The sequence below is a fragment of the Oncorhynchus kisutch genome, linkage group LG22 (genome assembly GCF_002021735.2).
Source record: "Oncorhynchus kisutch isolate 150728-3 linkage group LG22, Okis_V2, whole genome shotgun sequence".
NCBI classification, from domain to species: domain Eukaryota; kingdom Metazoa; phylum Chordata; class Actinopteri; order Salmoniformes; family Salmonidae; genus Oncorhynchus; species Oncorhynchus kisutch.
In genome coordinates this window covers 11111650-11255828 of record NC_034195.2, presented here as the reverse complement: position 1 = coordinate 11255828, position 144179 = coordinate 11111650, and the positions used below count along the sequence as shown (strand labels likewise).

The following is a 144179-nucleotide window of genomic DNA, read 5'->3' as shown; positions in this document are numbered from 1 at the left end:
CAACTTTTCTTCAATTGTCCATTTACTGTCAATGTACTTTCCTTTTTAATTTTTTTAACCTTTTTTGTCTTTTTTTCTCTTCACCATTATAACTTTTGGTGACTCTGACTGGGCCTTAGTTAATGAATAAGCAAAAATAAAACACCTTTTTCTTGGAAAATCGAGTTTGTGTTCATATTTGCTTTATAGCGCAATTGACAATTAAAGGCAATGCTCCCGCGGTCGCAGAGACTGCATTCATGGTAAATGTTGCATATGTCGGCTCAATCGGGAATTCCATTTACATTTTAACGCGGATCTTCCGCAATACTTTAGCAATATGGTTTGAATCCAGCCCTGGGAAAGTATTTAGAGAGTAGGACAGCTATGTCTAGGTCTCCACTTCATCATCAGACAAATGTTCAGTTGAATCCCTGCTGTCTGTCTACCTGGGAGCAACCACCAGCCAAATGGCTTTGCACTCACCAGTTTTGCGTCCCAAATGGCACCCAATGTAGTGCACTACGTTTGACCAGGCCAGTAAGGCTCCGTTTCAATAATAACAACGTTAACTTTTGAGCGTTCATTTCAAACTAAAATCAAAGTCTCAACATTCAACTTTTCTTCAATTGTCCATTTACTGTCAATGTACTTTCCTTTTTAATTTTTTTAACCTTTTTTGTCTTTTTTTCTCTTCACCATTATAACTTTTGGTGACTCTGTAGACCTAGGTATTTTTGTTGGTGTGGTTGGTGGATCACCAGTGTGGTTTGCAGATGACAGACATTACACTAGAACATCAGACTCGCCTTGTGGGTTTCCATTGTGTGGTGTCTGTCCTCAGGAGTAGCTTTGAGGTTTCTCCTGAACTCGCCACGCTCAGTATCCACGATGTATGATCTGGGCTGTTCAGCTTGACCTTTCACTGTTACCGGGGTCATCCAGCCTTTGACTTTATGCACACAGACTCACCCAGCTGTAACAGTGGCAGGGGTCTGGCTCCGTGTCGCCTGTTGTAGTAGGTCTTGTAGGATTATTTTGCCTCAGAGTCTTGCTTGACAACTTTGTTAAAGTCAGGCCACCTAGGTTCTAGGGTCTTTGCTAGGTTTGGTAGCGTTTTCCATAACTGATGCCCCATGAGTAGCTGTGCTGGGCTATGGCCTGTAGCCGCAATCGGTGTCGCTCTGTAGGTAAGAAGAGCGAGAAAGGGATCTTCTTGCTTTAAGATTTTCTTGCTGTCTGGACCGCTCTCTCAGCTTCACCATTAGCTTGTGGGAAGTGAGGGCTGGACGTCACGTGATCGAAGCCATACTCTTCCTTGAAGGACTGGAACTCGGAAGATGTGAACTCCCTTGCGTTATCTGACACCAAGACCTCAGCTATTCCAAAACTCCCAAATCTTCAGCTTCCCGATTACTATTTTGCTTGATGCATCTAGAATGTGTACCACTTCTATGAATCTTGAGTAGTAATCGACAACAACCAGGTCTGTCAACCTCACATAGATCGGCTGCGATGCGTTGCAAAGGTCTGTCTGGCAACTCGGCCATTATCAACGGTTCTTTGCGGTGCGATGGCTTGGTAGTTTGACACTGCTTGCACTGACTCACTTCGTCCTTTATGTCCATGCTGATTCCCGGCCATCACACTGAGAGTCAAGCACGTTCCCTGCACTTTGTGAGGCCCTGGTGACCCTTGTGGATCTTGCTGAGAATCTCGCTTCTCACAACCTTCGGAATCACGATTCTCTCTCGGTAGTCCATCTGATTCACTAAAGTAGGTATTTATTTTATTTTATTTGAGGTATTGTAGGTATTGACTGGCTCGCTAAAGTAGATCTCTTCCTTGCACAATCTGATGACGCTTCTGTGATGAAAAAGGTCTGTGCACGTTCACTGCCGAGACAAAGGCTGCGACTTCTTCCAGTTCTGAGCTCTCTAGGCAAACCGACGGGTCTCTGGAGAGTGTGTCGGCAAAGGAGCAGCATCTTGCCTGGGGTAATGATTGATCTTGCCATCATTATGATAAGAAATTGCTGGTAGCGCAGAGGGACCTCATCCAGGTTTTTGTAGTTAAACAATGGCACCAATGGTTTGTGGTCTGTTAGCAGTTTGAAAGACTCTAGGACCCACAGGTAACGTGAGAACTTCTCACACGCCCAAACTGATGCCAAGCACTCCTTCTCTATCTAGGCATATCTTCTCTCAGTAGGAGAAAGGGTAAGTGAGCAGAAGGCTACCACCAGCATTTTCCCTTCATGCTCTTGTAAAAGTACTCCTCCAATGCCATAACCGCTGGCATCAGTGCTCACGACTGTGGGTCTGGAAACATTGTAGAATGCTAGTATTGGTGCTGACACTAGCATGCCCTTCACTTTTCTGAAGTCCTTGTCTTGGCTTCTCCTCCAGGACCAGACAACGTCTTGCTTTATAAGTCTTTTTTTGAGTGGCCGCAGTTCAGTGGAACCGTTTGCTAAGTATCTGCATAGATAGGGGCGGCAGGTAGGCTAGTGGTTAGAGCATGGGGCCAGTAACTGAACGGTTGCTAGATCGAATCCCCGAGCTGACAAGGTAAAAAAATCGGCCATTCTGCCCATGAACAAGGCAGTTAACCCATTGTTTCTAGGCTGTCATTGTAAATAAGAATTTGTTCTTAACTGACTTGCCTTGTTAGATACAATAGTTAACCATGCCTAGTATCTGTTATGTTCTGTGGTTTTACCAGTTCTTGAATTGCCCTTATTTTCTTTGGGTCATCCTTGCTGATCCAGTGTCCGACGAAAGTGAGCTCACTTTGGTTCAAATGGCATTTCTCCTTATTCAACTTCAGTCCTGAAGCTCTTATCACTCTGAAGGCTTCTGCTAGCCTCTGGTCGTCCTCATCCTTTGAGCGTACATAAACTAAAACGTCACCCATGTAGCATTGCTCTCCGTCCAGGCCACTCAACAGCGCCGTCATCTTCTTTTGGAATATTTTGTGTGTGCTGTTTATTCCAAAGGGAAGTCTGCGAACGGAGTATCTCTTTGAATGGTGTAATTAAGGTTGTTAGCTTCTTGCTAGTTTCATCCAGGGGAATTTGCCAAAACCCACTCGTAGCATCCGGACTGGAGAAAACTGGCACCTGTCAGCTCTGGGATGAAGTCATCCAACGTTGGCAGTACGTAATCCCCACGCACCACGACCTCATTTAGCCGCTGTAGGACCACACAGATGCAGATGTCGTCATTTTCCTTGACAACCGGCACCATCGGAGCACACCATGTGGAGTAGGCCTGGATATTTCCTCTATCACACCAAGCTATTCTATTCTATCCAGCTCCTTTTCAACTTTTGGGAGCAATGGGATGGGTACTCTCCTGGTCACATTGGCACTGTATGGTTCTGCAGTGTTGTTCAGTACCTATAGTCAGTGGCACACATTTCAAGAGGCCCACTGCACCAAACATGCTCTCTCTCACTTCCTCGATTCCCTTGAGCAGGCCCATTGCTATGGCTGTGCGCCGACTCGGGAGATTGTCTCCCATAGCTCTTCTGACCCCGAAGATGTTCAAGTTGAACCTCTTATTCTTCACTATAGTTTTGGTTTTCAACTGGCCTACACACTGTAGTACTCCTCCTGGGTTGCTCAGGGTGACATTTGTTTTGCATAGCTCTGGTTTGTTTTCCAGGCTATTGTAGCTTACTGCTGATATGACAGTAGCGTCCGCCCCTGAATCTATCTGGAAATTAAGCACTTCCTTCAATCTTCAAATGAACTCGCCAAGATTGTGTAGTCTCACTTTCACTCTGGACTGATACAAGAAAAACTGTTTCCAACTCTGTGTCTAGATCTGTTGTCACTTCATGCATCACTTTAGTTTGGCAAGCAGCAGCAAACTGCCCCGTTGTTTTTCATTTCTCACCTTCAGCATTTTTAGCTGGGCAGTATTGCTTCTGACTCTATTGCATCTACTCCATTTTCTTATCATCATTGGCCTGTGCTCTTACTTGAACCCTCTGCCATTGTTCCCGTGAGAAACTCCAGCAATTCCACTTGCTTGTCACATGACTGCTCTGTATTCTGACTCTTAATTAGCTTGTGGTTACGTGCCGTTTGAATTGCTCTGGTCAGTGTGATTTATCTCTCAGTCTTATGACAATCCTGTCACGGATGCATTCTTCCTCAGTTCCCACATAATCACAGTGTTCAGACAGTTCGTAGAGTAAAATAACATAAATGGACTCACCATCTTGTTGGTTTCACCCATGACCGTGTCCTACACATCATCCTCGTCCCGAAATACGAAAGATTTGAAGATATTTTCTGCCTCTTTGCCCATTGGGTATATATCAATGAGCTAAACTGCACGTCACCATCCTCTTGTGTTAGCTTAGTAGCCGTTCGATAACACATGAAATGCTGTTTCCACTCAGGCCATTCACTCGGCTTTTCAAAGGGAAACCCCTCTGACGGTGAGAACGTTGCCATTGTTAACTCTCGTGAGTATTTCTCCCAACCTAATGAAGCTAACTATTCACTTTCTTGTAAATTATTTATCCCGTTTTGACTTCTGACACCATGTTTTTGAAAGCACACGGGAGACAGTCATGTCAGGTTCAAGTTGTTTACTGAACAAAACGTTAGATTGCGTCACATTTCAAGTATCACCCATAGCGGGTTACATCCAATGAATGACATTCATTACAGCCAGTGGGAAACTGAATGGGAAAAATATATATATATTTTTTTATTTTTCATACATATTTTAACAGGCTACATATAGCCTAACATTTGTATTTTATATATATATATATATATATATATATATATATATATATATATATATATATATATATATACTGGTTTATTGTCTCAAAAACATATAAACTGTGCTTCAGAACCAAAAAGTTGACCAATAACCAGTGTTGGCGCAGAAAAGCAGGCATGCATATCCAGATTAGTGACCAGAAAGGACTTAATTTTCTCTGGCTTTGCCTTGACACTAACAAAGTAGGCCTACATTTATAATTTATTATCCATATAAATTACAGTTTTGAAAATGCATGTTTATGGCTGTAGTTACAGGCTACATTTACGCAGCCAATGTGTGCGCAAAAACGCACGTGCAAGGGGGTCGCAAGGTTTGAACAACTGCATTTTGGGGGTCGCAGGTCAAAAGGTTTGACAACCACTGAGCTAGTGAACAGATTGCTGATTTGGATCAGTACAGCGCAAACATCAAGTTGTAGGGTGAGAGGATTTCCATAAATAAATATGCAACTCCAAAAATAGTTTGGTGATCAAGAATATGAATTTCTTTACTTTTGCAAGCTCACCAGCAACTGGGCATCAAGCAGCAATTACTAGCATAGGACTCTACATTGCTTTAAATCGATCATTTATTTATGCATTTGGAATCTGTTGCCCAAATGAATTATTACATAATCAAAATATGTTGTAGACAAAATAATGAAAATGGCTGTCTGCAAGCCTCAATAAATAGAAGATGATTTGTAATTCAACAAATCATTGCTTGTATAGATTTTTACATTACTTGATACTTGACTTGGAAAAAAAGTTTGACCCAACTTGACTTGCTCTTAGAATGCGCGACCTGGACTTAACTCAAGACTTGACCCGTTCTACTTGGGACTCGACTTGAGAATCGGACCTTGTGACTTGCATGTGACTAATAATAACAATAATAATAGTGACTTGATCCCGCCCATTCCCTGTAGTGCACTACTTCTGAGCAGAGCCTTACTGGCCTGGTCAAACGTAGTGCACTACATTGGGTGCCATTTGGGACGCAAAACTGGTGAGTGCAAAGCCATTTGGCTGGTGGTTGCTCCCAGGTAGACAGACAGCAGGGATTCAACTGAACATTTGTCTGATGATGAAGTGGAGACCTAGACATAGCTGTCCTACTCTCTAAATACTTTCCCAGGGCTGGATTCAAACCATATTGCTAAAGTATTGCGGAAGATCCGCGTTAAAATGTAAATGGAATTCCCGATTGAGCCGACATATGCAACATTTACCATGAATGCAGTCTCTGCGACCGCGGGAGCATTGCCTTTAATTGTCAATTGCGCTATAAAGCAAATATGAACACAAACTCGATTTTCCAAGAAAAAGGTGTTTTATTTTTGCTTATTCATTAACTAAGTCATCAGTCATCAGTCATCTCCTTAAACCTCATCAACTCTACAGATTGGTTTGAAGTTCTATGTGCAGGAATCTCCAGTATCTGGGGCTGAGAGATGAGAGGAACATATTCTGAATGGAGACTGAAGCAGCTGCAGCATGCCTTGTCTGGGTATCATAACCACACGTTCACCATGTCAGTCCAGCCAGTCACCCATCCCTCAGGGTCAGGTTCTTGTCTGGGGTCAGGCGAGACGCTGGCATTCCCTAAGGGCTGCACTGTAAACTCACACAGACAAACAAACTAAGTACCCAATGCCTCTGCTCGGGCCAACCGGTTGAGATCGGGTGTAGTATGTGTGTGTATGTGCTCAGACCCCGATTGTTTAATGGATTCAGGGAAGCCTCCCTCCACAAACATTAACAGGGGGACGGACGGGGACTGTCCCCTCTCAGGTTTCTGATTGATTCAGCTGGATGTTTCTGAGGATTATAGGCAGTAGCCAGTCAGGCTAGACAAGGTTCCTGTTACATTAGGCTCAGACAAAGACAGTCACAGGACCCGTGGACACGACTAGAGTGGCTGCGACCCAGATGGCACCCTGTTCCATATATATTGCACTACTTGGTCAAAAAGTAACAGACAATATAGGTAATAGTGTGCAATTTGGGGCACAGAAAATAGTACTACACTACACTGGGGGTATATGTAGGTCTACATGTTTGTCTGTACTGGGGGGGATGTAGAGGCTGGGATTCTCTTTTCAGAGCAAGGGGGGGGGGGGGGGGGGTGAAACGTCATCTAGGGTGTGTCTCAAGGATCATCTGTCAGGCTCAGCCAACACTCAAGTACAGAAACAGTCCCTAAACCAGACTCATCAAATTCAAATACAGTATCTTTTGGCAACCAACCGTAAAGGTGTCAACTCATCCAGATCATACATTATAATCAACATTCGGGAACACTGATTACTCTGCAATAAGGATATCATCGAATGTCCTTACTACACAACCACCTATCACCGGAATGAATTACACTAATGGAGAGAAAGCCTTGCCCTGATCCCAACTGCTCTAGGCACTCCTGACACTTCCATTATCCCTGATTAACTGTATTTCCCTACTTTTCTGAACTGAAATCCCCAACATGTCTTCAGAGGAGCCTTTAGTCAGACCACTCTTTCAGTATCCATCAGCCCTTTGACATGTTAGATTCCCCCCTAAGCTCCTAATTGCTGTTCATTGTTCTGGTAGACTTTGAACTGAATGACACCACTGGCCTGGTGTCTGGGGCCAAGCAGAGAAGACAGAGTACTGAGACTGTGTGGCAGCAGGAGAAAAGCCCCAGTCCCTTTGTCAGGACTTGTCAGGGAAGGCCCTGATCAACCCCCCTAACCTACTCCAACGTCTCTTTGATTCAGCCCTACCCCGACCTCCTCAACCCCCCGACCCAAGACCACCAGGTCTGTTGCACCTCTCTGTCTTTCTGTCTGTCTTCCCGGTCTGTGAAGACATCATCTGTCTTTTCAGTCCAATGCAGCTCTGGTCGCATTTTAGCTCATGACGTATGTCTGTCTGTCAGACCAGCCTGTCTGACGAGGTCTCTGCTCCCTGCAGCACATATGTGTCTATAATCATGGACGTCAGATCACGCGCTACTTTATGACATCGATTAAAGGATCAATGGCCCTGTCTTCACCAGGCCTCCCTGACAGGATGTGACTAATGCGCCATGCAACGCAAAGCCATGGGAAGGCCTGCTTTATAAAGGGACTCAGGGGTACAATAATTGCAAGGCTTGTGCAGACACACACTCACAGACAGACCAGCTCCAGATGAAATGTTTTGGCTGGGCCTCCCTCAACATTGTTTTTGAGACATTTGTTGTTGTCTGTGTGATTGCTCAGTTTGTCCTGCCCATGCTATGAGAGAGTGTGTGTGTCCAAATGTAAAATTTGCTGTAATTTTGAACGGTTCATACAGCACATTATAAGTAGACGTAGAATAAGTGAAATGCGTGTGCTTGGTTGGACCCCCAGACCACTGCTTTCAGTAAACACATATCCCTGAGATAGTATTGCATCTAAGTCGTGGATCAAATACAGTTGAAGTTTACATTCACTTAGGTTGGAGTCATTAAAACTCGTTTTTCAACCACTCCACAAATTTCTTGCTAACAAACTATAGTTTTGGCAAGTCAGTTAGGACATCTACTTTGTGCATGACACAAGTAATTTTTCCAACAATTGTTTACAGACAGATTATTTCAGTTAAAATTCCAGTGTGTCAGAAGTTCACATACACTAAGTAGACTGTGCCTTTAAACAGCTTGGAAAATTCCAGAAAATGATGTCATGGCTTTAGAAGCTTCTGATAGGCTAATTTAGGCTAATTTGGGTCAATTGGGTCAATTGGAGGTGTACCTGTGGATGTATTTCAAGGCCTACCTTCAAACTCAGTGCCTCTTTGCTTGACATCATGGGAAAATCAAAAGAAATCAGCCAAGACCTCAGAAAAATATTGTAGCCCTCCACAAGTCTGGTTCATCCTTGGGAGCAATTTCCAAACACCTGAAGGTACCGCGTCCATCTGTCCATACAATAGTAACCAAGTATAAACACCATGGGACCATGCAGCCATCATACCGCTTGGGAAGGAGACGTGATCTGTCTCCTAGAGATGAACGTACTTTGGTGCAAAAAGTGCAGATCAATCCCAGAACAACAGCAAAGGACCTTGTGAAGATGCTGGAGGAAACAGGTACAAAAGTATCTATATCCACAGTAAAACGAGTCCTATATCGACATAACCTGATCAGCAAGGGAGAAGCCACTGCTCCAAAACAGGCATAAAAAAGCCAGACTACGGTTTGCAACTGCACATGGGGACAAAGATTGTACTTTTTGGAGAAATGTCCTCTGGTCTGATGAAACAAAAATATAACTATTTGGCCATAATAACCATCGTTATGTTTGGAGGAAAAGGGGAAGCTTGCAAGCCGAAGAACACCATCCCAACCGTGAAGCACGGGGAGGGACTGCAGGAGGGACTGGTGCAAGAGGGACTGCAGGAGGGACTGGTGCAAGAGGGACTGGTGCACTTCACAAAATAGATGGCATCATGAGGATCGAAAATTATGTGGATATATTGAAGCAACATCAAGACATCAGTCTTGGTCGCAAATGGGTCTTCCAAATGTACAATGACCTCAAGCATACTTCCAAAGTTGTGGCAAAATGGCTTAAGGACAACAATGTCAAGGTATTGGAGTAGCCATCACAAAGCCCTGACCTCAATCCCATAGAACATTTGTGGGCAGAACTGAAAAAGCGTGTGCGAGCAAAGGAGGCCTACAACCTGACTCAGTTGTGGGCCAAAATTCACCAAACTTATTGTGGGAAGCTTGTGGTAGGCTACCAAAACCGTTTGACCCAAGTTAAACAATTCAAAGGCAATGCTACCAAATGCTAAATGAGTGTATGTACTGTCGTGTCTTTGGCTATGCCGGATTAAGTGATATGACATGCTATTCTATAAAATAATTTATCCGTAATATTAATATTACCTGATTGAGCTGTAAATGTAATTAACTAGAGAGTTGGGGCACCACAAAATAATATGTATAGAGCTGTTATCTTCCGAATAAACTCTTAAAGACCTAGTAATATTTTACATCAATAGCAGTCAATATTAATCGTCATCTTAATTCAGTCTCATCTGAAAGTTGTAAATTCTTGGTTATCTGCACGAACCATGGCTAACAAGTTGAATCAGCAATACAAAATTGGGTTTAATTATTTATTTACTAAATACCTAACTAATCACACAGAATTACACATACACATAATTAAATCATAACTTGATTACAAATTACGTCATAAAGGAAAACGTCCCTAGCGGGCAGAACAGATATGACAGCTTGTTACACAAAAGAAAAGGGGCTGGGTTTGAGTGAAAGAGCGTGAAGACTGAGGAACAAAGGGCGAAGCTGTGCTATCGTAAATACAATATCTTATGCATTCTAAATTACCACCCATTTGGAAAAGGAAAATGCAATAAATATTTACTCTGAGCTGCGCTTCAGTAGGTTGGTGGTAGATGGAAGGCCGTGTTGCGAAACCGAGTCCTTTGTCCTTTGAAGAGTTTTTCTGGTGGTAAATTGGATACGTTGTAGTAACGTCGTTGTGTGATAGATGGGATACTCTGTCTGTTCCTTCCTAACCTGCATTTGCAGCTGCTGTTGCTAACTCAACGGCTAGGAGGTATCACTTCTAAAGTGAATAAGAGTTCCAAGTTCATACCATTCGCAACCAAAGCTCACGCTGATGTTGGCTTCATTCTGTAGTTATTATCTGAACCATTCTGACATCGGACCGTCGTCCTCACATCTTCGGAACAGGAGGTTATATTGTCGTCAAGGCTTTATATAGGAAGGGAGAGGAGGGCGTGATTGAAAAGTTTTATAGCCCATGTCCCTTCACAGGGGCATGCCACTGATTGAGCAGAGCCCTACCTTATGAAAACCCAAATCTCACATTTTAGAAGCTAAAATCACATTTCATCCCATCACGAATAATTTCATATTCAAACATTTAAATTGAACAACAATTCCATGTGAATCCGATAACTCTGATGTGTAGTCTTTCCACTGTAGAGTTTATGTCATCTTATCATTGATGAGAATGTCTCAGATGACAACCGAACTGACATCATATTCATGAAGTACCACCGCACATGTTCAATTGGTCGGATTACCAGAATATAGTTCATTTCCCCCCAAATTCTGATGTTCCCAGAATCTCTATGTTAACCAAGGGGTTTGCAAATGTAACATCAGTAGGGTAGAGAGAGGAAACAGGGGGGAAGAGGTATTTATGACAGTCATAAACTTAACCCCAGGCCAACGTCATGACAGTACACTTCTGACACACTGGGAATGTGATGAAATACATAAATGCTGAAATACATCATTCTCTCTCCTATTATGCTGACATTTCACATTCTTAAAATAAAGTGGTGATCCTAACTGAGGAATTGTTTAAAACTGCGTTTAAATGTATTTGGCTAAGGTGTATGTAAACTTCCGACTTCAGCTGTATCTACTGTGTGATTCTCAGGCCCTGGTCCCTGGTTCATACTGAAGTGACAGCTAACCATTGATCCACTGAATCAATGTTTTTTTAAATTTTTTAAAGAAAGGCAGGATTGAGACCACTGTTGATTTAGAATGTAATTTGAAGATTTGCTTTGGATAAGCCTCTGAGAATTGTAACCCTTTGCAGGTGCTCCTGTTTCATGAAGTCGAATAGGCCCTGATGACCCTATGGGCCCTGGTGACCCTATGGGCCCTGTTGACCCTATGGGCCCTGGTGACCCTATGGGACCTGGTAGACCCTATGGACCCTGGTGAATATATGGACCCTGGTGACCCTATGGGCCCTGGTGACCCTATGGGACCTGGTTGACCCTATGGACCCCGGTGACCCTGTGGGCCCCGGTGACCCTGTGGACCCTGGTGATCCTATGGGTTCTGGTCACCCTATGACCCTATGGACCCTGGTGACCCTATGGGTTCTGGTGACCCTGTGGGCCCTGGTGACCCTGTGGGCCCTGGTGACCCTATGGGCCCTGGTGAATATTTGAACCCTGGTGACCCTATGGGTTCTGGTGACCCTGTGGACCCTGGTGACCCTATGGACCCTGGTGACCCTGTGGGCCCTGGTGACCCTGTGGGCCCTTGTGACCCTGTGGGCCCTGGTGACCCTGTGGACCCTGGTGACCCTGTGGGTTCTGGTGACCCTGTGGGCTCTGGTGACCCTGTGGGCCCTGGTGATCCTATGGGCCCTGGTGACCCCGTGGGCCCTGGTGACCCTATGGACCCTGGTGACCCTGTGGGCCCTTGTGACCCTGTGGGCCCTGGTGACCCTGTGGACCCTGGTGACCCTGTGGGTTCTGGTGACCCTGTGGGCTCTGGTGACCCTGTGGGCCCTGGTGATCCTATGGGCCTTGGTGACCCCGTGGGCCCTGGTGACCCTATGGACCCTGGTGACCCTATGGGTTCTGGTGACCCTGTGGATCATGCACTGTAAAGGGAATAGGGTACCATTTGGGTTGTAGTGTTTTCTCATTATCCAGATGGTTCCCCATTTGTTGATATCTGACTCCCATCCCTGGGTGTTTTATGGAAACTAGTGTGGACCATCACTGTTGCTATTGTTAGGGCTGGTCTAGATGGCTTTGGGGATGGACCCACCCAGTCGGTCGCGTCTCTTCATCACTAATCACAATAGCCAGGATTCTACTTCCACACCCACACTCATCACACACCTAAACTGACACCGGCACCCTGCCTGTCCCTAGGTTCACCCTCACCTTCCTCTCACAACCTAGGTGAGGGGTGTCCCGGCATCACCTGTCCTCCTCTGAGGTGTCAAAGCACAGAGGTGAGCTCCTGACCAAAGAAGGGTGAGCTCCCAATTAGCTAGGGGGCAACCTCTCCCCACCCCTCCCTCTCTCTCTCTCTCTCTCTCTCTCTCCACGGTCTCAGCATACATCTTACACAGGTATCACCACACATGGAGATGAATGAATTCCTTCACTGTCAATGATCCAATAAGTTCAAGGGTGAGCCTCTTTTCAATATGCTGAATTTAGCTCTTTATGCCGACCTCCCACGCTTTGATACCCTTCATTTAGCCTGTCAACGGCGGTGACACGTTCCATTTATCTGCACCGCCGTACACTGTGCAAGGCATTTATTCCAAATCGAGCAAACAAGGCGGTTTGTTGCGTTCATTCAAAACATTTCAGCCCGATAAAGCCTAGACATTCTTCCGCCTACTGAATATTTGGAATCTACGAAATATCTACAAAGCTGGGAACAACAAGTTGGTAGTCATAAGACGGTAGCACAGATCCCTTCCTGTCAGTCAGAGTAAAGTTTTGTTCTTTTATCTCTTGGGCCTCCAAGTGGCAGTCATTTCTGCACCGGAGCGTGTATCAGCTCATAACGGAGTGACAGAATCTCTGCATCTGTCTGTAACTCCATCTCTGACTGACAACAAGGTTGATTACGGACAGTTTGAACACATCCTCCCTATCATGCTGGTGGAATCCTCTCTGGCTCTTCTGCTCTGCTCAGAAACCACAGCATAACCCCCCCCAAGACCCTGGCAAGCCTAATAAACCTCCACTGGTAAACAATTTACTTTCCAGCAGTGATACATTACTTGACCCGTTGTAGCATTCCCATGAGGTTGGGAGAGGTGCCTGGGTATAGGTCAGGTACTACTGTGATGTGTTTAAACAAGCAGCAGAGCTCTGCCTTAGTCATAGGGCGAAGCTCACTAAGGCAGCATTATGATTCAAATTGATCTTATTTTTTTTCTTGAGAATTTTTTTGGATTGCTATGTGCGTTTTTATAAGTTATTATCTGGAAAGCGATTAAAGTAATGCTTTATAGATATCACATTACCGACTGGGCAAAAACTGGTTGAATCAATGTTGTTTCCATGTCATTTCAACCCCCAAAAATCTATGTGACAATGTGATATCAACGTGGAAAACTGATTAGATTTGCAAAAAGTCATCAACGTAAGGGCATTTAGTTTTTTTTTAAACGCAACTTAAAACTAGACGTTGAACTGCCATCTGTGTCCAGTGGGTACCCTCATAAGAAAAAACGATGGAAGGTGAGATCATGAAGTTACTGTGGTACAACCCTGGCCACTTAAAGTAATACTTTATAGATATCACATTACCTTTGGAAAAAAACATTTGGGAAGGTGAGTCTTGATTACTTAACTTTGTGCAAGGTTGTTTGCTTACTTCATAAGATTCCTGTTACGACCCTGGCCACTGGAATTCAATAATTACACACAACCTAAAAACAAAACATACAGTATGTTGCTCTGGACTGGCCTTTCAGTATAAGTCAGCTCTGGAACTCTTGGGAAAAAATACATAAAATGTGGCATAGTTTCCCTAATAAACAACGTGAATACGATTAGGTATCCTATTCAAATGATCACAACCAAACCCTAGACGATGGTGTAGTAGTGCAAGACCACCCACCTCCTCTTGCATCAATGCAGTACATACAGTACGGTACACCTCCAGTGTTTGTGCTTGTCTCTCATTGATTGAGTGAGTGTGCCATCGAGACCAGCACAGCTGGCAGCCAAGGAGGCGGCAACACTAATTGGGAGTGTTAGTCTCTCTCCAGCACAGTAAGTGGGAACCCAAGTGCTTGTTGTTCTTGTGCAGCTTGTTATTCTCCCACAGCCGCTCTACAGTCACACGGGGTGTGGACGGCAACAGCCCAAGATCCGCAGTCTAAACACATGGCTTTTATTCTCCCCTAGCATAAAACTGGTGGCTCTCTCTGGGTCTGCTGCATTGTTTAACCGGATCAGGGCTGCATATTCCACATCGGTGTCACTCAGAATCCTGAGGGAGCCTGTATGTTCTAACACTGAGCTCCAGGGGGGTAGGAGGAGGGAAGAGAGGTTTGCTTTAAGAAAAAATACATCAGTTTGCCCCTTCCTAGCTGGGTTTGCTTTTAATTTTCTTCTTGTAAGCAGGGCCACTAAAAGGAACACAACTATCAGGTTTCCTGTGCTAACTGGTCCAAAGTGGGGTGCGGCAAAAACTGAAAGACTGGCCAACAGCCACCACTAGTCAGTTACCTGCCCCCCCCCCCCCCCCACTCCCCCGATTAGACATTTCACCCCACAACTCTCACTTACCTTACCTGCTGCTCCCCCTATGGACATTCTTTATCCTGCTGCCCCACCAGTACTCCCCCTATGGACATTCTTTATCCTGCTGCCCCACCAGTACTCACCCTATGGACATTCTTTATCCTGCTGCCCCACCAGTACTCCCCCTATGGACATTCTTTATCCTGCTGCCCCACCAGTACTCCCCCTATGGACATTCTTTATCCTGCTGCCCCACCAGTACTCCCCCTATGGACATTCTTTATCCTGCTGCCCCACCAGTACTCCCCCTATGGACATTCTTTATCCTGCTGCCCCACCAGTACTCCCCCATGGACATCCCAGCCCCAACAAACTTTTACTCTGACCCCACCCCAACGACATTCACCACTGTTGCAGTTGTTAATATGAATATAACTTTTTTTAAATTAACATTTGTATTGTTCTTATTTCACTCAATGGTCATGCTGCTGCTCCCCCTATGGTCCTCCCACCCCATCCCCTCAACAGTCTCTACTCTGCCTCCACCACAATGAGTGGAGACACTGCCACAGTTGTTATGTATATAGTGCTATTTCTATTTAATGTATGTTGTTTTTTATTACCATTTGAATTATTTTATTTCACTTAGTCCTGTGTGTTGGAGCTCAAAGCCTAAGATTTTCACTGTACCCTGTAATCACAGTTGCAACCCTATACATGTGACCATTAAACTCTCTGAATCTGAATCTCTGAACACAGGCAGGCATGGTAGAGTGACAGTTGCTGAGAAGTGCCACTCACAGCTATCATGTAACTCTTCCTTCGGCCCATCCTATTGGCTGTGGAGTTCCATAAGAGCTCAGTTGATCAGCATTCTTTCAAGTGTAGTGAAAGAATGCACTGTTTCTATGTGAGCAGGGTGGCCATATTGGATAGGACAACTACTACTACTACTACTACTACTACTACTGTTACTATGCCACTGCTTGTGCTACTTGGCTCTACCACTAAGATAGGCCTCCACTCCTTTTCAAAACTTTAATTTGATTGGGGATTCAGGAAGCGCTGGTTCTCCATTCATATTGCCATTTGGAACGGAACATGATTGCAGGGGAATTACAATCCAACTTTGTTGAACATTCCAAGTCCTCACATGACAGACCAAGGATCAGCTCAAACTTAATTCCAGGTTCACAAGCAAAAGGATATCCAGGTCTTTGAAATGCCTGACGCTTGCATACATTTACAGAAAACAATACAGTTGAACCCAAATACTTTAGCAGTATGAGTAACTAAGGTATTTCATCGGTGGTTTGAACAGGGTGCACGTATCTGAGAGAGGTTCTCAAAGCGCCATGAGGGACATATTACATTCCTTTCATAAACACTGGCAAGATCTTTGATGACCAGCTTCTTACCCTCCTTGATCTTCTGCAGTGTTTGTTTAACTTTATTTCGTTTTTTTCCCTCGATAGGAACCCTGTTTGCAGGGCAGAGGACTGGCCCCGGCCTTGTACAGATGCTTTGAATTTACAGAGCTTTCCCTGCGAGGGAGAGCGGGCTAAACCTGCCTGTATTTTTGTGGGGATTAGTCGTCAGATGGACGCCCTTCGAGGAGGTCCCTGCCTCCCTGTTTTGTGCTGCGGCACTGGGAAAGTGACCTCCATCTGTCTCCTGGTCCTCAGAGATCCCTGCCAACATAGCCCCAGGATGAGACAGAGGCACAATAGAACTAGACTTTACTCAACAATGTAGGCTACTACATTTTCTGATATGGTGAAATTAGTTACCAGAGAGTAAAAAACAGATTCATGTTTTCAATACATTTTATTTTATTAGCGGATTGGATAGTCCTAGCAATATTAAGGAATATATATATATTTTATCTTCAAGACATGTCATCATTAGAAAGATATTTAAAATTCCAAAGGCATGGTGCTTACAGCCATTAGTTAATGCAGCATCTATTCAGATCCACATAAGTACCACTTGATTTTAGACATTTAAATGAAAGGTCTTTCCAGTACAAAATGGCTCTGTGAAGATGTCATACCTGATGATAGGGAGCCATCTACTGGCGAGAGAGAGGATGAAATGCCCCTGAGCAACGACCTGGACAACTCCTTAAACAAAATGGCTCTGTGAAGATGTCATACCTGACGATTGGGAGCCATCTACTGGCGAGAGAGAGGATGAAGTGCCCCTGAGCAACGACCTGGACAGCTTCTGACAACACCTTAAATGAAATGCTACATGCTATCAATAGATTTAAAACTTAATAAAACCCAAATAACCATTTCATTTTCAAATAAGTTTTTCTTTTAGAGTTGTCAGTGTGTGAAAAAAATTATCATTTTGCATACACTCCATCTCGTACAGTATATACCATTAATAATACACATAACGAACATAAAAGGTTCCAATAAAAAGAGACAAATTCATGGGTGCAAACACACAGTACAAACACAAACGATATGTCATCACCTGCTTCCTTTCCTCCTCACAGACACCACAGTACTGCAAACACACAGTACAAACACAAACAATATGTCATCACATGCTTCCTTTCCTCCTCACAGACACCACAGTACTGCAAACACACAGTACAAACACAAACAATATGTCATCACATGCTTCCTTTCCTCCTCACAGACACCACAGCACTGCAAACACAAACAATATGTCATCACCTTCTTCCTTTCCTCCTCACAGACACCACAGTACTGCAAACACACAGTACAAACACAAACAATATGTCATCACCTGCTTCCTTTCCTCCTCACAGACACCACAGTACTGCAAACACACAGTACAAACACAAACAATATGTCATCACCTGCTTCATTTCCTCCTCACAGACACCACAGCACTGCAAACACACAGTACAAACACAAACTATATGTCATCACATGCTTCCTTACCTCCTCACAGACACCACAGCACTGCAAACACACAGTACAAACACAAACAATATGTCATCACCTGCTTCCTTTCCTCCTCACAGACACCACAGTACTGCAAACACACAGTACAAAAACAAACAATATGTCATCACCTGCTTCCTTTCCTCCTCACAGACACCACAGTACTGCAAACACACAGTACAAAAACAAACAATATGTCATCACCTGCTTCCTTTCCTCCTCACAGACACCACAGTACTGCAAACACACAGTACAAAAACAAACAATATGTCATCACCTGCTTCCTTTCCTCCTCACAGACACCACAGTACTGCAAACACACAGTACAAAAACAAACAATATGTCATCACCTGCTTCCTTTCCTCCTCACAGACACCACAGTACTGCAAACACACAGTACAAAAACAAACAATATGTCATCACCTGCTTCCTTTCCTCCTCACAGACACCACAGTACTGCAAACACACAGTACAAACACAAACAATATGTCATCACATGCTTCCTTTCCTCCTCACAGACACCACAGTACTGCAAACACACAGTACAAACACAAACAATATGTCATCACATGCTTCCTTTCCTCCTCACAGACACCACAGCACTGCAAACACAAACAATATGTCATCACCTTCTTCCTTTCCTCCTCACAGACACCACAGTACTGCAAACACACAGTACAAACACAAACAATATGTCATCACCTGCTTCCTTTCCTCCTCACAGACACCACAGTACTGCAAACACACAGTACAAACACAAACAATATGTCATCACCTGCTTCATTTCCTCCTCACAGACACCACAGCACTGCAAACACACAGTACAAACACAAACTATATGTCATCACATGCTTCCTTACCTCCTCACAGACACCACAGCACTGCAAACACACAGTACAAACACAAACAATATGTCATCACCTGCTTCCTTTCCTCCTCACAGACACCACAGTACTGCAAACACACAGTACAAAAACAAACAATATGTCATCACCTGCTTCCTTTTCTCCTCACAGACACCACAGTACTGCAAACACACAGTACAAAAACAAACAATATGTCATCACCTGCTTCCTTTCCTCCTCACAGACACCACAGTACTGCAAACACACAGTACAAAAACAAACAATATGTCATCACCTGCTTCCTTTCCTCCTCACAGACACCACAGTACTGCAAACACACAGTACAAAAACAAACAATATGTCATCACCTGCTTCCTTTCCTCCTCACAGACACCACAGTACTGCAAACACACAGTACAAAAACAAACAATATGTCATCACCTGCTTCCTTTCCTCCTCACAGACACCACAGTACTGCAAACACACAGTACAAAAACAAACAATATGTCATCACCTGCTTCCTTTCCTCCTCACAGACACCACAGTACTGCAAACACACAGTACAAAAACAAACAATATGTCATCACCTGCTTCCTTTCCTCCTCACAGACACCACAGTACTGCAAACACACAGTACAAAAATAAACAATATGTCATCACCTGCTTCCTTTCCTCCTCACAGACACCACAGTACTGCAAACACACAGTACAAAAACAAACAATATGTCATCACCTGCTTCCTTTCCTCCTCACAGACACCACAGTACTGCAAACACACAGTACAAAAACAAACAATATGTCATCACCTGCTTCCTTTCCTCCTCACAGACACCACAGTACTGCAAACACACAGTACAAAAACAAACAATATGTCATCACCTGCTTCCTTTCCTCCTCACAGACACCACAGTACTGCAAACACACAGTACAAAAACAAACAATATGTCATCACCTGCTTCCTTTCCTCCTCACAGACACCACAGTACTGCAAACACACAGTACAAACACAAACAATATGTCATCACATGCTTCCTTTCCTCCTCACAGACACCACAGTACTGCAAACACACAGTACAAACACAAACAATATGTCATCACATGCTTCCTTTCCTCCTCACAGACACCACAGCACTGCAAACACAAACAATATGTCATCACCTTCTTCCTTTCCTCCTCACAGACACCACAGTACTGCAAACACACAGTACAAACACAAACAATATGTCATCACCTGCTTCCTTTCCTCCTCACAGACACCACAGTACTGCAAACACACAGTACAAACACAAACAATATGTCATCACCTGCTTCATTTCCTCCTCACAGACACCACAGCACTGCAAACACACAGTACAAACACAAACTATATGTCATCACATGCTTCCTTACCTCCTCACAGACACCACAGCACTGCAAACACACAGTACAAACACAAACAATATGTCATCACCTGCTTCCTTTCCTCCTCACAGACACCACAGTACTGCAAACACACAGTACAAAAACAAACAATATGTCATCACCTGCTTCCTTTTCTCCTCACAGACACCACAGTACTGCAAACACACAGTACAAAAACAAACAATATGTCATCACCTGCTTCCTTTCCTCCTCACAGACACCACAGTACTGCAAACACACAGTACAAAAACAAACAATATGTCATCACCTGCTTCCTTTCCTCCTCACAGACACCACAGTACTGCAAACACACAGTACAAAAACAAACAATATGTCATCACCTGCTTCCTTTCCTCCTCACAGACACCACAGTACTGCAAACACACAGTACAAAAACAAACAATATGTCATCACCTGCTTCCTTTCCTCCTCACAGACACCACAGTACTGCAAACACACAGTACAAAAACAAACAATATGTCATCACCTGCTTCCTTTCCTCCTCACAGACACCACAGTACTGCAAACACACAGTACAAAAACAAACAATATGTCATCACCTGCTTCCTTTCCTCCTCACAGACACCACAGTACTGCAAACACACAGTACAAAAATAAACAATATGTCATCACCTGCTTCCTTTCCTCCTCACAGACACCACAGTACTGCAAACACACAGTACAAAAACAAACAATATGTCATCACCTGCTTCCTTTCCTCCTCACAGACACCACAGTACTGCAAACACACAGTACAAAAACAAACAATATGTCATCACCTGCTTCCTTTCCTCCTCACAGACACCACAGTACTGCAAACACACAGTATAAAAACAAACAATATGTCATCACCTGCTTCCTTTCCTCCTCACAGACACCACAGTACTGCAAACACACAGTACAAAAACAAACAATATGTCATCACCTGCTTCCTTTCCTCCTCACAGACACCACAGTACTGCAAACACTTGGAATGCAACTTTCCTTCAGTGTTAGAACATTTAGAACATAATAATTGACACATATAACTTAAGTACCACCATCCTGACGGACTAGGGCCTTGTTCTGTGGGGTGCAATTTTACAGAACGTTCAGATAGAAACAGATATTTCTCTGTCATGTAGAATAGGCAGTCATGTCAGCTAGAATACATTTCTAGCTAAAACATTCTGAACGGAACCCAGTACTGACACCGTGAGCAAAACAGTGCCATCTAAATTAGCAGAATACCCTGTCAGAGATACAAAACAGAGACAGATCTTGACCAAGTATAGACTCAGTGACCACCAATTGGCTATAGAAAAAGGGAGACACAAAAAGACATGGTTACCCAAAGAGGAGCGCCTACAGTACGTGGTCAATGATGCACTTTTATCGCTACTGTGAGAAATACTCCCAAATAAGAGAGAGCGAGAGATAGTGAGAGAGAAAGGAAGACGAGAGAAAAAGACAGATGGAAGACAGAGTGAAGTGGAGTCTTTTGTTTAGACATGTAGCTAGCTACATCCATAGAGTACTAGCAATACAAGCCGATTGTCATAGCTACCTAAAGTTAACCAAATAGGTTCAATGTTAGCTAGTTAGCTGGCTAACTAACATTAGGCTATAACTAGCAATGCAAATGGCTTTCTGAGACAATATTACTACACAGATCATACACGTAATGTTAGCTAGCGAGCCAGCCATCTAACGTCAGCTATCTAGCTAACAATAAGCTTTAACTTGCAATAAAACAACTTTCTGACAAAATTAGAAACGTATTTTATCTGAAACTGTGGCTAGATTCTTAACTGATGGATGAAGACTTCACGGCAGACTGCAACCCCTTTCATTAAATAAGACGTCGCGTCATTTCCATTTTGTTTGTACAGGTTGCTTGGCCCGTTGTTGTGTCAAGTCACTCTGTTCACACTGACCATGTGCAATGCCATAAGAATCATTAGATCTTTCTCCCTCTCTGTCACGGATGACATGCTTGCCCTTAGTTTGAAGATGTTATCCGGAGACAGGTGGTTTATACAACAGCCTTCTGTGTTCTCTTTTCAACTCCCTCTGTATTTGCAATCAAACGCCAGAATTGTCTTCATCTTCTTATCATACTCTGCTTCTACATTTTGACCAAAAATCTAAAATAAACATTCAAATGCCTCTCCTGTGAAGTTGTGACTTGAGACAGATGCCTGGTTTCCTGAAACGAGTCACATATTCCAGAAAAGGTCCAGATGTCAGGGAAACTAATATACTTTGTTACTAGGCTACACTCATTTAGAACACACACACCTACACATATTTGGGACAAAAAAAGTATCTCCACAGGGAACGTCAACTTGGCCGTGAATGAACTGAAAGACAAAGCAAGGAGGCGTTCTATTCCATTAAACAACCTATGAAATTAGACATACCAATTAGGATCTGGCTCAAAATATTCTAATCAATAATAGAACCAATTGCACTAAATGACAGTGAACTGTGGGGTCCGCTTACAAAGCAAGAATTTAACAAATGACAAAATTAGAACAGTACCCAGTCTCCAGCCCGGTACCACCAGTGCCGGCACCATGCACCAGGCCACCAGTGCGCCTCCAGGGTCCAGTACTCCCTGTTCCTGCTCCCCGCACTCGCCCTGAGGTGCGTGTCCCCAGCCCGGTACCACCAGTGCCGGCACCACGCACCAGGCCTATAGTGCGCCCGACAGTCCAGTAAGCCCTGTTCCTCCTCCCCGCACTCGCCCTGAGGTGCGTGTCCTCGGCCCAGTACCACCAGTACCGGCACCACACACCAGGCCTACAGTGCGTCTCGCCAGTCCAGAACGTCCGGCAACAGTACCCAGCCCAGAGTGTCCGGCAACATTACCCAGTCCAGAGCGTCCTGCAATGGGCCGCAGACCGGAACCTCCTACGACGGGCCGCAGACCGGAACCTCCTACGACGGGCCGCAGTCCGGAACCTCCTATGACGGGCCGCAGTCCGGAACCTCCTACGACGGGCCGCAGTCCGGAACCTCCTACGACGGGCCGCAGTCCGGAACCTACCGTGACGAGCCACAGTCCGGAACCTACCGCGACGGGTAGGTTCCGGACTGGTAGGTTCATTGTCTCTGATTGGGAACCATATTTAGGCAGCCATATTCTTTGGGTATTTTGTGGGTGATTGTTCCTGTTTCGTGTTCACGTTGCGGGACTGTATCGTCTTCGTTCATTTTGTCGGTTTGTTGTTTTTGTTCATTGTTTAAGTATTCCCATTAAATATGGATTATATTCACGCTGCATCTTGGTCCTCCTCTCTTTCACCCGAAGACAGTCGTTACAAACCCAGTCTGGCACAAAGAGAAGATTCATATTGGAGACAAGCCTATACACAATCTATATACACATTCCATTTACCACATAGAAGATAAATATTATTACAATTTACTTATAGGTAGGTTTCTTTATTTACTTATAGGTATGTTTCTTTATTCCAGGTTTTACTTTAAAATTCCGCAAACGGAAATACACAATGGACAGAAAACCATTACAGTTTCTCCTCATCACTCAACCACATAATTCTAGGGTATATCTGGTGGTCTGTGTCCTCATCACTCAGTCACACAATGCCAGGGTATGTCTGGTGGGCTTTCTGGAATAAGAGCAAGTGTATATTGTGGTAGAAAGGGCAATAGAGGATACAATGAGCTTCATTCTCTATTTCTTTGAGGTCACCATAGCAGCACCCACCCGTAGCACGCACTACGCGCGTCACCACAATACCTGTTTCAGTACACAGAGGCATTATCCTTGATCTTACCTGTTTCAATATGCAGAGGCAAAATCCCTGATCTTACCTGTTTCAATACGCAGAGGCAATATCCCTGATCTGACCTGTTTCAAGATGCAGAGACAATATCCCTGATCTTACCTGTTTCAATACGCAGAGGCAAAATCCCTGATCTTACCTGTTTCAATACACAGAGGCAAAATCCCTGATCTTACCTGTATCAATACGCAGAGGCAATATCCCTGATCTTACCTGTTTCAATACGCAGAGGGAAAATCCCTGATCTGACCTGTGCACATAGCGATCTCTTGCTTTTAGGTAGGTTATACATAATATATCATCTCCAAGATGGCGTAGCAGTCAGGCGTCCTTTTGTCCTCGTCGTGTCCCATGTATAAATATATATTTTTCTTTGCATATCTTTTTATTTATATATATATATATTAAAAATCTTCTAAAAACTCAAATTCAAGACACTCTCCTGCAACCCGCCTCACCAAATGTGGTTTGAATCTGTTTGTGTCTTCTAAAAGTGGTATTCACCTCAGATCTGAAATCCACAACAGAAGCTAGCCAGAAGTTAGCCAGTTCACTAGCTAACGTTAGTATTCAGCTAACCACGGGTAGCGGTCATCAGCTATCCTTTAGCTCGGAAAGCTATCGCCAGTTTTGTACAACGCGATGAAATCCACAACAGAAGCTAGCCAGAAGTTAGCCAGTTCACTAGCTAACGTTAGTATTCAGCTAACCACGGCTAGCGGTCATCAGCTATCCTTTAGCTCGGAAAGCTATCGCCAGTTTTGACAAACGCGACTCAGACCAGAGCATAACGGACCTATTTTCTCTCCATATCCCCGGATCCCTACCGCCAGCTCTGGACATTTACACCTGGATCTCGCAGCTGCTATCCGTGTGACTATTGGCTTACGTCGATCCCGGAGCAAACATCAATTATTCCGGAGCTAGCCAGCTGAAGAGTTCCATCAGCCACTCCTGGGCTACAATCACCTATCCGGACCCCTTTTACTGCCGATGCGGAGCCCCACCGGGCCTTCACAACTGGACAACCAACGTTATCTGCCCAAGGGAGTTATCCAACTGGCCCCCCCATCGCGATGTAACCTGAACGCCCATTATTCATTAGCTGTCTTGAGCATATCGGCTGCTAGCTGAATAGGTCTATCGGACAATTTTCCTGGGCCACTATAACTATAACTCTTTTGCCATTTGGATTGGTCCCCTCTACCACACAGAACCCCACTAATCTACAGATGGAAATGCACGAGGTGGCTAAAAACAGACCTCCGTCTTCTGCTAGCTTGCTACCAATGGCCTGGCTAGCTGTCTGAATCGCCATGACCCCAACCAACCTCACTATTCACTGGACTTACGATCACTCGGCTAAGCATGCCTCTCCTTAATGTCAATATGCCTTGTCCATTGCTGTTTTGGTTAGTGTTTATTGGCTTATTTCACTATAGAGCCTCTAGCCCTACTCAATATACCTTATCCAACCCTTCAGTTCCACCACCCACATATGAGATGACATCACCTGGTTTCTGTCCTACTATACAGGTCTGTACCCAAACAATTTGAACTTCTACTTTTAAAAATCCACCTCTCTAAAAACAAGTCTCTCACTGTTGCCGCCTGCTATAGACAACCCTCTGACCCCAGCTGTGCTCTGGACACCATATGTGAACTGATTGCCCCCATCTATCTTCAGGGATCGTGCTGTTAGGTGACCTAAACTGGGACATGCTTAACACCACGGCCATCCTACAATCTAAGCTTGTTGCCCTCAATCTCACAAATTATCAATGAACCTACCAGGTACAACCCCAAAGCCGTAACCACGGGAACCCTCATAGATATCATCCTAACCAACTTGCCCTTTAAATACAGCTCTGCTGTTTTCAACCAAGATCTCACCGATCACTGCCTCATTGCCTGTATCCGTAATGGTTCAGCGGTCAAACGACGACCTCCACTCATCACTGTCAAACCCTCCCTGAAACACTTCAGTGAGCAGGACTTTCTAATCGACCTGGCCCGGGTATCTTGGAAGGATATTGACCTCATCCCGTCAGTAGAGGATGCCTGGTTATTCTTTAAAAATGCCTTCCTCACCATCTTAAATAACCATGCCCCATTCAAGAAATTTAGAACTAGGAACAGATATAGCCCTTGGTTCTCTCCAGACCTTACTGCCCTTAACCAGCACAAAAACATCCTGTGGCATTCTGAATTAGCATCGAAAAGCCCCCGTGAAATGCAACTTTTCAGTTAGAAATAAATATACACAGGCAGTTAGAAAGGCCAAGGCTAGCTTTTTCAAGCAGAAATTTGCTTCCTGCAACACAAACTCCAAAAAGTTCTGGGACACTGTAAAGTCCATGGAGAATAAGAGCACCTCCTCCCAGCTGCCCACTGCACTGAGGATAGGAAACTCTGTCACCACCGATAAATCCACTATAATTGAGAATTTCAATAAGCATTTTCTACGGCTGGCCATGCTTTCCATCTGGCTACCCCTACCCCGGTAGACAGCACTGCAACCCCACAGCAACTCGCCCAAGCCTTCCCCATTTCGCCTTACCCCAAATCCAGTCAGCTGATGTTCTGAAAGAGCTGCAAAATCTGGACCCCTACGAATCAGCCGGGCTAGACAATCTGGACCCTTTCTTTCTAAAATTATCTGCCAAAATTGTTGCAACCCCTATTACTAGCCTGTTCAACCTCTCTTTCGTGTCGTCTGAGATTCCCAAAGATTGGCAAGTAGCTGCGGTCATCCCCCTCTTCAATGGGAGAGACACTCTAGACCCAAACTGCTACAGACCTATATCTATCCTGCCCTGCCTTTCTAAGGTCTTCGAAAGCCAAATTAACAAACAGATTACCAACCATTTTGAATCCCACTGTACCTTCTCCACTATGCAATCTGGTTTCAGAGCTGGTCATGGGTGCACCTCAGCCACGCTCAAGGTCCTAAATGATATCTTAACCGCCATCGATAAGAAACAATACTGTGCAGCCGTATTCATTGACCTGGCCAAGGCTTTAGACTCTGTCAATCACCCCATCCTCATGAGCAGATTCAACAGCCTCGGTTTCTCAAATGATTGCCTCAACTGGTTCACCAACTGCTTTTCCGATAGAGTTCAGTGTGTCAAATCGAGACTGCCTGTCGTCCGGGCCTCAGTCAGTCTCTATGGGGGTGCCACGGGGTTCAATTCTTGGGCCAACTCTTTTCTCTGTATATATCAATGATGTCGCTCTTGCTGCTGGTGAGTCTCTGATCCACCTCTACGCAGACGACACAATTCTGTATACTTCTGGCCCTTCTTTGGACACTGTATTAACTACCCTCCAGACGAGCTTCAATGACATACAACTCTCCTTCCGTAGCCTCCAACTGCTCTTAAATACAAGTAAAACTAAATGCATGCTCTTCAACCGATCGCTGCCTACACCTGCCCGCCTGCCCAGCATCACTACTCTGGACGGTTCTGACTTAGAATATGTGGACAACTACAAATACCTAGGTGTCTGGTTAGACTGTAAACTCTCATTCCAGATTCTCATCAAACATCTCCAATCCAAAGTTAAATCTAGAATTGGCTTCCTATTTTGCAACAAAGCATCCTTCACTCATGTTGCCAAACATACCCTCGTAAAACTGACCATCCTACCAATCCTCGACTTCGGCGATGTCTATTCTATAATGGCTGCTCTGGATACTGCTAGCTAGCATGAAGACAAAAAGGGAAGTTTTCTGGGAAAACTAGCAGCATTTAAATCTTCTCGATGTATCAGTGTGGATAAAGGTAAATTTTGAAGAACAGTGGCATATCCCATCCCTGCAATAAGGTACGTTTTCCGACCGACATTTCGGGCCGGCACCACTGTGTCTTACCCCAGTGCAGCTCAGTGTAAACAAGCGCAACAGCAGGATGAAAAGGGCCGTTTTCAGGTGTGATTGATGTGGGGGGGATTCTGCAGCATTCAATAGTAGCCTATCAAACCCTTTTTAATGTCAAACATCTTGACATAGGTTGGATTTTTGGATGTTAATGTATAAAGGATGTCACACTGCTTGCTTCGGTAGTAGGCCTACCGCTTCCTCCTGATTTAGCTCATACCAAGGCTCAAACCCAGGAAGTCTGCCTCGCAAACACACAGCGGTCACCCTAAAGCATCTTACCAAGTCGTGCCTACGAAAAGCTAGCTATTTGCCAGCGCAAGTGGAAACACTTCAGGCTGAGGAGTGAGTTTCACAGATCCCCATCTGCTACATAAACTCAGCAAAACAAGAAACGTCTTCTCACTGTCAACTGCGTTTATTTTCAGCAAACTTAACATGTATATGAACATAACAAGATTCAACAACTGAGACAAACTGAATAAGTTCCACAGACATGTGACTAATAGAAATAGAATAATGTGTCCATTAACAACGGGGGGGGTCAAAATTAAGAAAAGTAACAGTCAGTATCTGGTGTGGCCACAAGCTGCATTAAGTACTGCAGTGCAGTGCATCTCCTCCTCATGGACTGCACCAGATTTACCAGTTCTTGCTGTGAGATGTTACCCCACTCTTCCACCAAGGCACCTGCAAGTTCCCGGACATTTCTGGGGGGAATGGCCCTAGCCCTCACCCTCCAATCCAACAGGTTCCAGACGTGTTCAATGGGATTGAGATCCAGGCTCTTCGCTGGCCATGGCAGAACACTGACATTCCTGTCTTGCAGGAAATCACACACAGAACGAGCAGTATGGCTGGTGTCATTGTCATGCTGAAGGGTCATGTGAGGTTGAGCCTGCAGGAAGGGTACCACATGAGGAAGGAGGATATCTTCCCTGTAACGCACAGCATTGAGATTGCCTGCAATGACAAAAAAACTCAGTCCGATGATGCTGTGACACACCGCCCCAGACCATGATGGACCCTCTACCTCCAAATCGATCCCGCTCCAGAGTACAGGCCTCGGTGCAACGCTCATTCCTTCGACGATAAACACGAATCCGACCATCACCCTGGTGAGACAAAACCGCGACTCGTCAGTGAAGAGCACTTTTTGCCAGTCCCGTCTGGTCCAGCGATGGTGGGTTTGTGCCCATAGACGACGTTGTTGCCGGTGATGTCTGGTGAGGACCTGCCTTACAACAGGCCTACAAGCCCTCAGTCCAGCCTCTCTCAGCCTATTGCGGACAGTCTGAGCACTGATGGAGGGATTGTACGTTCCCGGTATAACTCGGGAAGTTGTTGTTGCCATCCTGTACCTGTCCCGCAGGTGTGATGTTTGGATGTACCGATCCTGTACAGGTGTTGTTACATGTGGTCTGCCACTGCGAGGACAATCAGCTTTCTGTCCTGTCTCCCTGTAGCGCTGTCTTCGGTGTCTCACAGTACGGACATTGCAATTTATTGCCCTGGCCACATCTGCAGTCCTCATGCCTCCTTGTAGCATGCCTAAGGCACGTTCACACAGATGATCAGGGACCCTGGGCATCTTTCTGTTGGTGTATTTCGGAGTCAGTAGAAAGGCCTCTTTAGTGTCCTAAGTTTTCATAACTGTAATAGTCTACCGTCTGTAAGCTGTTAGTGTCTTAACGACCGTTCCACAGGTGCATGTCCATTAATTATGGTTCATTGAACATTCATGGGAAACCGTTTTTAAACCCTTTACAATGAAGATATGTGAAGTTATTTGGATGTTTTACTAATTGTCTATGAAAGACAGGGTCCTGAAAAGGGACGTTTCTTTTTTTGCTGAGTTTATGAGCATATGCAGGTGTAGTGAGACTGTTGCCACACTAGAGGTCATTACAGCATTGAGAGAGAGAGGGTGTGCGTTATCATTGGTATGTACATTATTACATTAATATACATTTTCATTGGCATAATGTCTGGTGAGGGAAATGCTTGTATATTTTTCCATTGATACAGACCCTCACAAAAAAACTTACTAAAGCATTAACAAATACATAAATTCTAATAAAACAAATATGGTAAGAGCAGATTACCATCCAACAAATGGATTGTAAATGGATTGTAGATTTTCACATGGTTGAAGGGGTATGGCCTTCTTTCCTATCCATTTTTTTGAAATAATCTTCTGATCTAGTCTCAATTATCTAGGCTTTTGAACAAGACATCTAATCTAGAAGGCAAGACGTGAGCTTCCACATCAGGTGCTGTCTGATAACTCCACTAATCAAATCAAATTGTATTTGTCACATGCACCAAACACAACAGGAGTAGACCTTATAGTGAAATGCTTACTGACAAGCCCTTAACTCTATTTCTTGAGGTGCATTGTTGGTTAAGAAAATATACTACCTCTAGTTTCTACCAAAAGTAAATTAACAGTCAGTCCAGCCATCCCAATGCCGGACACTTGCGAAAGCTGCGTTTTAGACTGATTACATTGCAGACGCCTGCCATTGATTGATGCAATGCCACTTCTGCAATATAGTCTGCCTGGAACCAGACCTTGATCTTCCTGTGACCCGTCTGGGGTTAGAGGTCAGAGATGAAATTCTAGAAAGTGAAAGTCAAGTGCTAATTGGCTAGATTGGAAGATTGGCTCACATTCATGATATTATTGAATTATCTTTCACCCAAACCCAGTCTTCCCCAATATAGACTGGCTTATTATTATTTTACACAACAACGGTGCAGTACAATGTTTCAGTAGTGTAATGCACTCCAGTGTCACGATCGTCGTAGTGAGGAGACCAAAGCGCAGCGTGATGTGAATACATCTTTTTAATGAAAGACGAAAAAACACGAAGTACAACTAACTAACTAGACCGCTATCAAAACTGAGTGCAAACATGCAACATCACATAGACAATAACCCACGAAATACCGAAAGAAGATGGCTGCCTAAATATGGTTCCCAATCAGAGACAAAGATAAACAGCCGCCTCAAATTGAGAACCAATCTAGGCAACCATTGACATATTTATTTATTTTATTTATTTTACCTTTATTTAACCAGGTAGGCAAGTTGAGAACAAGTTCTCATTTACAATTGCGACCTGGCCAAGATAAAGCAAAGCAGTTCGACAGATAAAACGACACAGAGTTACACATGGAGTAAAAACAAACATACAGTCAATAATGCAGTATAAACAAGTCTATATACAATGTGAGCAAATGAGGTGAGAAGGGAGGTAAAGGCAAAAAAGGCCATGATGGCAAAGTAAATACAATATAGCAAGTAAAATACTGGAATGGTAGTTTTGCAATGGAAGAATGTGCAAAGTAGAAATAAAAAATAATGGGGTGCAAAGGAGCAAAATAAATAAATTAAAATTAAATACAGTTGGGAAAGAGGTAGTTGTTTGGGCTAAATTATAGGTGGGCTATGTACAGATGCAGTAATCTGTGAGCTGCTCTGACAGTTGGTGCTTAAAGCTAGTGAGGGAGATAAGTGTTTCCAGTTTCAGAGATTTTTGTAGTTCGTTCCAGTCATTGGCAGCAGAGAACTGGAAGGAGAGGCGGCCAAAGAAAGAATTGGTTTTGGGGGTGACTAGAGAGATATACCTGCTGGAGCGTGTGCTACAGGTGGGAGATGCTATGGTGACATACATAAACACCTAGATGGTAAACAACCCCATAAACCTACAAAAAACCCTAGAAAATCCTAAAAACATACTTCACCCATGTCACACCCTGACCTAACCAAAATATATAAAGAAAACAAAGAATACTCAGGTCAGGGAGTGACATCCAGAGTACAGTAGGTTATTAGCAGGTGCGTTGGAGCTTCTCTACTTAAAATATGCCATATAGCAGACAAGTTACCTGTAAGGCAATTTAGGCTAAGCTAATCAGGTGAAAGTTGAAAGAGAAGTTGTGGCCTTTTGTTCTTTCAGCCAAGTCTAAAAGACGTCTGACTACATGAGTAGTGTTTGTTGGTGGGGGTTACTGGCTGGTATACAAATACATGCTGACATTTACATAATGTATTCCCCTAATGCAAATATTAATTTGTCGAGTGCACTTTAATTTTACAGCATTCAATCACTAATATGAAACCTCTCCATAATATGATAGAGATGGAGTTAATATATATGATTTATAGTCATTTGACATCAATCCATAAACTCTTGGGAGAAGGAATACTTTCAGTTAAACACATACAACTGGCATAGTAGGACAGCTGGGGCAGAGGACTTGTCATTTCCTGATATTCTCACATAGATTATGTTCGAAAATCTGTTTAATCAGTCTCTCATGCCAAGGCAACCAATTCCACTCCTATACCTATTTTTCAGACAGAGGAAAAGATGGTTTTATATTCACACATTCAGATATTCAACAGACATTCGCCAAAAACCATTTACAAATGTAAAAATCATTAACTAACTTCACCGTTTGTCACAGAAACATCAGACTAGATATGATTTATTCAATAAATGTCTAGTATACTTTTACGTTTGTTTTGAGTAAACATTCCAGCTTTAATTTGATAGAAATACATAACATCTATAAAATGCCATTTAAAGCTATTTATCGATAACTAATTCACTGATTATGACAGAATCATCAAGCTAGGTATTATTTCTTCTATAAATGTCTAGTATACTTTTACAAACTTTCTTGTGAGTAAAAATTCCAGTTTTGACTTGATAGAAATACATAACATCTATAAAATGTCATTTAAAACGGTATAAATCAATAACTAATTCACCATTTGTCACAGAAACATCAAACTAGGTATGATTTATTCAATAAATGTCTAGTATACTTTTACAAACTTTCTTGTGAGTAAAAATTCCAGTTTTGATTTGATAGAAATACATAAAATCTCAAATATTACATTTAAAGAAGAAATCAATAACTAATTTAGTGATTATCGCAAAAAAAAGCAAAAAATGTGAAAATATGCATATATTTGCAATAACTTTAAAGAAATGTTCATTTCAAGTGCAATTTGTTCTATATGAAGTCAGACAATGTTTATATAAAGTTGTACAATGTTTACAATCTTAAATTGTATGCCAAATCAATGTTTGCATTTTTAGTGCAACAGTTCCACATTTTAAAGTAGTTACAAGGCACAACAGTCATTTATTTATACGTCTCTAATTTAACAGCAAATAAGCCCCTTTCAATCATTTTCTATTTTGGCTTTGTTGAAGTCCTGCTTTGTCATCCCCAGACAAGCTGAATGGTACCATCTCCTGGGGTAATAGATTCAACTGTTCAACACTTACAACTCAACGTTTAATACCCCGGGTATTCCCAGAACACATTCTTGTAAGTCTATAGATCCAGTGGTGACTTCATTAGGTACAACCCCCTATGCATCTGGAACAGCGTGAATTGAAACTGTTGATGCAACTGGGAAAGGAGATAGCCTGTTGGAGTTATTAAGCCAGTTGGAGTTCATTACAGTCTGTACACGTTTTGGAACTTTTTGTTTCTAACCATTTTGAGCCTGTAATCAAACCCACAAATGCTGTTGCTCCAGATACTCAACTAGTCAAAAGGACAGTTTTATTGCTTCTTTAATCAGTCCAACAGTTTTCAGCTGTACTAACAAAAGGGTTTTGTAATTATTAGCCTTTTAAAATAATATATTTGGATTAGTTATTGGAACACAGGAGTGATGTGTCTCTCTCGGAGGACCTGAGCCCTAGGACCATGCCTCAGGACTACCTGGCATGATGACTCCTTGCTGTCCCCAGTCCACCTGGCCATGCTGCTACTCCAGTTTCAACTGTTCTGCCTGCGGCTATGGAACCCTGACCTGTTCACCAGACGTGCTACCTGTCCCAGACCTGCTGTTTTCAACTCTCTAGAGACAGCAGGAGCGGTAGAGATACTCGCAATGAAAAGCCAACTGACATTTACTCCTGAGGTGCTTGCTGACTTGTTGCACCCTCGACAACTACTGTGATTATTATTATTTGACCATGCTGGTCATTTATGAACATTTGAACATCTTGGCCATGTTCTGTTATAATCTCCACCCGGCACAGCCAGAAGAGGACTGGCCACCCCTCATAGCCTGGTTCCTCTCTAGGTTTCTTCCTAGGTTTTGGCCTTTCTAGGGAGTTTTTCCGAGCCACCGTGCTTCTACACCTGCATTGCTTGCTGTTTGGGGTTTTAGGCTGGGTTTCTGTACAGCACTTTGATAAATCAGCTGATGTAAGAAGGGCTATATAAATACATTTGATTTGATTTGATGGTTGCTGATAATGGGTACTCTGTACTGGACACCTATGTAGATATTCCATAAAGAAATCAGCAATTTCCAGGTACAATAGTCATTTACAACATTAACAATGTCTACACTGTATTTCTGATCAATTTGATTTTCTTTTAATGGAATATCCATGTTGATCCTCTCGGTTGTGTTGGTCCTCTTGATCCATCCACCTGTCTTCTTTGTTAGTGAGGCCTGATCCCTTCATCCTGTAGTTTTTTCCTGTAGTCTAATTTAATATGACTGAAGATGCAGCATTTTATTTTTTTAAATTTTTTACCTTTATTTTACTAGGCAAGTCAGTTAAGAACAAATTCTTATTTTCAATGACAGCCTAGGAACAGTGGGTTAACAGCCTGTTCAGGGGCAGAACAATAGATTTTGTACCTTGTCAGCTCAGGGATTTGAACTGAAACCTTTTGGTTACTAGACCAATGCTCTAACCACTAGGCTACCCTGCCGCCCTATTGCCAGGAACCTTCCAATAGGGTATAACAGACTCGTTAGAACTTTGACCACACGCTCTCTAGACGGACTACATGCCCTCTATCAAATCAAAACTGGAATTGTTACTCAAAACAAAAGTTGTAAAAGTATGTTAGACATTTATAGAATAAATCACATCCATTTTTATGTTTCTGTGACAATCAATTCGTTATTGATTTTTACCATTTGAAATGAATGTCTGTTGAATGTACAAATGTAAAACCAACTATTCCTCTGAATTTTTCAGACCCTTTCCTGTATATGGTCATCACTTGTTGAATGTTGTGCAACAAAGTCAACATAAGACGGGAAAAATAAAGTTATTATTTTCTATTCTATACTAAACCTGGTCCAGAAACACAGAATCAATTTCAGATCTGGAATTGACAGTGGCCCAATTCAGTCCCAATCTTGAATCTAACCAGAGGAAAAGGCGAAGTCCGTATAGTCTGCTATAACGTTTCCCAGGGAATAAAAAAAATCCCCCGCTCAACCCGGCCAGGGTTTGAGGGGAAAGGCGATAACAAAAGGCCATTAACAGTTCGTTCAACCTTCACCTGGACACATGTAGAAGACAGAAGATAACAAAAGCCATAATCGAGACGAAGATAAAGGAGAGCGCAGCCTTGTGCGTCTTTTCGCGGTCAGCTGACAATTTATCCACCAATCATAAGTCGTGTAGGGTTGGAAATCCATCCAATTGAAGCTGCGACTTGTATGTGAAAGAATAGGCTGCATATAACCTACCGACTGGAAACGTAGTTGCGCAGATTGCGATCGTCCGAGGAAACTACAGCAGTAAGTAGCAGGTTACCCGTATCTACCTATTGCCCTCATCTCCTTCTATTGACGTTGGATTGGATACTGATCTGGAGTTTACTGTATTCTACAGGCTATCAATTTCACCGAGCCTTGTGCAATCTGTAAAAAATCAGTCAACAGGGCAGTCTGAGTCTATTTAGCCAACTGTGTTTTTAGTCCTTGACCATGACTCTCGTTTCAATGACACATCATTGGAGGAAGGCGTCAGTAAGAGCCCCTGCGCTCGGTCTGAACATTATCACACGCATTGCTTGCGGTACGGTTTTGGGAACCAAAGGACCTTTCATATCAGCGAGAAACAATTTTCAAAAAGCATTAAGTTGACACACACCTTGACAGGGTTCTTGTTTCCACGCGACCATCTCCATGTTATAGCGTGGAAGACCGAGGGACCGCTAATTAACTGTCTAGTACGCGCCAAACACCTGCGTGTGACACAAAGAAGGCTGCCAGAAATGTGTTATCGCTGAGAAACACTGTTGACTGCAAAGCCAGTCAAAACAGTGTAGCCTACAGGGTGTGTATTATGTGATATGAAAGTAAAGTGCTTTATGTTCCTAGAACCGTATCGCAATTGTGAATCGATGCAGAGCCAGTCTACTTCTGAAAATAACGTGCTGAATAAGTTCCTTGGATCTTTAACAAGTATGGGGAATGTTTAGGCTCCTAAATAGTAGGCCTACATATTGGGTTAGATAGGCCTATGTTTGGCATGCAGAATTTACACTAGCCTGCTTTTGTTGCCCAATGTAAACAGACTGTTGTCTGGTTGATCCAACAGATATACCCGGATTAGATTTAGCCATTTTTCACTGCAAGCTTTTGTTAAGAACAACCTTATCATTTCAAAAATATAGATGCACACTTCTATAGAATCATTGTCGGTAAGATTGTTTTCACTAATCTTGGTAGAATGCATGCCAATCTTGCTTGTTATCCTCAGGAATTTGTTTGAAAGTCGAGCTCAAATGAATGGTAATCCGATTATACATCAACCTGCAACTGTACATTCCAGCCACAATCTATTGTTGTAAAATCATACGATTAGATAGGACTTTGGACAATATAAATCAATCATAAAACATTGGAATTGATCTAACATGTTTGTTATTCTTATTGTGTTACTTTTTACATTTTAGTGTACTTGGTAAATATTTTCTTCTTCTTGAACTGCACTGTTGGTTAGGGGCTTGTAAGTAAGCATTTCATGTTAAAGTCTACACTTGTTGTATTCGGGGCATGTGGACAATAAAGTTTGACCCCGTCAGGACAGCCAGGGCTCTGTGAAAAGAAAACATGTTACATAAGAGTATGGCACCCTGCATTATACATTAAATGTGTTTTCTTTTAAGACATGAAGGGCGACGTCACTCAAATGAACAGCAAAGGTCAGGTCCCTGTCCAGATGAACCCAAGCAGTCAAAGACAGGTAAGAGCATCAGCGTAATTGACATCTGGATGTTCCCGATGAATTTGTTGAACAAGTAAGACCGAGTCATAGACAGTCTCTTTCTAGCCTGGGTAGCATTCTTGTTTAACGTTTCACTCCTTGTACTCTGTGTCAAGGTGCGATTGTTTTTGCAGGTTAAAAGGAGTGACCTATGCTACTTGACTGTACTTATCTGGATACGTGTCAGTACAGGACTAACTTGTAGGACTGCATTTTATTCTACCCAGTGCAGAGGGAATAGATACAGTTTATACACATGATGATGTGAGTTGAGGAAATAGTGATCATTGCAGAAGGTGACTTGAGAGAGTGAGCAATTGAAAAGTAAAGAGTTGTGAAGGCAACCTGACTGTTGGGTCATAGAGCAGATTTGTTTATATAAATATTTTCTTTTCTCTTCCTATAGGAGGCCCCAGGAGGCCTTTTGGACTCGGTGATGAAAGCGGTCATCGTCATTGGATCTGGCCTCTTTGTCCTGGCAGCCTTTGGGAACTCCTTAACATGGTAATAACAACAAACATCCACTGTAGGGACGAGATGATTTCAGAACAAACATTAACCAATGCGATATTTACATTGTGAACACTGGAATAATAGGAATTTGTTCCATTTTAGAGTAATAATAAGAACAATATTGAATTGTTATTGCAACCACAGATTTGTGGGACTAGTTGTAACCATAGCCTTTTCCCTGTGCCTCCCAGGCATCTGCAGAGGTTTTGGGGAGCATCAGGAGACTTCTGGCAAAACCAGTGGACCAAAGTACACCAGAGGTGGGAGGGACACGAGACAGCCTTGTTCTATGCCGGTAAGAGACAATGTAACTGGTGGGATCTGAAGCCCGGTGTCCCGCTGGAAATAACATCTGACGTAAACTAAAGGAAGTGTTATGTGCTGCACAAAGGAACAGGGAGAACTAGACTGTGGCGAGCAGCCCAGTACAACTCTCTCATGGAATTCTGGGTGATAGAATAAAGACAAAACAACATACCAAGTTCAGGCTTCTTTCTTCTTCTCCCCAGAATAGTGAAGTATATTTATGTTCCGTCCATTATTAGGCACAAACATCTGTCTAGAGATGATGTCATGTGATTTGTAAAGGCTTGGGTCTCAAATGGCACCCTCTTCCCTACATACCGCCCTATGGGCCCTAGTCAAAAGTAGTGCACTGTAAAGGGAAAATAGTGACCGTTTTGGCACTTCAGTCACCATCTTTGGTTTTATATCACTTTTATGAGATGTTAATGTTCTGATTGAGTGAAACCTGCTGACCTGTTCTTAGACAATGTTAGGGCATGCTGTATCTTGCTGTATCTTGAATTGGTTCATGTGTACATGATGCGGTTGTTGTATTGCATGTAATGCATTGATTTTGGTTGTGCTGAACAGGGGCGATGTTTGTGCCTTTCGTGGCTTTCTGGGGGTCCAATCTTCTGCTCATGCTGGTTGATTACACTGGAATGCCCAACTTCATCACCCGTTACAGAATACAGGTGGACAAGAACAACCCGGTACAGTCAGTCTAATCCTGTTTTACACACCTGTATCTCATCATGACCTCCATTTATTACAGTAAACAGGAAGGGCTCTAATCAGGATCATCTTTATGAAAGCCTCACATTTCACTCTAGTGAAAGGAGTTGTGTGTGTGTGTGTGTGTGCTCTCACGTGCGTGTGTGTGTGTTTGTACTAGCACATGTGTGTTGTGAAATTCAGTGTCATCATAAATAGGGCCAGGAGGTTCTCTCCTGTTCATGTTCAGGTCCCGTGGTCAGGAAAAACTCAGGTCTCTATGAATGGCATGTCCATCAGTCGATCGGACCAATGTCCTCTTACTGAGTTTGATTTACAGGACACTAGCGAGAGAACGACTGCCATTACTGAGGACCGCTGGTTACTTAGGGTTTACCCTGCCATCTCCTGCAATCTGTGGAAGATTAGATACTTAAGTGACATTGTGTTACTCAAAGTGCTTATCAGTCATAAACATGACCTGTTTATAATATATGCCAAATGCAGCTAGATATACTCACCAAATAATGTAGCCAGATATTGAAGAATTGCCCTGTGAGTTTCAAAGGTCAGTGACGATTTTTGAATGTGAGGGTGCAAAGTCCAGAAAACATGAGACCGGACTGAGGATAACTATACTTCGCCAACTGCACATAACCTCTTTATCTGATTATAAAGCAGAGCTCTGTTTACGTTGGCTCTACAGTGATGTATGTAGCGAGTGTTTGATTTGTACATTTTGTGGATTTGTCATGGATACCATTCAAATTCTTTCAGACAGATGGACACAAATGACTATTGTCATGTGCTACATTGTGGTTTCTTAAGAAAGATTGATGGTGCTGGCTAGAGAAATTATATTCTAGGCACACAACGAACGAGCGTAGCCGCTGGAAGATGTAAAAAAAATCAAATAAGACCCCCTACTTACATCTTAAAAACTAGCAGGCATTAAAAACGTTGAAGTAAACAAAACAAGTTCAACTAAGTGAACAATAAACAAGTAGACTAATGATTGCAGAAATGGGTGATGATAATTGATTACTTGAAGGAAACGGAGACCTGACATTTGCCACTAAAACTGTCCCCATCCCCTAGGTTGACCCAGTGAAGCTGCGCCACGCTGTGAAGACAGTGGTCCTCAACCAGCTCTTCATCTCTGTTCCCATGGTGGTGGTGTGCTGGGCGGTTATGTTTTCTAATGGGAATCCCTGCGGCCCAGAGCTGCCCACCTTCCACCGAGGCCTGTTGGAGATGGCCTTCTGCGCCGTGCTGGAGGAGCTTCTGTTCTACTACTCGCACAGGTAAGGACTGGGGGCAGCATGGTTTCTCATATACAATACAGTGCCTTGTCAGGAATAATTGATTGGGGTGGAAAATGCTGTACCCAAAGATAAGCGAACGATTACGATGTTTCATAGACAAACAATAGACAGACATATGCATATGGGGAAACAGACACGCTCCTCTGAGAGATTCCAAAGACAAGATACTCATGACAGTGCCTTCAGAATGTATTACTACCCCTTGCCTTATTCCACATTGTGTTGTTGCAGCCTGAATTCAAAATGTAGGAAATGGCTGTTTTTTCTCACCCATCTACACACATGACCCCTTCTTCTTTTTCTTTTTTTTGTACATTTTAGAAGATTTATTGAAAATGAAATACAGAATTATCTAATTCATTAAGTATTCACACCCCTGAGTCAATACTTTGTAGAATCCTATTTGGCAGTGATTACAGCTGTGAGTCTTTCTGGGTAAGTCTCTAAGAGCGATTACAGCTGTGAGTCTTTCTGGGTAAGTCTCTGAGAGTGATTACAGCTGTGAGTCTTTCTGGGTAAGTCTCTAAGAGCTCACATTTTAGAGTGGATTTTGTCTCCAGCACAAGGTGCACCTGCGTAATGACCATGCTGTTTAATCAGCTTCCTGATATTCCAAACCTGTCAGGTGGATGGATTATCTTGGCAAAGTAGGGATGTAAACAAATTTGTGCACAAAATGTGAGAGCAATAATACTTTTTGTGCAAATGGAACATTTCCCGGATCTTTTATTTCAGCTCATGAAACATGGGACCAACACTTTACATGTTGCCTTTTATATTTTTGGTCAGAGAGCTGAGAGTGAAAATACAACTCACCCTGACAGTATCTTCGACCGTCTGACACCTCTCTGACATTTAACTTGTGATCCCTTCCCTGCCAGGCTGTTTCACCATCCTGCCCTCTACAAGCATTTCCACAAGCAGCACCATGAGTGGACGGCTCCCATCGGAGTGGTCTCTCTCTACGCCCATCCTCTGGAGCACGTGGTGAGCACTTTATGCCTGTCCACTCTTGTTTCTTTCTTTCTCTCTCTCAAAGTCAAACTAGGGGACCGTAGCTTGAAACGCTGCATTGTGGATAACCTTGTAAGCAGATAATTTTTAACCATATTTCTAAACAATGTAAAACCATGTTGCTGATGGTCCTGCCCCGCCCCCAGCTGTCCAACATGCTGCCTGCCCTGATCGGCCCTGTTATCCTGGGTTCCCACCTGGTCACAACCACCCTGTGGTACGCTCTGGCTCTGGTCAGCACCACCATCTCCCACTGTGGCTACCACCTCCCCTTCCTGCCCTCCCCCGAGTTCCACGACTACCACCACCTCAAGTGAGTCCTGTCTTATGCAAGATAGGCTTGCGTCCCAAATGGCACCCTATTCCCTATGTAACACACTACTTTTTAACAGAGCCCCGTGGGACTTTGTTAAAAGTAGTGCACTATAAAGGGCATAGGGTGCCATTTGGGACATACCAGAATTACTTAATTTTGCCAGAGGGGACTTTGGTATGTTAACTGATATAGGGCACTGTTCTTGGCATATTCATTTTATTACTGTGAATCCCTGTCCAGTTCTTTGTTTGTACTTTGGACTTGGTAGACTCTCCCGTCCATGGCAGATGTTAAAAGTATGGTAATAGCTCCTCCACATATCTCTTCTGAAGGCTAGGTGGAATTTTTCTGTAATATTTCTGTAATATTGCCTGTAATATTAGCCTGCCTGAAACACAGCGAGTCTATGGCTTTAGCCAGGCAATGTACATGTCAAATTCAAAGGAGGAAACGTTTGTAGTAATTATGTCCCCTACCCTCCATCTCTGCAGGTTCAACCAGAACTTTGGAGTCCTGGGGGTTCTGGACAGGCTACACGGGACCGACGCCAACTTCAGGAAGACTAAGGCTTACGAGCGTCACACCCTGCTGCTCAGCCTCACCCCTCTGACCGAGAGCATCCCAGACCCCCCCAGGAAGGTCCAGTGATTCTCCCCAGTCACTTCTGACCTCCACCTACATCCCAATAATCTCTCCTTACTCCTGTAGTGTGCACTCGTCCATACGGTTAAAATCATTGGATTGGTGTAAGCATGAGCTAGAGGAAAATCTATGATCAAGTGCACAGAGAAAGGAGAGATTATAGAGATGCAATCAGTATTCCCATCCTCAAGTCTGGCACTGGGCTGGCTCCTCTCCCAGTGTTCCTTTCTAATCTTGGTAGTCGAGACAGTGGAGTTCTTATTAAAGGTAAAGTCAGCAAAATGACGTTGCACGAGCAGCAACGCAGATGTTGTGATGAGCAAGATGCAAGACTTTGCTCTCACAGTCACACACGCTATCTGCGCATGTGCACGGGCCTGCTTCACGCTCTTACAACGTGGTAGCCGCGGGACAAAAAAAACGGGAGAAGTTTAGCCTCGTGCTCCAACGCTCTTAGTTGTTGCGGAAGTTGACCCAATATGCTGTTTACTTTTGTGCATCTACATTCTATCCCTGACTCGAGCACCTCATTACACTGAAAACACATGGTGGTAATTTACTACTTTTTACCTACACGATCAGAAGACTTTTGTTTCATCTTGTTATAATGTTCCTAGCAGTAGCACTTTCTACCTTTTTAGTCTAACCTTGTTTTCCGCTGTTAAGTATAAACTTGCTGCTTGGAGATAAGGACGGGACATACCGCTTTTTAATTATAAATCCTACATTTTATAATCCGATTGTTGGACGGCACTTTATTACTGTAATTGGCAGTCATATTAAAGATGCAGTTCTTTGAGTGATTCCTGTGTAACTGGAGAAAAACGTACTAATATAAGGTTATTACAGTATGCTTATTGTTAGTAAGTTTGTGGATTCTGGCCTATGAAAAACCATACAATCAACTTTGTCACCATTTGTATGATCTGTATTGATTGATTGATAAATTGGTCCTGAAAGGGTTGTGCTCTGTAGAGTCTGACTCCTGGGTTGAGATTTGGGAGTCAGTATAGATTTTTACATGACCCGTAATTCATAAATTGTGCCATTGTTGCAGAATAAAACCTTAACTAAAAAACATCTCATTTGTTTCAAAGCTTTGACACAATCAGCATTCATCATCACATCTGTAAATTCTCTTTTTTTACTCCAATTCTCTCATAATCAGTAGTCTGCTACAGTATTCATCCATCAGTGATGTGACTGATCCAGAAACCAGAATTACATTAAGTCATTTAGCAGAAGCTCTTATCCAGAGCGATTCGAGTTAAGTGCCTTGGTCAAGGGCACGACAGATTTTTCACCTAGTCAGCTCGGAGATTCGAACCCGTAACCTTTCAGTTACTGGCCCAATGCTCTTAACCGATAGGCTTCCTGCCGCCCCCATGGATCAATGATTTATCCAGTTAACTGTCCTCCCAAAAATATGTATTACTTAATCTCTTCAAGATAGTCAAAAGATTGGACACACCTACTCAAGGATTTTTCTGAATGTTTGACTATTTTCTACATTATAGAATAGTAGTGAAAACAACTATGAAATAATACATAGAATCATGTAGTTACCAAAAAAAGTGTTAAATCAAAATCTATTTTTATATTCGAGATCTTTCAAAGTCGCCACCCTTTGCCTTGATGACAGCTTTGCACACTTGGCCTTCTTCCAACCAGCTTCATGAGGTAGTCACCTGGAATGCATTTCAATTAACAGGTGTGCCTTGTTAAAAGTTCATTTGTGGAATGTCTTTCCTTCTTAATGCGTTTGAGCCAATCAGTTGTGTTGTGACAAGATAGGGGGGTATACAGGAGATAGACCTATTTGGTAAAAGACCAAGTCCATATTATGGCAAGAACAGCTCAAATAAGGAAAGAGAAATGAAAGTCCATCATTACTTTAAGACATGAAGGTCAGTCAACACGGAACATTTCAAGAACTTTGAAAGTTTCTTCAAGTGCAGTCGCAAAAACCATCAAGCGCTATGATGAAACTGGCTCTCATGAGGATCACCACAGAAAAGGAAGACACAGAGGATAAGAGGAACGCAAAGGATAAGTTCATCAGAGTTACCAGCCTCAGATTGCAGCCGAAATAAATGCTTCACAGAGTTCAAGTAACAGACATCTCAAAATCAACTGTTCAGAGGAGACTGTGTGTGTGAATCAGGTCTTCATGGTTGAATTGCTGCAAAGAAACCACTACTAAAGGACACCAATAAAGAGAAGAGACTTGCTTGGACCAAGAAACACAGGAAATGGACATTAGACTTGTGGAAATCTGTCCTTTGGTCACTCAGAGTCCAAATGTGAGATTATTTTTCCAACCGCAGTATCTTTGTGAGACGCAAAATAGGTGAACGAACGATCTCCGCATGTGTGGTTCCCAACGTGAAGCATGGAGGAGGAGGTGTGATGGTGTGGGGGTGCTTTGCTGGTGACACTGTCAGTGATTTATTTAGAATTCCTGGCACACTTAACCAGCATGGCTACCAAAGTATTCTGCAGCCATACGCCATCCCATCTGGTTTGCACACATTTGTTTTTCAACAGGACAATGACCCAAAACACACCTCCAGGCTGTTTGACCTAGAATGAGAGTGATGGAGGGCTGCATCAGTTGACCTGGCCTCCACAATCACCCGACCTCAACCCAATTGAGATGGTTTGGGACGAGTTGGGCCGCAGAATGAATGAAAAGCAGCCAACAAGTGCTCAGCATTTGTGGGAACTCCTTCAAGAGGGTTAGAAAATCATTCCTCATGAAGCTGGTTGAGAGAATGCCAAGAGTGTGCAAAGCTGTCATCAAGGCAAAGGGTGGCTACTTTGAAGAATCTCAAATATATTTTGTTTGAACACTTTTTTGGTTACTACATGATTCCATGTGTTATTTCATAGTTTTGATGTCTTGACTATTCTACAATGTAGAAAATAGTAAAAATAAAGAAAAACCGTTGAATGAGTATGTGTGATCAAACTTCTGTCCGGTACTGTATTTGGTCTTGAAATTGGATTGGCATGGTATAATTGGGCGCGTTCGATCGGATAACATTTTACTAAGTCGCCTTTCAAAATATGTATACAGGGATAAAAAAAATGGTCCAACTTGCGCCTACATGTTCACTGCATGAACTTTACAAAAAACCATGTGATCAATGGACATGCAGTCGCCAGTTGCTTCTCACCTGCTGCAACATGCAGCCAGCGTCTGGCTAGTGGGAGGCACTATTTTTCAACCAATCAGTGTTTTTGTTTGACCAAGGTGAATGGGGCCAAAGACTTGACTGAAATAGGAACCAACAGTAGCGAGGTTACCATCCAATTGGCAACAGATTTTCATGCGAATATTCTAGTATTATTTTCCCACCAGTGATGTTTCCATCAAATTGACTTGTTGCGGACAAATGTCTGTGCTTGATGACGTAGTGCACATAAACATTTATTTTGCGGTTAAATTCCCATGTTCCCGAATAAAAAATAATAATAAACTGCATGCTTTCCCGATGAGTCACAGTGGGAGGACCACACGTCATCGTACGACTCCAAGTTGACTTCAGTCTGCACCAGTCTGCTTGGCACAGGCACTGTCTTACTCCCATGGGCGAAGTGAAAGCTGGTCCCTCTGCAGAGCAGGGGAGGCAGCAGTCCCTGTGCACCTAGCTCGATGACAGGAGAGATGGCACGGTCCCCTCCCCAGATGTTCGCTGTGACAACAGTACTCCCAAATAGCATGGCCAAAACACTGGAAGCCGAAGCCCTCGAGCCCAGAGTGGCCCGGGCTTCAGGCAAACGTTGGCACTTAGACACATTGTTTAAACTTGGTGTAGCCAAGTTCCAAGGTTGTTCAGAGTGCTGAAAAAACAAAAGAGGCATGGAAAAATAAACAAATTGCCACAGTCCACAAGGTGCCATTACACAACTTTACATAGCGCATTACGGGAGACTCTCTGTCGTCCAGGATTATGCGAACGTTGACGTTGGGGTACAGGCTACAATTCGTTGTGCGTCCCTCACGTTTTTACAGCATCATTACATTGGCTCTTCCAGAGGCATCAGCACCCCGTTTTGAGGGCGGAGATTTCTTCCCTTCTTAAGAAGCAGGCAATCCAAGTGGCTCCTATGTCAGAGGCCCAGGACGGCTGGTTCGTTAAAGGGGTGAGACATTGCTTCCCATTTTTATCCTGCGTGCCCTAAACAAGCACCCCAGGTCCTATAAATTCAGAATGCTCACAAACATCTGGGATGATTGGCTGGTGGTAGTGAGGGCAAGAAAGCAGGGGGTGTTAAACACACCCATACTGAATCAAGAGAAGAGCTATTCAACTCCATCTCAACACATTCCATTTCTTGAGTTAGGGAGGCTGGTTTCCAGCTTTGCTTGGCCAAATTTAGGCTGTGTCACATTTATTTGCCAATGCTTGCGCTTATTGGGGATGATGACTTCTATGATCGCCATGGTTCCCCTCCGGCTATTGCGACATTTGGCGGTTGATAGACACTCGCTTGGATGCATTGCGGCACCTAAACCGGTCCTGTCATGCCTACGGGCTCTGGCTCGGTGGAGGGATCAGCAGCATGTGTCAAGTTATATCCTGCAAGGTGATCATGACAGACGCATCCCCCCGAGGGTGGTGTATGCATTGCGAGGGCAGCTCAATTTGGGGGTTGGGTACATAGCACTCATGCATTTACTCCCGTTGTCAGGCCAGCGTGTGGTGGTGAGGATCGACAACTGGACAGTGGCGGCATACAGACAGGGAGGGCTGCAATCTCGCCCCCTTTTATCCATAGCTCGCTCCCTACTGCTGTAGAGCAGTGTGCACACTACCCGGGAGCCTCAACACGGGTGCGGATCTGCTATCCAGTGGGGGCCTCCGTTCCCGGGAGTGGAGGCTGCATCCCTGGGTGGTCTCCCAGAGACGGGAAATGTTCGGCAGGGCCGACGCACTGTGAGGAAAACCTTGTGGCTGTTTCTCAATAAGCAACCTGTGCTCTGTTGAGAACGGATGCTCGTCGCGCGTGTCCGTGGCCTCTGACACTCCTTTATGCGTTTCCCCCTGTGGACATGGGGTGTATTCATTATGACAATTTTGTTGCAAGACACTGTTGCAAAATGTTTTGCAACAGAAATATTTTACTGCAAAACCTGTCAAGTTTATTTTCTTAAATGGAAGTTGTAGTTCAGTTCACGGCTGGTAGAACTTAGAAGGAACCCTGTGAATTTCATGCCACTTTAGAGGAAAAATCCATCATTTATAGACGCTTGCGCCAAACGCTTCGCAGACTATTCGGAAAGTAAACGCCTGGAAACCATACAATTAAAATGAACTACAACTTTCATTTAAAAACCCAACAGCTTTTACGTCATGTTGAAGAGCGTTTAGAGCAAAACATTTTGCAACAGACAAAACTTATTGCAACAAAATTGTTGTAATGAAAACACCCCTGATTCAGCCCATGCTCGGAAGGGTGCGTCATTGATCCTTTGTGGCTTGTGGAAATCATTCGCCTTTTAGGCGGGGACCCTTGGAAACTCTCTTTGAGCAGGGACCTGTTGTCCCAGGCGCATGAGCAGGATGGAGATTTGGAATCTGGCCCCTGAAAGGTCCATTCTGATGGCAAGGGGTTTACCTCTGAACATTATTGTTACTATACAGTCCACAAGGGCAACCTCGTTAAGAGGGTTGTATTGATATAGAGTTGAAGTCTGAAGTTTACATAAACCTTTACATAAGCCAAATACATTTAAACTCAGTTTTTCACAATTCCTGACACTTAATACCAGTAAACATTCCCTGTTTTAGGTCAGTTAAGAACACCACTTTATTTTAAGAATGTGAAATGTCAGAATAATAGAAGAGAGAATGATTTATTTCAGCTTTTATTTCTTTCATCACATTCCCAGTGGGTCAGAAGTTCACATACACTCACATACACATTGCCTTTAAATTGTTTAACTTGGGTCAAACATTTCAGGTAGCCTTCCACAAGCTTCCCACAATAAGTTGGGTGAATGTTGGCCCATTCCTCCTGACAAAGCTGGTGTAACTGAGTCAAGTTTGTAGGCCTCCTTTGCTCGCAGACACTTTTTCAGTTCTGCCCACAAATTTTCCATAGGATTGAGGTCAGCGCTTTGTGATGGCCACTCCAATACCTTGACTTTGTTGTTCTTAAGCCATTTTGCCACAACTTTGGAAGTATGCATGGGTCATTGTCCATTTGGAAGACCCATTTGCGACCAAGCTTTAACTTCCTGACTGATGTCTTGAGATGTTGCTTCAATACATCCACAATTTTCGATCCTCATGATGCCATCTATTTTGTGAAGTGCACCAGTCCCTCCTGCAGCAAAGCACCCCCACAACATGATGCTGCCACCCCGTGCTTCACGGTTGGGATGGTATTCTTCGGCTTGCAAGCTTCCTCATTTTTCCTCCAGACATAACGATGGTCATTATGGCCAAACGGTTCTATTTTTGTTTCATCAGACCAGAGGACATTTCTCCAAAAAGTATTTGCAGCTGCAAACCGTGGTCTGGCTTTTTTTATGGCAGTTTTGGAGCAGTGGCTTCTTCCTTGCTGAGTGGCCTTTCAGGTTATGTCGATATAGGACTCGTTTTACTGTGGATACAGATACTTTTGTACCTGTTTCCTCCAGCATCTTCACAAGGTCCTTTGCTGTTGTTCTGGGATTGATTTGCATTTTTCGCACCAAAGTACGTTCATCTCTAGGAGACAGTCTCCTTCCTGAGTGGTATGATGGCTGCGTGGTCCCATGGTGTTTATACTTGCGTACTATTGTTTGTACAGATGAACGTGGTACCTTCAGGCATTTGTAAATTGCTCCCAAGGATGAACCAGACTTGTGGAGGTCTAAAATCATTTTTCTGGGGTCTTGGCTGATTTCTTTTGATTTTACCATGATGTCAAGCAAAGAGGCACTGAGTTTGAAGGTAGGCCTTGAAATACATCCACAGGTACACCTCCAATTGACTCAAATGATGTCAATTAGCCTATCATAAGCTTCAAAAGCCATGACAAAATTTTCTGGAATTTTCCAAGCTGTTTAAAGGCAGTGTATGTAAACTTCTGCCCCACTGGAATTGTGATACAGTTGTTGGGAAAAAATACTTGTGTCATGCACAAAGTAGATGTCCTAACTGACTTGCCAAAACTATAGTTTGTTAACAAGAAATTTGTGGAGTGGTTGAAAAATAAGTTTTAATGATTCCAATTTAAGTGTATGTAAACTTAACTCAGTCCTAACGCAGACTGAGTCATGACTATGTCCTACAGGTCTCTAGCTCTACCCTTTTCGCCTAAGTTTGCTTCTGAAGAACAGCGGAGGTTAGATGCCTTGTGTCTGGTATTAGTGTTATGCATGTACATTGAGTGGACCAGGGGTTGCGCAATACCCAAATACCACAGGTTGGCTTGGAACTCTGGGTGGTCGTCCGTGGGCCATTTCATTTGATGTTGGCTTGGGGCTATCCCCATAGCTGTGTTGCACAAAGTTGACAAAGGGAACGTACAGTTATAACTATAACTACTATTCCCTGAAGGAGGGAAATTAGGTACATCTCTTCGGCCACGTGCTGCCCAGTTCTGGGCTTGGTGAAGAGCGGTACTGAATTGAAAGAATGAATCCTTGCCTCTGGTTTATTGCCTGTGGAAGGTGGGGCTTACAGTTAGGCACGGTGTGCATTGGCCTAGTCAGGTGTGATTAATGTTCTTCAGTAGAGGGCGCTAGCTCCCCGTAACTGTATTGTACTTAGTTTCTCCCCTTCAGGGAACAGTAGTTATAGTCATAACTGTACGTTTGTAAATGTGTGGTATGGGGGTTGGAGCCTTGCTGTAGGTAAAACCACAACAGTGTCCAACTTTCAGCTGTTGCAGATGCACCGCCCCCGAAATCACTCGTAGACTTTCTTCTGCAGTCGGCTGTTAGCATTACTGCTCAAACATACCCAGTGAGTTGACAACAACCAGCAATATACAAATGTAGCTTTAAAAAATAAAAAATCTGACAGAAAAACAGTGTCAGTTTATCAAAATTAGCTTGTTAACTCAATGAAACTGCTTTCTGGAATACCCTACAGGGAACAGACAAGTAAATAACAGGACGATGACAGAGTTGGTGTTTAAGTTTTTTTTGTCCATTTAATGTTTTTTTTTATATATATAAGGAACAGCACAATTACTACAAATAACACCAATAGCAAATCACAGCCTACAAAGCAGATATTATGGATATTAAATGCTATAATACAAGATCTTATTCAAGTATTTTACATTTGTTTTTATTATTTTATTCCCCCTCATGACAAGCCTAGGATATTGTAATGGTAATGAACTATAAAAAAAATCTATGGTTGATATACAGCTATTTTCATTTATTTGGCTTTATGGAATTTTGCCCTTTTTTTCAGTCCCCAGACATCATAGCCATTCATAACCTCTGAATATTGACAAACCCAAAGTGGGTTACGTCCTCCCTTCCCCTCTTTTTCGCCAGCCCATCTGACACTAGGGGGCGCCATGTCTGGTGTCCTGCTGAGTTCATTGGAGCACCAACGGTTCCACCCACAGGGTCTGATGCACTGTGCTAACGATTAGACTGGACCCCAAAGGACAGGTCTTACCTGTCCCCTCTATCCTGGTCTAGGACGAGTGAGACGGGACATTCACTGGGGGTGCATTCGGAAAGTTATGTCTTTATTCCTTGAGTAAACAATTTCTTGAGTGATTCAATCAATCATACAAGCACACTCAATTGACTCACAGTTCCCTTGAGTTAAACCCACAACACAGGGGGACAAAAAGCTAAAAAGAAAGTTAATTCTCATTAAAAACTCAACTTTTTCAACAATGACAGTTAATGAAAATAGAATGGCCAATGTCATGTTTGTTTTAAATTGACACAGCGGAACCACCTGTGAATATGAATCCCTTCTCAACCTCCAGCAGAAGGAACAGTTCTGTTATTTATGCCAATTGATATTGAACTAAAGAGGACCATATACCCATAGCATAGCTAGAAACACAGCAAAAAAAAAAAAAATGTCATTTCAGACCATTTAAAAGAAGAAGTATGTACACATGCAAGTCGAATATAAACTGTTCTATAAACAATAAAACAAGTCACCTGGAGGTGAAAGTTATCTTCTGTCCAATTCACATTGGTGAAGAAAAAATTTATCACTCATCTATTTGATATCATCAGTCCTCTGTCGGATGAAGATGATGTTATCCACACCAGATTATTATAGTTTATCTGACTGTATGTAGTCAGATGTTCATGGGAATAGAACAGGTGGGTTGGGTTCAGGGGTCAGAAGGGAGACCGTCTGTCCATTGGTTGTACTCCTCCAGATGAACAGAGTAGAGCCTCTGGAAAAAAAGCATACGAGGGGTGTGTGTGTGTGTGGAAGCGCTGGTGAGATGCAATGTTATAGGCCATGCTAAGCTGCAGACTGAAACCCTGCCTTGTTTAGCCCTGGGAAGCAGAACATAACCCACCAGATCGACTGATAAACCTTTCCACTTTTTCTTCTTCTTCTTTCTTCTCAAGTAATCCGGATTGGTGATTCCAGTCCTGTAGCCTCAATGGTGATTGATGGATGGATAGATTTGGGGGGGGATGTCAGGAGCGGCTGCCCCCCCAGCAAAGCGTTTCAGCACAAAGAACCACAAATTGCAAACACACTGAGGGGTGGGGCTTGATGACACATTCAGCAGGTTGCGTTCAAAACTGTTTGGCAGGCAGGGAGTCACTGAGTAGCCACTACTGTAGGTGGTGACCAATGTTGCATATTTGCAATTGTCAATGCTGTACAATCGACATTACGGTGGCGGGCACAAGTAAAGCAGGAAAAACATCAAAATAAGGCAACTTTCAATGATCTTGTTCATACTGAGGGACTGGTACAAGTCATTTTTTTCATCATTTGGTTTGGTGTTTTGACTATTCTATTTTTTCTCCCTCTATTTCTCTCTCGCGCAAATCAAGTTAAATATGTATTTTTCAACGCATCAATTTCTAATCCACCAACTAGATGGTGTCAAGTGGAAAGAGGGTCCATCAACAGAAAGGAATCACAAGGTTCGCAGTTGCCATCAAACGTCCTCAGAAACCATGTCAAACATTGTAATAACCACGGGGAGAAAATATGCCAAGGATTGCAAATTAAAATACTTCATCCACTCCTTCAATAGTCATTCAGTTTCGTCTCTAATAAGTCAAAACGCTGGGTGTTTCAAACTAAATAAATCAAAATGGAAGAGCCTTGATTTATTCAATCACAAGCTGTTCGGCAGAAAGTCATTCTCGCATTCTTGCGGCGCAGAAAATATTCAATGACGTTGAGTTGATCCAAGTGGCTGAGGGTTGTCGGGGTTACTTTGGTGGCTGGGCGTCTGATGCGGTTGCCGAGGTCTGGGCTGCGGGCGCTGGCTCTGGTTGCTGATTTTGGCATCCTCCCTGGTGGGGCCCTGGGCGAACGGGGCCGAAGCCAGTTTGGCTGTGGGGGCGGCTGGAGCCCTGGGAGGGGTGGCGGCGGCGACAGTCTCCGCTGGATGAGTGTCTCTTGCGACCTCCCTCCTCCATCGGGGGCTGTAATGAAGGACAATGGTGGGATTGACTGGGGCTCTACGGACATTCTAAAAGGGCAATTCCACATTGTCAGATTTTTCACTTTCAAATCTATGCTAAAGAAAAAACATTGATTTCAAAGTTTAACAAAGCAATGAACTATGCACAATTGAACAATTTACACAGAACATTTCACAGAAACACATTTACTGGATGAACTGTGCAGATGCAGTGTGGCAACAGAATTACAGTAAAATCATCCTCAGTTTTCACGTGACCACATTTTTTCAAAACTGTTAAATATCTGCTTTGAAATAAGATTCAAAAGATGTCTGCAGAAAGAATGGGTGTCAGCTATGACATACAAATCAAAATGTATTTGTCACATGCTTCGTAAACAACAGACTATCAGTGAAATAATTACTTACCAACAACGGAGAGAAAAATAATAAATACCATGGCTATACACGGGGTACCAGTACCGACTCTATGTGCAAGTGTACGAGGTAATTGACGTAGATACAGTGCATTCGGAAAGTATTCAGACCCCTTTGTTACATTGCAGCATTATTCTAAAATGGATTAAATAAAAATCCTCAATCTACACACAGTACCCCATAATAACAAAGAAAACATGTTTTATTCCAAGTAAAAAAGGGTTGAGCTCAGGTGAATCCCTGTTTCCATTCACAATCCTTGAGATGGTTCTACAACTTGATTGGAGGCCACCTGTGGTAAATGTAATTGACTGGACATGATTTGGAAAGGCACACCTGTCTATATAAGGTCCCGCAACTGGCAACTGTAATTCTGGTAACAGAATTACGAGTTTTAATCACTTAATAATTCATAAACTTGATGTCAGCAAAAACACAAACTAATTGGTAGGTCAACTTTTACTTGTTACTTCTGTGAACATTCATTAACCCTCCCTCATGAGGGAGAGAAAATATATGTGGGTTTTTGGTAACGGAATTACAAGGCACAGGGCAATGTTTCTTAATCTTACAGAAGACAAATCATTTATCCAAAATGAAATATAAGTGTTGAAATGACTTCAACATGATTGCGTTTTGATCCCTTTTCCATTGGTTTGACCAGAATGCAAAGCCTTTGTTAGGATGGAATATGGTTTAAAAATGTATACATGCCTTCATTTTTCATTGGTCCTTTTACATGGAAATATGTGCCCTGCTCAAAAGTAGTGCACTATGTAAGGAATAGGGTGCCTTTCGCGATGCAGCCAAAGAGTACAGGGTGAACAGGGCAGGCCTGTTCTTTGTTAAAGGGATACTGAGAGAATTGTGTATTTTTATTTCTCTGCGTGCAGTTTCGAGATTGAAGTTTGCATATTGTTAGCTTAGCTGAAAGGCGCCAGCTCCTCTCAAAAGCAGAGGTAGAAACATGTGTGCTTGGTCACTTATAGTCTTATAAAGCTATACATAGTAATCTAATCAAATGTTATTCGTCACATGCGCCGAATACAACAGGTATCCTCAAACACAACCTTGCAGTGAAATGCCGAATACAACCTTGCAGTGAAATGCCGAATACAACAGGTATACAAACACAACCTTGCAGTGAAATGCCGAATACAACCTTGCAGTGAAATGCCGAATACAACAGGTATACAAACACAACCCTGCAGTGAAATGCCAAACACAACCTTGCAGTGAAATGCCGAATACAACCTTGCAGTGAAATGCCGAATACAACCTTGCAGTGAAATGCAGAATACAACCTTGCAGTGAAATGCAGAATACAACCTTGCAGTGAAATGCAGAATACAACCTTGCAGTGAAATGCAGAATACAACCTTGCAGTGAAATGCAGAATACAACCTTGCAGTGAAATGCAGAATACAACCTTGCAGTGAAATGCAGAATACAACCTTGCAGTGAAATGCAGAATACAACCTTGCAGTGAAATGCAGAATACAACAGGTATACAAATACAACCTTGCAGTGAAATGCCGAATACAACAGGTATACAAACACAACCTTGCAGTGAAATGCAGAATACAACCTTGCAGTGAAATGCCGAATACAACAGGTATACAAATACAACCTTACAGTGAAATGCCGAATACAACAGGTATACAAATACAACCTTGCAGTGAAATGCCGAATACAACAGGTATACAAACACAACCTTGCAGTGAAATGCCGAATACAACAGGTATACAAATACAACCTTGTAGTGAAATGCCGAATACAACCTTGCAGTGAAATGCCGAATACAACCTTGCAGTGAAATGCCGAACACAACCTTGCAGTGAAATGCCGAATACAACAGGTATACAAATACAACCTTGCAGTGAAATGCTGAATACAACAGGTATACAAACACAACCTTGCAGTGAAATGCTGAATACAACCTTGCAGTGAAATGCCGAATACAACCTTGCAGTGAAATGCCGAATACAACCTTGCAGTGAAATGCCGAATACAACAGGTATACAAATACAACCTTACAGTGAAATGCCGAATACAACAGGTATACAAATACAACCTTACAGTGAAATGCCGAATACAACAGGTATACAAATACAACCTTACAGTGAAATGCCGAATACAACAGGTATACAAATACAACCTTGCAGTGAAATGCCGAATACAACAGGTATACAAATACAACCTTACAGTGAAATGCCGAATACAACAGGTATACAAATACAACCTTACAGTGAAATGCCGAATACAACAGGTATACAAATACAACCTTGCAATGAAATGCTTACAATCCCTGAACCAACAATGCAGTTAAGACAAATACGTGTTATATCGATGTTTTAAAATCGTTCATTTCACTGATAATCATAACAAATTAAATTCTATCCACTTCCTCATTCTTTCCCGTTATCCCATAAATATTTATAGAGATCGCAACGTTTCAACTGTCCCATTTTGGCTTCTGAGCGCACGGGCAGCACCCTTGACAGATAACCCATGGGGGTGGCAGGTAGCCTGAGGCGTAGGAGCATTGGGCCAGTAACCGAAAGGTGTCTGGATCGAATCCCCAAGCCGACAAGGTGAAAATCTATCGTTCTATGCTTGAGCAGGGGAATTAAACTAATTGCTCCAGGGGTGCCCTCAATAATGGCTGATCCCCCTGGCTGTGACCCCATTCTCCAATGGTGTCTCAGAGGGAGTGGGATTTGCAAAAAATAAATGTCCATTTCACACCCAACACTTGTACAGGTTATCACATTGAAACAGGACTATATAAGCAACACCTAATTATTCTATTATTAAATACAACTTTGATGTTAGGTATGTCTTAACGTTTAAACAGCAAAGAATACATCTAAAAATGATGTGAAGTCACAATTCAGATATGGTCCTGCATATGACCGCTAGGGGGCAATGCAGTTCAATCTACCGCCGACCTGGCTACCTACCAGACGGTAGTCACCAGTTACTACAGCTACAAAGTCACAAAGCCTGTGAATTTCTACAATTTGTCTTCTTAAAATGTGATTCTAACCTCAATCACAATGTTAGCCTTATGAATAACCCTAAATGAAGACCAAAAAACACATTTTTGTTTTCATGAATTTACGATATATCCAATTTGAACTTTATGGCTGTGCAATCTAGTGGAAACACTACAAGACAGAACTCACCTTACTGCTGTCCCCCACCCACTCAGCAACAATGATAGTTAATGCCATTTTAGGTTCTCTGCTGTGTGCCTTGTCTCTCCATGCTCTCAGTTGTCAGTAGTGATGGGACTTCATTGTAGGCCTACTTGCATAACAATCGTTGTACTACTTCATGTCATCTTGTGGTCTGCTTCTAGACATGCCATTTGGGCAACATTGAAGCAGACATCCTCTACCATTGACAGTGGCTTCATATCAACTGCAATCATTTCTATAAACAGCTCTGTGATTTTCTCCCTCTATTCCTTTTCGCAATGCTGCCAGCAACCAGTTGGGTCTCAAGGTGCCTCCCTTTCAGCATTGCACCTGTACTGTCACTGATTCTTATTTCCACCTCGCTAAGTTCACATTTAACTTCTTAAAGCATTGGCATACAGGACTTCGCTGCTGTCACTTCCCTGTCTCACTGCCACTGTTTTCAACGGTAAATGAGGATGACGTGCGGAGCGCTTTATGTCCGTGGCAAATCATTTTAAAGATGCCCATCTCCTCCTACTAACTTTGCAGCATCGTTGAGTTATGTATTTGTTTAATTTAACACGTCCCTTTTATGATGATGATTGGGACCTGTTAGTGGTAGTTGTAATAACTGCCCTGTGATTTTAGTTGTCAACAAAAAAGTTAGGGATTTTTTTATAAATGTTAAAGGTCCCAATTTGGTTGAAAAGTCACACCCCTACTCTAAACATCTCTATGCAACAGGGATTCTTTTAATGTTAACAAACCCACTTGCTCAGTACTTCGACCCTAGAAAAGCTTGAGGAAGCATGATAGCACTCACGTAGCCAGCAGTGAAAAAGTTGTATTAAAGGTGTCTAAACATGTACTTTGAAAAGGTTTCACTAGTAGTAAAAAGTAGAAGACAAAATGTAACTGACAGGTTTCACTAGTAGTAAAAAGTAGAAGACAAAATGTAACTGACAGGTTTCCCTAGTAGTAAAAAGTAGAAGACAAAATGTAACTGACAGGTTTCCCTAGTAGTACAAAGTAGAAGACAAAATGTAACTGACAGGTTTCACTAGTAGTACAAAGTAGAAGAGTAAATGTAACTGTCGTTGACAGGTTTCACGAGTAGTAAAAAGTAGAAGACAAAACGTAACTGACAGGTTTCACTAGTAGTAAAAAGTAGAAGACAAAACGTAACCGACAGGTTTCACTAGTAGTACAAAGTAGAAGAGAAAATGTAACCGACAGGTTTCACTAGTAGTACAAAGTAGAAGACAAAACGTAACTGTCGTTGACAGGTTTCCCTAGTAGTACAAAGTAGAAGACAAAACGTAACCGACAGGTTTCCCTAGTAGTACAAAGTAGAAGACAAAACGTAACCGACAGGTTTCCCTAGTAGTACAAAGTAGAAGACAAAACGTAACCGACAGGTTTCCCTAGTAGTACAAAGTAGAAGACAAAACGTAACCGACAGGTTTCCCTAGTAGTACAAAGTAGAAGACAAAACGTAACCGACAGGTTTCCCTAGTAGTACAAAGTAGAAGACAAAACGTAACCGACAGGTTTCCCTAGTAGTACAAAGTAGAAGACAAAACGTAACCGACAGGTTTCCCTAGTAGTACAAAGTAGAAGACAAAACGTAACTGACATGTTTCTTTAGTAGTAAAAAGTAGAAGAGAATATTTCACTTTCTTTGACAAGTGTCCCTAATAGTAAAATGTAGAAGAGGACATTTAACCTTCTTTGACAAGTGTCCCTAATAGTAAAATGTAGAAGAGGACATTTAACCTTCTTTGACAGGTGTCCCTAATAGTAAAATGTAGAAGAGGACATTTAACCTTCTTTGACAGGTGTCCCTAGAAGTAAAAAGTAGAAGTGAACATTACACTTTGACAGGTTTCCCTACTTACATCGATTCTGAAATCCTCGAGACGCTTAAACTTGCTCAAGCACTCCTGCAACTTGGGGTCGATCCCCATGTTCTTGTTTTTGGAGTATTTAAGAAATGCCCAAAACTTCTCAAGCCCATACAGCTGGCCTGTGGGAGATGGGGACACAGATACAGGCAGGTGTTAGGGAGAAGTCTAAGCCAAGGTCTCAAATGGCACCCTATTCCCTATAGAAGGCTCTGGTAAAAAGTAGTGCACTATATGGGGAATATGGTTCCATTTGGTACACAGAATGTACTCATTGTGGCGGAACAGTAGTAACCAAATCGAGAGTTATCACGCTGTGTGAATGTGTTGAGGTTCCCTAGGTGATGCATCTCACCAGCTTCGTAATCTTTCATGGTCTCCTCCTGGAAGTCCTTGAAAATGTTTGGCCTGAATTTCCTTTCCAGTCCGTAGCTGTAGTACCTGAACAGGCACTCCAAACCGTACCTGCAATACAGACAACCGGTATTAATCAGCATTGTGTGGTGATCGACTAAACACCAATTTACTAACACTAGTAGTGGTAGTGGAATTTTCTATTCACCCACCTTGACTGTCTAGCTTTTATTTTGGTGATTGTTAGTTCTTAAAGATGATAAACTATGCAGAAAAAGGACCATGTCTTTCAAAGACATTTTGTAAAAATCCAAATAACTTCACAGATCTTCATTGTAAAGGGTTTGAATGCCGTTTCCCATGCTTGTTCAATGAACCATAAACAATTAATGAATCTGCACCTGTGGAACGGTCGTTAAGACACTAACAGCTTACAGACGGTAGGCAATTAAGGTCACAGTTATGAAAACATAGGACACTAAAGAGGCCTGCTGCAAGGAGGCATGAGGACTGCAGATGTGGCCAGGTCAATAAATTGCAATTTGCGTACTGTGAGACTCCTAAGACAGCACTACAGGGAGACAGGACGGACAGCTGATTGTCTTCGCAGTGGCATACCACGTGTAACAACACCTGCACAGGATCGGTACATCCGAACATCACACCTGCGGGACAGGTACAGGATGGCAACAAGTGCTCCATCAGTGCTCAGACTGTCCGCAATAGGCTGAGAGAGGCTGGACTGAGGGCTTGTAAGCCTGTTTTAAGGCAGGTCCTCACCAGACATCACCGGCAACAATGTTGCCTATGGGCACAAACCCACAGTCGCTGGACCAGACAGGACTGGAAAAAAGTGCTCTTCACTGATTAGTCACAGTTTTGTCTCACCAGAGGTGATGGTCAGATTCACATTTATCGTCAAAGGAATGAGCGTTGCACCGAGGACTGTACTCTGGAGCGGGATCGATTTGGAGGTTGAGGGTCCGTCATGGTCTGGGCCGTTATGACACAGCATCATCGGACTGAGTTTGTTGTCATTGCAGGCAATCTCAACGCTCTGCGTTACAGGGAAGACATCCTCCTCCCTCATGTGGTACCCTTCCTGCAGCATGACAATGCCACCAGCCATACTGCTCGTTCTGTGTGTGATTTAATGCAAGACAGGAATGTCAGTGTTCTGCCATGGCCAGCGAAGAGCCCAGATCTCAATCCAATTGAGCACGTCTAAGACCTGTAGAATCGGAGGGTGAGGGCTAGGGCCATTCCCCCCAGATGTGTCCGGGAACTTGCAGGTGCCTTGGTGGAAGAGTGGGGTAACATCTCACAGCAAGACCTGGTAAATCTGGTGCAGTCCACGAGGAGAAGATGCACTGCAGTACCTAATGCAGCTTGTGGCCACACCAGATACTGACTGGTACTTTTGATTTTGACCTCCCCTTTGTTCAGGGACACATTATTCCATTTCTGTTAGTCACATGTCTGTGGAACATGTTCAGTTCATGTCTCAGTTGTTGAATCTTATGTTCATACAAATATTTACACGTTAAGTTTAATGAAAATAAACGCAGTTGACAGTGAGAAGACGTTTCTTATTTTGCTGAGTTTATTATGAAAAAAATACCCTGAACAAAAATATAAATGCACCGATTTTACTGAGTTACAATTAAATAAGGAAATCAGTCAATTGAAATACATTAATTAGGCCCTAACCTATGGATTTCACATGACTGGGAATACAGATATGCATCTGTTGGTCACAGATACCTTAAAAAATTATGGGGGCATGGATTCTGAATCTGGTATGACCACCATTTGCCTAATGCAGCGCAACACATCTCCTTCGCATAGAGTTGATGAGGCTGTTGATTGTGGCCTGTGGAATGTTGTCCCACTCCTCTTCAATGGCTGTGCAAAGTTGCTGGATATTGTCGGGAACCTGAACACGCTGTCGTACATGTCAATCCAGAGCATTCCAAACATGCTCAATGGGTGATCTTGTCAAGGTATCTCTGTGCATTACAATCGCCATCAATAAAATGGCATTGTTTTCGTCTGCCCATGCCATAACCCCACCACCATCGTTGACATCAGGAAGCTGCTCACCCACACAACGCCATACACACTGCCTGCCGGTAGAGTTGAAACCGGGATTCATCTGGGAAGAGTACACTTCTCCAGCGAGCCAGTGGCCATCGAAGGTGAGCATTTTCCTACTGAAGTCTTTTATGACGCCAAACTGCAGTCTGCTCAATGTTGTGGTGAGGATGACGAGCACACTGATAAGCTTCTGATAGTTTGTGCAGAAATTCTTTGGTTGTGCAAGCCCACAGTTTCCTCAGCTGTCTGGGTGGTTGGTCTCAGACGATCCTGCAGGTGAAGAAGCCAGGTGTGGAGGTCCTGGGCTGGCGTGGTTACACATGGTCTGCGGTCGTGATGCCGGTTGGACGTACTGACAAATTCTCTAAAATATTGGAGGTGGCTTATAGTAGAGAAATGAACATTAAAGTCTCCGGCAACAGCTATGATGAACATTCCTGCAGTCAGCATGCCAATAGCACACTCCCTCAAAACTTGAGACATCCATGGCAATGTGTTGTGTGACAAAACTGCACATTTTAGAGTGACCTTTTGTTTTATTGATCATGCTGTTAAAATAATCTTTTCAATATGCCACACCTTTCAGGTGGATGGATTATCTTGGCAAAGGAGAAACACTCACTAAACAGGAACATTTGAGAGAAATAATATTTTTGTGCATATGGAAAATGTCTGGGATCTGTTTATTGCAGCTCATGAAACATGGGATCAACACTTTACATGTTGCCTTTATATTGTAGTTCAGTAGGTCCATTATCTTTTCTACATATATCTGGTTTTAGATGTTTTACACAAAAATGTTTTTTTTTCCCTTTCTGAAAAATAATTGTGTACACTGTTTAGACTTAGACGGCCCCCCAAAAAACGCTTAGGCGGACCACCCAAGGATTTAATTGGCAGAAAATGCCCTGTGCTTGATTGAGTCAGGTGTGTTAGAGCAGGGCTGGAACAAGTGTCTGCCCCTGTTGCCTCCCCTTCCCAAACACAATTTTAGGCCCAAATCATTTTACGGGTCAAGAGCCTTCACACATTGCACTCTCCTTGCCCAACATGCAATTTTAGGCTCTTTACAATCAAAGTTCTGTGTATAATTGGTAGATTGGTAAGTATTAAGCAAAGAATGAAATGAAGCATTACCTGTATCCCTCCTTGCCGTCCTCCACCACCAGCTGCTTGAACTCCTCATACATCTTCCTGTTGAAGTGATCCCTCAGGAAGAACGACCAGAAACGGAACAGCGTGTTCATCTCCTGGGATTGGCCGATGCCCAACCGCTTGCGTTCTGTGATTAGTGGGGTGGAGGGGTTAAAGGTCAGTCAGACACCGTATCTGTGTCCCAAATGCCACCCTATTCCCTATCATTTCAAAAGTAGTGCACTATGTAGGCCATTTGACCATTTGGGATGCAGCCTGTGACAAAGCAAGCAACAGCTATTGTTTCTATGCGCAGTGTTCCTAACTATTTACACACAAGTATAATGTGTCGTTACTTTCTAGTCTCTGAATGAGTGATCGTGTCTGCCTGTGAATGGGTGATCGTGTCTGCCTGTGAATGGGTGATCGTGTCTGCCTGTGAATGGGTGATCGTGTCTGCCTGTGAATGGGTGATCGTGTCTGCCTGTGAATGGGTGATCGTGTCTGCCTGTGAATGGGTGATCGTGTCTGCCTGTGAATGGGTGATCGTGTCTGCCTGTGAATGGGTGATCGTGTCTGCCTGTGAATGGGTGATCGTGTCTGCGTGTGATCTTTGTTTGGGGAAAGAATATGGGTAGCTATGTGTACCGTTTAGGCAGCGTCGACGGTACTTGTGATAAACGTGTTGCGTGAAGCCGTTCTCCTTGAGCAGCTCGTGGGAGGGGTGCTGGAAATTGGGGAGCGACTGGGGGGTGCAGCCAATTCCCCCCAATACAGGTGTACCCTCTGAGGGGCTGGCGTTGGAGCTGGAGAGAGAGGGAAGAGGAGTGATTAAAAGTACATACAAACACCACCGACAAATTAAACCTGTATGATGCTGGTATAAGTACATGTACCAATGTGTAAGTGATAAACAATTCTGTACAACCTCAACAATTCTTATAGCATTGAAATGTTCTAAAGAAGACAAAAATACTTCTGTAGTAATATGAACAAGTGAAAACGTTAGCAACAGGAGATGAGGGGACTTGACTCACCTGACCGAGGCGGTGCGAGATCGGTGCTCCCGCGAGTCCATCACCCAGCCAACGTGGCACTCCATGGGGGGGTTGGAGCTGTGCCTGGTCTTCCTTTTCCTGGGGGTCTAAAGACAGGGGGGGGGGGTTAGAGAGAGGACAGTTAACCAAACAGTACCCACAGCAGTCAAGATGCCCAGACACAAATCCACCCCTAGTCGGAGGTTTCAGATGTAAATGAATAGAGGAGCAGTGTGCCGCCTCACAGATGTCAGAATCAATAACCAATAGACAACTGAACCGTGGTAGATCTACGGGATATGGGTAAGTCTAAGCAAAATGTCAGACGCAAAATTGTTACCTTGGCGTCGACGGGCCGGCTCTCCTTCACAACAGGGTAGAAACGTGGCGTCATGGCGGGGTCCTTCCGGTGCGGGGTGCGAGGCGTGCGGGGTGTCCGGGCACTGCGGTAGTTGGGCGAGTCAGGTACAGTAGTCGGGAGGGAGCGTGCTATTGTGGAAGGCTCAGGGGCACCGAACAGTTTGTTCGCCAAGGCGTCTACGGGAACTGAGAGATGAGTCACGTGTTCATATGGGTCATTTCTGGATCACAGCTTCCATTTCAATATGCACATGAATAAGACTTACGTGGAGGTATTCCTATAGCTTGTCGGTGTTGTAAAGCCATAGAAACATTCCCACTGTATTATTCTGCTCTCTATATCTGGTGTTATTTCCCAACGTTGGTTCAGTAGAGTGGTTGTGTTTTGCATGCGATTAAGCCATAGCTGTGTGACCCCCCCCGTCTTAGTAAGAGGTCTGCGTCTCATCCGTTCATGTGTCTGTGGTACTCACTCTGCTGGGGCTTTGGGGGTCCAGGGGGCACCTCCTGGTTGGGGTCGACGGGGGGTTCTGGAGTCAGGCAGTCAAACTCCTCTCGGCTGATCAGGTGAACCTTTTTGAAGTTCTCCACCTCTTGCTGCAGAGACATGACAGGGAGGCTCAGTGAAACAGCGGTGGTGAACTCAATGGGTCGTTTCAGGAAGGCAGATCTAGTCCTAGAATAAAAAGCATGTACAATGGAGATTTTCCATTGAAAGTGCTTCTTTGTAAAAAGGTCTTCACGGGTCCTGGTTGACCCGATATACCAGAGACCCAACCGAAATGCTAACTTGTCCCTCGAGACAGAGTCCTGTTTGATTGTCACTACAGCTGATAGACCCGAGTGGACCCAACCACAACCGAAATTCTAACTCCATTTAGATCCAGAGAAATCGACTTAGTCCAGGACTAGCCTTTAATTGTGTCCGATAAATCGTCCCAATATCAAATCAGACCAGGTGATGAACATTCAAAAGCAAAACATTTGATCATGTGATCATTTTCACCACCTCATTGCATGTCCAAAAACAGTTTTTTTTCTTCTTCAAGAGTCGAACAAAAGATGGGGGGGGGGGGGGATTAGGAAATAGGCTGTAATCAACAATGATCTGTGGAGCATAATGTACCTTCTTCAAAGTTTGGCAACGGTCAGACACGCACCAACATGGCATGGTGACCAAGAATACAACTAGGCTATAGTATAAAAATAGCAACAAAATTATAGGAACTAAACTAGAACTCGACTTCTACACACACTGAGCTTTTGTCGCAAATGGCACCCTATTGCCGATATAGTGTATTACTTTTGAACAGGGCCCATACATTTCCGGGAGTGCGGTAAATAGGATGCCATTTTGGATGCAACCTAGGAAACAAGACTTACTTTTCAAGCGCCAGCCATCTCTGAGTTACCTGTGAAGACATCTGAAGAGCCATTTGTCCCCGAAACCCACTCCACAGAGCCCTTAGCCAGGCAAAGGCAGCCCAGGTAGGGTTTATTTATTAACACACCACTGGATGGGGGGGGGGGGGGGGGGGGGCACGTGAATGGCACAAAGTGCCCTGCCACAATGAGAGCAGGGACAAAAACAGCCCACTTAAGTTATATCAGTGATACGAGGCTGATCATAACCGATTGGTTTATTATTGTTGTCTATTTGTTTGTTTTTTTATCTCCGAATGGTGACTGTCACAACAAGATTTTGTTTAAATGGTTTCCGGTCCTGGTGGAAACTAGGCACATGCCTCATTTAACTAGAGAATCTGGAATTACTTAGGCTGTCCCCAAATAGTTAGTTACTACCTATTGAAAATTCTGATATCCATCCTCACAGTCCTCAAATGAATGCACCTATTCTAGATAAGAGTGCTTGCTACCTGACTACAGAGTTAAAGTGAAAGGGACTGACCTTGATGGTGGCGTACTCGGGTTCGTAGTTGTCATCCCACAGATCTGCTTCGTAGTAGTACAGGCCGTCGTTGATCACCTTCACCAGCTCATTGGTCAGCTTGGAGCGCGACGTGTGGTGGCCCGTGCGGTCACCCCCTGGGTGCTTGCGCAGGTAGGGCGGCGTCTGTGTCACAATGAGGATCTTGTTGACGTCATTGTCGGCGATCTCGCAGTCCGAGTCCTCATCGGACCAGTCGGTAAATGTGTTCCTGCGGCCATCCATCTGCTCCATCTCCTCGTCAAACATGAAGTCCAGCTCCTCGGGCTCATCCTTGGCTGAGGCGGTGGAGGGGACGAGGCTGAGGCCTGCCTTGGGCACCGGGGAGAGAGCGTCTTCCTTCTGCTGCAACGAAGGGGTCTACCATCAGTCAACGTCCATGGGAGGAGGCGTGGATGGATGGATGGGTGCCAAGGTGGAGAGGGAGACAAGGAAGTAGAGAAAGGGCAATGTAGAGGTATGGAGCAGGCAGACAGTCATACTGTATACAGGCAGGGACACCATGAAGAGGGTGCTGGTGAACAGATGAATAGATAACACCACAGGCAGGAGGAATGGACTGGTGATGAACAGTAACATATTGAACATAACCCAAATGGCAACCTATTCCCTATGTTGTGTACTACTTTGAACAAGCGCTTTGGTCTATGCCTACTACCTGGCAGAATTAGATCATGATTACTTGCATCAATCCAGTGGCGATTTGTTTAGCAAACTCTGCAATCGCATGTGAACTACAAAAACACCCTAATAAAACAAATCCCTGGCTGGTGAGCACTTGAATTAAAGGGTATCTACACCAAAAAATCAAAAATTCTTAGATTTTTCCCAGACCTCAAAAGCGGTCACCTGAAGAGGTGTACATTGCTGTGGACTTTAAGCTGCACTACTCAGAAATTGCTCTGCCATTTTCTGGTCGCAAAAATTATAATCGATTTTCAGACTACTACAAATTTCAGACTACAATTTTTATATTGTAGAGGCTCGTAGTACCATCTAAACTACTGTGAAAGATATTTTCCAAAACCAAAAATATTGTATTTTTCAGCTTTTTGAAGCTGGTGTACAAACCGAAAGTAAGAGACACAAAAACAAAACTTAAGAACGGGAAGCATAGAAATAGTGCACATAGAACTGCTTCATAGACTCGTTTTCAATGAGAATGACAGATCTATAACACACCTTTCCATGTGAATTTGATAATGTCATCAAAAAACATACATATTACAGTTTTAAAACATTACATTTAGTTGTTTTGGTTACACTATCCCCGATTCAATGGAATGTACAGCTGATTCTCAAGATCTTGCACACTAATGAGATGCTATTGAGCTGACACTACTACACTGCCTGAACCAAGGACTACACACTTTCTGGTAAGTTTTAACTACAATACTGGGTGGGGTGAATATGACAATTTTTTGTTAACTAGTAAATAGTAGCTTACAGCAAAGTGTGTATAAATCATTTCTAACTGGTTAAATATTTCTGTGAGTTAACTTTTGCTACCATGTGGGTTTTTAGCTTGCTTGAGCCTGCTAACTGAGGAGTGTTTATTCGCCTGTCCCAATACACATTTCATTTTAAAACCAAAGGAGTTGTTTAATCTAGCTGCTTAAACTATTTATCTGTACATGGAATTGTATTTATTTTTTAAAATAATCTTTACAGGAAAACGCCACAGGCACTATCTGATGTGTGGAGACATTTCACTGCAGCTAATGTAGAAGGAAAATCATATGTGAGGAATGCAATAAAGATGCAGAATCATCTGGCGAAGTGCATAAAGTTCCCTCAGCGCTCACAACAACCCCTGACAGGTCCCTCTACTTCTATTCGAGGTGTAAATGATGACTCAGACACCTTATCGATAGCAACAGCTCATGGTCCTCCTGGAATCAGAAGTTTTTTTAGACTCAATGGAGGAACGTATTCAGAGAAATGCTGATGAATGTCTTGCTCGAGCTGTGTATGCAACTGGTTCACCTCTGATGCTCACAGGCAATGTGTATTGGAAGAGATTTCGGAATGTTCTTCGCCCAGCATACACCCCTCCAACCCGACATGCTTTATCTACTCATTTGCTGGATGAAGAGTTTTACAGAGTTCAAGTGAAGGTCAAGAAAATCATAGAGAAAGCAGACTGTATTGCAATCATCTCTGATGGGTGGTCGAATGTTCATGGGCAAGGAAAAATTAACTACATCTCCACCCCTCAACCAGTATTCTACAAGAGCACAGACACACCGGTCTCTACATTGCAGATGAGCTGAAGGCAGTCAATGACCTTGGACCCCAGAAGGTATTTGCACAGGTGACAGACAATGCTGCGAACATGAAGGCTTCTTGGTCTAAAGTAGAGTCCTACCCTCACATCACACCCATTGGCTGTGCTGCTCATGCATTGAATCTGCTCCTCAAGGATATCATGGCACTGAAAACAATGGATACACTCTACAAGAGAGCCAAGGAAATGGTTGTATGTGAAGGGTCATCAAGTTATAGCAGCAAAGTGAGAAGAATAAGAGCACCACATTGAAGCTGCCCAGCAACACCCGTTGGGGTGGTGTTGTCATCATGTTTGACAGTCTCCTGGAGGGGAAGGAGTCTCTCCAAGAAATGGCCATATCACAGTCTGCCGATATGGACAGCCCCATCAAGAGGATCCTCCTGGATGATGTATTTTGGGAGAGAGTGGTAAGCAGCCTGAAACCTCTGAAACCTATAGCAGTAGCCATTCCATGGATTGAGGGAGACAATGCCATCCTGTCTGATGTTCAGACTCTGCTTGCAGATGTAAGAGAAGAAATCCGCACTGCCCTGCTCACTTCACTGTTGCTCCAAGCAGAGGAAACTGCAGTTCTGAAATACATCAAAAAGCATGAAGACTTCTGCCTGAAGCCCATACACGCCGCAGCGTACACGTTCGACCGAAAGTATGCTGGCAAGAGCATCCTGTCTGGTGCAGAGATCAACAAGGCCTATGGTGTCATCACTACCGTGTCTTTGGCCTGGATGAGGGCAAGGTTCTTAGCAGTCTGGCGAAGTACACTTCCAAGGGCTTTGGGATGGAGATGCAATATGGCAGTCGTGCCAACATCTCATCAGCCACCTGGTTGAAGGGACTTTGTGGATCAGAGCCTCTTTCTCCTGTTGCCTCCATCATCCTCCAAATCCCACCAACATCAGCCACCTCAACTGGTCCTTGATTGGGAACACACACCAAAGCACGCAACAGACTGACCAATACAAGGGTTGAAAAATTGGTGGTCATACGGGCAAATTTGAGGCTTTTTGAGCCTGACAACAAGCCATCCTCAAGGTTGGTGAAGACGAGGCCTCAGAGTCTGATGTTCAAGAGGTGGACATTGAAGAGGTCCAGGGAGAAGACATGGAAGCCTGAGAGGAAGACAACCAAAGCTTTAATTTCTTGATGTATGTTGAAAAAGTTTTGGGGAGATACGATGGATCATTGGGGATCATTTAATATTCCCTTTCGTTGTTCAGCAAAATCATCCCATGTGAAGAGTCAACTCATTTAATTAAACTTCAATTTGTAACTAAATTGTATTATTTCGATTGGAAGGATTAAAATGTTTGTTTCCATATGATAAATATATCCAATGCAAAAAACTACATTTAAAATGGTATTAATATTAATTCCCATATATTCCCGTTAATTCCAACAGAGAAAATACATACAAATAGAACCGACAATGATCTTTGTTATAGAGATTTGTTTTTACAGATGTAGGATAATGGTCTGAGGTGAGTGAGAGCCATTCCGCTGTATCCTCTTTCATTGCCAGACCACTCAACTGGACATAGAGTGGCTGGATCCAACTCCACTCACCTTGGTTCTGGCCGGGGAGGGCTTGGGTCTCTTCTTCACCTCGATCCAGGACTCAGAGTCCAGGTCGGGCAGGCTGGCCGACAGTCCCTTGGGCATGCTCTTCAGGTTGGACACGTCCTGCTCCATCTTGGGCTGCATGGAGGCCCTGGTCATGCCCCTGGTGGGCGTGGAGGACCGGGGAGACCCTGGAGCAGACTCTGTCGATTAGATTGACTCTATAGGTGAGCACGAGACTAGACAAGCCTACAGAGTGGCCTAGTGAGGGTAAGCCCACTCTATATCAGCTACATTTCAATAGTTGTGTCTCAAATGGCACCCTATTCTGTTTATAGTGTGTGCTTGGAATGCAGTCATAGCTACCACTCATACCCCTTGAACTACCTATCAGTCCTACCTGATTAAATAATAAGCGTTTTCTAATCATTGTCTATTAGACACAAAGCAGGAAAGCACTTGACTGAATCAGTGTACTCACAGAGAAGCAGTAAGAAATAAGCCCTTTTATCCAATGGTTTTACACCTCACAGTATTACACTGTATACATCGGTCCTTAGGGAACAAGTGTCTGGGTTCTGCTCCAACTGAGCCAACTTACAGAAGCATTTAGCCTTCCCCTGAGCGTTGTGATGTAAGAGGATAGCGAGAAACAAGCGCGTAGATAGTGATTGTGGCTGGCTAGGTGGTAGAGCACAGCCATGTGATTTAAGAGCTACTTTATATGGCTAAATGCATGTAATGATAATGATATAATGTAATGATATATACACACACACACACACACACACACGTCTGTTCGATAGTCTCTTCGATAGTCTCTTTATTAGACCAGTCTCTTAAAGTGGGTGCGGCTGACTAGGTTTTTGATTTTCTCTATTTTTGCATATTGTGGACACTGAATGTTAGATCTTCAACCAAAACCCAATATTAGATAAAAGGAACCTGAGTGAACAAATAACACATGTTGATAGCAGTGGAGGCTGGTGGGAGGAGCTATAGAAGGATGGACTAATTTTAAAGGGATGGAATGTAACCAATGGAACAGCATCAAACACACTGTTTAAATGCGTTTGGTACCATTCCATAGATTTCATTCCAGCCATTACAATGAGCCTGTCCTGATATAGCTCCTCCCACTAGCCTATTCTGATTATTAAATACATGAAAGCATTCTCAAACAAATTTAAGCAACACCCAATGCCTACAGTCGGAAAAAAGAATTCCCCCTTACACTCAAATTGTTGTGCCACCACTAACTACAAATGACTGCAACCTAACCGGGGATTTTCCTGCAATTGAAAGCAACACTTGAGTATAGAAATTCACTGAATAACAGTAACGAGTAAAAACAACATATACAGTAACGAGGCGATGTGCAGGGGTACGAGGTAGTCGAGGTAGCTACAGTGCATTCGGAAAGTATTCAGACCTTCACTTTTTTTGCTACATTACAGCATTATTCTAAAATGGATTAAATCGTTTTACCCCCCCTCTTCAATCTACAGTTGTGGCCAAAAGTTTTCAGAATGGCACAAATATTAATTTTCAAAGTCGGCTGCCTCAGTTTGTATGATGGCAATTTGCATATACTCCAGAATGTTATTTTATTTTTAATCCGTTATTTTATCAGGTAAGTTGACTGAGAACACGTTCTCATTTGCAGCAACGACCTGGGGAATATTAGGTGACCGCGACGGTTCGAGGGCCAGATTGGGATTTTTGCCAGGACACCGGAGTTAACACCCCCTACTATTACGATAAGTGTCATGGGATCTTTAATGACCTCAGAGAGTCAGGACACCCGTTTAACGTCCCATTCGAAAGACGACACCCTACACAGGGCAGTGTCCCCAATCACTGCCCTGGGGCATTGGGATATTTATTTTTTTAGACCAGAGGAAAGAGTGCCTCCTACTGGCCCTCCAACACCACTTCCAGCAGCATCTGGTCTCCCATCCAGATACTGGCAAAGTCCCTCTTTGCCATGCAAATGAACTGAATCCCCAAAGAACATTTTCACTGCATTTCAGCCCTGCCACAAAAGGACCAGCTGACATCATGTCAGTGATTCTCTTGTTAACACAGGTGTGAGTGTTGATGAGGACAAGGCTGGAGATCACTGTCATGCTGATTGAGTTCGAGTAACAGACTGGAAGCTTCAAAAGGAGGCTGGTGCTTGGAATCAATGTTCTTCCTCTGTCAACCATGGTTACCTTCAAGGAAACACGTGCCGTCATCATTGCTTTGCACAAAAGGGCTTCACAGGCAAGGATATTGCTGCCAGTAAGATTGCACCTAAAATCAACCATTTATCGGATCATCAAGAACTTCAAGGAAAACATTTCAATTGTTGTGAAGAAGGCTTCAGGGCGCCCAAGAAAGTCCAGCAAGTGCCAGGACTGTCTCCTAAAGTTGATTCAGCTGCGGGATTGGAGCACCACCAGTACAGAGCTTGCTCAGGAATGGCAGCAGGCAGGTGTGAGTGCATCTGCAAGCACAGTGAGGCGAAGACTTTTGGAGGATGGCCTGGTGTCAAGAAGGGCAGCAAAGAAGCCACTTATCTCCAGGAAAAACATCAGGGACAGACTGATATTCTGCAAAATATACAGGGATTGGACTACTGAGGACTGGGGTTAAGTCATTTTCTCTGATGAATCCCCTTTCCGATTGTTTGGGGCATCCGGAAAAAAGCTTGTCCGGAGAAGACAAGGTGAGCATTACCATCAGTCCTGTCATGCCAACAGTAAAGCATCCTGAGACCATTCATGTGTGGGGCTGCTTCTCAGCCAAGGCAGTGGGCTCACTTGCAATTTTGCCTAAGAACATAGCCATGAATAAAGAATGGTACCAACACATCCCCCGAGGGCAACTTCTCCCAACCATCCAGGAACAGTTTGTGGACAAACAATGCCTTTTCCAACATGATGGAGCACCTTGCCAAGGCAAAAGTGATAACTAAGTGGCTCGGGGAACAAAACATCAGTATTTTAGGTCCATGGCCAGGAAACTCCCCAGACCTTAATCTCATTGAGAACTTGTGGTCAATCCTCAAGAGGCGGGTAGACAAACAAAAACCCACAAATTGACAAACTCCAAGCAAATATTATGCAAGAATGGGCTGCCATCAGTCAGGATGTGGCCCAGAAGTTAATTGACATTATGCCAGGGCGGATTGCAGACGCCTTGAAAAAAGTAGTGTCAACACTGCAAATATGGACTCGTTGCATCAACTTCATGTAATTGTCAATAAAAGTCTGACACTTATGAAATGCTTGTAATTATACTTCAGTAGTCCATAGTAACATCTGACAAAAACATTAGACACTGAAGAAGCAAACTTCGTGGAAATTAGTATGTGTCATTCTCAAACTTTTGGCCACGACTGTACACACAATACCCCATAATGACAAAGCAAAACAGGCTTAGATTTTACAAATGTATATATAAATAAAAATATGAAATATCACATTTACATTATTCCAACCCTTTACTCAGCACTTTGTTGAAGCATCTTTGGCAGTGATTACAACATCGAGTCTTCTTGGGTATGACGCTACAAGCTTGGCACACCTGTATTTGGAGAGTTTCTCCCATTCTACTCTGCAGATCCTCTCAAGCTCTGCCAGGTTGGATGGGGAGAGTTGCTGCACAGCTATGTTCAGGTCTATCCAGAGATGTTTGATAGGGTTCAAGTCCGGGCTCTGGCTGGGCCACTCAAGGACATTCAGAGACTTGTCACGAAGTCCCTCCTGCATTGTCTTGAATGTGTGCTTTGGGTCATTGTCCTGTTGGAAGGTGAACTGTCGCCCCAATCTGAGGTCATGAGCGCTCTGGAGCAGGTTTTCATCAAGGATCTCTCTGTACTTTGCTCTGTTCATCTTTCCCTCAATGTCGCCTAGTCTCTCAGTCCCTGCCACTGAAAAACATCCCCATAGCATGATGCTGCCACCACCATGCTTCACCGTAGGCATGGTGATGAGCGGTGCCAGTTTTCCACGAGACGTGGTACTTGGCATTCAGGCAAAAGAGTTCCATATTGGTTTCATCAGAACAGAGAATCTTGTTTCTCATGGTCAGAGTCATTTCGGTGCCTTTTGGCAAACTCCGAGCGGGCTGTCGTGCCTTGTACTGAGGAGAGGCTTCAGTCTGGCCACTCACCCAATTGGTGGAGTGTTGCAGAGATGGTTGTCCTTCTGGAAGCTTTTCCCATCTCCAAAGAGGAACTCTGGAGCTCTGTCACGAGTAACCATCATGTTCATGATTTGTTTAACACTTTTATTTTTTACTACATGATTCCATATGTGCAAGTTACAGTTTGTCTTCACTATTATTCTACAATGTAGAAAATACAAAGAAAAAAAAAAGAATAATCCTTGAATGAGTAGCTGTTCTAAAACATTGACCGGTAGTGTAGACAGGTGTGTGCCTTTCCAAATCAATTGAATTTACCATAGGTGGACTCCAATCAAGTTGTAGAAACATCAAGGATGATCAATGGAAACAGGATGCACCTGAGCTCAATTGTGAGTCTCATAGCAAAGGGTCTGATTACATACGTAAATAAGGTACCCGCTTTTTATGTTTAATATATTTGCACAAAATAGTGTTTTTTGCTTTGTCATGATGGGTTATTGTGTGTAGATTGATGAGAAAAATATAACATTTTAGAATAAGGCTGTAATGTGGAGAAAGTCAAGGGGTCAGAATACTTTCCAAAGATTTCCCTTTATTGTAATTATGGGGCCTAGACCGAACCATGAAACATCCCCAGACCATTCTTTCTCCTCCACCAAACTTGACAGTTGGCACTATTATGCATTCGGGCAGGTAGCGTTCTCCTGGCATCCGCAAAACCCAGATTTGTTTGTCGGACTGCCAGATGAAGTGTGATTCATCACTCCAGGGAACGCATTTCCACTGCTCCAGAGTCCAATGGCAGCAAGCTTTATGCCACTCCAGCCGACACTTGGCATTGCATATGGCGATCTTAGGCTTGTGTGCGGCTGCTCGGCCATGGAAACCCATTTCATGAAGCTTCTGACGAAGTTATTGTGCTGATGTTGCTTCCAGAGGCAGTTTGAAACTCGGTAGTGAGTGTTGCAACAGAGGACAGACATTTTTACGTGCTACAGAACTCAACGGTCCCGTTCTGTGAGCGTGTGTGGCCTACCACTTCGTGGCTGAGCAGTTGTTGGTCCTGGACTTTTCCACTTCACAATAACAGCACTTACAGTTGACCAGGGCAGCTCTAGCAGGGCAGACATTTTACGAACTGACTTGATGGAACGGTGGCATCCTATGATGGTGCCACATTGAAAGTCAGGGAGCTCTTCAGTGAGGCCATTCTACCACCAGCATTTGTCTATGGAGATTGCATGGCTGTGTACTTGATTTTGTACACCTGTCAGCAATGGGTGTGCCTGAAATGATGAATCCACTAATTTGAAGGGGTGTCCACATATATACAAATGTATGTGTGTGTGTGTTGGGGTGTCAGTGTAAGTATACAATAAGTATTTAGTCAGCCACCAATTGTGCAAGTTCTCCCACTTAAAAAGATGAGAGGCCTGTAATTTTCATCATAGGTACACCAACTATGACAGACAAAATGAGATTGTAGGATTTTTAATGAATTTATTTGCAAATTATGGTGGAAAATAAGTATTTGGTCAATAACAAAAGTTTCTCAATACTTTATATACCCTTTGTTGGCAATGACAGAGGTCAAACGTTTTCTGTAAGTCTTCACAAGGTTTTCACACACTGTTGCTGGTATTTTGGCCCATTCCTCCATGCAGATCTCCTCTAGAGCAGTGATGTTTTAGGGCTGTTGCTGGGCAACACGGACTTTCAACTCCCTCCAAAGATTTTCTATGGGGTTGAGATCTGGAGACTGGCTAGGCCACTCCAGGACCTTGAAATGCTTCTTACGAAGCCACTCCTTCGTTGCCCGGATGGTGTGTTTGGGATCATTGTCATGCTGAAAGACCCAGCCACGTTTCATCTTCAATGCCCTTGCTGATGGAAGGAGGTTTTCACTCAAATTCTCACGATACATGGCCCCATTCATTCTTTCCTTTACACGGATCAGTCGTCCTGGTCCCTTTGCCGAAAAACAGCACCAAAGCATGATGTTTCCACCCCTATGCTTCACAGTAGGTATGGTGTCCTCCAAACACGACGAGTTGAGTTTTTACCAAAAAGTTATATTTTGGTTTCATCTGACCATGTGACATTCTCCCAATCTTCTTCTGGATCATCCAAAATGCTCTCTAGCAAACTTCAGATGGGCCTGGACATGCACTGGCTTAAGCAGGGGGACACGTCGTAACGTAGTGTGTTACTGATGGTAGGCTTTGTTACTTTGGTCCCAGCTCTCTGCAGGTCATTCACTAGGTCCCCCCGTGTGGTTCTGCGATTTTTGCTCACCGTTCTTGTGATCATTTTGACCCCACGGGGGGAGATCTTGCATGGAGCCCCAGATCGAGGGAGATTATCAGTGGTCTTGTATGTCTTCCATTTCCTAATAATTGCTCCCACAGTTGATTTCTTCAAACCAAGCTGCTTACCTATTGCAGATTCAGTCTTCCCAGCCTGGTGCAGTTCTACAATTTTGTTTCTGGTGTCCTTTGACAGCTCTTTGGTCTTGGCCATAGTGGAGTTTGGAGTGTGACTGTTAGAGGTTGTGGACAGGTGTCTTTTATACTGATAACAAGTTCAAACAGGTGCCATTAATACAGGTAATGAGTGGAGGACAGAGGAGCCTCTTAAAGAAGAAGTTACAGGTCTGTGAGAGCCAGAAATCTTGCTTGTTTGTAGGTGACCAAATACTTATTTTCCACCATAATTTGCAAATAAATTCATTAAAAATCCTACAATGTGATTTTCTGGATTTTTTTCCTTCTCATTTTGTCTGTCATAGTTGAAGTGTAGATATGATGACAATTACAGGCCTCATCTTTTTAAGTGGGAGAACTTGCACAATTGGTGGCTGACTAAATACTTTTTTGCCCCACTGTATGTGTGCGGGTAGAGTCTAGAGGGTGTGGATAGAGTCAGCGCAAGACAGTTAATAAAAATAAAAAAAGGGTAAATGCAGGTATTCCAGGTAGCAATTTGATTAGCTATTTAGCAGCCTTGTTTAGCAGTCTTATGGCTTGGGGGTAGAAGCTGTTTCAGGGTCCAGACTGGTACTGCTTACCGTGCGGTAGCATTGAGAACAGTCCATGGCTTGGGTGGCTGGAATCTGACAATATTTTGGGCCTTCCTCAGACACCCCCTGGTATAGATGTCCTGGATGGCAGGACGCTCGGCCCCAGTGATGTACTGGGACATACTCACCACCCTTTGTAGTGCCTTGGGAAGAGTGCCTTGCAGATGCCGTAATAGGTAGAGATGCAGCCAGTCAAGACACTATCAATGGTGTAGTTGTAGGACTTTGAGGATCTGAGAGAGCCCATGTCTGAGAGCCCATGCCCAGCCTCCTGATCGTCGAAAGCTCACATTTTGACAAATTCTTCCAGGGTTCTTGATGATCATCCAGGTGCTTTTTAGCAAAATTTAATGTCAACTTTTTGGACGACATGGGTCCCGCTATGTCTGGTGAAAACCAAATACTGCATCCCACAGTAAGATCATCATAACAGTCAAGCATGGTGGTGGTAGTAATGTGATGGATTGGGGATGCTTTGCCTGATGCCTCAGGACCTGGAGGACTTGCCGTCATTGAAGGAACCATGAATTCTGTTCTGTATTAGATAGTTTTAAATGGAGAATGTCAGGCAATTCATACGTGAGCTGAAGCACAGCTGGATCATGCAGCAAGACCCAGCAAAAGATCCAGAACACACAAACAAGTCTACATGAGAATTGCTGAAAACAAACAAATGTAAAGTTCTGGAATGGCTTAGTCAAAGTCTGGACCCGATTGAGATGTGGCAGGATCTGAATCGAGCAGTTCATGCTCGAAAACCCACAAATGTTGCCGAGTTAAAGCAGTTCTGCATGGAAGAGTGGGATGTTAAGAGACTGATCATCAGTTACAGGAAGCATTTGGTTGCAGTCATTACAGCTAAGGGGGGCATTGGGTGTTGCACAAGTTTGTTAATTACAGTGCCTTCAGAACGTATTCACTTTCTTTTTCCACATTTTGCTGTGTTCCAGCCTGAATTTAAGATCTATCAAATTAATATTTTGTGTCACTGGACTACACACAATACCCCATAATGTCAGTGGAATTGTGCTTTTTGAGATTTTTACTGATGAATTAAAAATGAGAAGCTGAAATTTCTTAAAAGGCTTGAATACTTACTGACAAGGCCAGCCTGAATAAGTTCAGTAGTAAAAATGTGCTTAACAGGTTACACGGACTCTGTGAGCAACATGATTTTTGAATAACTACCTAATCTCTGTACACCACACACACAGATAATTGTGCGGTCCCTCAGAACAGTGAATTTCAAAACACAGATTCAACCACAAAGACCAGGGATGTTTTCAAACGCTTCGCAAATAAGTGCACCTATTTGGTAGATGGGTACAAAAAAGCAGACATTGAATATCCCTTTGAGCAAGGTGAAGTTATTAATTACACTTTGATGATGTATCACTTTGATGGTGTACCCAGTCACTACAAAGTTACAGGCGTCCTTCCTAACTCAGTTGCCGGAAAGGACGGAAAGCACCTCAGGGATTTCACCCTGAGGTCAATGACTTCACCCTGAGGTCAATGACTTTAAAACAGAGTTTAATGGCTGTGATAGGAGAAAACTAAGGATGGATCGGCAACATTGTAGTTACTCCACAACACCAACCTAAATGACAGAGTGAAAAGGACGCCTGTACATGATTTTATTTCTTACAAAACATGCCTGTTTTGTAAAAAAAAAAAAAAAATGTTTGCAATAAGGCACTTAAGGTAAACTGCAAAAAATGTGGGAAAGAAATGTACTTTATGCCCTGGACACCCCTTAGTGTTATGTTTGGGGCAAATCCAACACATCACTGAGTACCACTCTTCATATTTCCAAGCATGGTTGCAGCTGCATCATGTTGGGGGTATGCTTGTCATCGGCAAGGACTAGGGAGTGTTTTGGGGAAAAAAATAAAAGCAATAAAGCGAAGCACAGGCAAAATTCTAGAGGAAACCCTGGTTCAGTCTGCTTTCCAACAGACAAACACATTTCACCTTTCAGCAGGAAAATAACCTAACACACTAAATATACATTGAAGTTGCTAATAGAGTTAGTTTTGACTTAAATCAACTACCAATAATCAACTTGACAGAGCTGGAAGATTAATAAAAATGTGCAAATATTGTATCAATCCAGGTTTGTAAAGCTCTTAGGGAGACTTACCCAGAAAGACTCACAGCTGTAAATTGCTACCAAAGGCGAGTCTAACATGTATTGACTCAGGGGTGTGAATGAGACATTTCTGTATATCATTTTTAATAAAACTTGTAAAAATGTCTAAAAACATGTTCACTTTGTCATTATAGTGTATTGTGTGTAGATGGGTGAGAAAGAAAATGTTTTTAATCCTTTTAGAATTCAGGCTGTAACAAGAAGAATGTGGAATAAGTGAAGGGGTATGAATACTTTCTGAAGGCGCTGTAAATAAATTAAATAAGTATCAACATTTTGTGTTATTTGCTCATTCGGTTTTACTTTATTCAATTTTAGGTTTTGGTTGAAGATCTGAGTACATTCAGTCTATCAGTTGTATAGTGTGTGGCTGGCTAGGGGGTATAGCTACTATACCTGTCTGCTTAGTGGGCATCTGCCGGGGCACGAACTCGGGGCAGTGGATGAGCTGGGTCAGGTCCACCTGGTTGTGGTCCGGTCCCATGGACTGGCCAGGAAGTGGCCACTTCTCAGGCTCCACCTTCCGACGGATCTTCATGTCAATGATTTCCACCTCTTTGCTGTCCTTCAAAGACTACGGGTAGATTTTTAAAAAGTGTTGAGGGTATTAAACACAATGATATAGTATGCATCTACATGCAACTGTCAAAATAAAGAAAACACTTGAGTAAATGAGGTATATAACGTATATTGAAAGCAGGTGGTTCAACACAGGTGTTGTTCCAGAGTTCATTAAGCAATTAACATCTCATCATCAAATCAAGTGCCTTTGGAAAATAAATTTATTTTTTTGAAAAAGTCAAGGGGTCAGAATACTTTCCAAAGGCACTATATACAGCACATTTCAGACATGGATGCAACAGAATATGCTTCACAGAAAAAAAGAAAAAAATGTCAACTGAAATATTTTCTGCAGAGGATATATATATTTTTTAAGAATCACAATAAAATCAGACTAAAAAGCACCCTAAGGAAAAGCAGTGCTAAAAAGGTGTGTTTTAAGATCTCTTAATTATGTTCACCGTTTCGGCCCCCCCTCAGGTTCGCTGGCAGGCTACTCCAGAGGCTGGGGGCATAATAACTAAAGGCTGTCTCTCCATGCCTCTTGGTCCCCCTCAGGTTCTCTGGCAGGCTATTCCAGAGGCTGGGGGCATAATAACTAAAGGCTGTCTCTCCATGCCTCTTGGTCCCCCTCAGGTTCTCTGGCAGGCTATTCCAGAGGCTGGGGGCATAATAACTAAAGGCTGCCTCTCCATGCCTCTTGGTCCTAGGCTTTGGGATAGTTAAAAGGCCAGTGCCAGAGGACCCGAGGGAACTACTGGTTACATAACTCAAAACCATGTCTAAAATGTATTGGGGTGCATAATTGTGGATCGATTTAAAAACCAATAGAAGAATATTTAAATGAATTCTAAAACTCACAGGCAGCAAGCGCAGACAGACTTTAAAACCGGTGTAATGTGTGCTCTGTCTGGTCTTGGTCAGTACCTGTGCTGCAGCATTCGGTTTTGCGGTTGACCAATGGCTTTCTTGTGTAGACCAGACAGGAGATCATTACAGTAGTCAAACATGGATGAGTCTCTCTGTATCAGACAGAGAGAAACGGTCTGCACCCTGGCAATGTTCCTCAGGTGGTATTAAGCTATGTTGGTCACATTCCTATTGTGTGATTCAAAACAGAGTTCAGAATCTAAAATGAAACCTAGGTTGTTTTATCTTTATTGCCCGTGAATTAACATGTGCAGATAGATTCTCTCTGCTTTGGCTCCAACAATAAGTAACTCGGTATGTCTTGACTTAGCTGGAGGAAGTTGTGAGCCATCACATTATTTAAATCACCAATACAGTCTAATATTTTATCCGTGGAGCTAAAATCCTCTGGTTACACAGAAATGTAAAAGTTGTGTATCGCCTATGTAGCAGTGAATATTTAATTCTGTGCTTTCTGATAATGCTGACAAGGCGTAACAGATATAAACTGAACAGTAACACACAAAATCGAACCTTCTGGAACGCCACGTGAAATCTATTTTCTCTTGAGTTATGTCCACAAATGGTTAAATAGGTCCTAAACCAATTTAGAACTGGAATGGAGAGGCCAACCCACCTCTCCAATCTACCCAGAAGGACATAATGGTCACCAGTGTTGAATGCAGCACTTAAATCGAAGAGTACAAGGACAGAGACCTGATTGGCATCTGTGTTGTCTCCAAGATCATTTATCAGTTTAACTAAGACTGTCTCAGTGTTGCTAAGAGTTGAAGAAGGGGTTCAGAAGGGGTTTGACCATAGCAGTTTTTAGTGCAGTGGGGAAAGTGCCCACGAACAGGTAGTGATTAACAATAGCTTGCACTTCTTCAGATGTGCCATTAAAAAATATTTTGAAGAAGGTGGTGAGCATGGGATCAAGAAGGCAGGTGGAAGGCTTACATTTGTGATATCCTGAGAATGTCTGTGTCATCCAGGGAAAATATAAATCCATATGCCTTTCCATTGTAGGCTAGGGCACAAAATGCTCATCAGGTAATAACCAGGTCCAGAGTATGGCTGCGGTTATGGGTGGGCCCAGTAGAAAGCCCCTTGGTAATTACCAGGTCCAGAGTATGGCTGCGGTTATGGGTGGGCCCAGTAGAAAGCCCCTTGGTAATTACCAGGTCCAGAGTATGGCCGTGGTTATGGGTGGGCCCAGTAGAAAGCCCCTTGGTAATTACCAGGTCCAGAGTATGGCCGTGGTTATGGGTGGGCCCAGTAGAAAGCCCCTTGGTAATAACCAGGTCCAGAGTATGGCTGTGGTTATAGGTGGGCCCAGTAGAAAGTCCCTTGGTAATAACCAGGTCCAGAGTATGGCCGAGGTTATGGGTGGGCCCAGTAGAAAGCCCCTTGGTAATAACCAGGTCCAGAGTATGGCCGAGGTTATGGGTGGGCCCAGTAGAAAGCCCCTTGGTAATATCCAGGACCAGAGTATGGCCGAGGTTATGGGTGGGCCCAGCAACATGTTGGATAAAGTCCATAGAGCTCAAAAGATTCATAAATGCATTGGCCTCAGTCAGTCTGTCAACATTAATATATCTCAAGGACAATAGATAATAGTTCAGATAAATCCGTAAAGAACGTGGGGCAGTGCTTTGGTGGCCTATACAGGGTTATGGCCAGCACTGGTGGCTGACATTTAAACAGTATAGCATAACAGATGCCCAAATGTCACCAAACAAAATGTCCTTACAGCTATTAGCATTAGTAAAAAAAGAGGTTGTCACCCCAACTTTTTTCCCTTTTCTGATAGAGTATGAAAAGCTTTAGTCCAGGGGGGGGGCTTCAATAAGAACGACAATATAATCTGAAGACAGTCATGTTTCAGTGAGAAACATGCAACAAAAAAAATTGGGTTATTCACGAGAAAGAGCCATCACTAGTAAAAACCTAACATTTAAAAGCTCCAAATTCAATGAGTGTAGGCCACTCTGCCCCTGGGGCGTCGGCCTTGAGGTAACGAAAGGAATAACCAAATTATGAACGTTGAAAATCAGGTTCTCTGACAGACTCCAATCTATCAGAATGGTAGGAGAAGACATTTTGTATAAACTCACTAGAAGACACAGTTAGCGGAAGGAACATCAATTCAGTTACTCACAAGTCCTGTGTTGCTTATAGTGAGGACTGGAGAACTACCAGACACTGTCCATCAGTCTCTAAAACAGTTCATAATGTTGCTGGAAATCATTCTGGAACCCCTGTGGTTAGGGTGAATCCAGTCTCTTAAAAAGTGCTGGTTGCACCCACAGCAAATGAAAGTTATCACAGAAGGAGACATTCCTGTTGCTGCAAAGTTCATCGGATTCTTGTTTAGGGCAACGAGTCGGCTGAAAACGCCAAACCCCTTCGATAGCACGGGAGGGGGACAGAGATAATTATTCACCTCTCTGTGCTCGCGAGGGTGTTACATTTTTCTTTGTAGTCCTCCCTAAGTTCCTCAGATCGCCTAAAGCGGAGGTCATTAAAACATATTTGAGTGACGATGGTGTCAATATTGGAGTAGTTGTCCAGAACCATGGGCAGGAGGGAGTTGATATCATGATACGGGCTCCTGGGTGACAGTGGACCTTGGTCATTTCGAGCTGCCCACAGTGATGGAACCTGATGGGGAAGGAAGAGGGGGATGGGACTGCACCTGGCAGGGCGGATGGAGGCTTCAAATCAGGCTAACTTGACTCTTCGCACCAGCGAAGGTTATCCTTTTCTCACAACTGAGCTGACAGCCGGAGGATCTCTTCTCTAAGCTGCTTGATGGTGATGCATTAAGGGCAGAAGAATCCCTCTCCATTTCTCAGTTTATGGTCATGTATAAAAATGCCCAGTTGCCCATTATTTTGGCTACCATGGCAAAAAAAAAAGAAATCTCAGTGACTTTCAAAAAGGGGTGTCAAAGGAGCATATGGGGTTTAAAGTGTATGTGGCCGGTAGCCTTGCGGTTAAGAGCATTGCCATTCGACACAATACCCCACAATGACAAAGCGAAAACAGGTTTCAGTAATTTTTCAAAATTCAATTTTTTTTTTAAGTATCTTATTTACATAAGTATTCAGAGAAATTGAGCTCAGGTGCATCCGGTTATCATTGATCATCATTGAAATGTTTCTATAAATTGATTAGAGTCAGCCTGTGGTTCATTCCCTGGATTGCACATGATTTGGATAAGCACACACGTGTCTAAATAAGGTCCCACAGTTGACAGTGCACCCAAGAGCAAAAACCAAGCAATGAGGTTGAAGGAATTGTTTGTAGAGCTCTGAGACAGGATTGTGTCGAGGCACAGATCTGGGAAGGGCACCAAAAAATGTCTGCAGTATTGAACGTCCAAGAACACAGTGGTCTCCATCATTTTTAAATGGAGGAAGTTTGGAACCAACAAGGCTCTTCCTAGAGCTGGCCGCCCGGCCAAACTGAGCAATCGGGGGAGAAGGGTCTTTGTCTGGGAGGTGACCAAGAACCCAATGGTCACTGACAGAGCTCCAGAGTTCCTGTGTGGAGATGGGAGAACTTTCCAGAAGGACAAGCATCTCTGCAGCACTCCACCAATCATGCCTTTCTGGGAGTGACCAGACAGAAGTCCTCAGTCCTCAGTAAAAAGGCACATGACAGCCCGCTAAGAGTTGCCAAAAGGCACCTAAAGGACTCTCAGACCATGAGAAACAAAATTCTCTGGTCTGATGAACACAAGATTGAACTCTTTGGCCTGAATGCCAAGTGTCACATCTGGAGGAAACCTGGCACCATCCCTACAGTGAAGCATAGTGGTGGCAGCATCATGCTGTGGGGATGTTTTTCAGCAGCAGGGACTGGATCCTGACTTGTCTCCAAGGGAAAGATGAACAGAGCAAAGTAGAGCGATATCCTTGATGACCTGCTCCAGAGTGCGCAGGACCTCAGACTGGGGCAAAGGTTCACCTTCCAAAAGGACAACGATTCTAAGCACACAGACAATGCAGGAGTGGCTTCGGGACAAGTCTCTTAAAGTCCTTGAGCCCGGACTTGAACACAATCAAACATCTCTGGAGAGACCTGAAAACAGCTCTCCAAATACAGGTGTGCCAAGCTTGTAGCGTCATACCCAAGAAGACTCAAGGCTGTAATTGCTACCAAAGGTGCTTCAACAAAGCGCTGAGTAAAGGGTCTGATTACTTATGTAAATGTGATATTTTTTGCTTTGTTAATATAAGGTATTGTGTGTAGATTGATGAGGAAAAAATACAATTGAATCCATTTAAGAATACGGCTGTAACATAACAAAATGTGAAAAAAGTCAAGGGGTCTGAAAACGTTCCTAATGCACTATACATACATACAGTACCAGTCAAAAGTTGACACCTACTCATTCATGGGTTTTCGTATATTTTTCATTTGTACTATTTTCTACATCAAAACTATGAAATAATAGGTAGAATCATGTAGTTATCAAAAAAAAAAGTGTTAAATCAAAATCTATTTTATATTTGAGATCTTTCAAAGTCGCCACCCTTTGCCTTGATGACAGCTTTGCACACTTGGCCTTCTTTCAACCAGCTTCATGAGGTAGTCACCTGGAATGCATTTAAATTAACAGGTGTGCCTTGTTAAAAGCTCATTTGTGGAATGTCTTTCCTTCTTAATGCGTTTGAGCCAATCAGTTGTGTTGTGACAAGATAGGGGGGTATACAGAAGATAGACCTATTTGGTAAAAGACCAAGTCCATATTATGGCAAGAACAGCTCAAATAAGCAAAGAGAAACAACAGTCCATCATTACTTTAAGACATGAAGGTCAGTCAACACATAACATTTCAAAAACTTTGAAAGTTTCTTCAAGTGCAGTCACAAAAACCATCAAGTGCTATGATGGAACTGGTTCTCATGAGGACCACCACAGGAAAGGAAGACCCAGAGTTACCTCTGCTGCGGAAGTTCATTAGAGTTACCAGCCTCAGAAATTGCAGCTGGTGACTATCGGTGATTTATTTAGAATTCAAGGTACACTTAACCAGCATGGCTACCACAGCATTCTGCAGCGATACGCCATCCCATCTTGTTTGCGCTTATTTGGACTATCATTTGTTTTTCAACAGGACAATGACCCAACACACCTCCAGGCTGTGTAAGGGCTATTTGACCAAGAAAGAGAGTGATGGAGTGCTGCATCAGATGACCTGGCCTCCACAATCACCCGACCTCAACCCAATTGACATGGTTTGGGATGAGTTGGACCGCAGAGTGAAGGAAAAGCCTGGCTCGTAGTCAGTGTTCCAATTCATCCCAAAGGTGTTCGATAGGGTTGAGATCAGGGCTCTGTGCAGGCCAGTCAATTCTTCCACACCTATCTCGAAAAAACATTTCTGTATGGACCTCACTTTGCGTACAAGGGTAGTGTCATGCTGAAACTGGAAAGGACCTTCCCCAAGCTGTTGCCAGAAAGTTGGAGGCTCAGAATCGTCTAGAATGTCATTGTATGCTGTAGCATTAAGATCTCTCTTCACTAGAACTAAGGGGCCAAGCCCGAACCATGAAAAACCATTATTTAGACCATTATTCCTCCTCCACCAAACTGTACAGTTGTCACTATGCATTGGGGCAGGTGATCTCCTGGCATCCACCAAACCCAGATTAGTCCGTTGGACTGCCAGAAGGTGAAGTGTGATTCCCCCACTCCAGAGAACGAATTTCCACTGCTCCGGAGTCCAATGGCAGCAAAATGTACACCACTCCAGCTGACACTTCGCATTGTGATCTTAGGCTAGTGGGCGGCTGTTTCAGTAAGGTCATTCTACTGCCAATGTTTGTCTGTCTATCAATATTGCATGTCTGTGTGATCGATTGGATACAACTGTCAGCAACAGGTGTGACTGATATAGCCAAATCACCAAATTTGAAGGGGTGTCCACATACCTTTGTAGATTGATAGATATTAAACATCAACGTTTAAAGAGAGATCAGTCCTATTTAATACGGTCTGCAGAAACTGGTTTTTACAAGTCAAAGCTCGATGAAAAGCCATGAAATACCTACAAATTATATAGCTGATGAGGCATAGAAACGTATTTAGTTATGAGACTAAAGCCATCTGGCTAAACATGTAAATAAGGAACATAATGTACCTCTATAATGAGGCTGACATCAGTGGTGAGGGCCTGCACCCTGTGGAAGCTGGCAATCAGGCCAAGTGACAGGAAGCCCTCCTGGTCCATCTTCTTGCGCAGGAAGAAATCCCGCTCCAGGTTGCCAAGGCTGAAGTAGTACTCACTACGGAGAGATGCGGAAAGTTCAAAAACAAGGAGGATCAAGGTACTCTTCCTATAATTAAAATGCCTTTATTATGAAGGCGTGTTCAATAGAAGAAACACTGTCAGCCAAGCCCTTGTCAGGGAATACAATGACAATGTGGGAAAAGTTGAGACTAAATATTTGCCTACGTTCTCAGCATCGTTTGAGTTGAAGATAAACATAATTTCAATTGTCATCAGTTGTTTAGGAGATGGAATTTGATTCAGATTCCATGTTATATTCTGGGGCCACCCATATGAGAAAGTATGCATGCATGTTTAAGTCGGTTTGGATAAAGTGTCTGCTAAATGGCATATATGTTATATTACACTATTCCAAGGCTGAACAACAGTGACTGCTTCCTCTTGAAACATTGACCTATAAAGCATAGTTACCAATGGTAGTACATTTAAAGCAACGGTAGGTAGGTAGTACTCACATCTGCCTTTTGACATAGTCCTTGAGCAGGCCCTGGTCCACTGTGTACAGGTCACTGCTGCTCATGTTGTCGTAGTAATAGGTCACTGGAGCACCAAACTTCTGTCCGTAGGCACCGTCCTTCCCGTTGTAGGCCTTGTAGCCATAATGGTAGTCAGGGTGACCTGGTAGGAGACACGGCAGTAGTAAACCATTACAGGGCCACTGTCACAAGCCTACTACAAGTGAACAACGAGGCTACAGAGCTACGAGAGTTCACCAACAGCAGGGAGACATTTGCAGCACAGCTGTTGAATCCCAGGAAGGCGCGCAATGATTTACTAAATAGGAACTAGCTAATATTTAAAATGTGGTGTCCCTCGGGGGAAAATCCTTTGACTTCTGAAAGTAACACTGTGTTCCTGAGGAGAGGGAAGAGTCGGAAACCTCAAGATCTCGGCCAAGTGAGAAGGAGAAGAACGGCAGGTTTCATCACAACAGGGGGTGGGTGGAGGGAGGGAGTGTCACCTTTACTCCTCTTCCCCTGTTCCACCCCCTTTCTCCTCAAATGAAAGGTGGCAGTGTTCTCCTGTCAGAGGCAGACTCCCATGGCCCAGTCAGAGGTGAGAGAGAAGCGGCTGGTTGCCAAAACCAACAGGCCCAGCCAGACTAGGGATGTAGAATATTTGAATATCCAAACGGACGTTAGTATTCGAATACTTGTGTGAGTACTACTGTATTTCCCTCTCAATTAAATTCAAGGGGTTTTATTGGCATGGGAAACATATGTTAACATTGCCAAAGCAAGTGAGGTAGATAATACACAAAAGTGAAATGAACAATAAACAATGCACTCACATAAGTTCATCTCTCCATCCGTCTGCTCCCTCCCATCTCACACCGGCCCCTCCACAGCTGCAGCAATAAAGCTCCACCCGCTCTCTCTCCCAGCTCACACCGGGCCCTCCACAGCTGCAGCAATAAAGCTCCACCCTCTCTCCCTCCCATCTCACACCGGGCCCCTCCACAGCTGCAGCAATAAAGCTCCACCCGCTCTCTCTCCCAGCTCACACCGGGCCCTCCACAGCTGCAGCAATAAAGCTCCACCCGCTCTCTCTCCCATCTCACACCGGGCCCTCCACAGCTGCAGCAATAAAGCTCCACCCTCTCTCCCTCCCATCTCACACCGGGCCCCTCCACAGCTGCAGCAATAAAGCTCCACCCGCTCTCTCTCCCATCTCACACCGGGCCCTCCACAGCTGCAGCAATAAAGCTCCACCCTCTCTCCCTCCCATCTCACACCGGGCCCCTCCACAGCTGCAGCAATAAAGCTCCACCCGCTCTCTCTCCCATCTCACACCGGGCCCTCCACAGCTGCAGCAATAAAGCTCCACCCTCTCTCCCTCCCATCTCACACCGGTCCCTCCACAGCTGCAGCAATAAAGCTCCACCCTCTCTCCCATCTCACACCGGTCCCTCCACAGCTGCAGCAATAGAGCTCCACCCTCTCATCTCACACCAGCCCCTCCACAGCTGCAGCAATAGAGCGCCTCCCTCGCGCAGCAGTGCTCGGGTCAATCACTTAAGCTAATAATCCCCACATGGATTTTGAATATGCAACACATTTATGATACTACTCCAATAGTGAAATTATTTTAAACTCTTAATCCCGAGCACCATGTCTAACCCCACTGCCCTGAGGTATCCCAGGTCTTGACACGTCCTAACACACTCTGGTTGTTATTAAATTGTTTTGTTCATACTGTTGTTTCCTTAGTGAGGCCGGATCAGGGTCACACAAGACCAAGGCAAAGCCAGCAGACAGATAATTCCACCATTTCCACATAAGCACAACCACACATTGATCGGAACCAGCAATGGAGCGCAACCACACAAAGAGAGAGCTGGGCTTTAAGACATGTGGCGAAGCTCCATTCAACAGTATTGTTCTACAGAGGATCGAATGCGCTCAAACCATCCAGCTGATAGCCCTCCATATAACAATTCATGATTTTCCACTAAGGGGATTTTGGAAATGTAACCAGTTTATTGACTGACAGCACGTTAACAAAAACCTAAAGAATTCATAACAGATTTTTTCTTGCACAATATAGGTTCAGCATACCCACTTAGATGCCTTTAAGAGTGACTTTGAGGCCAATGAAATGTTTTATCCCAATAACAAAACAGTCAGAACAATTAACATTATAAAATCAATGGTGTCAAAAAGTGTGAAGGTGCAACACTGGCCTGGTGAGGAGGTAGGCTACAGCCCCCATCAGGGTGGTAACTTGACTCTGAGACATGGCGAAGGTGTAGCCTCTCATGGAGGGTTGCCTGGATACTTGACTACCGATGCCGGTCTACTCTGCTTAGCAGCAGCAGAAGAAGCCTGATCCCTCATGACTGAGCTCACTCATCTTGTCCAGAAGGTCTACTACTTGTTCTTACGCTGGCTGCTCTAACTCATCGTTATCGTACTCCTCGCTGAGCTCTTCCTCTAGCTCAACTGGGGGAATGAGGTGGACTGGGAAAACTCAATTCGTACATTGGGGCCAGACTGTTGCTGAGTAGGGGCCAGACTGTTGCTGGGGGGGGGGGGGGTATAGCTGGTTGCTGACCTTATCCACAAGCTTCCCCATTTCCTGTTTAACACCATGAACCTCTGCGAATTCTCGCTCTATGGCTAGCTGAGATATCCGGTGTCCTGTGTGAATTTAAGTATGCTTTCTCTAATTCTCTCTCTTTTTCTCTGAGGACCTGAGTCCTAGGACCATGCCTCAGGACTACCTGGCCTGATGACTCCTTGCTGTCCCCAGTCCACCTGGCCATGCTGCTGTTCCAGTTTCAACTGTTCTGCCTGCAGCTATGGAACCCTGACCTGTTCACTGGACGTGCTACCTGTCTCAGACCTGCTGTTTTCAACTCTCTAGAGACAGCAGGAGCGGTAGATATACTCTGAATGATCGGCTGTGAAAAGCCAACTGACATTCACTCCTGAAGTGCTGACCTGTTGCACCCTCGACAACCACTGTGATTATTATTATTTTACCCTGCTGGTCATCTATGAACATTTGAACATCTTGGCCATGTTCTATTATAATCGTCACCCAGCACAGCCAGACTGGCCACTCCTCATAGCCTGGTTCCTCTAGGTTTCTTCCTTGGTTATGGCCTTTCTAGGAAGTTTTTCCTAGCCACCATGCTTCTACACATGCATTGCTTGCTGTTTGAGGTTTTAGGCTGGGTTTCTGTACAGCACTTTGTGACATCAGCTGATGTAAGAAGGTCTTTATAAATCCATTTGATTGATATACGCAGCTTCTCGTTCTCTTTCCGGATCTCCTCTAGCTCTGCTTGGAAAGCTGTTGGCAGCTTCCTGTGTTCCCGGTAAGGGTAGGGTGTGGGGGCTTCTCTGCTGACCTCCATGTGTTCTTTTTCTCTGCAGGCTGTGGGCTAGCTGGGATTCTAACCCATACCCTCCGGTGATGGCTCTGATCCCTCTCTGAGCCAGCATCCCATTGAACCTGGCGAGTGGATGAGGTTGCATGTGACAAGGTGAAGGGGGTCATCTTTGCCGCTCCTTCATGATGAAAATACCACTCCTCTTCTGGACCATTTACATCATACGGTGCTGTGCTATGGTGTGGTGAAGTATGCCGTGTATGGCTCACATAGCCTACCTCGCAATCTTGTAGATGCTGTGGTGGAAGTGTCTGATGCGTCGAACGAACTACTGGATGTGTGAAAGCCTCACTCACGTAGTAGTCTTGCACCTTGCACCGGGGAAAAGCACTTAAGATCCGTCTCAATTGGACCACAATGTAGTGGAGGAGGACCTGCTGGACTGTATATCTGGGCTCCCGAGTGGCGCAGCGGTCACTGCATCTCAGTGCTAGATGCGTCACTACAGACCCTGGTTCAATTACAGGCTTTATCACAACAGGCCATGATTGGGAGTCCCATAGGGCAGCGCACTATTGGCCCAGTGTCGTCCAGGTTAGGGTTTGGCAGGGGTAGGCTGTCTTTGTAAATAAGAATTTGTTCTTAACTGACTTGCCTAGTTAAATAAAAGGTTAAATATCCTCTCCCAGGTGCTTGTAAGGGCACAGATGGCAGACCGGTAGGATTCCAGTTGAGGTAGTTTAATGAGGCTGATTCTCATAGAGCAGGAATGGCACAGCACACTGTATGGCTTGACAATTGTGTTAACCAAGAGTGTGTGATTTCTGAAGGACACACACTGGCCTCGGCTAAAACAAAGAATGCTAACTAAAAGGTAATCACAGGAGATAGGCTGGGTCACTTGGCTCTTTTACTGTTGCTATTATTCTTTACTGTAGCCCATGCCATTTAATAAACTGTAGTGTCAATCCACAAGGACAAGAACTCTGTGCCCCAATTCAGATTGTAGTTTATGAAAACGCATAGATTGTCAATAACCTACCGAAGTTAAGATAACCACATGAAGTATTAAGCAATGGAAAGCCTTGATTGGCCAGTGAATGGCCAAGCCCTCGTCACACTTATAATTGAGTTATTACTCAAAACCCAGCCCTTTCGTGCCACCACCAAATATTACACTCATGGCTGCCGCTGTGAAAACAGCAAAAAAAATACTTCGGACCTATAGCGCCACACCAGCGAAGATGTAGGTTTGTTCAAATAAAGGACTGAATTGGACCCCTCAAATGGAGTTTGAAATCTTTAGGGTAATGTGTTACTTTCTACAGTGTACTCCTGAAAGATGCTATAGCTTAGGACATTCCTTGTATTCAATCATTAAGATCTTAGATTTCATTGAGATCTAGGTTATCATGTAGGTAAAAATACAAGAGAATGGAGACAGGTGAATTGCACTGAACAGTTAAGTAGACGTGAGTCGACTGGATCCAACTAAACTGAATACAAATAGAAACACAACATGTAAAGTGTTGGTCACATGTTTCATGAGCTGAAATAAAACACCCCAGAAATGTTCCATACACACAAAAAGCTCATCTCATTTTGTGCAAAAAAAATTGTGAAGCCGAACAGCATAATTATTACACAGATGCACCTTGTGCTTGGGACAATAAAAGGCCACTTTAAAATGAGTAGTTTTGTCACACAGCACAATGCCACAGAGCGTGCGATTGGCATGCTGACTGCAGGAATGTCCACCAGAGCCATATCCACCAGAGCTGTTCCAGAGAATTTAATGTTAATTTCGCTACCATAAACTGTCTCCAATGTCGTTTTAGAGATGTTGGCAGTACATCCAACCGGTCTCCAAGGCCCACCCATGGCTGCACCCCTGCCCAGTCATGTGAAATTAGGGCCTCTATTTCTATTGACTAACTTCCTTAAATGAACTGCGACAATTGTTGCATGTTGCGTTTATAATTTTGTTCAGTATAGTTACAATATGATATGACTTTGACCATTTGCATGGTAATGCATTTTTGGGGGGGAGATTATAATATTTTTTTGCTTACCTCTGGAGCCTCTGCCTCGTCCCCGGCCCCTGCCACGACCCCGGAACCCGGCACGGAAGGGAGCACCCTCGCTCCTCACGCTGGACACCTCATCATGGTCGTCACTCCATTCACGCTCTGACTTCCCTCTGTACCAATCTGAGAACATAAAATATACAAAAAATATATGTGATTTCGGCTATTTCAGGCACACATTGCTAAAAGGTGTTTGAAATCAAAGACAAAGCCATGCAATCGCCATAGACAAACATTGGCAATAGAATGGCCTTTACTGAAAAGCTCAGTGCCTTTCATCATGGCACCGTCATAGGACGCCACCTTTCCAACACGTCAGTTTGTCAAATTTCTGACCTGCTTGAACTGCACTGGTCAACTGTAAGTGCTGTTATTGTGAAGTGGGGTAACAACAGCTCAGCAGCAAAGTGGTAGGCAACAAAAGCTCACAGAATGGGACCACCGAGTGCTGGAGCACGTAAAAATCTTCTGTCCTCGGTTGCAACACTCACTACAGAGTTCCAAACTGCCTCTGGAAGCAACGTCAACACAATAACTGTTCGTCAGAAGCTTCAGGAAATGGGTTTCCATGGCTGAGCAGCCGCACACAAACCAGTTTGAGGGAGGCCTTTTCCTGTTTCAGTATGACAATGTCCCCGTGCGCAAAGGGAGAAATAACAGTTTATGGCGCGTATCAGGCCCGTATCACTAAGTGACCTGCCTAGCAGTCAAGATAAACAAAGCAAAATAAGAAACGTTCGCTCACTGTCCACGTTTATTTTCAGAAAACGTAACATTGTAAATATTTGTACGAACATAAGGTTCAACAACAGACAGACTGAACAGATTCCACAGACATGTGACTAACAGAAATGGAATAATGTGTCCCTGAACAAGGGGGGGGGGGTCAAAATCAAAAGTACCAGTCAGTATCTGGTGTGGCCACCAGCTGCATTAAGTACTGCAGTGCATCTCCTCCTCATGGACAGGTGCATGTTCATTCATTGTTTATGGTTCATTGAACAAGCATGGGAAACGGTGTTTAAACCCTTTATAATGTAGATCTGTGAAGTTATTTGGATTTTTACAAATTATCTTTGAAAGACAGGGTCCTGAAAAGGGACGTTTCTTTTTTTGCTGAGTTTACGTCGGCTGTTCAGATGTGTAGGAGGAGACAGCCTAGGAGGAAGGGTTAAATATCACTGCTTGTTCAGATGTGTAGGAGGAGACAGCCTAGGAGGAAGGGTTAAATATCACTGCTTGTTCAGATGTGTAGGAGGAGACAGCCTAGGAGGAAGGGTTAAATATCACTGCTTGTTCAGATGTGTAGGAGGAGACAGCCTAGGAGGAAGGGTTAAATATCACTGCTTGTTCAGATGTGTAGGAGGAGACAGCCTAGGAGGAAGGGTTAAATATCACTGCTTGTTCAGATGTGTAGGAGGAGACAGCCTAGGAGGAAGGGTTAAATATCACTGCTTGTTCAGATGTGTAGGAGGAGACAGCCTAGGAGGAAGGGTTAAATATCACTGCTTGTTCAGATGTGTAGGAGGAGACAGCCTAGGAGGAAGGGTTAAATATCACTGCTTGTTCAGATGTGTAGGAGGAGACAGCCTAGGAGGAAGGGTTAAATATCACTGCTTGTGTGAAAAGGATTTTGTCTAATGCAGCTGTATTGATCCTCCGGGAAGAATAAACTTGGTAAAACTTTCTTTTTTACAGTTTTTATTTCACCTTTATTTAACCAGGTAGGACAGTGGAGAACAAGCTCTCATTTATACCTGCGACCTGGCCAAGATAAAGCAAAGCAGTGCTACAGAAACAACACAGAGTTACACATGGAATTAACAAACGTACAGTCAATAACACAATAGAAAAAAAAGAAAGTCTATATACAGTGAGTGCAAGTGTCCGTCGAGTTTTTACTCTTACTATTAGAACCTAACACTGCGTAGGCGATTTATTCTTCTAGGACAAAGGTTTTTAAATTGAAATTATATTCATTCATGATTTATACCTGGGATGAAGACCACAGGCAATGTTTTGCTTTTCAATAAAAACCTGTTATGTTGGTATAAGAAATGTTCTACTTTATTTTATTACAACTTTATTACTTCTCTGTTAAGATTCATTCAAATATCTAATGTGATTCTGAGCACCGTGGGTGGAATCCATAATGTGTTACGGGGAATTAAAATCATTCTGGTGCAACATTTCTCGAACAGGAACCCTGGTGTGTGTGTGTCTGTCAGTCACCAGATCTCAGCCAAATTGAACACTTAAGGGAGATTCTGGAGCGGCGCCTGAGACGGTGGTTTCCACCACCATCAACAAAAACCCATTTATAGAATTCCTCACGGAAGAATGGCATCGCATCCCTCCAATATAGTTACAGAAGCTTGTAGAATCAATGCCAAGGCGCATTGAAGCTGTTCGGGCGGCTTGTGGTGGCCAACGCCCTAGTAAGACACTGTTGGTGTTTCCTTTATTTTGGCAGCTACTTGTAAATCCCCTATGGACACAGGTCAAATGTAGTGCACTACAAAGGGCATAGGCTGCCATAAGAGGTCAGGTTGGCGATGGGAGATGACACTCACCTCGGAGGTCGTTCTTCCTGTTGGGGGGCATCCTGGGCACCTCGTTCTGACGGGTGTTGTTCCTTGAGGCCGAGCGTTCTCTGGGCCCCTCAGACTTCACCTCCATCATCAGCGGCACCCACCTATGCTTGTTTCCTACAAAAAAAACACAATAACAATACTGTTAGGGAGTCGCCTGTCTGCCACATTTCCACAATGTAGTTACTTTGTTGTGGTGTTTTTTTGTTTTTTTGTTGTCCAAGACCAAGAGTCCCTTTCTGCAGTGAAATGCAGGCAGGCAGGGATAGTATGAAACTAGTTGATGTGTGTAAGGGGAATGGACAGAGCAGCACAGTAACTTATTGTGCTAGACCAATTAATGTTTAAAAGGTTTCACGGCTGGGATTGTGAATGGGAATTCTAATCCTATTGAGAGGTGAGAAAAAAACACCCAAAATAAATACCGGGGCGGCAGGGTAGCCTAGAGGTTAGAGCGTTGGACTAGAAACCGAAAGGTTGCAAGTTCAAATCCCCGAGCTGACAAGGTACAAATCTGTCATTCTGCCCCTGAACAGGCAGTTAACCCACTGTTCCTAGGCCGTCATTGAAAATAAGAACGAGCGAGAAAGAGAGCGAGAAAGAGAGAAAGAGAGCGAGACAGCGAGCGAGAGAGACAGCGAGAGAGAGCGAGACAGCGAGCGAGAGAGACAGCGAGAGCGAGAGAGACAGCGAGAGAGAGTGAGAGACAGCGAGCGAGAGAGAGCGAAAGACAGCGAGCGAGAGAGACAGCGAGAGAGACAGCGAGAGAGACAGCGAGACAGAGCGAGACAGAAAGAGCGAGACAGAAAGAGCGAGAGAGAAAGAGACAGCGAGCGAGCGAGAGAGAAACAGCGAGACAGAGCGAGAGAGCGAGAGAGAGCGAGACAGCGAGAGAGAGCGAGACAGCGAGCGAGAGAGAAAGAGCGAGACAGCGAGCGAGAGAGAAAGAGCGAGACAGCGAGCGAGAGAGAAAGAGCGAGAGAGAGAGAAAGAGCGACAGCGAGACAGCGAGAGAGAGTGAGCGACAGCGAGAACGAGCGAGAGAGAGCGAGAAAGAGCGACAGCGAGAACGAGCGAGAGAGAGCGAGAGAGAGAGCGAGAGAGAGCGACAGAGAGCGACAGAGAGAGAAAGAGAGAGAAAGAGAGAGAGCGAGACAGCGAGACAGCGAGAGAGAGCGAGCGAGAGAGAAAGAGCGACAGCGAGAGCGAGCGAGAGAGAGCGCGAGAGAGCGCGAGATAGAGACAGCGAGCGATAGAGACAGCGAGCGATAGAGACAGCGAGCGATAGAGACAGCGAGCGATAGAGACAGCGAGCGATAGAGACAGCGAGCGAGAGAGCGAGACAGCGGGAGAGAAAGAGAGACAGCGGGAGAGAAAGAGAGACAGCGGGAGAGAAAGAGAGACAGCGGGAGAGAAAGAGAGACAGCGGGAGAGAAAAAGAGAGCGGGAGAGAAAAAGAGAGCGAGAGAGAAAGAGAGCGAGAGAGAAAGAGAGCGAGAAAGAGGGCTACACTAGTTCATTTAGCAGACAAGATTTGCTTAGAATTCTGTGGCATTATTTTACAGTATGAAGAACATGATTGAACAAAGCTGAATTAAATAGATTTTATCCAAATTATTTGATTGAGTGCGCACATAAAGTTATTCTGTGTTGAGTGGTTAAAGAAATAGGTACTCCTATACGCTTAAATTTAGAGTTAATGTAACTTTAGTTGATCTAAATGTTTTGATTTTTAATACATTGTAATGCTGCATGATGCGACTAATGATTTTTTTAAAGTTGCTTGAAAAGCATGACTTCTGCTTTGTTTTTTGCGCAGGCTGTACACACTTCAGTCTCTCATTCACAATTGAACAAGTACTTGATAGCGCCTAGAATTTCCCGGTGGCATCCCCTTTGTGTTGACGTAATGCACCCTAAAAAAATCCAGGACTTTTGCAGCCAGTGGCAGTTGTTCCCTTCACCCCGAGTGCTCCGACTGGGGTGCAATGCTCAGATAATAGCGTTGTTTGCTTTCGCCCGAAAAGCCTTTTTGAAATGACACATTGGCTGGATTCACAACAAGTGTAGCTTTAATTTGATATCTTGCACATGTGATTTCATTTCAAATTGTATAGTAATTTATTTGAATTTGGCACTCTGCATTTTCACTGGATGTTGGCTAGTTGGGACGCTACAGTCCAGCATATCCCAGAGAGGTTAGAGAGACTCTTTTTTTTCTATTGTGTTATTGACTGTACCGTTGTTAATTCCATGTGTAACTCTGTAGCACTGCTTTGCTTTATCTTGGCCAGGTCGTAGTTGTAAATGAGAGCTTGTTTGTAGGTGACCAAATACTTATTTTCCACGATAATTTGCAAATAAATTCATTAAAAAGCCTACACATGTGATTTTCTGGATTTTTTTCCTCATTTTGTCTGTCATAGTAGAAGTGTACCTATGATGAAAATTACAGGCCTCTCATTTTTTTAAGTGGGAGAACTTGCACAATTGGTGGCTGACTAAATACTTTTTTGCCCCACTCTACGTGACCAACCGGCTCAATTATGTAACAAAATTGAGATTGTTTTTTTTACATTGGATAAAGACGTTATCATAATTTGACTTTGGTACAGGTCATGTTATTCACATTACCGTCTCTGGTAAACACACACTATATAAAATAAAATAAACTTTTATTTGTCACATGCACAGGATACAGAAGGTGTAAACGGTACAGTGAAATGGTTACTTGCATAATGGAGTCTTTTGTATAGACATGTAGCTAGCTAGCTAAACAATGAACTATAATCCAAACTCATAACATTACTACCCTGCATGAATCTACAGGTAGCTAAATGCTAACCAACAAAGTTCAATGTTAGTTAGCTAACATTAGGCTATAACTAGCAATGCAAATGTTTCTGAGATACAAATCATATTACTACACAGACCATACACGTGAGGTTAGCTAGCGAGGCAGCCAATATTACAGAGCTAGCCAACAGTACGCTTTAAATTGCAATGAAAACAACTTCCTGATGAAATTAGATATGTATAATATCTGAAAAATATCTGAAAATGTAGCTCGCTAGTCTCTTATCCGTATACATGGATGAACGCTTCTCCCTCTCTGTCACAGATACCATGGTTGCCCTTAGTTTGAAGTTGCAATCCAGGGACAGGTGTTTTACAATAGCCTTCTGTGATCGCTTTTCGACTCCCTCAGCATTCACAATCAGATGCCTGAATTTTCTCCATCTCCTTAGCCATCATACTCTGCTTCCACTGGGCACTCCAATGATTTCAATACTCTGTCCGCCAGAAAGTGGAGAGCCATCTTCCAAAAAAATCTGCGTTAGAAAGGATTACCTACACACACACACACACAAGGCAGCTCATTATAGACAGGAGCGTACTACATGGTAGACCAATCGAAAATCTTCTCTCTGCATTTCCAGCCCATCCATTATCTCAGCCAATCATGGCTAGCGGGAAGGTTCCTGTCTTTTTCCGTGGCTAAACCAACTACGCTCGTAATTTAACAATTTGATTCGTATTTACAGATGGCATACAAGTTTGTTATTAAGGCACATGAAATGTCACGTTCCAGAAGGCCTCTGGCAAAGTAGTGACATGGGACATAGTTTCCTGAAACGAGTCACTTGTACAAAAGTGCCATTTTTTCACACGTTCTGTCATTAAAAAGAAAAGGTCAATCCAAGTAAAGGAACGCACCTTTCTTCTTCTGTCCGTTCTTCTGAGAGTCCTCGTCGCTGTTCTTCTGAGAGTCCTCGTCGCCGTTCTTCTCCTCTCCAGAATCGTCAGACTTCGCATTCTGGTTCTCCTTGCCCTCCTCGTTGGTGTCACGCTTCTCCTTCAACTCTTTCTTCACCACAGGCTTCTTGGGGGCCTGGGGGGGGGGGGGTAGGTTAGTTGACACAGGGTACAATATCACAGCAGTTTTACCACCCAGGTTTAAGAGCATCAGTTAGGCTGCGTCCCAAATGGCACCATATTCTTTATATGGGCACTGGTCAAAAGTAATGTGCTAAATAGGGAATATGGTACAAACACTAAGGCTGCTGGTCACTGGTCACACTCACCCACAGTACACTCAGGTGAGACTGACCTGGCTACTGGAGTTGCACATAAGCCATCATCATTTGGGGCAAATCCTAACTTCCATTTAAATCAAATTTTCACTTTGTCATGCTTTGATGTCAAAGGGAGACTAAGTGAAAATCTGACAGAGGTGGAAGTTAGGATTCCCACTGTAGTGCTCTTAATGTGCAACTCAATTGTGCATGGGAAAGGAAACCAACTAACCACAGAAATCCCATTCTATTCATTATTGCTGTCACTCATGGACACAGCCAGTCCTGGGGTTAAGACTAGTGACTGGTGAGTGACATGGGCCATATAGATGGCCAGACTATTTAATTAAAGGTTGTGCTCCAAATAGCACCATATCCCCTATATAATGCACTCATTTTGACCAGGGCCCATAGGGTTCATCACTGAAGTCATTGGTGGTATGAAGTGGATAAGATCCAGGCAGGATGCACACACAGAGAGCTGCCTACAGACAGTTGCAGATCCTGTGTGTACAATCATTTTTGCTCGTCATGAAGTGTGTGACATGGTAAAATCAAATGCAAATTTAGTTCACTTGATGTTTGGGTTCACTCCCTCAGCTAACACTTCCACTCATCTAAATAACTCCTCTTCTGGGGCACTTTTGCAAAGCATTCAGTTGAAGGGTTAGTTTTGCAAGAACAGGTTAGTTGTTGGAAAACTAAAATCACTATACAAACCCATACAATCACACTCAAATAGAAGATGAACTGTACACGTCCTGCATTTGAACTGGATCCAGAATCGCTGTCCACATTAAGCATAAATGAGTAACTACCGGAAAACCAAGAGCCTAAATAGGAAGTTAACGGCCATTGAGGAGTGAATACCTAATATAAAGCCAATTTCACCCCAGCAGCAGGCCAGTCCACCATTATACTCCTTCTGGACATCCACAGACAGCTGGTTGCACAGACCCACATTCCGACAACTACTTGACTAAACCATGTTCATGGTGAGTCACCATTGATTGGTAGTTCAATCCAGGAGTAGGCTTAGAGTCTGTGCAACAGTCTCCCCATATTATTATTCATTCCCCAGCAAGCTTTAGATTGGTTAACATCACTCCAGGTAACAGGCCATACCACTAAACTCCTGCTGAGTAAGTATCCTGTGTTTTCATTCAGGTTATATGGAGCCAGGAGGCCGGAAACTTCAAGTCCAGGCTGCTCCAGGTCCCTGTGGAGGGTGAACTTACTGGGGATCTCCGTGTGGAGCCCACTTCTCTGACCTGCCTGACGGGCATGGGGCATGACACAGTCCGATTCACAACCTCAATCTGAGCAGATGGGACAGAAGGGAGGCTTTTTAGGACAAAAGGGCGCAATCACACTCACAGGATTGCGTCATGAAGGAAAATGTTTGCAAGAACACACACGACAATGACAGATGATGATGATGTGTGTTCAATGCCTTGTAATGGGAGTGTGTATTTAAAATGGTATGGAATCAGTCATTGTTATGAGATTGTGTTGGTTGCAAAAAGTGCTTATGAAATGTGCTCTGAATCATTCTTCAGAATTTGCTGTCATTCATTGGGCAGAACTCTATACATTGTGCCATCATTCTACAGAATTTGCTGTCAGAACTTTATACAATGTGCTATCATTCTACAGGTAGGACTTTAAACACTATTCTCATTCTGTGGACAGGAAGGATACTCAGAAGATCGGTGTCTGGGAAGGGTTGTTGTGAGAGTTGAGGTGTGGCACCAAAACTCAGGCCCTCCATTCATAACACCAGGGACACAGTAAACTACATTCACAAACCTAAACACTACGAAAACAACATTCACACCTTCACAGCCCAAGTACCTTTCTGGGAAAAATAGCAACATATTTTAAAACGGAAAGTAAAAAAATGTCAATACCAAAATCTCAGTTACAATACTGTCGAGTAACTGACTGATTTAGCTGTGTTTGGAAAGTTTGGTTGCCGACAGCTCCCGGAATAGCAGGAGGTCCCAGAGGTGGATTTTTCTACCTGCAGGGCCGTAGTGAAGTTCTCTCTCAAACAGACTATATTCTCACACCGTGTAGAGAATAGGGTGCCATTTGGGACCTAAACTAACACCCTGTGTGCACCCTAAAGTAGATATACCGTGTGCTAACTAAGGCTAAGCAGAAAGACCTCAGAGGCAAAGAGCAAGTTGAGTCTCATCTGAGCACACTACAATTACACCACACCACAGAACACCCAGATCAGTGTCATAAACAGAGAGAAAAGAGCACCAACTTTATTTACATCTCATGACTCCACTCTGTGTTGTTCTTCAAACAACCCCCGCCTGGCCTGCACACCCTGTTGTTTTCCGACCAATGAGACGCTAGAAAAAGTCTCCTGTTTCAAAGAGGTATTATTAATTGATACGTGAGGGGGACTTGTTAAGCCTGCGGAAGTCCTTAAGGGACTCCTGAATAAACAAGAGCTGTGTGTTCACTAACAATGCAAACAGCACTGTGCCCTACTCAACTGGCCACTGGGGGGGGGTGGTGTGTGTCAGTAGTATTACCTTCGGGCACTAACTTACCTGCGTTTCTTTAGTTGCAATCTCCCCGGGGGTTGGCCACTTCATAGCATCACCAAAATCTCCAACCTAAAAATAATATCACAGGATTTTAACAGACTCTTCAGCACTTCTGCCACAAATGGCACCCTATTCCATACACAGTGCACTACTTTTGACTAGGGCCCATAGGGTGCCGTATATAGGAAATAGGGTGCCATTTGGAATGCAAACATGTCTTTATGCTCATCACATTAAAGCTTCACCATATCAACAAAGGTGTGGCCCAATAGAAACAATCCTCCTTTACAACATAAAAATCAATAACAAATTACAGCTCGGAAAGTATTCAGAACCCTTGACCTTTTCCACACTTTGTGATGTAGATTGAGGATTTTTATTCATTTATTTATTTTTACACACAATGCCCATAATGACAGAGGAATAACTGGTTTTTAGAAATAAAAACTTGAAATATTCAGACCTTTTACTCAGTACTTTGTTGAAGCACCTATGGTGGCAATTACAGCCTTCAGTCTCCTTGGGTATGACCCTACAAGCTTGGCACAGATGTATTTGGGGAGTTCCTCCCATTCTACTCTGCAGATTCTCTCAGAATCTGTCAGGTTGGATGGGGAGCGTTGCTGCACAGCTATTTTCAGGTCTATCCAGAGATGTTCGATTGGGTTCAGGTCCGGGCTCTGGCTGGGCCACTCAAGGACATTAAGAGACTTGTCCCGAAGCCACTCCTGCATTGTCTTGGCTGTGTGCTCAGGGTCGTTGTCCTGTTGGAAGGTGAACCTTTGCCCCAGTCTGAGGTCCTGAGCACTCTGGAGCAGGTTTTCATCAAGGATCTCTCTGCACTTTACTCCGTTCATCTTTACTCCGATCCTGACTAGTCTCCCAGTCCCTGCCGCTGAAAAATATCCCCAAAAACATCCCCACGCTTCACTGTAGGGATGGTGCCTAGTGTCCTCCAGACGTGACACTTGGCATTCAGGTGACACTTGGCATCTTGGTTTAATCAGACCAGAGAATCTTGTTTCTCACGATCTGAGGGTCATTTAGGTGCCTTTTGGCAAACTCCAAGCAGCTCAGTTTGGCTGGGGGGCCAGCTCTAGGAAGAGTCTTGGTGGTGCCAAACTTCTTCCATTTAAGAATAATGGAGGCCACGTTGTTCTTGGGGACAATGCTGCAACAAAAAAATGTGGTACACTTCCCCAGATCCGTGCTTTAACACAATCCTGTCTCGGAGCTCTATGGATAATTCCCTCGACCTCATGGATTGGATTTTGCTCTGACATGCACTGTCAACTGTGGGACCTTATATAGACAGGTGTGTGCCTTCCCAAATCATGTCCAATCAATTTAATTTATTACAGGTGGACTCCAATCAAGTTGTAAAAACATTAAAGGATGATCAATGGAATCAGGATGCACAAGAGCTCAATCTCGAGTCTCATAGCAAAGGTTCTGAGTACTTATGTAAATAGGGTATGTTTTTTTATTTTTAATACATTTGCAAAAATGTATAAACCTGTTTTTACTTTGTCATTGTATGGTATTGTGTGGAGATTGCTGAGTATTTTTGCTGTAACGTAACAAAATTTGGAAAAAGTCAAGGGGTCTGAATACTTTTAGAATGCACTGTATAATGGCGAAAATCTGTTTTCCAGCTAATAGGTCGCCCTCACAAAAGAGGTGTTTAACCTCAATGGGTCTTACCTGGTTAAAGGTTAAATAAAATAGGCTGTCAAGAGTTCACATATTCACTTGATGATAAGAAAAGACAAGTGACCGTTTTGCTAACGTATGATAGGGGTCCCTTGGTCGCCGGTTTGCCTGGGAGGTGGTCTTTGGGCAAGAAAAGGTTGAAGACAGGGGTTCTCATGTCACTCGGGGGGCCCCCCTTCCAGCATTGGGGAACATCCCGTACCATATCTATTTCCATTGGCACAAGCACTGTTCATGACACAAACTGTTCACACCCCTCTTGTTGGTAGAGAAAATAGAACTTGGTTCTATTTTAGATGGGAGAAGCGAGTCCCACCTCTCCCATCTCCTCATTGGTTTTTAGGAGCATATACCCACGTGGGTGATTGAAAGATGAACTGAAGTCCACACTCCAGTCCAGTTGGTGGTGGTAATGCACCTTAAAGTTGGTTGTCAACCGCCACATAAAGTCCAAAGAAGAAGCCTGAAGGAGGAGAGATTACTAGAAACAAACTCGGTTGACCTTTTTATCTGTGGATTAACTGTCGGAGTAGAGGACCTTGTGCATTTCAGGTAAAATAACAACCCAATGTTTATAACCCAGGACAAATTAATTAGCAACAGCAAGCTAGCTAGCTAAATTGTCAAAATTTTTCATGCTTTCTGACCAGTCCCCAAATGAATGTAGTTGGTTCAGAGTTCCTTTTGATATTTCAAGCTGCGTGTCCTGATGGCGTCTGGTGTGGGTGGACAAAATCCAACATGGAGTGTGGGCGGTCTGGTCAGCATACAATGACTAACGTGACAAGAGGAACTGATGATGCACTTCCCAATTTCCAACATGCACCTTGTGCATTGTATTACGAGTTCCTTTAAAAAACCCACCCCATAGTTTGGGAACCACTGCTTTAGAGTGTTTATACACCTTATCTGACAGACTCCCCAAGTACTACCACGTGCATACCAGGAAGCATGGACTGTTTCTAAGCATAGCCGCAGATGTACACACAGGCACACACACACACACACACACACACACACACAAAGAAAGGACGTTACCCTTTCTCCTCTCCGAGGCCGGGGGTTTGGGGCCTTCACCACCTTGGCCGGGCCTGTTGTTGGTGGCGGCTCTGTGGAAACAAGAAATGCGGTGGACATCAACAGTCTGCTACAGCCATCAACAAAAACTACATGGAACCATGTAATCACATTTGTCTCCTCAGAACAGACAATGAATAGGTTATTGGGTCAATGAGGGGCTGTTCGATGCTCACGGCATTGACAGAAGGAAGTGAGGATCTGTGTTCCACAGCTGTGTCCCAAATGGCACCCTATATAGTGCACTACCTTTTCATATTTTTTAATAATTATTTTGTGCACAAACGCCACATTAACGTACATCTCAGACGTTTGTTGCATCTATCTCATTTTTCAATCATGAGCACGTTAAGTAGCTGATAAATCTCAGTCCTCCATTAGGGCTTTGGTCAAATGGTGCACCATATAGGGAGTATATGGTGTCATTTGGGACTCAGTCACAGTCAAGTCCTTATATGGGCCTAAGCAATGGCATGGGACTGTCTGAAGTATATGAGCCCTGTGAAACTGCACAAGTTCTGAGCCAGTGAAAAGAAAGCACTGTGCTACGTTGAATTGGGACTGGTGGCGAACTGACTGTACTTGACCGTTCACTAGGGATGTAATTCGTACTGAACCGTTAGGTACAGGGACCTCGGTTCGGTCCGCACTGTAAAGAAACTGCTAAAAAACTCCACTATGGCCAAGACCAAAGAGCTGTCAAAGGACACCAGAATCAAAATTGTAGACCTGCACCAGGCTGGGAAGACTGAATCTGCAATAGGTAAGCAGCTTGGTTTAAAGAAATCAACTGTGGGAGCAATTATTAGGAAATGGAAGACATACAAGACCACTGATAATCTCCCTCGATCTGGGGCTCCACGCAAGATCTCACCCCGTGGGGTCAAAATGATCACAAGAACGGTGAGCAAAAATCCCAGAACCACACGGGGGGACCTAGTGAATGACCTGCAGAGAGCTGGGACCAAAGAAACAAAGCCAACCATCAGTAACACACTACGCCGCCAGGGACTCAAATCCTGCAGTGCCAGACGTGTCCCCCTGCTTAAGCCAGTACATGTCCAGGCCCGTCTGAAGTTTGCTAGAGAGCATTTGGATCATCCAGAAGAAGATTGGGAGAATGTCATATGGTCAGATGAAACCAAAATATAACCTTTTGGTAAAAACTAAACTCGTCGTGTTTGGAGGACAAAGAATGCTGAGTTGCATCCAAATAACACCATACCTACTGTGAAGCATGGGGGTGGAAACATCATGCTTTGGGGCAGTTTTTCTGCAAAGGGACCAGGACGACTGATCCGTGTAAAGGAAAGAATGAATGGGGCCATGTATCGTGAGATTTTGAGTGAAAACCTCCTTCCAACAGCAAGGGCATTGAAGATGAAATGTGGCTGGGTCTTTCAGCATGACAATGATCCCAAACACACCGCCCAGGCAACGAAGGAGTGGCTTTGTAAGAAGCATTTCAAGGTCCTGGAGTGGCCTAGCCAGTCTCCAGATCTCAACCCCATCGAAAATCTTTGGAGGAAGTTGAAAGTCCATGTTGCCCAGCAACAGCCCCAAAACATCACTACTCTAGAGGAGGTCTGCATGGAGGAATGGGCCAAAAAAACAGCAACAGTGTGTGAAAACCTTGTGAAGACTTACAGAAAACATTTGACATCTGTCATTGTCAACAAAGGGTATATAACAAAGTGTTGAACATTTTGTTATTGACCAAATACTTATTTTCCACCATAATTTGCAAATAAATTCATAAAAAATCCTACAATGTGATTTTCTGGATTTTCTTCCCTAATTTTGTCTGTCATAGTTGAAGTGTACCTATGATAAATTACAGGCCTCATCTTTTTAAGTCGGAGAACATGCACAATTGGTGGCTGACTAAACTTTTTTGCCCCACTGTACATAAAAGATGTACAACAACAAAAAATGACTAGGCCTATAGGCTATACCTACACTGCGTTGTCGGGCTTTTGCGTAAACCTGAGCTGAAAAAAACATGTCAGGCTATTACGTTAAAACAACTAGAGCATTAAGAGCACCTAATATTGGAGTTGCACGTCGTATAAGTGCCTAAATAATGTACTTTAATTGATTAGACAAAGTGTGTCACACCATCTGTGACAGTGTCAGTGCATGTCCACAGAGTCCACGTAGAATACCATGCCATCACTGCCGTCTACTAATTTCCAAGATGGTGGATGTGAAATTCACAAGTCAATTTGACCAAAATTCTACTTTAAAGTTTTTACCCAAACTTTTCTAGTCTACATAAACAAAATGATTTCAGCTCCACTTTCACTTCGAAAAATGGTCAAATGTCCAACATCAGCCAATTACGTTTTAACAATGACATTGTGTTCCCCTGTGTATTTTCCTATCAACTGGCAGCAATGCCTCCATTTGCTTTTATGTAATAGGATTATGGTGGTCTAAGATACAAATAATTAAACTTGAGTTAATAGAATTAGTTAATCGCACGAACTAATCGCGATTAACAAAAAAAATATTTTTAAAACATGTCAACTCAGCCAAAAAATAAACTTCCCTTTTTCAGGACCCTGTCTTTCAAAGTTAATTCGTAAAAATCCAAATAACTTCACAGATCTTCATTGTAAAGGGTTTGAACACTGTTTCCCATGCTTGTTCAATGAACCATAATTAATGAACATGCACCAGTGGAACGGTCGTTAAGACACTAACAGCTTACATACGGTAGGCAATTAAGGTTACAGTTATGAAAACTTAGGACACTAAAGAGGCATTTCTACTGACTCTGAAAAACACCAAAAGAAAGAAGCCCAGGGTCCCTGCTCATCTGCGTGAACATGCCTTAGGCATGCTGAATGGAGGCATGAGGACTGCAGATGTGGCCAGGGCAATAAATTGCAATGTCCGTACTGTGAGACAACGCTACAGGGAGACAGGACGGACAGCGGATCGTCCTCGCAGTGGCAGACCACGTGTAACAACCCCTGCACAGGATCGGAACATCCAAACATCACACCTGCGGGACAGGTACAGGAAGGCAACAACAACTGCCGAGTTACACCAGGAATGCACAATCCCTCCATCAGTGCTCAGACTGTCTGCCATCTGGTTTCCGAGCTGGTCATGGGTGCACCTCAGCCATGCTCAAGGTCCTAGATGATATCATAACCTCCATCGAAAAGAGACAATACTGTGCAACTGTTTACATCGACCTGTCAAAGGCTTTCGACTCTTTCAATCACCACATTCTTATCGGCAGACTCAACTGCCTTGACTTCGGCGATGTCATTTACAAAATAGCCCCCAACACTCTACTCAGCAAACTGGATGTAGTCTATCACAGTGCCATCCGTTTTGTCACCAAAGCCCCATATACTACCCACCACTGCGACCTGTATGCTCTCGTTGGCTGGCCCTCGCTTCATATCCGTCGCCAAACACATTGGCTCCAGGTCATCTATAAATAGTTGCTAGGTAAAGCCCTGCCTTATCTCAGCTCACTGGTCACCATAGCACCGCCCACCCATAGCACACGCTCCAGCAGGTATATTTCACTGGTCACCCCCAAAGCCAATTCCTCCTTCGGCCACCTTTCCTTCTAGTTCTCTGCTGCCAATGACTGGAACAAACTGCAAAAATCACTAAAGCTGGAGAATCGCATCTCCCTCACTAGCTTTAAGCACCAGCTGTCAGAGCAGCTCACAGATCACTGCACCAGTACATAGCCAATCTGTAAATAGCCCACCCAACTACCTCATCACCATATTGTTATTTATTTTGCTCCTTTGCACCCCAGTACCGTTACTTGCACACTCATCTTCTGCACAAATATCACCCCAGTGTTTAATTTGCCATACTGTAATAATTTCGCCACTATGGCCTATTTATTGCCTCACCCCACCTTATCCTACCTCATTTGCACACAATGTATATAGACTTTCTCTTTTGTGTAATTGACTGTTCGTTTGTTTATTTAATGTGTAACTGTGTTGTTTGTGTCACACTGCTTTCCTTTATCTTGGCCAGGTCGCAGTTGTAAATGACTACCTCAATTGGGCAGACCAACCAGTGCTCCTGCATTTGGCTAACCGGGCTATCTGCATTGTGTCCCGCCACCCACCACCCACTCTTTTACGCTACTGCTACTCTCTGTTAATCATATAAGCATCATCACTTTTAACCATATCTACATGTACATACTACCTCAATCAGCCTAACAGGTGTCTGTATGTAGCCTCACTACTTTTATAGCCTCGCTACTGTATATAGCCTGTCATTTTACAGTTGTTTTATTTCTTTACCTACCTATTGTTCACCTAACACCTTTTTTGCACTATTGGTTAGAGCCTGTAAGTAAGCATTTCACTGTACTAGACCTGCTGTATTCGGAGCACGTGACAAATAAACTTTGATTTGATTTTGACTGGAAAAAAGTGCTCTTCACTGACAAGTCGCGGTTTTGTCTCACCGGGGGTGATGGTCAGATTCGTGCTTATCGAAAGAATGAGCGTTACACCGAGGCCTGTCCTCTGGTATGGGATCGATTTGGAGGTGGAGGGTCCGTCATGGTCTGGGGCGTTGTGTCACAGCATCATCGGACTGAGTTTGTTGTTAGTGCAGGCAATCTCAACGCTGTGCGTTACAGGGAAGACATCCTCCTCCCTCATGTGGTACCCTTCCTGCAGGCTCATCCTGACATGACCCTCCAGCATGACAATGCCACCAGCCATACTGCTCGTTCTGTGTGTTATTTCCTGCAGGACAGGAATGTCAGTGTTCAGCCATGGCCAGCGAAGAGCCCGGATCTCAATCCCATTGAGCACGTCTGGGACCTGTTGGATCGGAGGGTGAGGACTAGGGCCATTCCCCCCAGAAATGTCCGGGAACTTGCAGGTGCCTTGGTGGAAGAGTGGGGTAACATCTCACAGCAAGAACTGGCAAATCTGGTGCAGTCCATGAGGAGGAGATGCACTGCAGTACTTAATGCAGCTGGTGGCCACACCAGATACTGACTGTTACTTTTGATTTTGACCCCCCCTTTGTTCAGGGACACATTATTCCATTTCTGTTAGTCACATGTCTGTGGAACCTGTTCAGTTTGTCTCAGTTGTTGAAACTTATGTTCATGTGAATATTTTGACATGTTAAGCTTGCTAAAAATAAAACGCAGTTGACAGTGAGGACGTTTCTTTTGCTCAAATTTGTTAGATCAAATTTGGCCCTAAAGAAAGATTAGTCCATTTAAAAAGCAGTGGATTGAGATACAGGCATACTTTGATTGTAACACGGAGCCTTAACTGGCTGCGCACGTGGGCCATCGTGCATACATTTATTTTGTCCACCTACACCAAATGCGATCACGACACGCAGGTTAAAATATCAAAACAAACTCTGAACCAATGACATTAATTTGGGGACAGGTCAAAAAGCATTAAACATTTATAGTAATTTAGCTAGTTAGCTTAAACTTGCTAGCTAATTTGTCCTATTTAGCTAGCTTGCTGTTGCTAGCTATTTTGTCCTGGGGTATAAACGTTGAGTTGTTATTTTACTTAAAATGCACAAGGTCCTCTACTCCGACAACTAATCCACACAAAACGGTCAACCGAATCGTTTCTAGTCATCTCTCCTCCTTTTTCATCTTTGAACCTATATGGTGATTGGCATCTAAACTTTCATAGTATTACTACACCAACCAGCAACACAGTTCGTCATTCAATCACCCACATGGGTATAACCAATGAGGAGATGGCATGTGGGTACCTGCTTCTATAAACCAATCAGGAGATGGGAGATGCAGGACTTGCAGCGCGATCTGCGTCAGAAATAGAAAGCAGTTCTATTTTAGCCCTTGGCAACGCAGACGCTCGTTGACGCACGCGAGCAGTGTGGGTGCAATAATTGAATAACAGATTCCTAAATGTATTTTTGCAATGCTCGCGTGTGAGCCTGTCAGGGCTCGCGTGTGAGCCTGTCAGGGCTCGCGTGTGAGCCTGTCAGGGCTCGCGTGTGAGCCTGTCAGGGCTCGCGTGTGAGCCTGTCAGGGCTCGCGTGTGAGCCTGTCAGGGCTCGCGTGTGAGCCTGTCAGGGCTCGCGTGTGAGCCTGTCAGGGCTCGCGTGTGAGCCTGTCAGGGCTCGCGTGTGAGCCTGTCAGGGCTCGCGTGTGAGCCTGTCAGGGCTCGCGTGTGAGCCTGTCAGGGCTCGCGTGTGAGCCTGTCAGGGCTCGCGTGTGAGCCTGTCAGGGCTCGCGTGTGAGCCTGTCAGGGCTCGCGTGTGAGCCTGTCAGGGCTCGCGTGTGAGCCTGTCAGGGCTCGCGTGTGAGCCTGTCAGGGCTCGCGTGTGAGCCTGTCAGGGCTCGCGTGTGAGCCTGTCAGGGCTCGCGTGTGAGCCTGTCAGGGCTCGCGTGTGAGCCTGTCAGGGCTCGCGTGTGAGCCTGTCAGGGCTCGCGTGTGAGCCTGTCAGGGCTCGCGTGTGAGCCTGTCAGGGCTCGCGTGTGAGCCTGTCAGGGCTCGCGTGTGAGCCTGTCAGGGCTCGCGTGTGAGCCTGTCAGGGCTCGCGTGTGAGCCTGTCAGGGCTCGCGTGTGAGCCTGTCAGGGCTCGCGTGTGAGCCTGTCAGGGCTCGCGTGTGAGCCTGTCAGGGCTCGCGTGTGAGCCTGTCAGGGCTCGCGTGTGAGCCTGTTAGGGCTCGCGTGTGAGGCTATATTTGTACCAATACGAAATGGTCCAAGGCAAAGTATTATTCTTTTTTAAAAGGACACTACTTTCAAATATATATTCTTAAAATCTTGCAAAATATATTCCTTAATTTGATGGTAAGTAAAATTAAGTAAGCCTACTCCCTCTTACCAAACATTCTTGAAGTTTAACACTTGCGCACAGCTCGCGCACACTCAGTCGCTCTCTCTCACACACACCTTTAAGTACTGTTAAAGCTTCAGGCATTCTAAATGAGTGTTACAGTCATATGAAACAAATAACTGTTTATATAGACAAAGAATAAGAGTTTTAAAACTTGTCAAACGTATGAATACACTAAACATTTGGTTCTGTTCAGATAACTTCACACACACACATAGGCCTATACACTCTCCCTCACACTATTGACTATGATATTGATTACTGCATTGTTGAGAAAAGTTCTTAATCTAACACACATCCTCTCTCACACACACACAAGTATACACACCCCACTCTTCCATACGCAGTGTACCTTTGAAGCATATTTTTTGCTGAGTGCATTTTCAGTTTTTCTTGAGCAATCCAAATTTGAGCATAGCACATTCAGTGGTCAAGTTCAGGTTGCTAGCTAGTAATGTTGTTTGTTATCAAAACAAAAAAATAGCGGCGGCTTGTGAGTAGTTTCGAAATGGCCCGTGACAATGCAAACGATCCACTGCGAAAAGAAAAGAAAAAACATAGCTCCAGTAATATTGGAAACAACTTCCACATGATTTTGGTGAGAAATACCCTGGGTGTTCTACAGTCTAAGCTATTGGCTGTCAAAGCAATGGTCCACTGCCCTTGTCCATCATAATACATATTTTTCTTTAGGAACGTATTGGGATTTGGGGGATGGGATAGTTCTATGTTCATTGACATGTGCTGACAACGTATTTTCCTCAATTCTATTTATTAGGCGGGGTAAGGTGCCAAAAGCTACATCCACAGCTGATGACACCAATCATTTCCTATCGCAAGAACTTGTGCCAGCAAGACAGCCTAACTACACTGCTCAAAAAAATAAAAGGGAACACTTAATTAAACAACACAATGTAACTCCAAGTCAATCACACTTCTGTGAAATCAAACTGTCCACTTAGGAAGCAACACTGATTGACAATAAATTTCACATGCTGTTGTGCAAATGGAATAGACAACAGGTGGAAATTATAGGCAATTAGCAAGACACTCCCAATAAAGGAGTGGTTCTGCAGGTGGTGACCACAGACCACTTCTCAGTTCCTATGCTTCCTGGCTGATGTTTTGGTCACTTTTGAATGCTGGCGGTGCGTTCACTCTAGTGGTAGTGGTTCATCTCTTCACAGATGAAAGCAGGTTCACACTAAAAACATGTGACTGACGTGACAGTCTGGAGACGCCGTGGAGAACGTTTTGCTGCCTGCAACATCCTCCAGCATGACCGGTTTGGTGGTGGGTCAGACCACTTGCGAATTTGCCATTATTGGTGTTCTCTGGCAAATGCCAAACGTCCTGCATGGTGTTGGGCTGTAAGCACAACCCCCACCTGTGGAAGTCGGGCCCTCATACCACCCTCATGGAGTCTGTGTCTGACCGTTTGAGCAGACACATGCACATTTGAGGCCTGTTGGAGGTCATTTTGCAGGGCTCTGGCAGTGCTCCTCCTGCTCCTCCTCGCACAAAGGCTGAGGTAGCAGTCCTGCTGCTGGTTGATGCCCTCCTACGGCCCCCTCCACGTCTCCTGATGTACTGGCCTGTCTCCTGGTAGCACCTCCATGCTCTGGACACTACGCTGACAGACACAGCAAACCTTCTTGCCACAGCTCGCAGATGAAAGCAGGTTCACACTGAAAACATGTGACTGACGTGACAGTCTGGAGACGCCGTGGAGAACGTTTTGCTGCCTGCAACATCCTCCAGCATGACCGGTTAGTGGTGGGTCAGTCATGGTGTGGCATTTCTTTGGGGGCCCGCACAGCCCTCAATGTGCTCGCCAGAGGTAGCCTGACTGCCATTAGGTACCGAGATGAGATCCTCAGACCCCTTGTGAGACCATATGCTGGTGCGGTTGGCCCTGGGTTCCTCCTAATGCAAGACAATGCTAGACCTCATGTGGCTGGAGTGTGTCAGCAGTTCCTGCAAGAGGAAGGCATTGATGCTATGGACTGGCCCGCCCATTCCCCAGACCTGAATCCAATTGAGCACATCTGGGACATCATGTCTCGCTCCACCCACCAACACCACATTGCACCACAGACTGTCCAGGAGTTGCTTTAGTCCAGGTCTGGGAGGAGATCCCTCAGGAGACCATCCGCCACCTCATCAGGAGCATGCCCAGGCATTGTAGGGAGGTCATACAGGCACATGGAGGCCACACACACTACTGAGCCTCATTTTGACTTGTTTTAAGGACATTACATCAAAGTTGGATCAGCCTGTAGTGTGGTTTTCCACTTTAATTTTGAGTGTGACTCCAAATCCAGACCTCCATGGGTTGATAAATTTGATTTCCATTGATCATTTTTGTGTGATTTTGTTTAATAAGAATATTTCATTCATTCAGATCTAGGATGTGTTATTTTAGTGTTTTAGTGTTTTCTGAGCAGTGCATAAAGACTTATGAAGTATAGCTACACCAAACACACACACACGCGCTAGCCCTGCGGTGCCCTTGCTCTCCCTGGATTTGTTTCAAATGACAGCTGCCCGCCAAAACCGGTCTGTGTGGTATATCAGATTTGCCTCGGCAATGATGCTATGAAGCCATCAAAAATGCTAAACACTTTTTTCTAGAAAAAAAAGAAGTAAACCAACCCCAAAAAAATGCTGTAAAATAATTTCAGACAATGAGAATTTACTCTCTCAAAACATTTTCAAGTGCAAGGCTTCTTTCACTATAGCTGGTCATAGCCAAGAGGTTTTAGGCCTATCTGCTGCTATAAACATTTGCATAAATCGAACTTTACAATGATACCGTCACGCATAGAAACAAGGATATAGCCGATGATATTGAATCATAGGTTTTAGACAGAGCCTGCGCATCTAATTGGTTAACAATCCAATTAGATGAGACAACTGACATGCCCGCGTTTTGTATATATTCTCTTCATATGAATAATTTATTTGGTGCAGAGATTTGCCTCAGAATACAACTGCAAGGGAAATGTTCTAATGTTCTGAACGAGTACATAACAAGACATGGATTAGGATGGGACCGTTGTTTCTGGATCGGTAACGACGAGACTGCTGCTCAACCTATCCTTGCAGGGCTGAGCAAGTGACATTTTCCAAGCAAACGGTAAAATTGCCGCTTTCAAGAAAAAGCCGGGTGTCTGGAGAGACCGAGTGGATAAAGGCATTTTCAATATTTTCCCCATATTCTCAACACGGGTCGACACGGGTGATGTAGACATGGATCACGTATTTCTATGGTTTTGGTCATTTACAGACAGCCCAGAGAGACACTGCCCATGAAGACAGCACAGACAAACTATGGAAGTAGCCAAGTAAATACATTGTTCATTATTTTTAGAGTAAAGTCAAAATCAATGAAGAGTGTCTTGTTTTATAAAGAAAAAAAGTGATTGTCTATTTGTTTTACCAACGCGGTCCCGAGAACAAGGCGGCCATGCCTTGCTGGTCCCTGGCACAAAAAAAGATTGAAAATGACTGAACTAGGCTACAGATTTCAGGCAATAGCCTCCTTGCCACAATAAGGCAGTCTGTGTATGTACTCAGGTCTATAAACAGATTACACATTAACTTTCCAAGATAAAAATATGTTAAGGAGTGGGGGAATTTTATCAGCAATGCTGATTGTGAACTCAAGGTGTTTTCCAGTATGACCTTCAGAAAGATAATGCTGAACCAAAATAAAATGGAAACAGCCAGGGCATGAGCAATGACACAGCCTGAGGTTGTGGGAAGGACAGTAAAAATGATCCTGCTGTAATGCAGTTACCCATACTGTCAGAGGGATTGAAAAGCTTGAACTTGTACAAGCCCCCTCAACTAACTGTTTTATAAACATGGACCAAACTCTGGAATTGTGTTTCGTGGTAAACTACATATGCACATGGGCACATCCCCACAGCATGATGCTGCCACCACCATGCTTCACCGTAAGGATGGTGCCTGGTTTCCTCCAGATCTTAGCATTCAGACCTAGCAGTTCAATCTTGGCTTCATCAGACCAGAGAATCTTGTTTCTCATGGTCTGAGAGTCGTTTAGGTGCCTTTTGGCAAACTCCAAGCGGGCTGTCGTGTGCCTTTTACTGAGGAGTGGCTTTTGTCTGGCCACTCCACCATAAAGGCCTGATTGATGGAGTTCAGCAGAGATGGTTGTCCTTCTAGAAGGTTCCCCCACCTCCACAGAAGAACCCGGGAGATCCGTCAGTGACCACTGGGTTCCTGGTCACCTCCCTGACCAAGGCCCTTCTCCCCCGATTGCTCAGTTTGGCTGGGAGTCCAGGTTTAGGAAGAGTATTGGTGGTTCCAAACTTCTTCCATTTAAGAATGGAGGACACCGAGTTCTTGGGAACCTTCAATGCTGCAGAGCTTTTTTGGTTCCCTTCCCTAGATCTGTCTCGGAGCTCTACGGACAATTCCCTCGACCTCATGGCTTAGTTGTAATCATGTCCAGTCAAGTTGTAGAGACATTTCAAGGATAATCAATGGAAACAGGATGCACCCGAGCTCAATTTCGAGTCTCATAAACAAGGGTCTGAATACTTATGTAAATAAGGTACCTTTAAAAAAAATAATAATAATAAAATAAAAAAGGTGTAAAAAGCCTTTCGCTATGTTATTATGGGGTATTGTGCTTAGATTTATTTTATCTATTTTAGATTAAGGCTGTAAAGTATCAAAAAGTGCAAAAAGGGAAGGGGTCTGAATACTTTCCGAATGCACTCTATATGTTAGAGACGCTTCCATTGAAGAACATTGGGTTTTATTGGATAAATAACTCCAACCATGTGATGGCAGGTCATGTAAAGATGAGTATGAGCAAGTGAGTTTATTCAATAACAATTTACAATCAAGAACATCAAAGGCTGGGGCCTCCCGAGTGGCCAGCGGTCTAAGGCATTGTATCGCAGTGCTTGAGGCGTCTCTATAGACCCGGGTTCGATCCCAGGCTGTCACAACCGACTGTGACTCCCATAGGATGCTCTTGCATCCTGACTTCAGTTATTTATTTTACACCTTTATTTAACCCGGTAGGCTAGTTGAGAACAAGTTCTCATTTGCAACTGCGACCTGGCCAAGATAAAGCATAGCAATTCGACACATACAACAACAGAGTTACACATGGAATAAACAAAACAGTCAATAATACAGTAGAACAAAAGAAAACAAAAATTCTATATACAGTGTGTGCAAATGAGGTAAGAACTTCCTTAAGACAATAAATAGGCCATGGTGGCGAAGTAATTACAATATAGCAATTAAACACGAATGGTAGCTGTGCAGAAAATGAGTGTGCAAGTAGAGATATTGGGGTGCAAAGGAGCAAGATAAATAAATACAGTATGGGCATGAGGTAGTTGGATGGGCTGTTTACAGATGGACTATGTACAGGTGCAGTGATCTGTGAGCTGCTCTGACAGCTGGTGCTTAAAGCTAGTGAGGGAGATATGAGTCTCCAGCTTCAGATATTTTTGTAGTTCGTTCCAGTCATTGGCAGCAGAGTACTGGAAGGAAAGACGACCAAAGGAGGAATTGGCTTTGGGGGTGACCAGTGAGTTATACCTGCTGGAGCGCATGCTACGAGTGGGTGCTACTATGGTGACCAGTGAGCTGAGATAAGGCGGGGCTTTACTTAGCAATGGTGGGTAGTGTATGGGGCTTTGGTGACAAAACGGATGGCACTGTGATAACAAACTGGATGCAGTCTGAGTTCGGTGTTGGAGGCTATTTTATAGATGACATCACTGAAGTCGAGGATCGGTAGGATGGTCAGTTTTACGAGGGTGTTTGGCAGCATAAGTGAAGGATGCTTTGTTGCGAAATAGGAAGCCGATTCTCAATTTAATTTTTGATTGGAGATGTTTAATGCGAGTCTGGAAGGAGTGTTTACAGTCTAACCAGACACCTAGGTATTTGTAGATGTCCAAGTATTCTAAGTCAGAACCGTCCAGAGTAGTGATGCTGGATGGGCGAGCAGGTGCAGGCAGTGATCGGTTGAAAAGAATGCATTTGGTTTTACTAGCGTTTAAGAGCAGTTGGAGGCCACGGAAGGAGAGTTGTATGGCATTGAAGCTCGTCTGGAGGTTAGTTAACACAGTGTCCAAAAAGGGGCCGAAGTATACAGAATGCTGTTATCTGAATAGAGGTGTACCAGAGAATCACCAGCAGCAAGAGCAACATCATTGATGTATACACAGTTGTCAATTGACCAGTGTTTCCTCCAACACATTGGTGCGGCTGGCTTCTGGGTTAAGCGGGCGGATGTTAAGGAGCGCTGTATGGCGGATCATGTTTCGGAGGATGCAGGACTCAACCTTCGCCTCTCCCAAGCCCGTTGGGGAGTTACAGCAATGAGACAAGAGCGTAATTGGAAACCACAGAATTGTGGAGAAAAGGGGGGTAAAATACACAGAAAATAGCTCCAACTAAGATATTTACTTTATGTCCTGAATGCAAATCCAACACGACACTTCACTGAGTACCTCTTCATAAAATCCTAGAGGAAGACCTGGTTGTCTGCTTTCCAACAGACACTGGCAGATGAATCCACCTTTCATCAGGACAATAACCTAAAACACACAGCCAAATACACACGAGTTGCTTACCAAGACGACATTGAATGTTCCCGGGTGGCCTAGTTATAGTTTGAATTATCGGCTTGAAAAGCCTAGCAATGATCAACCACCAACTTGCCAGAGCTTGAAGAAGTTTAAAGAACAATGTGCTAATATATTAGACATAATATGGAGACTAGGGATGCACGATATAATCAGTGAACATATTGGATGTCTAGTTTATGTCTAGTTTAACGCCCAATGTGCAAAACCGATGTCAAAGCTAACGTGCATACCTATATAAACAAAGTTACATGACGTAATGACGGCGCATAACATTTTGCGCTGAACATGTAACACAGCATTCCTAACCTAGCCCACAATGTCTGCTGTGTGGATCGAGCAGTCAACAAGTAGAGCAGTCATTTGAAAGAGTAAGACAATTTCCGCGAGACAACTCAAAGGCGAAATCCATTAAACGCCAAGATAATGGAATTCATTGCCCTTGACAATCAACCGTTCTCTGTCGTGGGTGATGTTGGCTTTCGCCGACCGGTCGAGCACCGTAACACACTACCAAGTGTGCCATTTTTCAGATGTTGCCCTACCGGAGTTACACAGTAATAGCGTCACTGCTATTAGCTTCACGACATATTATGGAACGCCATTTGGGTCTTTGCATGTCAAAAAAGATACAGTAGCACTGTCAAAGCTGTACAAAAAAAAAGTCTGCAGAAAAAGGCCACAAATGATGTGTTCACAATACTGCGTTGGTAATAAAGCATGATTTGTTCAACCGCAAATTCTGGGGTAGTTAGCTTTAGCTTGGTACCTAGCTAGCACCGATACAAGGAGGAAAACAATGACCCGTAAAAACTGCAGTCATTTTAATTATTCTTAGCAATTATTTAGGAATCCGTGTGAGTAAGTTTAAGCTAGGTTTCCACTTGTTGTTCGCCTTTTGAAATTGAACTTCAGTTCATGAAAATAAATGCTAGCCAGCTACTGTTACCCAAAGCTAACGGAATAAGCAGCCAGCTAGCTTCATTTGGCTAGCCACATTAAGGACATTGGGTTCAATAGTGGACTTTGCGGTTAGCCTTCAAAACAAAAGTGTAATTTACAATGATGCAAATGAATACAAATAGTAGAATTATGCCATACATTTATTTTGAAGGCAAAGTCCACTATTGTGGCTAATCCTTATTTTGGCTAGCTTCACATAGATGGGTCCGACAATTAATCAAATAAGAACGGTCTTATAAATTAGGGTTATTTTAGATGACACCTAGCTATATAGTTTGCTAGCTATAACTATAGCCACTGAAACAGATTGCTGTTTTACTGTGTTTTGGGGGAAGAACATTGTTTGCATCCATGAGTTAGCTAGCTTTTTTTATGACCAGCACTGTAGGAGTGCGAGACAACTTTACCAGAATCATAGCATAGGTATCGATTAATCGTTGTGCCTTGAAATACGAGTGAGTGTAAACATGTTAAAAAACGTAAAAAATGTATGAATGCATTAAAATATAGTGACGTGCAGTCATATTCAGGTCCTGATTGGTCATCAAGCTTATTTGACACTTTAAATAGTGTTAAATTGTATATTTTTTGATACGCAAAGACTCAAACAGCGTTCCATATAAATCCTGGTTGATAATGAAACAACTGAACAACGAAACAGCACAGCAAGTAAGTGAAAGAAATAGGTTTTGATGATGTTTTACTGGTAATGGGGACATACGTAAAAGCCAACAAAATAACTTTTTGATCAGTGTGGTTGTGTAACCTTTAACTTGGCAACTCAGTTAAGAACAAATTCTTAGTTACAATGTTAGTTACTACCCCAGCCAAGCCCGGATGACGCTGGGCCAATTGCGCACCACCCTATGGTACCCCCAATCACGGCCGGATGCGATACAGCCTGGATTCGAACCAGGGCCTGGGGTGACACCTCTTGCACTGAGTTGCAGTGCCTTAGACCGCTGCGCCACTCGTGTGTCGTTCAGTGACAAAAAAATCTCTAATTATAAATGCAGGCTGTAACAACAGAATGTGTAAAAAGTTTAAGGGTGTGAATACTTTCTGAAGGCACTGTATGTACTGAATTTCAGGGGACTAGGTCACAGTTTGCTTTCTCAGTTGCTTGTTTTAGCGCCACCATGTGGCCAATTGGCATGAGATCACACGAGAGGGTGTGGCCCATGGCCTTTTACCATCTTGCAAAGTTGCACCCTCCTGGGCCTTACCATCTCATGAAAATGTGCATTTTTAAACAAAATTGACAGAGGAACTCAAATAATAGCCAACAAATACAATAGGGTTTCACCCATTTCTTCTGGCCAGAACCCCTAAACAAAATCTGACTGTGTGGTTACGGCTTCAAGGGAAGCAGAGCAACATGCTCAAACGTATGATAGCAAGAAGTGTTCTGTGCCACCACTCCAGCTTGTGTTCAGCCCAGAAGCAACCTGCTATGGCCCAGCCTCCACCTATGAGGAATCGTCAACAGGGTCTTTTCTGCATAGAAAACTATACTAAGTCCAAACAACCCAAAAATTAACTAAAATATTTGTAATGGTAAAACTTGTGTAAACTAAGACTAAAACCAGATAAACAAGATAATGGCGATAAATGGACCTATATACACTAAGTGGCTATTTTTTTTTAGGGACATTTTACATTAGCATTTGAGTGAATTTGCAGACGCCCTCAACCAGAGCGATTTACAGTGGTGAGTATATACATACATACATTTTCGTACAGCACCCGATCGGACCCACCTTTGCCTCCAGAACAGCCTGAATTCTCTGGGGGCGTGGATTCTACAAGGTGGCGTTCAAACATTTCTCAATTGCTATCAAGGGACCTAACGTGTGCGAGGAAAACATTCCCTACACCATTACACCACCAGCATGTACCGTTGACACCAGGCAGAGGATGGGGCCATGGACTCATGCTGCTTACGCCAAATCCTGACTCTGCCATCAGCATGCATGATGGAACAGGAACCGAGATGCATCGGTCCAGGCAATGTTTTTCCACTCTTCAATTGTCCAGTGTTGGTGATCACGTGCCCACTGGAGACACTTTCTCATTTTTAGCGGATAGGAGTGGAAACCAATGTGGTCGTCTGCTGCAATAATCTGTGACAAGAACCGAGAAGTTCTACGTTCCGAGATGCCGTTCTGCACCGTTATTTTACCGTTTGTGAACCACTAGTTAGCTTGCACAATTCTTGCCATTCTACTTTTAAAAAACTCTCATCGAGCCGTTTTCACCCACTGGACTGCCAGACTGGATGTTTTGTTTGTTGCACTATTCTCAGTTAACCCTATACACGGTCGTGCGTGAAAAGCCCAGGAGGCTGGCCGTTTGAGAGATTAGAACAAAGTCGCTTAGGTCACTCGTTTTGCCCATTCTCATGTTCAAACGAACACTAACTGAATGCCTCAATGCCTGTCTGCCTGCTTTATATAGCAAGCCACAGCCACGTGACTCACTGTCTGTAGGAGCGAACCCATTTTCATGAACTGGCCCAATAAACTGGCCACGGAGTGTATTCTTAAATAAGATCATCTTTGAGAACTAACAATCACCTAAATAAAGGCTAGACAGTCAGGGAGAATCTGACATGCAAAATATTATAGATTGAGGTATTTTGTCATTGCACCGATTGTTATGTTTGAGTCACTCATAGCATAAGAACACAGCATAAGCCATGGCAAAATGTGTAGAATTTCAGGAAATTAGCTTAAACTGCCACACCAACCATCAGACATGAAAGACACCAAAGAAATGTTGTTTAGTCTATCAGCACTTATTCTGACAGAAGCTGCACAAGAACTGGGCTCAGGGGAAGATAATGAATCAACTGAAATAGAAAGCAGTCTGTAGCGGTCTGCATCTAAGGAACTTCAACACACAGTAGTGTCCTAGATTAGATCTAAGGAGAAGAGCTGCTGCAACACCATGACGGAGGTCAGTGAGAACCAAACATGGAGGAAAAGACACCCGCAGCCATACACACTCCCTCCCTCCCTCCCTCTCGCGCACACATCTCGAAAACACTCACTAGCGTCACATGATCAGTAGGGTGACATCACCACCAGCTGAGTAACAGGCTCAAACACTGGAGTGCTGGCTGAGCAGGAAAAAGGCCACTGTGCCTCTGCCTGAGGCGACAGCAACACACACCCTAGGCATAGGTCAGCACTCCCATCTGAAGCACAGTGTGCTTTCACTGGGATGTGTCCATGTCGATGAGCCAAAAACAGATGCAACTCTTTAAAGGGATATTGCAAGATTCTGGAACTCGTGGATACCATGTTTATATCTCTGCGTGCAGTATGAAGGAAGTTAGGTAGTTTCACGAGCCAATGCTAACTAGCATTAGCGCAATGGCTGGAAGTCTACAGGTACACTAGTGCAGGGTTCTCCCAAAATAATGTAATAGAGGCACTGCGTGATGTGGACTGGCTGCAACTCTATGGAAAAGCATCCCTTTAAAGATCAAAAGTCTAGAGCTGAGAGACCTGGGTAGACGGGCTGACATAAACAGCTGAGAGAGAGTAAGGGAGGACTTCACTACCCAGAGTTTCGCTTTTTTCTATAGTAAGCAAGTACCTCAGTGAACCAAAAAGGAGCTTTTTAAACTAATGATTAGAGCTGCATAGTGCACACCACCGTCTGGTCAAGCGGACCAGACCATTATGCTTTGGGAGAAACATTTAAATTGAAGTGAAAGAATAGCCTATTCCACCACAAACCTAGACCCAGCTAATTTCTTCCCCATCATTGAGAAGAACCCCTTCAAAGCTGTGCTGCTGGTTTTAAAACCAACAGCTGTTACAGCATATAGCAAACACTTCATGGCAAAAATAAAAGGCCAAAAGAAGAGGATCACAGTTGTAACTTTATTGCAGCCTACAGAGATGGGCATGACATTCTGTTATTGTTCGAGGCCTCGCCTGATTGTTTTTCAGTACTCTAATAAAAAACAGGCACACACTGGAAAAATAAGTGCACGTTTATCTATATGCCAACAGTGCGCAACAATGCCTACAGATATGCCTTACAGATAACAAATCCTAATTGCCTCATATACACTATATACAAAAGTGGACACCCCTTCAAATTAGTGGATTGATTGTCAAGGGCAATTAGTGAATCGAGCACACCGCCATGCAATCTCCATAGACAAACATTGGCAGTAGACTGACCTTACTGAAGAGCTCAGGTAAGAGCTCTCCAAGAAATCAGTTGGTAAAATTTCTGCCCTGCTAGAGGTTCCCCGGTCAACTGTAAGCCCTGCTAATGTGAAGTGGAAATGTCTAGGAGCCACAACAGCTCAGCAGTGAAGTGGTAGGCACAAAAGCTCACAGAACGGGACTGCCAAGTGCTGAAGTGCGTAAAAATGTTGCTACAGTTACAAACTGCCTCTGCAAGCAACGTCCGCACAAGAACTGTTCATCAGGAGCTTCATTAAATCGGTTTCCATGGTCGAGCAGCCGCACACAAGCCTAAGATCACCATGAGCAATGCCAAGCGTCGGCTGGAGTGGTGTAAAGCTTGCCTCCATTGGACTCTGGAGCAGTGGAAATTCGTTGTCTGGAGTGATGAATCACCCTTCACCATGTGACAATCCGACGGACGAATCTGGGTTTGGCGGATGTCAGTAGAATGCTTCCTGCCCAAATGCATAGTGCCAACTGTAAAATTTGGTGGAGGAGAAAGAATGGTCTGGGGCTGTTTTTCATGGTTCGGGCTAGGCCCCTTAGTTCCAGTGAAGGGAAATCTTAATGCTACAGCATACAATGACATCCGAGACGATTCTGTGCTTGCAACTTAGCGGCAACAGTTTGAGGAAGGCCCTTTCCTGTTTCAGTATGACAACACCACTGATTGAGGCCCCTACAGAAATGGTTTGTCAAGATCGGTGTGGAAGAACTTGACTGGCCTGCACAGAGCCCTGACCTCAACCCCATTAAACACCTAGGATGAATTCCAACACAGTGCCCGACCTCAATAATGTTCATGGCTGAATGGAAGCAAGTCCCATCAGCAATGTTCCAACATCTAGTGGAAAGCCTTCACAGAAGAGTGGAGGCTGTTATAACAGCAAAGGGGGGGGACCAACTCCATATTAAGGCCCATGATCTTGGAATGCAATGTTCGACGAGCAGGCGTCCACATACTTTTGGCCAGGTATATATTTAGTTCATTAAAAAAATCAAGCGCCATTTAAGATGAATGTATTGAAATCGTAATATTAACTGGTTATATAGTGGAACACAATATTCAAAAAGGTAGTGAGATCAGCAGTGGCGCTTGCTTGTAGAAGCCTGTGCAACAGCATAGCCTTGTTTTGTTCATTCTTAAAAGTCTAAGCTGACATTTGGAATTGTTTTAAGATGGTCTACTATGGTAAAAAATAAAAACATTTGGATTTTACTACTATAGCCCAGACAAGCGCATTGAATAACACATGTTGGGGAATAATCAGAATTAGTTGGTAACATAGGTAAGAAGATGTTTTATATTCATCACATGTTTGTAAGGTACTTCATCAAAATGTGTTTGTATAATACTGTGGCGGGGTTGCAGTATCTGTTCTATGTCAAGACTAAGTTGCTTGGGCCGGAGAGAGGGGAGAGGTCAAGCGTGTATCTCTTGGCTACACAATGTCTGTGTGCCAGTCAGTGTGTCTCTGATCTTGTCAAGATAGGATGGATTTGATATATGCCTGTTGATATGGAGGATTGGTTTATGGTTCGGAGTTTGAGAAAATAACAGTTTAGGAGACAAAGCTGAACGATAAATTATGCCTATGCTGTCTGGCAATGTGTGTCTTTGCTATAAAGGATCTCAGTTACAATGTGTAAGGGACTCTGAGAATTCATTGATAGACACTGAATTGATCTGAGAGTCACAGGGTTGTGATAGAGCTCATATAATTAAAGATGGACTTTGTGATAACTAACTCTGACTTGTGTGTGGTTTGCTCTCATGATTTGGTAAATAGAGGAAATTTCCACGACAGACATTAATAAGAGGCAAAAAAAAAAGTATCATGAGAAACAAGGTTTTGAAGTGTTTGTCCTATATTTAGGAGATATGACAAAGCTCAGGAAATATATAATTTTTACACACATTTAACCCCTTTTTGGCACAAAACTACCTTCATACTGCCAATCATTTTTTTAAACCGGTACCGATTACCTTCAGGAGTCCCCTGACACGTGTTGGGGTCGTAGAGCAAAATGGAACCCGTCAATGTTTTAGGGGGGGGGGGGGTTATAGCCTAGGCCAGGTATACCCCTGCCGTCGGGGGTACGCCAAATAAAAATGTGATTTACATGTTTATTTTTAAAGAAAAATTCAAACAGTACATTTATATTTTCCAACGAGGCTATGCATTTGGGTAAGGTTTGTTTTCCTCGCCTGAGTAGCCTCGTTTCATTGCCAAAAATAAAATTAAACCATCTACAGGTAGCCTAGTCAAATAATTAACATTTATCACATTAACCGGGAAACCTTCACTCTTGTGCAGACATTTAGAAACATGACAATGTGAAAAATAAGCCACTCGAATTTCAAGTAGTGAGACATGTATAAACGCAACAGACGCATACCATTAATAAGGAGAGGCTAGAAGCGTCTGGTGAGCTACCGAGTGGCTAGGACAGGCAAGCCCCATACTATTGTCAAAGACTAAATTCTTCCTGCTTGACGCAGATATGACTGGGACAACACTGTGGGAAAAGGCCAAACAAGCTATACAGACAATGTCTTCATCAAATAACACTGTTTCACGACGCATCAGTGACACGGCAGGAGATGTTTTGAAACAATTACTGCTTGGCATACAAGCCGAGAGGCTCTTGCTACCAAGGGAATGCCTGACAGCTTGAAAGACGTTTTGTGTAAGAGGGGCCTTGCTTTATGTTAAAGCCAGGACCCTGAACTCTTATTTATTTTCTGCACTCTGCAATGATTTGGGCAACGACCACGTAACGCTTTTACAACATACAGAAGTGTGCTGGTTTATCAAGTTTTTTTTTGAGAAACAAGCTTCTCACACGACTGGCCTATCTGGGTGATGTTTTTTCTCGCCTGGATGATCTGAATCTAGGAATACAGGGACTCTCCACAACTATATTCAATGTGCTGTACAACATTGAGGCTGTGATTAAGAAGTTGGAGATCTTTTCTGTCTGCATTAACAAGGACAACACACAGGTCTTTCCATATTGTATGATTGTTTTGTGTGCAAATGAACTCAAGCTTACGGACAATGTCAAATGTGATATAGCGAAGCACGTGAGCGAGCTAGGTGCGCAATTATGCAGGTATTTTCCCAAAACTGACAAAACTGGATTCGTTATCCCTTCATACCCTGCCTCCTGTCCACTTACCGATAACTGAACATGACAGAAATTGCAACAAGCGGTTCTGTGAAAATGTTATTTAATCAGAAGCTACTGCCAGATTTCTGGATTGGGCTGCCCTTAGTTTCTTGCCCTGGCAAGTCGCGCTGTTAAGACATTGATGCCCTTTGCAACAACATACCTATGTGAGAGTGGATTCTTGGTCCTCACTAGCATGAAAACTAAATACAGGCACAGAGTGTGTGTGGAAAATGACTTAAGACAGGCTCTCTCCAATACAACCAAACATTGCAGAGTTATGTGCATCCTTTCAAGCACACCCTTCTCATTAACCTGTGGTGAGTTATTCACAATTTTTGATGAACAAATAAGGTTTTATATGTAAGATTGTTAAATAAAGGGCAAAATTATGTATTATTATTTGTGCCCTGGTCCTTTAAGAGCTCTTTGTCACTTCCCACAAAGTGATGGCAAAAAACAACATTTGAGAGTGCACTGACCCTGGTACGCAGCTGGAGGTTGAATGTTTGAAGGAGTACGGACTATAAAAAGTTTGGAAACCACTGGCCTAGGATAGGCTAACCAATTCAAAATGGCACTAGCAGTTTGTAAAGTAGGGGTCTTCACTAGTTACCACAGCCACAAAGATATAAACCCTTCTTATTTCTAAAATGTATCTTACTAACATGTATCTTGTTCAAATCAGATTTTAAACCTAACCGTTACCCCTAACCATACTGCTAACCTTATGTCTAATCCTAAATTAACCCAAAAGCATATTTGTTGTTTTCATCATTGACATTGTGGCTGTAGTAACTAGTGACACCAGCAAAGTAGCGTAAACTGAAAATCGACGGGATGTAATTATTCCCAATCATCAGGTCGTATTAACACTTATTTCCCTAATTTAGTCTATTTTGAATTTGTAATAAAACTGGAGCGCTCTTGTCCCAACATTAGCACGAATTGCATCAACAAGGGGTACAACATTACAAATCTTTTCTGGGATAATGAATTTGCTATCTAGTATCATATAGCTTTGGAATCGTGACATTACGTACTTGAGGAAAATAGGCACGTTTCTCGACATATATACTGACTTTAAGAAGGGATTGCAAAACTATTAGTTTAGCAACCACGTGACGCGACATAACAACCTGTACATGTTTGGTCGACAGTCTGCTGGGTGGGGCGTTATAGGTTCCTTCATTCATTGGATTCCTTTTTATAACATCTCTGGTAATGGCACCATGCAATGCACCCTGGATTATAGACAAATTACATATTTCTCAAGGTAGGAATATCGCAAAAATATGATCAATGGCTCATTCGAGAGAAGACATCCTCCCGCGTTATGACAATGGCCAGTATTAGGGCTGGGCGATATGTCCAAAATAATATATCAAGGTATTTGAAAAATGGAACAGTATAAAACAATCAGAATGGAGAAAGACCCATTGAAATCACTTAGAATGTATGTGTTGCCACCCTAGGGTCACACACTACTCATAAAGCAAATGTAGAACTTTTGTTATTAAAAAACATAAAATACTGTCGTTTTTTTTTTTAAACCAAAAAAAGTACGTTTTTTTTATTTCTGCATATGAGATCATTTCTACACTGCTACACGATATTGGCAAGCAATCTGGGCCTTATTTTTAACCAAATGTTGCAATTTGACTTGCAATTTAACTTGCAATTTAGAGCAACACACTTGGTTTAACTGTTGGAATCATGGAAATATGTATATTCTAATTCTATAGTTAGAATATAATAGTGGGCACTTTAAATACAGTGTTGTTTGTACCAAAAAACAGTACACCGCTCAGCCCTAGCCAGTATTGAAATCTGGCATGTATGTATATTGTTTGCTCAGCATACAAATCAGATAATTTCTCGATACATTTGAGACAAGGTCTAGTTATGGCCGCAACCAGACTAGATTGTAAACAACTCCTGGCGGAAGGCCTTGTTTGACTGCTGTGAGGGTGATAAGTACAATGTTGTGCACCATGCTATCAATTATGAGTTCTAAACAGGTATTTGTTTTCTTCTCTCTTTTCATGATGTTCCTGCGTGGATACAGAAAGTTGGTCACAGGACGTTTCTGGAGCAGCTGAGTGTGAGGAGCATGTATTAATCCTGCTGTAGGACTCGAGGTCAGCATTAGCAGATCAAATGACCGGCTTAAATGAACGTGTCACTTAAAAAAAACTGACTGGAGTCCGTACCAAAAAATAAAAAAGAATTAAAAAGACTTGTTCAAAAAGAATGAATAGTTTGCGAACTGCAGATTCAGATTTTACACTGGTCTCCTCACAATCTGTGTCAAACACATAGTGACACAGATAACACTAAAACTTGCTAGCAAGGTAACCAACTACACTGAACAAAAATATAAACACAACATGCAACAATTTCAATGATTTTACTGAGTTACAGTTCATATTTAAAAAAATAGTCAGACTCCAGTCACCCCAGTCATAGACTGTTCTCTCTGCTACCGCACGGCAAGCGGTACCGGAAAGCCAAGTCTAGAACCAAAGGGATCCTTAACAGCTTCTACCCCTAAGCCAGAAGACTGCTGAACAATTAATCAAATGGCCAACAGACTATTTACATTGACCCCCCCCCAACCATTTGTTTTTACACTGCTGCTACTCGCTGTTTTTTATCGATGTAGTCACTTTACCCCTACCTACAGTTGAAGTCGGAAGTTTACATAGCCAAATACATTTAAACTCAGTTTCACAATTCCTGAAATTCAATACTAGTAAAAATTCAATTTTAGGTCAGTTAGGATCACCACTTTATTTTAGGAATGTAGAATGTCAGAATTTTACATTCTAATAATAGAGAATGTAGAGTAGAGAGAATGATTTATTTCAGCTTTCATTTTTTCATCACATTCCCAGTGGGTCAGAAGTTTACATACCAAATACTAATTGAGTGTAGCATTGCCTTTAAATTGTTTAATAACTTAGGTCAAAAGTTTGGGGTAGACTTCCACTATAAGTTGGGTGAATTTCGGCCCATTCCTCCTGACAGAGCTGGTGTAACAGTCTGGTTTGTAGGCCTCCTTGCTCGGACCGGCATTTTGAGTTCTGCCCACAAATTTTCTATAGGATTGAGGTCAGGGCTTTGTGATGGCCACTCCATTACCTTGACTTTGTTGTCCTTAATCCATTTTGACACAACTTTGAAAGTATGCTTGGTCATTGTCCATTTGGAAGACGCATTTGCGCCCAAGCTTTAAATTCCTGACTGATGTCTTGAGATGTTCCAATATATCCACGGAAATGTTTCCCACACCATGATTCTATCTATTTTGTGAAGTGCACCAGTCCCTCCTGCAGAAAAGCACCCCACAACATGATGCTGCCACCCCAGTGCTTGACAGTTGGGATGGTGTTCTTTGGCTTGCAAGCCTCCCCCTTTTTCCTCCCAACATAACAATGGTCATTATGGCCAAACAGTTCTATTTTTGTTTCATCAGACCAGAGGACTTTTCTCCAAAAAGTACGATCTTTGTCCCTGATTTCTTTTGATTTCCCCATGATGTCAAGCAAAGAGGCACTGAGTTTGAAGGTAGGCCTTGAAATACATCCACAGGTACACATCCAATTGACTCAAATGATGTCAATTAGCCTATCATTTTCTGTAATTTTCCAAACTTTTTAAAAGGCACAGTCGACTTAGTGTATGTCAACTTCTGACCCAGTGGAATTGTGATACAGTGAAATAATCTGTCTGTAAACAATTGTTGGAAAAATTACTTGTGTCATGCAAAGTAGATATCCTAACCAACCGACTTGCCAAAACTATAATTTATTAACAAGAAATGTGGAGTTGTTGAAAAATGAGCTTTAATGACTCCAATATAAGTGTATGTAAACTTCCAACTTAAACTGTACATGTACAAAATAACTAACCTGTACCCCAGCACATTGACTTGGTACCCCATGTATATTGCCTCGTCATTTTTATTGTGTTACTTTTTATTTTACTATTTTTACTTTAGTTTATTTCGTAAATATTCTCTTAACTCTTTCTTGAACTGCATTGTTTTTTAAGAGCTTGCCAGTAAAGCATTTCACCTGTTGCATTTGATGCATGTGAAATCAAATTTGATATATACGGAAATCAGTCAATTTAAATTAATTAATTAGGCCCTAATCTATGGATTTCACATGACTGGGAACACAGATATGCATCTGTTGGTCACATCTAAAAATAAAAATAAATATTAAATTAAAAGGTAGGGGCGTGGATCAGAAAACGCTATCTGGCATGAGCACCATTTGTGCAGAATTTCTTTGGTTGTGCAAAGCCAGTTTCATCAGCTGTCCGGGTGACTGGTATCAGACGATTCCGCAGGTGAAAAATCTGGATTTGGAGGCCCTGGGCTGGCGTGGCTATACGTGGTCTGCGGTTGTGAGGCCAGTTGGACGTACTGCGAAATTCTGTAAAATGACGTTGGAGGCGGCTTATGGAAGAGAAATTAACATTAAATTATCCGGCAACAGCTCTGGTGGATAATCCTGCAGTCAGCATGCCAATTGCACGCTCCCTGAAATCTCAAGACATCTGTGGCATAGTGTTGTGTGACAAAACGGCACATTTTAGAGTGGCCTTTTATTGTCCCCAGCACAAAGTGCACCTCTTATTTTTATTTAACCTTTATTTAACCAGGCAAGTCAGTTAAGAACAAATTCTTATTTTCAATGACAGCCTAGGAACAGTGGGTTAACTGCCTGTTCAGGGGCAGAACGACAGATTTTGTACCTTGTCAGCTCGGGGGTTTGAACTTGGAACCTTCCGGTTACTAGTCCAACACTAGGCTACCCCTAGTCCAACCACTAGGCTACACTGCCGCCCCACCTGTGTAATGATCATGCTGTTTACATTCTGTTAGTGAGTATTCCTCCTTTAAAGATAATCCACCCACCTGACCTGTGGCATATCAAGAAGCTGATTACATTTGTGCACAACATTTGAGATAAATAATATTTGTGTGTATGGAACATTTCTGGGATATTTTAATTCTGCTTATTAAACATGGGATCAACGCTTTACTTGTTACGTTTATATTTTTGGTCAGTGTAATAAACTAGGGTCTCAATGATTCTATATCAGAAGGATATGATAGAACGTATTAGGCGCCAGGTACACAAAAAACTAATTGGGTTGTCTACATCCAAGCTGATAGGTAGCTAGCATAGCAAATGAGCTAACTAACTTACTGGCTAACATCAAGCTAGCTTTTGATCATGTGGCGGCTGTAAATATGATGAATCAATACTAGAGGTCGACCGATTAGTTAGTTCACCGATTAATTAGTTCACAATGGAGCCCCTAGTTCCACTCTTCATACCCCTGATAACTCCTTTGTCCCACCTCCCACACATGCGGTGACCTCACCCATTACTACCAGCATGTCCAGAGATACAACCTCTCTCATCATCACCCAGTGCCTGGGCTTACCTCCGCTGTACCCGCACCCCACCATACCCCTGTCTGCGCATTATGCCCTGAATATATTCTACCATGCCCAGAAACCTGCTCCTCTTATTCTCTGTCCCCAACGCTCTAGGCGACCAGTTTTGATAGCCTTTAGCCGCACCCTCATACTACTCCTTCTCTGTTCCGCGGGTGATGTGGAGGTAAACCCAGGCCCTGCATGTCCCCAGGCACCCTCATTTGTTGACTTCTGTGTTCGAAAAAGCCTTGGTTTCATGCATGTCAACATCAGAAGCCTCCTCCCTAAGTTTGTCTTACTCACTGCTTTAGCACACTCTGCTAACCCTGATGTCCTTGCTGTGTCTGAATCCTGGCTCAGGAAGGCCACCAAAAATTCAGAGATTTCCATACCCAACTATAACATCTTCCGTCAAGATAGAACTGCCAAAGGGGGAGGAGTTGCAGTTTACTGCAGAGATGGCCTGCAAAGTAATGTCATACTTTCCAGGTCCATACCCAAACAGTTCGAACTACTAATTTTGAAAATTACTCTCTCCAGAAATAAGTCTCTCACGGTTGCCGCCTGCTACCGACCCCCCTCAGCTCCCAGCTGTGCCCTGGACACCATTTGTGAATTGATCGCCCCCCATCTAGCTTCAGAGTTTGTTCTGTTAGGTGACCTAAACTGGGATATGCTTAACACCCCGCCAGTCCTACAATCTAAGCTAGATGCCCTCAATCTCACACAAATCATCAAGGAACCCACCAGGTACAACCCTAACTCTGTAAACAAGGGCACCCTCATAGACGTCATCCTGACCAACTGGCCCTCCAAATACACCTCCGCTGTCTTCAACCAGGATCTCAGCGATCACTGCCTCATTGCCTGTATCCGCTACGGAGCCGCAGTCAAACGACCACCCCTCATCACTGTCAAGCGCTCCCTAAAACACTTCTGTGAGCAGGCCTTTCTAATCGACCTGGCCCGGGTATCCTGGAAGGACATTGACCTCATCCCGTCAGTTGAGGATGCCTGGTCATTCTTTAAAAGTAACTTCCTCACCATTTTAGATAAGCATGCTCCGTTCAAAAAATGCAGAACTAAGAACAGATACAGCCCTTGGTTCACCCCAGACCTGACTGCCCTCGACCAGCACAAAAACATCCTGTGGCGGACTGCAATAGCATCGAATAGTCCCCGTGATATGCAACTGTTCAGGGAAGTCCGGAACCAATACACGCAGTCAGTCAGGAAAGCTAAGGCCAGCTTCTTCAGGCAGAAGTTTGCATCCTGTAGCTCCAACTCCAAAAAGTTCTGGGACACTGTGAAGTCCATGGAGAACAAGAGCACCTCCTCCCAGCTGCCCACTGCACTGAGGCTAGGTAACACGGTCACCACTGATAAATCCATGATTTTCGAAAACTTCAATAAGCATTTCTCAACGGCTGGCCATGCCTTCCGCCTGGCTACTTCAACCTCGGCCAACAGCTCCGCCCCCCCCGCAGCTCCTCGCCCAAGCCTCTCCAGGTTCTCCTTTACCCAAATCCAGATAGCAGATGTTCTGAAAGAGCTGCAAAACCTGGACCCGTACAAATCAGCTGGGCTTGACAATCTGGACCCTCTATTTCTGAAACTATCTGCCACCATTGTCGCAACCCCTATTACCAGCCTGTTCAACCTCTCTTTCATCTCGTCTGAGATCCCCAAGGATTGGAAAGCTGCCGCAGTCATCCCCCTCTTCAAAGGGGGAGACACCCTGGACCCAAACTGTTACAGACCTATATCCATCCTGCCCTGCCTATCTAAGGTCTTCGAAAGCCAAGTCAACAAACAGGTCACTGACCATCTCGAATCCCACCGTACCTTCTCCGCTGTGCAATCTGGTTTCCGAGCCGGTCACGGGTGCACCTCAGCCACACTCAAGGTACTAAACGACATCATAACCGCCATCGATAAAAGACAGTACTGTGCAGCCGTCTTCATCGACCTCGCCAAGGCTTTCGACTCTGTCAATCACCATATTCTTATCGGCAGACTCAGTAGCCTCGGTTTTTCGGATGACTGCCTTGCCTGGTTCACCAATTACTTTGCAGACAGAGTTCAGTGTGTCAAATCGGAGGGCATGCTGTCCGGTCCTCTGGCAGTCTCTATGGGGGTGCCACAGGGTTCAATTCTCGGGCCGACTCTTTTCTCTGTGTATATCAATGATGTTGCTCTTGCTGCGGGCGATTCCCTGATCCACCTCTACGCAGACGACACCATTCTATATACTTTCGGCCCGTCTTTGGACACTGTGCTATCTAACCTCCAAACAAGCTTCAATGCCATACAACACTCCTTCCGTGGCCTCCAACTGCTCTTAAACGCTAGTAAGACCAAATGCATGCTTTTCAACCGGTCGCTGCCTGCACCTGCATGCCCGACTAGCATCACCACCCTGGATGGTTCCGACCTAGAATATGTGGACGTCTATAAGTACCTAGGTGTCTGGCTAGACTGCAAACTCTCCTTCCAGACTCATATCAAACATCTCCAATCGAAAATCAAATCAAGAGTCGGCTTTCTATTCCGCAACAAAGCCTCCTTCACTCAAGCCGCCAAGCTTACCCTAGTAAAACTGACTATCCTACCGATCCTCGACTTCGGCGATGTCATCTACAAAATGGCTTCCAACACTCTACTCAGCAAACTGGATGCAGTCTATCACAGTGCCATCCGTTTTGTCACTAAAGCACCTTATACTACCCACCACTGCGACTTGTATGCTCTAGTCGGCTGGCCCTCGCTACATATTCGTCGCCAGACCCACTGGCTCCAGGTCATCTACAAGTCTATGCTAGGTAAAGCTCCGCCTTATCTCAGCTCACTGGTCACGATGGCAACACCCATCCGTAGCACGCGCTCCAGCAGGTGTATCTCACTGATCATCCCTAAAGCCAACACCTCATTTGGCCGCCTTTCGTTCCAGTACTCTGCTGCCTGTGACTGGAACGAATTGCAAAAATCGCTGAAGTTGGAGACTTTTATCTCCCTCACCAACTTCAAACATCAGCTATCTGAGCAGCTAACCGATCGCTGCAGCTGTACATAGTCTATTGGTAAATAGCCCACCCTTTTCACCTACCTCATCCCCGTACTGTTTCTATTTATTTACTTTTCTGCTCTTCTGCACACCAATATCTCTACCTGTACATGACCATCTGATCTTTTATCACTCCAGTGTTAATCTGCAAAATTGTAATTATTTGCCTACCTCCTCATGCCTTTTGCACACATTGTATATAGACCCCCCCTTCGTTTTCTACTGTGTTATTGACTTGTTAATTGTTTACTCCATGTGTAACTCTTTGTTGTATGCTCACACTGCTATGCTTTATCTTGGCCAGGTCGCAGTTGCAAATGAGAACTTGTTCTCAACTAGCCTACCTGGTTAAATAAAGGTGAAATAAAATAAAAAATAAAAAAATAAAAAATGGCCGATTAATTAGGATCGATATCAAGTTTTCATAACAATCGGAAATCAGTATTTTTGGGCGCCGATTTCAGGCTATTATTTTTATTTTATACCTTTTATTTAACCAGGCATGTCAGTTAAGAACACATTCTTCTTCCAATCTTGCAACCGCAGTTAACTGGTCCAATGCTCTAACCATTGCACTCCACGAGTAGCCTGCCTGTTACGCAAATGCAGTAGAAGCCAAGGTAAATTGCTAGCTAGCATTAAACTTATCTTATAAAAAACAATCACTAGTTATAACTACTAATCCAGTTTAGCAGGCAATATTAACCAGGTGAAATTGTGTCATTTCTCTTGCGTTCATTGCACGCAGAGTCAGGGTATATGCAACAGTTTGGGCTGCCCATCTCATTGCGAACTAATTTGCCAGAATTTTACATAATTATGACATACATTGAAGGTTGTGCAATGTAACAATAATATTTAGACTTAGGGATGCCACCCGTTAGATAAAATACAGAACGGTTCCGTATTTCACTGAAATAATAAAGGTTTTGTTTTCGAAATGATAGTTTCCGGATTCGATCATATTAATGACCAAGGCTTGTATTTCTGTTTATGACTTCAAGCCTATCAGCCTAATGGCTGGTGTAACCAATGTGAAATGGCTAGCTAGTTAGCTGGGTGTGCGCTAAAACAGTCTCAAACATCACTCGCTTTTAGATTTGGAGTAGTTATTCCCCTTGCGCTGCAAGGGCCGCGGCTTTTGTGGAGCGATGGGTAACGATGCTTCGAGGTTATTTTTATTTTATTTCACCTTTATTTAACCAGGTAGGCTAGTTGAGAACAAGTTCTCATTTGCAACTGCGACCTGGACAAGATAAAGCATAGCAGTGTGAACAGACAACACAGAGTTACACATTGAGTAAACAAGTCAATAACACAGTAGAAAAAAATAATCTATATACATTGTGTGCAAAAGGCATGAGGAGGTTGGCAATAAATGGGCCATAGGAGTGAATCATTACGATTTAGCAGATTAACACTGGAGTGATAAATGATCAGATGAACATGTACAGGTAGAGATACTGGTGTGCAAAATAGAATAAAATAAAATAAATAAAAACAGTATGGGGATGAGGTAGGTAAATTGGGTGGGCTATATACCGATGGACTATGTACAGCTGCAGCGATCAGTTAGCTACTCAGATAGCAGATGTTTAAAGTTGGTGAGGGAGATAAGTCTCCAACTTCAACGATTTTTGCAATTCGTTCCAGTCGCAGGCAGCAGAGAACTGGAAGGAAAGGCGGCCAAATTAGGTTTTGGCTTTAGGGATGATCAGTGAGATACACCTTCTGGAGCGCGTGCTACGGGTGGGTGTTGCCATCATGACCAGTGAGCTGAGATAAGGCGGAGCTTTACCTAGCATAGACTTGTAGAAGTCGAGGATCGGTAGGATAGTCAGTTTTACTAGGGTAAGTTTGGCGACGTGAGTGAAGGAGGCTTTGTTGCGAAATAGAAAGTCAACTCTAGATTTGATTTTGGATTGGAGATGTTTGATATGAGTCTGGAAGGAGAGTTTGCAGTCTAGCCAGACACCTAGGTACTTATAGATGTCCACATATTGTAGGTCGGAACCATCCAGGGTGGTGATGCTAGTCGGGCGTGCGAACGGTTGAAAAGCATGCATTTGGTTTTACTAGCGTTTAAGAGCAGTTGGAGGCCATGGAAGGAGTGTTGTATGGCATTGAAGCTCAAGTGTGGCTGTTGTCGATGTGTTCCTGATTCGAGCCCAGGTAGGGGCGAGGAGGGGGACAGAAGCTATACTGTTACACTGGCAATACTATAGTGCCTATAAGAACATCCAATAGTCAAAGGTATATGAAATACAAATGGTATAGAGAGAAATAGTCCTATAAATACTACAACCTAAAACCTCTTACCTTGGAATATTGAAGTCTCATGTTAAAAAGGAACCACCAACTTTCATATGATCTCATGTTCTGAGCAAGGAACTTAAACGTTAGCTTCTTTTTTTTTTTTTACATGGCACACATTTTACATGGTACATATTACTTTCTTCTCCAACACTTTGTTTTTGCATTATTTAAACCAAATTGAACATGTTTCATGTTTATTTGAGGCTAAATTGATTTTATTGATGTTTTATATTAAGTTAAAATAAGTGTTAATTCAGTATGGTTGTAATTGTCATTATTACAACAACAACAATCGGCCGATTAATAGGTATCTTTTTGGTCCTCCAATAACCGGTATCGGCGTTGAAAAATCATACTCGACTCCTAATCAATAGAATTCAAGAGCCAGCTATCTGCCCCCGATAGCTGAATCTTAAACAAATATCGATGAAATTGTTAGAAATGCGCCCTAAACATACATTTTAAACAAAAGTCTTGTTCCCGGCCATTTGGTGGATGAACACGTTTTCATCCCGTTAGGTAAACCTGCAGTATTGTCCAACACTGCATAACTGTCAAACTATCCGACATAAGTGTAGCATTAAATAACATGAGTTGGTTCCGTCAGCTGCCCGAAGATCAGCCAACTAGCGTTAGCTAGAGCCTGAAAATCAGCCAACTAGCGTTAGCTAGAGCCTGAAGATCAGCCAACTAGCGTTAGCTAGAGCCTGAAGATCAGCCAACTAGCGTTAGCTAGAGCCTGAAGATCAGCCAACTAGCGTTAGCTAGAGCCTGAAGATCAGCCAACTAGCGTTAGCTAGAGCCTGAAGATCAGCCAACTAGCGTTAGCTAGAGCCTGAAGATCAGCCAACTAGCGTTAGCTAGAGCCTGAAGATCAGCCAACTAGCGTTAGCTAGAGCCTGAAGATCAGCCAACAAGCGTTAGCTAGAGCCTGAAGATCAGCCAACAAGCGTTAGCTAGAGCCTGAAGATCAGCCAACAAGCGTTAGCTAGAAACTGAAAAATCAGCCAACAAGCGTTAGCTAGGCCTAGTTGCTAGCGTTATTATTAGTCATCAGCACTCACTTCCAGCGTGGTAGGCTAATCTTTCTCAAATTAAAGCAGGAGCTTCAGACGTCCACTGGCAGCATGTCACTGCAAACAGCGCTTCACAATTATCGGCAACAAAAAAAAAAATATTGTAGCTACCGTAAGTTACATAGCGTTGAATCGTGAAAGTTAAAGCGCAGTGCCACCTATGACGACAATGCTACGGTATTAATGTGCCTTGCCGATTCAGTTCAGACATCGTGTTGTTGCTAACATTGTCTACACAGCCATGATAGCCAGCCACGCAACTGTAATGGGAAAGCGACGGTCAACCCAAATCACTTCATCCGCAGCTGGGACAAAAATAAAGACATGGGAAATGATGATTTGCACAGGCGATGTCAGTAGTGTAATGATAACGTTATAGTTTTTAAATATCTCAACATGTGAATCCTCGCTGGGCTCAGCCTGTAACGTACCCTAGTGAGGCCTGACACTGTCAAACTATTCTAGCCATCTGCTTCATTTATCTGATTGCATTTGTAGAACAGGTGTCCTCAGTCAGAGACGACAGAGTACGATGTTTTGAACGTGAACTCAAATGATATCGTGGAAGAAGCTTTACAATCCACTCTATTACAGAACTAGTGAGGCCTTACTCTATATATAGTTAACTATCTAGAGAGGTACACTAGATGGGAGATTGCAATTCAGCATTATCCTGTGAGGAACTCCCTACTATTATAGATCTGACAGCAACAGATCATGCTTGGCCTTCAAGTGGTTTAGGTGAATGCACCCTAAACCCAGGCAGTACTCGTTTTGGAAGAATACAAACCATGATGTGATTGTCCATTCTGGCTGACCACGGTCACCGCATTCTTTTTCTTGGTCCATGGGTTCACCTTGGGCGGGGGTGCTTCAGCAAACTCATTTTTACTACATTTCACACAGTCTTCCGTTTGATCAGTCGTGTGCATCTCTTGATCCAGGGTGTCTTTCTCTTGATTGTTACTCTCTTCTTTTGCCTGTTTAGAGCGTAGCTCACTCGTTGCAATCCAACACTGTTCTGAGTTGTTTGTTTTCATATTGCTACCCTCGTCGGCAACACATGTCTGCTTCACCCCCTTTTCAGGACAGTCCTCTCCATGCTGTATCATCTTGCTCGCATGCCCATTCTCCTCTGGTTTAATACGATGATTGTTGGGTAGGAGCGCCTCTACCTGAGTAGCCATTTCTCCTTTTCCTCACGATACCAACAAATTCGCCTACTACTCAACAAAGAAAATGTGAAGTATTCCTCGAATGAACTCGTTTCTCCACTCCACCCCTAGACTAAATAGCATTCAGTCTAAGACGCAGAGTGGTTTGTGTTGAATTAAAACATTTAAAAAGCGCCCGGGAGCCTCTTTTAAATTGCAAGCCAAACTTCACCACTAAAAGCAATATGGATGATCAGCACCACGCGATAGAAGGGTGCGCGCACATACGCTCAGGGGGCGTGACCACGCAAAGACGTGCGCGCAACAGGGTTCTTCTTCTTCTTTTGTATAATGGCGTTCGCAACAACTATATGTACATTCCGCAACCCACTGTATAGGTGGATAATTAGGACCCAAAAGGGAAAAAAAGAATCACTCCACAAAATCCGTGGGCATTGCAGAGCAAGGGAAACAACTACTTCAAGGTCTCAGAGCGAGTGACGTCGCCGATTGAAACGCTATTAGCGCGCACCGTGCTAACTAAGCTAGCCATTTCACACGTTACACTTCTGCCTTTAAGTCTTGGAGGCCCAAAAACTTCTCGGCTGCAGATATAATGATGTCCAACTTCTTGGACACTTGACAACTGTGACTATAAATGCTACAAATTCCACATTTTTCACAATGAGTGTTTCCAGATCACTTGATTGAAGTACAACATTTACAACTAGTTGTGGTGCATCCACCCCCATATCTTCTTCAGAACTGTGGCCTCTTGCCCCTTCTACGCTCTTCACCGCCTCCACATACTGTAGGAGATTTGCTGTACAGCCCTGATCCTTGACACCTCAACCTCTTTCATCCTAACAGGGCACTCAGGAAATTCACAAATATGAACCCCACCACAGTTGCAAAATTTTACATTCACAGACTCTTCAATAATATATTCCTTCTGTCTGCAAACACTTCACACATGGCCCAAAATTTTAAACTTCATGCATTGCATCAGATTTTACACAAATGCTCTTACGGCATATCTTATATACAATGCCTTTGGAAAGTATTCAGACCCCTTGACTTTTTCCATATTTTGTTAGGTTAAAGGCTTAATCTGAAAATGTCCCTCATCAATCAACACACCATACTCCATAATGGCAAAGCAAAAACAGGTTATAATTTTTGCTAATCTGTTAAAAACAAAACTAGAAATATTACATTTACTTAAGTATTCAGACCCTTTTCTCAGTACTTTGTTGAAGCTGTTGATTAATTACAGCCTTCTTGGGTATGACGCTACAAGCTTGGCACACCTGTACTTAGGGAGTTTCTCCCACTCTTCTCTGCAGATCCTCTCATGCTATGTCAGGTTGGATGAGGAGCGTTGCTGCACAGCTATTTTCAAGTCACTCCAGAGATGTTTGATCAAGTTTAAGTCCGGGCTCTGGCTGGGCAACTCAAGTACATTCAGAGACTTGTCCCAAAGCCACTCCTGCATTGTCTTGGCTGTGTGCTTAGGTTTGTTGTCCTGTTGGAAGGTGAACCTTCGCACCAGTCTGAGATCCTGAGAGCTCTGGAGCAGGTCATCAAGGATCTCTCTGTACTTTACTCTGTTCATCTTTTCCTCGATCCTGACTAGTCTACGAGTCCCTGCACGCTGAAAAACATCCCACAGCATGATTCTGCCACCACCATACTTCACCATAGGGATGGTGCCAGGTTTCCAACAGACGTGACGCTTGGCATTCAGGCCAAAGAGTTCAAACTTCTGTCTGGCCACTCTACCATAAAGGCCTGATTAGTAGAGTGCTGCAGAGATGGTTGTCCTTCTGGAAAGTTCTCCCATCTCCACAGAGGAACTCTAGAGCTCTGTCAGAGTGACCATCAGCTTCTTGGTCACCTCCCTGATCAAGGCCCTTCTCCCCCGATTGCTCAGGTTGGCTGGGCGGCCAGCTCTAGGAAGAGCCTTGGTGGTTCCAAACTTCACACATTTAAGTGAGGCCACTGTGATCTTGGGGACCTTCAATGCTGCAGAAATGTTTTGGTACCCTTCCCCAGATCTGTGCCTAGACACAATCCTGTCTCGGCACTCTACAGACAATTCCTTTGACCTCATGGCTTGGTTTTGCTCTGACATGCACTGTCAACTGTGGGACCTTAGGTAGACATGTGGACTCCAATCAAGGAGAAACATATCAAGGATTATCAATGGAAACAGGATGCACCTGAGCTCAATTTCGAGTCTCATAGCAAAGGGTCTGAATACTTATGTAAGTAAGTTATTTTTATTTGTAATTCATTCTCAACATTTTCAAAAAAAACTGTTTTTGTTTTGTCATTACAGGGTATTGTGTGTAGACTGCTGAGGAAATGTGTTTATTTAATCAATTTCAGAATAAGGCTGTAAAGTAACAAAATTTGGAAAAAGTCAAGGGGTTTGAATACTTTCCGAAGGCACTGTATCCCAACTTTACAAGTTGCAAATACTTATCAAACATCAATAGTATAGATCAACTTTGCTCCTTTTTCCAATTCTCCAGATGGGTCAAGGGACGTGCACTACTCCTGGATTTTTCCCCCTAAAATATAGATTATTTTTGGGGCATCAGACTCCTGCTCTAATGCCGATTAAATGATGATGATATGTTTTGTTTGCCATGCTAGTCATGGAAGTACCAACTTGCTCGTGAAGCATCTCAAGTTGAAGCATGGAATGTGCCCTGGTAGAACTATTGACTAAAATGTGGTCAAGCAGATTTGTGTATTTGGTACATTTTCAGGCTTTAGGAAGCATTTAAACTGGGCATATTCCGGAGACTGTCAAATTTTGTTAAACGCTAACTTGGATGCTAATACAGCCGTTGATATCACCCAAGTAATGCTGATTATCTTTCAAATTCAAGTTGCAACCAATGTTGTACCAATTTCTAACAAGAACACACTTGATGTGTGTGAGTCTGCTATTGCACAACTGCAGGCTGCAGGTGTAGGTCAGACGACTGTAAATAGTTTTGTATATTCCATGGAAGAAGCGGTTCAAGAGATACAGGGTCAAGCTAAAACAACCACTCTTGCATGTATATCTTCAAAAGACACAAACTATCAGAAAAATTCAACATTCTTTTCAGAATATTGAAAATCCTTTCACATTGTTGAATTCGGTATCATAACAAAGTGCTTATATCATACAAAAATTAGGAACAGTTCAACCAGTTGAGAAAGTCATTGGTGTTAGATTTGACAATAGAATAAACAAAACTACTGGAACTTATGATCAGATAGTCAGAACTGATACATTTTCTTACGTTCCAATTCTTGAGACATTGCAGTCAATTTTGAAGAACCCAAACACAAGTGACATGTTTAACTCAGGGCACAATTTTAAAGATGGGAATTTACTTTGATTTGTAAGATGGACTATATATGAAGAGACATCTTCTCTTTTCTAAAGAGAGAAATGCATAGCAAATTCAACTCTTTTGTGATGGGGTGTCAGGTTGCCAAGTGGTTAGAGCGTTGGGCCAGTAACCAAAAGGTTGCTAGATCAAATCCCCGAGCTGACGAGGTAAAAAATCTGTCGTTCTGCCCCTGAACAAGGCAGTTAACCCACTGTTCCTAGGCCGTCATTGTAAATAAGAATTTGTTTTTAACTGACTTGCCTATTTAAATAAAGGTTCAATATAAAATCAATGTCTAGCGGGACGCCAGAAATCACACTTTTTACCGGTGCCATGCTCCAAAAATCAAAGCTGCTCACTTCATGCGCCACAATCCACGCTCCTTTTGCTCTTTAGATACACACGATATCAACACCATACCGCTCCTGGTTACTTTGACTGCATCCACTTTCCCCAACGCCTTCTTCACCCTCCTCGTGACTTCAAAACGGTTTACCAAATAAACTTCTTTATCCAAAAAACGTACTCCAACAAGGAACGATTAATCAGACTCATTTTAGCCCTTTTTGTTCCATTCTTGGACTTTACTGTTGTCCACTCATTTTTCTCTTTTGGGCTCCTGAGTGGCGCAGCGGTCTAAGGCACTGCATCTCAGTGCTAGAGGTGTCACTACAGACCCTGTTTCAATTCCAGGCAGTATCACAACTGGCTGTGATTGGGAGTCACAGAGCGGCGGACAATTGGCCCAGCATTGTTAGGGTTTGGCTGGGGTAGGCCGTCATTGTAAATAATAATTAATTAATTAGGCTTCCCTAGTTATTCAATTAAACATATTTAAAATTTCTTGCTAACTGTGCTCGATGCACTTTTAATTTCAAACCCGCTTCTGCTTTTGACATCTCACGGCTTCTTCTTCAAATCAAATCACATTTTATTTGTCACATACACATGGTTAGCAGATGTTAATGCGAGTGTAGCGAAATGCTTGTGCTTCTAGTTCCGACAATGCAGTAATAACCAACAAGTAATCTAGCTAACAATTCCAAAACTACTACCTTATAGACACAAGTGTAAGGGGATAAAGAATATGTACATAAAGATATATGAATGAGTGATGGTACAGAGCAGCATAGGCAAGATGCAATAGATGGTATCTAGTACAGTATATACATGAGATGAGTATGTAAACAAAGTGGCATAGTTAAAGTGGCTATTGATACATGTATTACATAAAGATGCAGTAGATGATATAGAGTACAGTATATACATATACATAGATGAATAATGTAGGGTATGTAAACATTATATTAGGTAGCATTGTTTAAAGTGGCTAGTGATATATTTTACATCATTTCCCATCAATTCCCATTATTAAAGTGGCTGGAGTTGGGTCAGTGTGTTGGCAGCAGCCACTCAATGTTAGTGGTGGCTGTTTAACAGTCTGATGGCCTTGAGATGGAAGCTTTTTTTCAGTCTCTCGGTCCCAACTTTGATGCACCTGTACTGACCTCGCCTTCTGGATGATAGCGGGGTGAACAGGCAGTGGCTCGGGTGGTTGTTGTACTTGATGTTCTTTATGGCCTTCCTGTGACATCGGGTGGTGTAGGTGTCCTGGAGGGCAGGTAGTTTGCCCCCGGTGATGCGTTGTGCAGACCTCACTACCCTCTGGAGAGCCTTACGGTTGTGGGCGGAGCAGTTTCCGTACCAGGCAGTGATACAGCCCGACAGGATGCTCTCGATTGTGCATCTGTAGAAGTTTGTGAGTGCTTTTGGTGACAAGCCAAATTTCTTCAGCCTCCTGAGGTTGAAGAGGCGCTGCTGCGCCTTCTTCACGATGCTGTCTGTGTGGGTGGACCAATTCAGTTTGTCTGTGATGTGTACGCCGAGGAACTTAAAACTTACTACCCTCTCCACTACTGTTCCATCGATGTGGATAGGGGGGTGTTCCCTCTGCTGTTTCCTGAAGTCCACAATCATCTCCTTAGTTTTGTTGACGTTGAGTGTGAGGTTATTTTCCTGACACCACACTCCGAGGGCCCTCACCTCCTCCCTGTAGGCCATCTCGTCGTTGTTGGTAATCAAGCCTACCACTGTTGTGTCGTCCGCAAACTTGATGATTGAGTTAGGAGGCGTGCGTGGCCACGCAGTCGTGGGTAAACAGGGAGTACAGGAGAGGGCTCAGAACGCACCCTTGTGGGGCCCCAGTGTTGAGGATCAGCGGGGTGGAAATGTTGTTGCCTACCCTCACCACATGGGGGTGGCCCGTCAGGAAGTCCAGTACCCAGTTGCACAGGGCGGGGTCGAGACCCATATCTTCTATGATATAAGTGTGTGGTCAATTACAGTTTACAACATTTCTA

The 144179-nt window shown here is 43.6% G+C and overlaps 2 protein-coding genes across 4 annotated transcripts; one reads left to right on the top strand and one right to left on the bottom strand.

The window, feature by feature from the left end:
• Positions 1-34942: 34942 nt before the first annotated feature.
• On the top strand, positions 34943-42607 carry faxdc2 (fatty acid hydroxylase domain containing 2). Its single transcript, XM_020456473.2, has 9 exons — positions 34943-35244; positions 36621-36697; positions 37125-37222; positions 37423-37526; positions 38108-38229; positions 39329-39534; positions 40437-40542; positions 40716-40882; positions 41377-42607. The coding sequence occupies exons 2-9, from the start codon at positions 36623-36625 to the stop codon at positions 41531-41533; spliced, it is 1035 nt and encodes a 344-aa protein (XP_020312062.1). The 5' UTR covers positions 34943-35244; positions 36621-36622; the 3' UTR covers positions 41534-42607.
• Positions 42608-49695: 7088 nt separating this feature from the next.
• On the bottom strand, positions 49696-138702 carry LOC109867323 (La ribonucleoprotein 1, translational regulator). 3 transcript variants are annotated; one of them, XM_020456427.2, is made up of 20 exons: positions 138061-138702; positions 103468-103538; positions 100720-100785; positions 99388-99468; positions 97791-97965; positions 94056-94190; positions 91468-91605; positions 86013-86175; positions 85408-85552; positions 78180-78357; positions 68422-68618; positions 64530-64928; positions 63094-63217; positions 62601-62806; positions 62261-62367; positions 61872-62029; positions 61227-61371; positions 57994-58103; positions 57633-57760; positions 49696-52133 (listed from the first exon to the last, which is right to left on the bottom strand). In XM_020456427.2, the coding sequence occupies exons 1-20, from the start codon at positions 138455-138457 to the stop codon at positions 51918-51920; spliced, it is 3339 nt and encodes a 1112-aa protein (XP_020312016.1). In that variant the 5' UTR covers positions 138458-138702; the 3' UTR covers positions 49696-51917. The 3 variants fall into 3 exon arrangements, with proteins under 3 accessions (XP_020312016.1, XP_020312017.1, XP_020312019.1); XM_020456428.2 differs by having other exon boundaries at positions 68422-68606; XM_020456430.2 differs by lacking the exon at positions 99388-99468.
• Between the last annotated feature and the right edge of the window lie 5477 nt (positions 138703-144179).

What these genes read in the sequence shown, in the direction of transcription:
- faxdc2 (XM_020456473.2), top strand. Translation starts at nt 36,623, where the DNA reads ATGAAGGGCGACGTCACTCAAATGAACAGCAAAGGTCAGGTCCCTGTC. An exon ending in CTGTTCTACTACTCGCACAG is followed by an intron (nt 39,535 to 40,436) that starts GTAAGGACTGGG and finishes CTTCCCTGCCAG; the next exon opens with GCTGTTTCACCATCCTGCCC. An exon ending in CACGACTACCACCACCTCAA is followed by an intron (nt 40,883 to 41,376) that starts GTGAGTCCTGTC and finishes CCATCTCTGCAG; the next exon opens with GTTCAACCAGAACTTTGGAG.
- LOC109867323 (XM_020456427.2), bottom strand. Translation starts at nt 138,457, where the DNA reads ATGGCTACTCAGGTAGAGGCGCTCCTACCCAACAATCATCGTATTAAA. An exon ending in CAGGAAGAACGACCTCCGAG is followed by an intron (nt 91,606 to 94,055) that starts GTGAGTGTCATC and finishes TTATGTTCTCAG; the next exon opens with ATTGGTACAGAGGGAAGTCA. An exon ending in CCTCCCCGGCCAGAACCAAG is followed by an intron (nt 64,929 to 68,421) that starts GTGAGTGGAGTT and finishes GACTGATGGTAG; the next exon opens with ACCCCTTCGTTGCAGCAGAA.